At 38.1% G+C, this 121,896-nt stretch overlaps 4 protein-coding genes across 26 annotated transcripts; 3 read left to right on the top strand and 1 right to left on the bottom strand.

Moving 5' to 3' along the window:
* Positions 1-14,218: 14,218 nt before the first annotated feature.
* On the bottom strand, positions 14,219-81,173 carry RMI1 (RecQ mediated genome instability 1). Of its 6 annotated transcripts, none has more exons than XR_011497570.1 (6): positions 80,861-81,173; positions 75,975-76,035; positions 49,501-49,601; positions 39,386-39,471; positions 24,727-24,874; positions 14,219-15,138 (listed from the first exon to the last, which is right to left on the bottom strand). XR_011497570.1 is itself a non-coding variant. In XM_014828509.3 (4 exons), exon 4 carries the CDS (start codon positions 64,497-64,499, stop codon positions 62,616-62,618), a length of 1,884 nt encoding a protein of 627 aa, XP_014683995.2. In that variant the 5' UTR covers positions 64,500-64,535; positions 65,327-65,423; positions 75,975-76,035; positions 80,745-81,085; the 3' UTR covers positions 62,443-62,615. The 6 variants fall into 6 exon arrangements, 2 of the variants coding, with proteins under 2 accessions (XP_014683995.2, XP_014683996.2); XR_011497571.1 differs by lacking the exon at positions 24,727-24,874 and adding an exon at positions 38,053-38,134 and having other exon boundaries at positions 15,003-15,138; XR_011497574.1 differs by lacking the exon at positions 14,219-15,138 and adding an exon at positions 38,053-38,134 and having other exon boundaries at positions 24,750-24,874.
* On the top strand, positions 81,091-93,704 carry HNRNPK (heterogeneous nuclear ribonucleoprotein K). 18 transcript variants are annotated; one of them, XM_014828511.3, is made up of 17 exons: positions 81,102-81,241; positions 83,281-83,357; positions 83,465-83,549; positions 83,993-84,090; positions 84,949-85,005; positions 86,468-86,511; positions 87,389-87,461; positions 88,000-88,071; positions 88,572-88,685; positions 89,060-89,188; positions 89,796-90,103; positions 90,235-90,289; positions 90,616-90,699; positions 90,981-90,996; positions 91,073-91,155; positions 91,557-91,726; positions 92,445-93,704. In XM_014828511.3, the coding sequence occupies exons 3-17, from the start codon at positions 83,492-83,494 to the stop codon at positions 92,476-92,478; spliced, it is 1,395 nt and encodes a 464-aa protein (XP_014683997.1). In that variant the 5' UTR covers positions 81,102-81,241; positions 83,281-83,357; positions 83,465-83,491; the 3' UTR covers positions 92,479-93,704. The 18 variants fall into 18 exon arrangements, 8 of the variants coding, with proteins under 8 accessions (XP_014683997.1, XP_014684001.1, XP_014684002.1 ...); XM_014828515.3 differs by having other exon boundaries at positions 92,505-93,704; XM_014828512.3 differs by lacking the exon at positions 81,102-81,241 and adding an exon at positions 81,498-81,600.
* Positions 93,705-95,930: 2,226 nt separating this feature from the next.
* Positions 95,931-101,017, top strand: LOC106823054 (phosphoserine aminotransferase). The gene is given in 8 exon segments (XM_044756731.1): positions 95,931-95,985; positions 99,667-99,712; positions 99,714-99,766; positions 99,769-100,032; positions 100,035-100,161; positions 100,163-100,497; positions 100,763-100,878; positions 100,880-101,017. Coding segments are annotated over 8 exon segments (1,134 nt in total).
* A 7,223-nt stretch (positions 101,018-108,240) lies between these two features.
* QNG1 (Q-nucleotide N-glycosylase 1) lies at positions 108,241-119,651 on the top strand. Its single transcript, XM_014828536.3, has 4 exons — positions 108,241-108,860; positions 109,386-109,645; positions 114,539-114,734; positions 118,834-119,651. Exons 1-4 carry the CDS (start codon positions 108,524-108,526, stop codon positions 119,064-119,066), a joined length of 1,026 nt encoding a protein of 341 aa, XP_014684022.2. The 5' UTR covers positions 108,241-108,523; the 3' UTR covers positions 119,067-119,651.
* The last annotated feature ends 2,245 nt before the right edge of the window (positions 119,652-121,896 follow it).

The following is a 121,896-nucleotide window of genomic DNA, read 5'->3' on the forward strand; positions in this document are numbered from 1 at the left end:
AAATGTAAGGGTGTAGAAAATTAAACATCTCAAAAGATACACGCCAACCTGATAGTTAAGTGTTTTTTTCCCCAGGAAGGGAAGTGAAACAACAACACAGGAGTGAAGGTTAAAAGGGGATATTTTCCTTGTATAATCTATTCTTTGAATTTTTATAGGAATATATAATGTACTGCTTGTACAGATAAGAAGTGTGATGGAATTTTTTAGGAAGTGCAAAATAATAATGTGACTTATGGTTTCTGGTTCTGCATGTAAGGAGCTTGGAAGCCACCAATCCATCCTAACTACAAGTAAAAAGCAGAACAGACTGAAAAATATGTAACTCTCCTAGGACCTCTAAGAGAGGTGAGGACACACAGCAAACTGCTGTCGCTGAGACTGGAGACACAGACGGGTGGATACAGGGATTCACAGCTTCCCAGAGCAGGCTCACAAGTGCAAACCACCCAAGGAAACAGTGCCAGGGTGAGAAAACCTGAACTGTAATTGGTGACTTGCTAGACGCTCAGTGTGGACAGGTCTCAGAGTAAAACGCCAAGTGACTCAGTCACACGAAGGACCCCACGATTTTGTGAGATTTACCTCCATGAGTTTGGCCAGGTTTTCACAATAAATATCAGAGAAAGATCACCTCACGCTTCTGGCAGTGGGAAGGGAAAAGGAACCATGTTGAAATCTACCAGAGCACTCTGTTCTTCTTACCAAGGCCTGCCCTCCTGGGAGACAGTTACCCAGAATCCAACCTGGTAACATGTTATCACCTCCTTCCTGGGGGAAGGGAAACACCCTGCTCCAGCCAGTTCTTCTTTCCCACATGAGAGAAGAGAAATACTCAGCTCCAGCCCAACTCCAACTGCGTGAAATCAAAGTTAGGGGGAAAATCCTGAAAGAAGCCAAAGGAAAAAAAACACCTTATCTACAGAGGGGCAAACATAAGAATTAAACCCAACTTCTCAGAAACCATGCAAGAAAGGAGAGAGTGGAATGAAATATTTAACGTGTTGAGAGAGAAAAACCACCAACCTAGAATTCTGTACCCTGAGAAATTGTCCTTCAAATATAAAGAAGAAATAAAGACTTTCTCAGAAAAACAAAAATTGAGGGAATCTCTTGCCAGTAGACCTACCTTGCAGGAAATGTTAAAAGAAATTTTTTAGAGAAGAAGAAAACAATATAGGTCAGAAACTTGGATCCACATAAAGAAAGGAAGAACACTGAAGAAGGAAAAAGTGAAGGTAAAATGAAAACTTTCATTTCTATTATTTTTTTTGAGGTATAATTAACATAACATTTATTAGATTTGGGTGTAGAAAGTAATGATTCAATATTTGTATATATTGCAAGATGATCACCACAATAAGTCCAGGTAACATCCATCACTATACACAGTTACAAAATTTTTTTTCTCATGATGAGAACTTTCAAGATCCATTCTCCTAGATACTTTCAAATATGCAATACAGTATTATTAGCTATACTCACCATGCTATACATTATCTCCCCATAAAATTCATTTTATATCTAGAAATTTGTAGCTTTTGACCCCTTCATCCATTTTTATTATTCTTAATTGATCTAATAGGTAACAGTTTGTTCAAAATAGTAATGGCAAAAATGTATTCAGTTATGTTTGCTTATGTATATTTGTATTTACATGTGTATATATATATGAGCTTATGCATGCTTATATGTAATTGAAATGAAGGGCAGGAATGATACAAAGGATGGGAGGAAGGAAATAGGATTATTTTGTTATTATAAGGTACTCATACTACCCATGAAGTGAAATAGTGTTATTTGAAAGTGGACGTGGATTAGTTGTAAGTACATATTACAAATTCTAGGGGAACCATTAAAAAAAGTAAAAACAGGGGCTGGCCCCGTGGCCCAGTGGTTAAGTTCGTGCGCTCCGCTGCAGGCGGCCCACTGTTTCGTTGGTTCGAATCCTGGGCGCGGACATGGCACTGCTCATCAAACCACGCTGAGGCAGCGTCCCACATACCACAACTAGAAGAATCCACAACGAAGAATATACAACTATGTACCGGGGGGCTTTGGGGAGAAAAAGGAAATAATAAAATCTTAAAAAAAAAAAAAAAAGGAAAACCAAGTATAACTATGATATGCTAGGAGGGGAAAAGAAATGTAATCATATAAAATGCTCAATTAAAATCACAAAAGGCAGAAAATGAGTGGAAGACAACAATAGAAACAAAGAACAAGGGCTACATATAGAAAACAGTAATGAATATGGTAGCTATTGATCCAACTATATCAATAATCACTTTGAATGCCAATGGTCTAAATGCACCAATTAAAAAACAGAGATTGTCAGAGTGGATCAAACACACAACCCAACTATATGTTGTCTGCAAGAAACCCACTCTAAATATAAAGACACACACAGACAAAAGTACATGGGTGGAGAAAAATATAGCATGCTAACACTAATCAAAATAGAGCACGAGTAGCTATATTAATTTCAGACAGAGCAGACTTCAAAGTAAGGAAAAAGTTATCAGGAATAAAAAAGGTAATAATAAAGGGGTCAATACTCCAAGAACACATGATAGTTCTTAACATGTGTGCACCTTACAAGAGAGTGTCAAACTTCATGAGGCAAAACCTGCTAGAACTGGGAGGAGAAACAGATGAATCCATTATCATAGTTGGAGACTTCAACATTTCCTCTCTCAGAAATGGACAGATCAGCAGGCAGAAAATCAGTAAGGGCATAGCTGAACTCAACAACGCCCTCAATCAACTGGACATAATTATCATCTATAGACTACTTCATTTAACAACATCAGGATACATGCATTTTTCTCAAGCTTACATGAAACATTCACCAAGATAAACCACATTGTGGGCCATAAAACACAGCTTAACAAATTTAAAAATAGAAATCATACAATGTCTGCTCTCAGACCACAATGGAATTAAACTAGAAATTAATAACAGAAAGATACCTGGAAATTTCCAAAACACTTAGAGATTGAGTAACACACTTCTAAATAGCACATGAGTCAAGGAAGAAATCTCAAATTTTAAAATGTTTTTAACTAAATGGAAATGAAAATACAACTAATCAAAATTTGTGGAATGCAGCAAAAGCAGTGATTAGAGAGAAATTTATATCATTGAATGCACATATTAGGAAAAAAAGAAAGATCTAAAATCAATAATTTAAGTTTCCAACTTTGGGAACTACAAAAAGAAAAGCAAGTTAAACTCAAAGTAAGCACAAGAAAAGAAAAAATAAAAGAGCAGAAATCAATGAAATTAAAAATAGTACCTCAACAGAGAAAATCAACAAAATCAAAAGCTGGTTCTTTGAAAGGCTCACTGAAATTGATAAGCCTCTTGCCAGGTTAACTAAAAAAAAAAAAGAGATACAAATTACCCATATCAGAAATAAAAGAGGGGATATCACCCTAGATCCAATAAAAATTAAAAATAATAAAGAAATGCTATGAACTCTAAGCCCATAAATTTGATAACCTAGATGAAATGGACCAATTCCTTGAAAGACACAATCAGCTAAAACTCACACAAGAAAAAATAGACAATATGATAGGCCTATATCTATTAAAGAAATTGAACCCATAATTAATAACCTTGCAAAAAGAAAAACACTAGACCCACATGGATTCACTGGTGAATTCTACCAAATATTTAAAGAAGAAATTATACCAATTCTCTACAATCTCTTTCAGAGATTGAAGCAGAAGGAATACTTCCTCACTTATTCTGAGGCCAGCATTACTCTAATACCAAAACCAGGCAAAGACATTAAAAGAAAAGGAAAAATGAAACCTATAGACCAATATCTCTCATGAACATAGATGCTCAAACAAAATCCTCAACAAAATATTATCAAATCAAATCCAAAAAAGCACCAAAAAAATTCTATACCACAACACCAATTCCAATGTGTGGGGTTTTTCCCCACACCAAGCAATTCTCCAACACCAGCTGAGTGTCCTACAATTCAACTCAGTTCTGACACAATCTACCCAGAAATAGCATCAGATTCCACAGGCTAAGGGCTCAGTGTCACCAGACTACACCCGCTTCAGATGCAAATTCCAAGTCCAGGTTGTTACCTGTGATTCTTATAGATTGACTATAAATCAGAGGTTCCCACAACCCCCTCCTTTGGTTTGATTAATTTGCTAAAGTGGCTCACAGAACTCAGGAAACCAGTTTACTCACTAGATTACTAGTTTATTACCAGTAAGTAATATAACTCAAGTAATATACTGGTTTATTCTCAGTAAAAGGATATAACTCAGGAACAGCCAGATGGAAGAGATGCACAGTGCAAAGTACGGAGAAGGGGTGAAGAAGTTTCATGCTCTCTGAGTGCACCACTCTTCCAGAATCTCCACATGTTCAGGAAGCCAGAAGCTCTCCAAACTCCATCCTTTTGGGTTTTTATGGAGGCTTCATTATGCAGGCATGATTGATTAAATCATTGGCCATTGTAATTGAACTCAATCTCCAGCCCCTCTCTCCTCCCTGGAGGTCTGGAGAGTGGGATGGAAAGTTCCGACCCTCTAATCACATGGTTGGTTTCCTTGGCAACAAGGCCCCATCTTTAGGTGCTTTCCAAGTCACCTCATTAACATAACAAAAGACATCTTTATCACTCTCATCACTTAGGAAATTCCAAGGATTTTAGGCGCTCTGGGCCAGGAACAGGGAAGACCAAATATATATTTCTTATAAATCACAATATCACAACAATCAAGTGGGATTTACTACAGGTATGCAAGGCTGGTTCAGCATTTGAAAATCAATTCGTATAATCCATCACATCAGTAAACAAAAAGAGAAAAATCACATGACCATATCAATAGATGTAGAGAAAGCACTTGACAAAATCCAACACCCATTTGTGACAAAAACTCTCAGTAAACTAGGAATAGAGAGGGACTTCAAGTGGATAAAGACTATCTATTAAAAAAACACAACACTATACCTAATATCATACTTAGTGGTGAGAAACTGAAAGCTTTCTTACTAAGATCAGGTGCAAGGCAAAGATGTCCCCTGTCACCACTCCATTTCAACATTGTACTTCAAGTCCTTGCTAATGCAATAACTCAAGAAAGGGAAGGAAAGGAAGACACAAAACAGTCTTTGTTAATAGATGACATTATCACCTACGTAGAAAATCCAAAAGAATCAACAAAAAAACTTCTGGAACTGATAAGTGATTACAGAAAGATTGCAGGAGACAAAATTAATAAACAAAAGTCAATTACTGTCCTATATAACAACAAAGAACAAGTAGAATCTTAACTTAAAAATACAGCACCATTTACATAGCACACCAACAACGAAAGTCTTAAGTATAATTCTAAAAATATTATTATATAAGATCTATATGAGGAAAACTACAAAATTCTCATGGAAAAAAATCAAAGAAGAACTAAATAAAGGGAGAGATATTCAATGTTCATGGATATAAAGACAATGTTGTCAAGATATCAGTTCTTCCCAACTGGATATATAGATTCAATGCAATCCTAATCAAAATCTCAGCAAGTTATTTTATGGATATTGACAAAGTGATTCTAAAGTTTATATGGAAAGGCAAAAGACCCAGAACAACCAACACAATATTCAAAGAGAAGAGTAAAATTAGAGAACTGATGCTATCCACCTTCAAGACTTACTATAAAGCTACAGGAATCAAGACAGCATGGTATTGCCAAAAGAATAGACAAACAGATCAATGAAACAGAATAGAGAGCCCAGAAATAGAACCACATAAATATAGTCAATTAATCTTTGAGAATGGAGCAAAAGGAATACAATGAAACAAAGATGGTCTTTTCAACAAATGGTGCTGGAACAACTGGACATCCGCTTGCAAATAAAATGAATCTCGACACAGACTTTACACACTTCACAAAAATTAACTCAAAATGGATCATAGACCTAAATGTAAAATGCTAAACTATAAAACTCCTAGAAGGTAACCTAGGAGAAAACCTAGATGACCTTGGGCATGGTGATGCCTTTTTAGGTATACCACCATAGGCAAGATCCATGAAAGAAATAACCGATAAGCTGGACTTGATTAAAACTAGAAAATTCTGTAAAAGTTAATGTCAACAGAATGAGAAGACAAGCTGTTACTGAAACCAAAGTGGGTTCCCTCCTGGCGAGTTAAATCAAACTCTCCCCCAGAAGTAAGTTGTCTCACAAAGTGAGGTATATGTGCAACAAATAGGAGACCATGAGGAATCATTTCCGGAGTCTTGGCATCCCCAAACAAGGGGAAGCAGGGACATTTATTTTGGATGGGGAATGAATATTCAAAAGGGAGAGGTAGGTATTCGCTTGCGCTGGCTCAGTTGGAAAACATGCTTCCACATATACTGTAGGTTACAGTAACAAGACCTAAACTCCTCCTGGAGAGATCTTAGCATTAAATGTAAATATGAAGATAAGGCAAAGGTCATAGGTGTAACTCTCGTGGTGAGGCTTGGTCTGGTTCAGGGTGGTTGGTGATTGCATCTCCTTAACATAACAAAAGGAAACAAAAACAATTTGGAAAAACATTTAAATGCTTCTAAACCCACCCTTGAATTTCTCTGGGCAGCTAGTCGGTGACAAAGCCACAGACTGTGAGAATATATTTGCAAAAGACACATTGGATAAAGTACTGTTATCCAAAAAATACTTAAAACTCAACGATAAGAAAGCAAACAAGCTGATTTAAAAATGGACCAAAGACCTTAACAGACACTTACCAAAGAAAATATACAGATGAAAAATAAGCACATGAAAAGATGTTCCACCCCTCATACACTGCTGGTGGGAATGCAAACTGGTGCAGCCACTGTGGAAAACAGTATGGAGATTTCTCAAAAAATTTAAAATAGAAATACCATACAATACAGTTATCCCACTACCGAGTATTTATCCAAAGAACTTGAAATCAACAATTCAAAGAGACTTATGCATCCCTATGTTCATTGCAGCATTGTTCACAATAGCCAAGATGTGGAAGCAACCCAAGTGCCCATCAACTGATGAATGGATAAAGAAGATGTGGTGTATATATATACAATGGAATACTATCCAGCCATAAAAAAAGACAAAATCATCCCATTTGCCACAACGTGGATGGACCTTGAGGGTATTATGTTAATCGAAATAAGCTAGACAGAGAAAAACAAACACCACATTATTTCACTCATGTGTGGAAGATAAACACATGGATAAAGAGAACAGATTAGTGGTTACCAGAGGGGAAGAGAGTTGGAGGGTGGGCAAAAGGGGTAAAGGGGCACAAATATATGGTGACAAAAATTAGACTATTGGTGATGAGTGTGATGCAGTCTATACAGAACTGATAAATAATAATGTACACCTGAAATTACACAATGTTATAAACCATTATTGGTGCAGGGTCGGTGAGCCAAGGAGTCGAAAGAAAGATTTCTTAGACTCTTAAGATCCGGCAGTAGTGCTCTTTTATTTAGAGAGTGGAATAGCATGGGGACAGGACCCATGGGCAGTCAGAGTTTCTGCTGCTGCCGCTTCTGCTGCCCCTGCTGGCATGGGGACAGGGCCCATGGGCAGGCAGAGCTGGTGCATGGGGACAGGACCCACGGGCAGTCAGAGCTCCTGCTGCTGCCCCGAGTTGAGGGTTAGGGCTAAATTTAAGGCATAGGTATGTGAGTCATCTCTTTACGAAGACAAAGGAAAGAACATGAAAAAAAGTTAAAATGGTATCAGTGCAGGTGGGGTATGGTCATTGGGTGATCCCATGACTTTTAGACAAGAATCAAATCGGATTAAGTGAAGGTCAGAAGCCACCACCCTAAATCAGTTACATGAGATTGCCAGACAGCAACCAACTTAAGTTCTTGCCTTCCCCATTAAGAGTTTCTAGGGACAAGGTCATCTCCCTTCTTCTTCCTGGTACAGAGAGGGAGGCACCTTTTACAGATAGAGATTTACCTTACAAATGTAAATGTGTCCCAACAAGGGCAAGTTCCATTCCCCAGAGCCTCCTTCCCTGTCCCAGTTTATCGAAAGCAATCAGCCCCAAACAATCCCGATGCCAAAGAGACATATCTTGGGGTGGCCAATTTCAGGTCCCTACAAGGTCATCCCCCCTTCCTTCACAAATGCAAATATCTCTCAAAGAGCAAGCAAATTCCAGTCCTCGGAGCTTGCTTCTCATCTGCAGTTTTTTAAAATTAACCAGCCTAAAATCCTCATCAATTATGACCTCAACAAAATAATTGAAAAGAAAAAAAGATGTTCCACATGATATGTCCTTAGAGAAATGCAAATTAAAACAACAATAAGATACTACTACACACCTATTTGAATGACCAAAATCTGGAACACTGACAACACCAAATGCTGGCATGTTTGCCGAGCAATAGGAACTCTCGTTCATTGCTGGTGGAAACGCAAAATGGTACAGCCACTTTGGAAAACAGTTTGGCATTTCTTGTAAAACTAACCATACTTTTACCACGTGATCCAGCAATCAGACTCCTTGGTATTTACCCAATGGAGTTGAAAACTTATGTCTAAACAAAAAACTGTACATGGATGTTTATAGCAGCTTTATTAATAATTGTCAAAACTTAGAAGCAACCAAGATGTCTTTCAGCAGGCAAATGGATAAACTATGGTACAATCAGACAATGAAATACTGTTCAGCGCTAAAAATAAGCTATCAAGTCATGAAAAGAAGTGGAATAAAATTAAATGCATATTACGAAGTCAAAGAAGCCAATCTGAAAATGCTACATACTGTATGATTCCTCCTATACGACATTCTGGAAAGGCAAAGCTGTGGAGACAGTGCAAAGATCAGAGGTTGCCCAGGGCTGGGGGAAGGGAGAGATGAACAGGCAGAGCACAGAGGATTTGTAGGGCAATGAAACCACTCTGTATGATACTGTAATGGTGAATACATGTCATTATACATTTGCCCAAAGCCATAGACTGTACACACCAAGAGTGAACCCTAATGTAAACTACGGACTGTGGGTGAGAATGATGCGTCAGTGTATGTTCATCAGTTGTAACAAATGTGCCACTTTGTTAATGGGGTAAGGCTATTGCGTGGGGACAGGGAGTTTATGGGAAATCTCTGCCTTCCCCTCAATTTTGCTGTCAACCTGAAACTGCTCAAAAAAAAATTAAAGGTTTAAAGAAAAAGGAACAAATTCAAAAAAATTATATAGCATGCATATATATTTTTTAAAGGCAAAAGGCAGACTGGGAAAAGTATTTGTAACATACATATTTTAAAATGTGATTAATGTTGTTCATATGCAAAGAATACCTGTACATCAATACAAAAAGAAACTCAATAGAAAAATCAGTAATACACTAGAATAAAAACTCATAAAAGGATCAATATAAATGAAAAATAAGTATGGTGTATAAAAAAATATTCAGCCTCATGAGTAATAAGAAAAATGACTTTCCAAGTTAAGGCTTCCCACTTCAAATTGTTCAACTGCCTAAGAGAAGTTTAAGGGGATGAAAAGCCACCAAGGATCCCAGAGAAGCCAATGGAAACTTGGAGCCATCAGGAAATGTTTAAAGAAATGGTCTTCCAAGAAATTAGGATTTATGAAGAAGGAGGTGAGAGGAAGCAGCCAGGAGTAGCTTCAGAAGTAAGATGTCAGAGAGGGCAGGGGCTAACGAGAACAGCCCTATGTAAGTTAGTTCATATTCCTGGCTCCATTCTGTTGATTGTACCCTTATTTTCCTTTCTTTTTTCACTCCTGGTTTTCATAGGCCTTTCTTTTTCTTTTGATTCTATTCATCTTATAAACTGCTTTCCATGTCTGGAACATTTTTGAGAACAGAAAATCAAATGAATGCATGATGTATTCATCAAATGATGAAAGGAATGAGTGGTTGAATAAATTGTGACTGTTTTAAAGAACAGAAAGGTCCTCTAAGTGATTTGGTGGGATGGAAATGCCAGATATTCTTTAAAAGAACTACTTTAGCATTATTAGACAATAACCTACACCTTAGATTCTCAGAAAAGGGAATACATAAGGATTAAGAGTTACACCAGATGCTTAAATGAGTACTGGTCCTGTGTCAGCAGAACTGATAGCCCTGTTAAAACATACACTGTGACTGAAAGTGCAGAAAAAGAGTGAGTTATACTGAGGATAGGTTAACTGCTATAGCAAAGAAACCCCCGAATGTATGACGGCTCAAACTCAATAGAAGTTTATTTCTTGCTCACAAAACAGTACTGAGCAAATGAACAGGTTGGCGGAACAATCATTCAGCGAGCCCAAGGTGATTGGAGATGCTGCCGTCTTCAACACATGGCTTCCACAGTTGCCCTGGGAGACACCTCGTTCTAACCAGCCAGAGGAGAAAAGAGCAAAGAACTTGTGGGAGGTTTATATGGCCCAAGCCTGGAAGGAGGACATATCAATTTCAGATAAAACTCAAGCACATGACCACACCTAACTACAAGGGAGGCAGGTAAGTGTAATCTAGCTGTGTGCCCAGAATGAGGAAGAGAATGTGTATTTGGGTGAGCCTCTAGAATTTCCTGCCACAGACTTGTGAGCAGGCCTAGAGTCAGACTTCAATAAGGGACCTCAATAAATTCCAAGCTCCACGCTGTGATTCCCCTTCTCAGGAGACTGGGAACACGTGCCAAACACCCATTCAAGAGTTACTGTGGTAATAAATTCCATTACTGGATCCTTTTCCAGGGAACCCTCCCATCCCAGTGCAGAGGCAGGAAAGGCAAAGAAAGCCCATCCCTGCAGTGCATTTTAAGAGATGCACTGTGGTATCGAGGAGAAATTAGAGATAGAAGATTGACTGTACTTGAAAATAGGGGAAGGGCTGACCCAGTGGTGCAGTGGTTAAGTTCGCAGGTTCCGCTTCTCAGAGGCCTGGGGTTCACCAGTTCAGATCCAGGGTGCAGACATGGCACCGCGTGGCACACCATGCTGTGGTAGGCCTCCCACGTAAAAAGTAAAGGAAGATCGGCACGGATGTTAGCTCAGGGCCAGGCTTCCTCAGCAAAAAGAGGAGGATGGGCAGCAGTTAGCTCAGGGCTAATCTTCCTCAAAAAAAAAGAAAAGAAAATAGGGAGGATTTTTCTGTGCAGCCTTGTGCATTTATGGAGAGAATGTCATGCTGATGTCAATCTTTGTTAAACCACTGATCCATTCTTTGCAGAGGCACATTTTTTAAAAATATTATTTCTACTGTTCACTTCTGCCTTGTTCTGGTAAGCCTTTTCCACACTGAGTGGGAGAAATAAAAGAACAGCTGCACCCATCTCTTACCCCTGAAGCCAAGTAGACACCCATACTGCTAAAGAGAAGAAATCAATTTTTAGTTTTACAAAAGAGAACTAAAGCCCATTTAAAAGGAAATATTGAGAATGCCTACTGAAATGCAAATTGAACTATAACATTTACACGTGTCAATTAAAATCCCTCAAAGGATTTTCTTGAAATATTAGCACTTGCTTATGTGAATTTTTTGTTTTACAAAAAGAGACTCACAGTTAAAAGTTGTTCTGACTTTCATGGCATTTTTGTAAAAAGCAAATCATTGTTAGCTCTGGAAACACTTGAGTTCAAGGACTGATTTAGTTTCAGCATGAAAAACATGGTGACTCCTTGGCCATGCAAGAAAGGTCATGCTCTGATTTTGCCCTTGCCGGCACCGTGTTAGAAGAACCAAGGTGAGCAGTGACTGCTGACACCCACAACACAATCTGAGAATGATGAAAAGCTAACATTCGCTGAGTACCTGCTGCCTGTGCCAGACATTTCTTCTTCAGATTGTATCAGTCCACAGACAGAAGTAGGTAAACATTATTATCCTGCTTTAACAGATGAGGAAAGCAAGGCTCAGAGAGGCAGCAGCCCACCCTCAGTCTCATAATTAATAAGTTGTAAATCCAGGATTCAAAGCCAAGTGTGTGTTATTCCAAAGCCCATAGTTCTAATCACCCTGCTAAGCTGGCTCACCTATGGCCAAGTCAGGTAACCTTTTCCCAGTCGGATGCTTTTCTACCCACCTGCGTGGAGGCCAAAACTCCTTGGGCTGCACTTGCAAGCTATGGGTCTTTTTCAATGGAGTAACTTTTGGGGGAAGAAATGAATAGGAGCCACTGACCCAGATAAGAAATTCTACCTATAGGCTGGCACCATATCATTTGCTTGGCCTGCTCTTTGAGCCTGTCCATCCCCTCTTCCAATCAGGGAAGGCTCCCATGTTATCACACATAGATGGACATGACTGGCCTCACAGAATGGGAGGAATCATGACAGGATTCAGGGAAAGTCTGCCCACCAGCACCCACTACCTTCTTCTCCCCAAAAGTTTCCTACAACGGCTAACTGGATCCTGGAATTGTTATCTCATCCTCTCACTTCAATATCTCCCACCAAACCAACTCTAACACCAAATACACACACACATACACACACACGTATATCACGCCTATTATCTGAATGTCTTCGTTAAAACTAATTTTCATCCAAATTATCAAAATGGTTGCCTCAATTCACTTTGAGTGTACAGAAGCAGTCAGGCATAATGAAAGAAGGAGCAGGGAATCAAATTAACGGCGAGATTATGAGATCTGCATAAAGGAAAATTTTAAAGGGAAACAGGGATTTCAATGTGCTCATGTATGAAAACTGTAACCAACACATCCCTGCCGCATTTTAGAGAGTCAGGGTACATTTGATGGAGCTTCCTAACACCATTATGTTCTCTGGTCAGAATGTAATATCTGTATCCCAATTAAAGAAGAATAAAATATGAGTATTTAAAAAGCATAAAGCTTCTTAGAAATCTTGGTTTATGGCAGTTATTTGGAGGTTTATTTTCTCCCCACATAAAATATATCTGAGCAATTTAGAACTATGTCTATCAAGCCCCACTTCACGCCTACTCTTGCAAGAAAAGGGTTTCATGCAAAATGTGAAAATTGCAACTGGAAACATTATATGTAGGCTATTTAACCTGTGACGGGGGAGATCTACATGCTGTCTATTGCCCTAGATGGACGTGGAAAAAAGTAGGTAAAAGAAAACCAGGATTATGTTCTGAGGTTGTGTCTTTCCCCCTGAGGCTCTTTAAACAACACCTTTATCTGTTCCCCATTTTCCAATTGTCTTCTCCAGCAGTGTGGCAATAATTTAGCAGTATTATGTGCTGTCACTGCTGCATTAGTAAACACCAGGACTTGCTGAGTAATTACAGAATAACCTCATAATGAAATGCAGTGAAGAGTTCTAATTAAATTTTAATGTTGCTTAACAACTATTCTACTTTAAAATGAGAATTTTCCAACCATGTATCCTAACGAGTTATCAGAATGCAGTACCCCCAAAATGAGACAGTAAACAAAGAAAATTACCACCAGTGGGCATGTGTGTGGGAACATTTCTAATCAAAATTAATGTACCACAATAAAAATTATTAAAATATAAAAGCACATCAAAATGCTGTAACAACTACAGGGCAGGATTTTTTTTGAAAGCTCATATTTCGTTTTGAAGGGGGCAAGGTGCTAAACTATTCTCCAATAGAGGACTTAAAACTGTCTTCCTCTGAAAATGGGATTAATATGCTAAACTAAGAATATCCCTTCCTTCTTATAAAATCATAGAGCTAAAAGAAAACTCACTAGGAACACAGGGCCGGCCCCCACTTTCCTGTTTTTAAATCTTTACTGTTTTTTATTACGAAAGCAAATAAACCCCTCACTCACTGTTGCTGTGCACACCCGCAGCTTCTCATTGCAAGCTCCTCCAGCCCTCTGCCTGAAGGCTTTCTCTGGCTGCAGAAAGGAGCTCATCACTGTGCATGTCAGGCCAGAGCTATCGGGAGTCAGTCAACTCCTGCCCCAGACAAATCAGGGAGGAGGGGGTGGATGACCCTGCCTCCTCAGCCCTCAGGTGGGACAATCTGAGACGTGTTCTACACAGTCTTCAGAGGACCGTGGCAAGACTTGACCCCAGCTGTCCGCAGCAGCTCTGTACTGGTTTCCTATCTTCCCCTGTCACATCCTCTCTCCCATTTAAGGCTTTTTGGGAATCATCTCCCAAATAAACTACTGGTGCCTAAATCCTCATATGCATCTGGGGAGCCCAACCTGAGACAATGCCCATGTATTAGCTCAGGCTGCCAAAACAAAATACTACAGACTGGGTGGTATAAACAACAGAAATTTATTTTTCCACAATTCTGGAGACCAGAAATCCAAGATCAAAGCATCAACAGTTTGGTTTCTTCTGAGGCCTCTCTCCTTGGCTTGTTGATGGCCGTCTTCTCCCTCTTTCTTCATATGGTCTTTCCTCCATGTGTGTCTATGTCCTTACCCCCTCTTCTTAAAGTACACCAAGCATGCTGGATTAGGGCCCATCCATATGACCTCATTTAACTTGATTATCTCTTTAAAGGCCCTATATCCAAATACTGTCCAGTCACATTCTGAGATACTGGGGTTTAGGACTTCAACATATGAATTGGGCAGGGGAAGAGGGAATGGTGCAGGGCACGATTAAGTCCGTAACAGCCCATTACAACCAAAACAAAAAAGATGTAAGTATATAAAGTTAAAACATGTGGGCTCCTCCAATCCAACCTTCAACCTCCCCCAAAGGAAAAAGAGAAGAGGATAGAGAAAAGAGAAAACCTATTGTGTATATCCTTCAGGCTCTTTTTCTAAGTGTAATAGGAATGATGTTACAATGACAAACTCAGGTGTAAAGAAAACATCAGTTTCCTTATTTTCTTTGATTCAATTTAAATGAGAACTTCTGTCCTAGAAAAAATGCAATGTTAGTCAATCCTAGGCTTCTTTCCTTTCCTCAGTTCACCCAAGAATCACAGAGACTTGTGATATTCCAAAAAAATGTGAATAGTCTTCATCTTCAATCCACTGTGATCATTGCTTATATTTCCAGGTCCAAAGGCTCAAAGATAGACAGCTTTCATGCTAGGCTTGGGATGCTAGATTTTGGGGGCTTCAGTATCCAGTATCCAGTCCTGGAGATGTATCCACTCCCCTCCGAGATCCGACCATACCGGCCATACCCCCAGGCCACAGGTCCCCACTGCCTGGAGACACTAGAGAGAGAGAAGCAATTAAGAGCATGAACCAGGAGGTTGGACCACCAGGAGCTCAGTCCTGGCTCTGTGCTTTGCTAGTTATGTGACCTTAGGTAGGGTGCTTTACCTCTCCACGTTTCAGTTTCCTTCTTTGAAAAGTTTTGTATAAAAATAGTCTCTGTTTCATGACTAATACTCATATTTACCCATTTAATCATTACAATAAACCTTACCATATGTTTCAGATGAGAGAAATAAAGCCTTTATCCAAAGTCACACAGCTAGTAGGTAGCAAAGCTAGGATTCGTACCCAACTGTCTGACAGCTGGAACCAGCCTCATGGAGCAATAAAAATCAGGAAGTTGATCTAAAAGTTTTTAAATGTCTTCTTTCTATTTTTGTCTAATGCGATTTTATCAATAGACCATGAGAGCCTGCAATAATGGGAAATTCCAAGAAAGTTATGTCAAATATTTTCTTTAAACATACGTTCATGTTGACTTGGCCCAACCAGTGGACAAGATAAGCCCGGCAGGCTGTAGTAGGACACTCATGCTGAATCTGTGCGGGATGGCTGCTGCCTTGGCTTCCAGGGACACATTTATGTTCTGGCGGCATAAAGCAGCCATCAACATTAAGAGATTTTCCCACAGTCAGGAATTTAACACAGGTGCTTTAATTCCAAATCATTCTACTACATCCTAGGGTTACCAATTCATCCCAGTTTGCCTGGGACTGTCCTAGTTTTAGCACTGAAAGTTCTACATCCTAGGACACTCCTCATTCCTGGGGACAGCAAGATGTTTGATCACCCTTAGTCTCTCATATTCAAGAGATGAGGGTGAAAGATCAGAGGTAGGTGGAATGAGAGAGAGAGAGAGAACAGATGACCATTTTGTTTATAAAGGCTGGGTCAGATTTGATGATTTCCGAGATTGTTTCCAGTCTAATCAGTGCAAAGAAGCAAAGATGGTATCAACTCTTTGGATGTTGATTTTGCAATTTTGTAGCTCGTAAGAAAGTGAGACCAAACATGAGGAAAACAATAACTCTAGCAATACTCCAAGAGAAGCCAAGTGAAATACAGTGGGAGGTGAGAGACAAGATAACTCAAGAAGGCTGTCCTCACGCCTCCAGACAGAATAGACCCTAACCTCTTCCCCACACTGCACTCTATGGTCACATCTAAAATTATTTACTGATATTATTTGTATGCTTCTTTTTCTTACTGGACATCAAAGTTCCTTGAGAGACTGAGTCTTATTCATCCTTACAGACCCTAGCACGGAACAAGTATTTGTTAATTGTTCATTGATTAAATGAACAAATGAATGATTAATTTTTCCCTCCTATGTTTCACCAACAATACATTTTGCTACCCAAACCAGCATGATCTCCAGTGGGTATCATAAGTACCTCGAAAAAAATATTATGTAATGAGTAGTATCTTCCACAATAATCAAACTAATCCTATTACTGATAGAATTACTGGTTACTGATGCCCTTTCACTACTTGAAGTTTTGCATTTATGGTAAATCTACACTATACCTTTCCATCTGAAGCATACAAGATCTAGCTGCATTGTTATCACACACTACAGCCATTTCTCAACCAGAAGTGATTCTGTTACTTCACACTATATATCTAACCTCATAGATAGAATCTTGTGTCTCTAAGGTTTTCCAATGTTTTTGTTGGATCTGTCAAACATTTATTAAGGACTCATTGAATATTTTGTATGAATACCACTGATTCATTCAATAAATTTTTTGTTGAATGTTTTAAGACTAATGAGAGCAACAGAGTGGTATTATGTAATCTCTGCCTTCAAGGAATTGCTGATCTACTGAAAGAGACAAGAGTTCTATATCATGAAAAGATAACTAATAATGGATCTCATGTAAAGCAATATATTTAATGTGCCAAATGAGCAGCATAGAACATAAATGACGATACCCTTAATTACCATTATTTTACCTATCTTTTCCATTATAATGTGAATGCCTTGAGGATATATTATTTGTAACCTCAGCACCTGCTTTTCAAGAGACAAGTGATTTTTGACAAGTTTTCCAGGTGATTCTGATGTGCAATGAAGTTTAAGAATCACTACTGTAGACGATAGGGAGGGATTGGGGGCAAGAAAGTGTCCTGATAGAGGCGTTTGATGAAGATTCATCTAGTAGAGTGCAAGAGGAAACAGCATGGAGAAACTGGAGATTGAGGATACAGAACAAAACCTGCGTTTTTCCATGCATGAGATAATAAAAACCAGAAACTTTTGGAATAGTATGAAGGGAAAGGAAGGGGTGGGCATGGAAAACATTGAGCAGGAGGAATCACTAAACTTGGTGACTGAGTGTTTGCTAGAGAAGAAGAGGAGGATGAAAAATAACGTCAATATTTCTAACTTCGGGAACTCGAATAATAATAACAATAATAGCTAATAAGTAATAATCACTGTGGCAGTCACTGTGGTCTGGCTACCTAAACAACATGCCCAACCCTCTCCTTTTTTACTCACTTCCCATTACAGAGGCTGGAAACTAGATAGTCACTATCCTGGCCTCTTTCACAGACAAGGGTGGACACGTGACTTAGTCTTAGCAATCAGATGTTGGGAGAAGTCCTGTGGTAGGCTTCTGGGAAAGCTTTTGCTTTCCTGATGAAAGGGACAGTTGATGCTGGCCCTGCCCTTCTCCTTTCTTCCTGCCTTGAATGTGAATGTGATGCCTGGAGATGCAACAGCCTGGTGACCATAATGAGATAATCATGAAGATGAAAAGCCAACAGGCTAAAGATGGCAGAGGGGAAAGATAGAAAGAAATGGGGTCTTTGGTGGCACCACTGAACTGCTGCACCAAACCTGGAACTATCCACTTCCAGAATTCTAGTTATGTAAGTTAACTAAACATGTTTATTGCCGAATACAACCAAACTGATACAAACACTGACTATGTGCCAGGCACTGGTCTAAGCAATTTAACACAATGCTTACAACAACCTGATGAAGGATATGTTATTATTATCCCCATTATACAGATGAGATAATTAAGGCACCAAAAAGTCAAATAACTTGCCCAAGTCCACATACCTAGCAAGTAGGCCAGCAGGGATTTGAAACCAGGCAGTCAGCCTCCCAAGCCCTCAATCTTAACCATTACATATCCAATATCTTGACAATGATAACATCTCTTCATGTGCCTGTTAGCCATGTGTATATCTTCTTGGAAGATATGGAAAAATGTCTGTTCAGATCTTCTGCCCACTTTTTAATTGGATTGTTTGTTTTCTTGTTGTTGAGTTATATGAGTTCTTTATATATTTTGGATATTAACCCCTTATCAGATATATGATTTGTAGATATCTTCTCCCAGTTGGTAAGCTGTCTTTTCATTTTGTTAATGGTTTCCTTTGCCATGAGAAGCTTTCTGGTTTGATGTAATCCCATTGTTTATTTTTTCTTTTGTTTCCCTTGCCTGAGGAGACATATTCAAAAAGGTACGGCTAAGACTGATGTCAAAGAGTGTACTGACTATATTTTCTTCTAGGAGTTTTACAGTTTCAGGTCTTATCTTCAAGTCTTTAATCCATTTTGAGGTAATTTTTGTGTATGGTGTAAGATAATGGTCTGCTTTCATTCTTTTGCACATAGCTGTCCAGTTTTCCCAACACCATTTATGTGAAAAGATGTTCAACATCACTAATTAGGGAAATGCAAATCAAAACTACAATGAGATATCACCTCATGCCCATCAGAATGGCTATTACTAAAAAGACAAGAAATAACAAGTGCTGGAGAGGATGCGGAGAAAAAGAAACTCTCGTACACTACTGGTGATAATGTAAATTGGTGCAGACACTATGGAAAACAGTATGGATATTCCTCAAAAAATTAAAAATATAACTACCATCTGATCCAGCTACTCCACTCCTGAGTATTTATCCAAAAACACGAAAACACTAATTTGAAAAGATGTATGCACCTCTATGTTCATTGCAGCATTGTTCACAAGAGCCAAGACTTGGAAACAACCTAAGGGGCCATAGATGAATGAATGGATAAAGAAGATGTGGTATATATACAATGGAATACCATTGATCATAAAAAAAAGATGACGTCTTGCTATTTGCAACAAAATGGATGGACCTTGAGAATATGATGCTAGGCGAAATAAATCAGATGGAGAAAGACAAATACCATATGATTTCACTCATAAGTGGAAGATATACAAACAAACAATCAAACAGACAAACACATAGATACAGAGAACAGAGTGGTGGTTCCCAGGGAGAAAGGAGATGAGGAGAGGGTAACGGGGGACATTTGTACAGAGACAAATGGAAACTAGAGAAGTCGAAATCTAATGATGTACATCTGAGATTTATATAGTGTTATAAACCAATTTTACCTCTATAATAAATAAAGTAACAGTAATGGTGATAGCATAAATAGAAATAAGGAGGCTGGGAACAGATGTTAACAGCTGGAAATCCAAATGGAAATGTCCATCAGGCAGTTAAAAATGCCAAGTCTAAAGCACAAGAATATAAAAGATCTTATTTAGAACAAGGAGCCATCTGCATTGAAATAAGAGTTGATTTAGAAGCTATAAAAGTTCCAAATTCTTCTCTTCTACCCACAAGGTGAGTTGAACAGAACTGTATATGTAGCAGTCCTAGCTTGGCCTGAATAATGATTCTTTGTTGACAGAATACCTTGACTATTCAAAAGCTGGCTCCTTTGTTAGTGCAGCATTTAAATTCTGGCTTATGACGGCATCTTTTAAAGGAATGCTGTTAAGTGGGGTCCCGGGCTGCTCTCCACTTCTTACTGCCAGGGAAGATTGTTGGCTGTGCATAGTAATTCCCCAGCATAAGCCAATGCAGAGCATGACCTCAATCTTCCAGGCAGCTGCCAGTTTGGAAGGCTGTGCTGACCCAGCAAAATTACCCAGAATCTGAAGTAAGACTTCCAGGGTTGCTGACTGTGTCCTATGACCTTCAACATCAGGCAGCCTGTCCTCAAAAAAGAGAATGAATGTTGTTTACCTTCATACCATTGAGGTTCAGAGTAAGAGATGCTTGTGAGGACAAAAGCAGGAGAAATAGGTGGCATTCATTCCAAATAATAAAAATAATGGTAATAAGAGCTTGCATTTATTGAGCACTGGCCCTGTGCTGAGTGAGCACCTTTCATGCACTCTCACTCAAAGCAAGTTAATTTTGGGTCTGCTTCTATTTTAACAGAATCACAAAGTGCCTAAAGAAAAGTGTTTTTTCCTTTTTTGTCTTTTTTTTTTTTTTTTTTTTTTTTGCTGAGGAAGATTTGCCCTGAGCTAACATTTGTTGCCAGTCTTCTTCTTTTTTTGCATGTGAGCCGCCACCACAGCATGGCCACTCATAGACAAATGGTGTAGGTCCACGCCCAGGCCGCCAAAGCAGAGCATGCCAACCTTAACCGCTAGGCCACCAGGGCTGCTCCAAGAAAATTTTTGTTAACCACTGAAGGTACCTTGGCACTTGCCAATTGTTTTCTGTTGTTCTTGCTGTTTTCCATCTTTCTTCAAAGGCCTAACAAAAGTCAGCTGGAACATTCCACTGACGCCCATGACACTGTGCTAATTCTCATATAAGGCTGACAACCAGGACAACAGATCAGTCCTGTGGAAAACAGATTTGCCTGCCCGGAAGAACTGAAAGGTCACATATATGACAAAGACATATCTATGAACTTCCTATTGCCAACTTTGAAAAGTTGGTATTTACATGGTCCTAGATATGGAGCCGACCTAATCCTTACTTATCCACCATAAGACTTTAAAAGCTTTGCTGCACTGGAAAAGGACTAAAGGAGGGAAAGATATCTATTACACAATTCAGGAACTGGTCAGAATATTTTGTCCTTTCCTTGGTGATGAGCTTTAATTAACCCAATTCTGATCTGCATGTGCTGATCTTCAACACAAACCACAGATGACATGGGAACAAATTCACTATCATTAAATGCTTAAATGATGTTACAATCTCTTAAGCAACTAGAGTACACATATTAAAGCTTTAATTTATAATCCTTTTGCCAAAGCACTTCTGTTAGAATTTAATTTAATATTTCTCTAGACTCACACTCCAAGTCCAATCATTACAATTAATTCCAATCTCTCTAATCAAGGACGTATGTTTTTACTTGTTCTCCCTAAAAGTAATGGAGATTATAAATGGATGAATTTCATTACTGTTCATAATTGTGGTCAGTTGTTCTCAGATCTTCGGTCTGGGATCATTTCCCTCTGGGAGACTGTCTGAAAGCTAAATGATCCTACATTTAGCTGCTAACAACAACAACAACAAAAAGAAGACTGGAAAAAAAAATACACATCAAGCTTATTACAGAGATAAGAATGAGACAGGCCGAATCACCACTGAAGGGGTCAGTAGTCCAAGGCCATTCATGCCTCATGACTGGCAGCTGCAAAGGGTTCCCTCTGCCAAGCCCACTGGCCAGTGGGTAAGGGGCCAGAATAGTGGCACACTGCCTTGGAGAAGTGGCTCACCCAGTGTTAGTGGCTAACTCCAGATGGACTGGAATGGTACCTGCAGGCAGGATCTGATTAGTATTTAAAACCACACGGATAGGGAAGTAGTTAGCAAGTCCTCTCACAATTCTGCAAAAGTTGATATTTTGTCCCAAAAGGGAAGAAAGGAGAAGTGAATTCTGTCCTAGACATCAAACTCCTTGAGGACACAGACCTTGTGGATTATCCAGCACACAATAAGAGATTAATAAATGTTTGTTGGAACTGAAATTAACTAACATGTCCTCTCATTGAATCCGCATAACTACCTGACAAAGCAGGTACTGATGTCTCCATTTCACTAGGAAGAAATTGAGAAAGATCAATTTGGTAACTTGCTAAAAAGGAATAAAGCCAGAACTCAATTCGGGTCTTTCTAGCCCCAAAGTTAATGTTCTTTCCATTACATCATGCTGCTGCAAACCACCTGCTTTGCTAAATTAAGGAAAACTCTTCCACATCTTTTCTAATTATAAAATTTACAAGAGTATTCTATATCTGTAAAACCCCCTTTTATTTTGGTCTCCTTATTCTCCGCAGATGATCTGGTTCATTCCTGTATTCAAACCATGGACATGATTCCACACTAACACCACTTATTTGTCTCTTCCCCTTCCTCCCTTCCTTCACTACTGTCACAGAGAAAGAGGTGACCCTCCAGTTCTAGGCAATGGATTTTTCCATCCTAGAGTCATGGCCCGATTTGTCCATAACCTTCCAGAGAAGCTCCAGGCCTGGTAAACGCCGCTGTGACTGACTTAAAGCCTCGATTGGGCACATTTTAGCACTATGTCAGTATTGAACAGGTTCCTCCAACCCCTGCTGAGATTCCTACAGCTATTCTGAGCTGTAAATAATAGTCACTAGAGCTCAAACTAGTAGCTTCAAACAGCTCACAGTTAAGGAAGCTGTGTTGCATGGTTTGGTGGTTTTATTTCATCTAGATTATAGGCAAGCATGGCATCATTAGCCATAATTTTTGGAAACCAATCTTTAACATCTGATTATATTTGGTTTATTATTTGAGTGTTCTTGGACTATGTGCGACCAGACTGCTATTTGAATAAAATAAGATAGGGTGTCAAAATCAATGTTTTCTCTATCAAACACTACATGGAAGGTCACAACTTCTCTTGGTATCATGTTGGGTTATCTTTTGCTTTGACACATTAATACAGCTCTAAAAGTACGTCTTTGCCTAGCCTGAAATTGGAAAGAATACACGCAAATATATCAGCCAGGTACATGCATGTATGAGGATAATATTTTAATTTGAAAGTTTGAAATAAATGATATTTAAGCTTTATTTCCAGAAAAGTTGAGGCAAAGGCCTTGAGAAAACTAGAACTTGCTATAGTAGTAAAAATAGTAATACCATGTGCCACAGTAATGTAGTTAAATCATGTCAATAGTCATAAAGAATAAGATTTTGAGTATTTCTCTTTGGTAAAATCAGAGAAAGACCCTTTTGATAACAGCTGTATCTATAAGTATTAGGGTACTTCTTGTCAACTTGCATATAGCCTCCTCAGGAGAGAATAGCAGGGTGGTCTTCTGAATATGTATCTTTGTAATGTCTTTAACAGAAGGACAGAGTAAACAAGAACCATGACCTACATTTTAAATCTAAGTTGGATATGTGTTGTATTATTAATCTGTCTAGTTTTATGATTTTTAGAATCTATACTTGCAAAATAAAATATCCTAGAGATATTTAAACAGGGTTATAATTTGGTATCATCCATGGGTTTGAATAGTATATTGTGTTCTGAAATAAATACAAGCAATTGATACCAAGAAAAAAAAAAAAAGAGGTGATCCTCCTCTGTTCCAAGGTGAAAGCCCCCTCTTGTGGCCCTCATTGTCATCCATTCTCTGGGGCCTTACTTCATCAACAATCCCCCCAACCTGACCACATTGCATTACATCTTCACTCTTTCTTCTGTGACTTCCTCCTGCCAATGTATAAATGTGTTGAAGTGCTTCCCGTCTTAAAATATACACACACACACATCACCTCTACTCACCAGGCTACCCCTTGAACTACATTCCTGTTCCTCCCTCCTTCCCTTCACTACCAAGTTTCTTTCTCACAGCCTCCATTTTCTCACCATCTAACCATACGCATGCTCACCATGTGCAAAAAATTATCTCTTGACCACCACTGAAAGATCAAATCCAACAGCTTTTTCTCAGTTTTGATCCTCCTCAAACTCTCTGCAGCAAATCACTATCAACAACTCTTAATTCTCCATACTATCTTCTCCCATGATTTTTTATAATGTTATTCACTCTCAGATCTACCTCTCTTTCTCTGATTCCTCTGTCTTCTCCTGACCTCAAATGTAAGTACTCCCTTTGGTTATGTCCATGGCCCATTTCTCTTCTTTCTACGTTCTCTCCTTTGGGAATTTTACTCAATCTTGTACCATTCTTCAGTCCTAACTAGAGCTGCAGTCCACATTTCCAACTGCCTGTTGGACATCTGTCTGTCCTATTGACATCCCAAACTCAGTGTGCTCAATATATAGTCATCTTTCATTTTTGGACATATCTATTTATTATATTGTAAATACTGTTCTCCCAGTCATTGTGGAAAAAATATTGACAAGTTAAGATTGCAGATGTCCAATGTTACAGAAGCCAAATATTATCACAGTAGGTCTAATATTCAAATAGGACTTATTTTCTTTTGTTCAAAAAATGATTTTTCAAAATTAATGCATATTTTTCTAAAATAATGTACATAGTAAAAAGAATAATTCAAAAATACAAAATAGTATATTATATACAGTAAAAGGTAGGTTGTCCTCCCACCCCTGACCACCATACCTTCAATTCCCCTTCTCAGAAGCAGCCAGTGTTGTCAGTTTGCTATATATCTACCCAGATATGTTCTATGTATTTACAAGGATACATGCCCCTTAGAAACTTCAGCACACTTAAATGGTAGCATACTACCTACATTTTTCTCCAAATTACTTTTGTTCACTTAACAATGTATTTGGAGTTTATTTCTATGAAACATACCTTATTCATTTTTAAGGACTGCATAATACAATCCTGCATGGATGCACTCCCTGTTGATAGACATTTCAGTTGTTTCCAGTTTTTGCTTTCCAAGCAATGTGCCAATGACTAATCTTATATATATGTCTTCAAACTTGTGTAGATATATCTGTAGGACAAAATACTGTAAGTGAAATTGTTAGGTCAAAGGTCATACAACATTTTCATTTTTAATAGGTATTGCCCCCAACAACAATGTATGAGACAATTAAAATAATAACTGGAATGAATTCAAATAATCTTAAAACTTTTGAAAATGCTTCACCTTCCATTTTCTGTCAAGCATCTGACATTCTCCCATTATGGGGGTAAAGGGTGGCAGGGGAAATGTAGTGGGAGGACAAGCAGGTGTGGGGCAGTCTTGGATATTGCCAATAAGGGCCACCTGGAATAGTGTGACAATCTCAGCAGAAAGATGCTAATGATGTACAGACAGATGTCCAGGGGTTATTGAGGTACTCATAAATGATCAGCCAGAGGAGGTCTGTTCACCTCTCTCAGGGCACCTGCAAGTGGAGATCCCCAGCAAGGGGAGGTGGAGGGTGGTCTCTGAAGAAACCACTAACGCACCCCAAGAAGTTCAGACAGAATTAGCCTTAAACAAAGGCTTGGGAACAACAGTCAGTTAAGACCTTTCCTATGCCTTACCTCTTCAATTTTGAATGCATGAGAAGTCAGGGGCGCAGGGGGTAATAGAGCGGAGGTATATCCCAACCTAAAATTAACTGACACATAAGCACACACCCTGAAAATGATTACACGTGTGCACCAAGACCTGTAGAAGGATATTCATAGCAATAACATTTGTAAAAGCAAAACACTGGAAACAACCTGAATGCCCGTGGATGCAGGGATGTATAAAATGTGGTCTTTCCCCACAATGAAATATTATGCAGCAAAACTAATAAACTATTGTTACACACATCAACATGGATGAATCTCAGGATTATAATGTTGAGGGTGAAAAGGCAAGAAACAGAAGTACATATTGTATGATTCCACTTAAGTAATTAACTTTATATAAGTTAATGCTTTTAACTAAAACATGCAACACTAAACAAGATATTATTTAAGAATACTTGGGGCTGGCCTCGTGGCTGAGTGGTTAAGTTCGCGTGCTCTGCTGCAGGCGGCCCAGTGTTTCGTTGGTTCGAATCCTGGGCACGGACATGGCACTGCTCATCAAACCATGCTGAGGCAGCGTCCCACATGCCACAACTAGAAGGACCCACAACGAAGAATATACAACTATGTACCGGGGGGCTTTGGGGAGAAAAAGGAAAAAAATAAAATCTTTAAGATATTATTTAAGAATACAGACAGAATGGTAAAATTAAAGCCAAAAGCAAGAAAATGCTAAACACAAAACGCAGGGTAATGGTTCCTTCTGAAGGAGGGAAGTGGAACTGGGAAGGAGTGTTCCAAGGGATCTAGTTCTTCAGCTATAAGTGGGGACACCAATGTTTGCTTTATCATCATTCTTTAAACCTTGCATGTATCTTACAAATGCAGTTAAGCTGTTCATTATTTAAGAAAAACAAATTTTAGAAAAAATAGAAAATATTTTCATTAGTCTGAAAATCCCTAAGTTTTCTTTCATTTTCATAATCATGTGGAATGCATGTAAATCACTTAGCACAGTACTCAACAAATGGGATCCTTTTTTATGGGCCTCCAACTCACCACCGGCTTGTTCTGTGGGGATTTTAAAGAGCTAATGCAAGAGAGGCAAGAGCATTGATTCTCTGAGCATGGCAGGTACTCAGCAGCTTTACGTGGTCCCGGGCAGTGTCAGCCCAATACCCTTATGATGTCAAATATCCAGTTTGAATTATCTTCTCATGAAAGTGACTAAGTCTGTCCTCCCTCCACACCTGTGTCACCTTCACAACACATCACCGCCAGCCTGCAACCACCTGCTCCAGGACCCTCGGCAGTTACCTTCACCATCGCTGGGTCAATAATGGCCATAACTCAATGTACTGAGCACTACTCTGTGGCAGGCACTGCTATCTTATTTATTTCCCCAAAACCCTTCAGGAGTAATGGTGTTAACCCCATTTTACAGGAAAAAACAGGCTCTGGGAAGACAGACAACCTATCTAAAATCACAAGGTAGCAAGGTTGGTAGCAAGGACTGGAGGCAAGATTGAAGTTCAGGTTTCTCTGACTCCAAGTGCAAACTTCTCACCTGGCACCCAGAATCTTCACCACAGGACTTCCCTTGTCTATCCAATTTCCCAATGAACCCTCCTCTCCACTGAGGCAGGCAAGTCTCATCAACGTCTCTTGAAAAAGTCAGGCTCAATTTGTGTCCATGCCTTTTCTTATGACATTCGCCTGCTGCAAACATCCTCTCCTCTTTTCCTCCACTCATCCAAATACTATACTTCTTCAGGCTTCCATTTGGGACCACTCTCCTTCTGAAGCCTTCCTGAACCCACCCAACTCCAGAGTGGTCTCACTTTCTCAGAATCTTTCCTGTCTTCTACTTGTTTTATTACCTAGGCTATAGGTTCCATAAGCAACAGGTGCCATATTCCTTTATGGCATTTGGTTTTGCTTTATTAGGGGTTCTCCACATCTAGTAACTGCAAAATATAGGAAGAATCCAGCGATCCAGGTACCGTGCAGACATAATCATAATCCCTGTGGCAGTGGTTCCAAGGAGATTCCAAATCCCCTAAGGGCTTGTTAAATCTACAGATGCCAGGGGCCATTCCAGGGACCTGGTGAGTCAGATCTCCTGGGGTGGGGGTGGGACAACAAAGTATCTATATTTTTACACATGATTTTTAAGTGTACCCTCAGATGAGAATCTTACACTTTATTGCAGTTCAGGACCATGTCCATCCAGATAAACACACAAGGGACAGCCACAGAAAGAAAAGTGAGCTAAAATTCTAAGAAATATGTACTTATAAGGCACATAAATATGTATTTCAAGAAATCTATTTGCTTATGGGCATGATTGTTTTGAAGGAAGAAGGAGAAGGAGGAAAAGAAGGAAGCAAGCAAAGAAGGGAGAAAAGGAAAAGAAAGGTGAGGGGAGGGTGCTGGGAATTTATGAGACTCCTGAAGCTCAAGGCAGCTCGTGCAGCATTTGAGCAGTCCTGGTTGATAGGACTTCCTACCTTTGCCAAAATCCACCCCCATGACCTTTGTCTCAGTGGCACTGGTTCCTCCCTGACAGGCCTTACAGAACTAGCTTATCCAGGAGTTGCAAATTCAAATACCTACAAGGCCAAGGAAGATACATAAATGAGTGAAGACAGCAGCACGTTAAACAGCAGAGAAGGTGGGAGCTCAGGTAAATTGGAGAGTGGGAGCCCTAGCCAAAGGAGAGAGCAGTGAAGTAGCTCTAGACAATTGCCACCATGCAGCTCAAGCCCACTAGATCCTCCAATTTATCAAGAAAATTATGTCTCCCAATTTTGAATTAATTAAAAAAAAATTTTTTTAACATTGGTCAGGCCTAGCTTCCATAAGATAAATACTCTCAGCTCTTCAACCACTTCCTCCCTAACACAGTGTCAAGTCTCTTCTGCCTGTAATAAAAGACTACACTCCTGGTGCCATCTAATTAACAAGACAAAAGCGGAGTGAGCACCCCATTCCTTATAGATGCTGCCCTCTAGTAATAAAATCTAAGGCCACTATTACATTTCATAGTGGCTACATTACATTGTGGAAACCAGATATTTTTAATACATTAGGTATTTTAAGAAATGTGGCTGCTAATCCACATTTCCTCCCATTGTAAGCTTCTGCAACTATGTTTTTTGGCCCTAAGTATAAGAATTTTAAGTTATTACTATTAAATTTATCTCACTGGCTTCTGTCTGTCACCCTAAGGCTATCAAAATCATTTCTGGATTCTGATTCTGTTATCCAGTATTTGAAAATCCTTCTCATATTTGAAAAAAATGTCCTTTCTCTATTTATTCAAGTCATTGATAAAAAACATCGTGGAACAAGAGCAGATCATGGGGAGAGCCCTCTGACATGCTACTAAGAACCACAATCTCATTAATCCATTTTGATACAATCAGTCAACAAGAAATGGGTCCATTTAACTGTTCTTAATTCTAGCTAACATTGTTAACAAAGATTCTATGGGAGAACATGACAAATGCTGTGTTCAACTCTAAATACACTAAATGCATATTCCTATTATCTCTAGTAATCTAGTAACATTTCATTCATTCATTCATTCAAATATCTATCATTATTTTCACAGTACTGAGCTAGGCCCTGGGAATGCGGCAATGAACAAGACAGTCACATCCCTAAGCTCATGGAATTTACATTTTAGCAATAGAGATAGTCATTGTACAACAGAGGTCACAATGAATTATTAAATGATAATTATGATACTAAAATATTAGTGATTAAATCTTATGATGTCTGAGATTTCCTTCAAAATAATTAGAGGATCATGTATAGTTCAAAGAAGATTGACCTTCAGTTGACAATTGTTAAAACTGGGTGATAGTGGGGCTGGCCCCGTGGCCGAGTGGTTAAGTTCGCGCGCTCCGCTGCAGGCGGCCCAGTGTTTTGTTGGTTCGAATCCTGGGCGCGGACATGACACTGCTCATCAGGCCACGCTGAGGCAGCGTCCCACATGCCACAGCTAGAAGGACCCACAACGAAGAATATACAACTATGTACCGGGGGGCTTTGGGGAGAAAAAGGAAAAAAATAAAATCTTAAAAAAAAAAAAACAAAAAAACTGGGTGATAGAAATGCAGGGATTTATTATACTATTCTCTCAACTTTTTCTAAGTTGGAAATTTTCCATTAAAATTTTAAAATTAAAATTCTGATAAATACTGTGGAAAAGTATGGGATATTAAGAAAATACATAACATGAGGATCTAATCTAATCTAATGAGACAGAGAATATTTCTCTGAGGAAATGAACTTTAAATCTGAAGAGTAAGTAGAAATTATCTAAATTGAAAGGGGAACCAGAGAGGAGAGAGCCTTCCAAACAGAGGGAACAGTGTGTGAAAGCAGCACCCTAAAGCAGGAAGGAATAGAGTATATTCAGGGAACTGAAAGAAGTCCAATGTGGCTGCAGTACAGAGGGTAAAAGAGAGTGGCTTGGTTAAAAATGAAGTGGTCAAGTACACAGATGCCAGGTCATGGAGACTATTAGAAGTTGTTTTTTTTTTAATCCTAAAAATAATGGAAATTCATTGAACAGTTCTAGGCCAAGGAGTAAGTAACATGATTATATTGATTATATTAATAGATCAGTGTGTGTGTGTGTGTGTGTGTATACGTATATATATATATACATATACATATACACACATACATATGTATATGAGTATACATATTTTTGAAACTAAGTATAATAATAGATATTTATTTTTTCATGGAAAGATAAATAAAAATAAACAAAAATGGTTATCTATATGGGGAGGGAGAGCACAGGGTCATGGAGGGAAAAGTTTATAAACTAAGACTTTTTTTTTTTAAGATTTTATTTTTTTTCCTTTTTCTTCCCAAAGCCCCCCAGTACATAGTTGTATATTCTTTCTTGTGGGTCCTTCTAGTTGTGGCATGTGGGATGCTGCCTCAGCATGGTTTGATGAGCAGTGCCATGTCCGTGCCCAGGATTCGAACCAATGAAACACTGGGCCGCCTGAAGCGGAGCACGCAAACTTAACCACTCGGCCATGGGGCCAACTCCTAAACTAAGACTTTTTAAATACATCTTGATTTGTTAATCTGACCTTGAGATTATGTAAACATATTTAATAATTATAAAATAAAATTTAATTTAAAATATCGATCTCTAAAAATTGAAAGCAAAATAAAATAAACATCTATATATTGAGTTTGTGGCATGACCACTAACAGAATATTTTCAAGTGTTTTAAAACATAATACTTTGACTGCATATCATTAGTATAATGTACTCTAAAAAAAGAGAATTGAAAAAAATTAAAAACTTTAAACTGTTCTCGGCAATCATTTTGTTAGTAGTAGTGTTGATATTGTTACAGCGAGACTATTGCCTGCAGGTTTTGGAATAAAGCAAACGAATTATTATGTTGGTGTGGTGCCCCTGGGAACTGAGATTTTTTTGGCACGGGGGAAAATATATACAGAAATGAGACACATGAGATTAATTAAAAGTCTATGTCCTAAATTTAAATTGGAAACATCAGCATAATCTCATGATGTATTTTATCCTAAAAAAAAGTATTAAATGCTCCTTGCCTTGACCCTGAAAAATATACATCTGCAAAAATAACAAATGCTGTAGCAATGCGTGTCTTGGTGCCCAGATCTGGTCTCTAAATATCATTCTCCACTAAAAGGATCAAGGGCTCCTGAAAGCAATGGTTGATCCCAGGTCTTCGGCAGTAAATGTTCAAGATGAGCCTGGAATATCTTGTTATCAAAGCTATCAAAGACTATTAGGGTCAGATCAAAAGGAACCAATCTGAAGAGGATGGTGCTGGCCAAAGATGGAAGAATTTGAGTTTCAATAAGAATAACTACAGCAGATTGAAATGCATCACATATTTCAAATCTATAAGTTTATAAAGTGATAACAAAAAGTAGTTAAAAATAACTCACTGGTTACCTTTGAAGGATACTAGGAACCTAACTTATTATTTTGAAACTGATAGAAAAATAAAAGGAGGAAAAAAACAAGCATTTATCCTGCTTACCTATATAATTTGTATTTCAGGATAACCAAAGGGTTAATGAGTAAAAGAAGTTTCCCTTACGAAGTATTCTAGTTAACAAATAAAGAGAAGTTATAGAATTGGAATATCATTTTTGCAACCCCTAATGACTTAATGGATCTAGACAATTATCATTAATCACAAAGCCTATTCTGTGAGACACTCTATATGATAAATAATCTGGTTTCTTCAACAAATTGCAAAAAAACGGGGTGGGGTGGGGTGGGATCCAGTCATATAGGTTAGACGAGAACAGAGGGACATACTAACCAATTGCAATGTATGGATCTTATTTTGATCCTGATTTGAATACATTAAAAAAATTATGAGGCAACCAGGAAAATTTGGCCACTAGCTGGATATCTGATTTTATTGTTTTTAAATGTATTAATGGCATTGTAGTTACGTTTTTCAAAATAGAGAAATATTTACAGATGAAATTATCTGATATCTGGGATTTGCTTCACAATAATCAGAGGGGTAAGGAGGGAAGGTAAAAGTGAGACAAAATTGTTATGAGTTGATAATGTGAAACGGGATAATGGGCTCATGGGGGTTGATCATACTATTCTCTCTACTTTTATATGTGTTTGAAATTTTCCATAATAAAGAGGTTTTCAAAGGCACTTTAGCTGTTTTATGGAGAATGGATTTGAGAAGGACATAAAGAGATTGAGAGAGACTAGTTGGGAGACTATTAGGATACTTTAGGTAGGAGGAAGTTCATGATGGCCTGAATTTTTTCCTAGAGCTGAGGAAAGATATGAGTCTTCAAGTTGAAATTGCCAAGTGCCAAACAGGATAATTTTTTAAAGATCCATATCTAAACCCATCATGGTGAAATTTTACACCACCAAGGAAAAGAAGGAAAAAATGTTTTGCCTACAAAGGAGCAATAATCAGATTGAAGTCAGACTTCTCAGAAATCTGAATGCTAGAAGACAGTCTTCTCAGCGAGACTTTTAAATCTAGAATTATATATCCAACAAACTGGCATTCAACACTGGGGGGAATGAGAACTATTTTCACATATTCGAGAACTTAAAAAGCTAACAACATCAGATCATTTCAGAATGAATTACTTAATAATCTAATCTAACAACACAAGAAATATTAACGTAGATATATGACACAATGGTGAGAAAAAACAGTAAAGTATTAAAAAGTATAAAGGTGCTGATTTATATTGTCAATTGTTTTTTAAATTACAATCTGGAACTAAAAATCCTAAGCAAATTCGATATCAGGGGTAGCAAGAAGGAGGGAAAGGTAAGGTGAAACTTGCTAAGACTATTATCTTTAAGGTGGAAATGTAGATAATTATTAATCCTAGATTCCAAGAAAAAAATAAAAACTTAAGTATGTATGTTAAAGAATTAAGAGTAACCATTATAAGAATAGACTGTTCTATTTTCCCTTATATTTTTGCTGATTAGCTTTTTATTTTTTAAAGTTATATTATTATTAAGTACAAAAAGACATGACATTATTTCTTGGTAGATTATATTTTCAGATTATTATGCAAGTCCTTTTTGTTGTGCTTAATGATTTTGCTTTGAGTTTTATTTTATCTGACATTAATATTGTTATATCTGCTTTCTTTTTGAGGGTATTCTTTAATCCCTTAGAAATATTTATTTTGAAATAATTTCAGACAAAATAAAATTTGAACAAAGGAAACACATTAACCCAGTGAGAGACAGGAAAGAGAAAAGAGGGGAAAAAAACAACAAAATAGCATTAAATCAATAGAAAATATAAATGATATGACAGGGGAAAGTCCAAATCAATTAGTAATAGCAATAATATGAATATGTTAGATTATCTTACTAACATTCAAAGAATTTTAGGGTGAGTTAAAAAAAATTATCTATATTCTACTTATAGAAGACACACCTTAAACAAAACCACCTAAAAAGTTTGAAGAAAAGGAATGAGAATCACACTAAATACAGCGTGTGACTTTGGACTGGCTCACCAGGAAAAAAGTTCTTTTTGTTTTGCTAAAGAACATTAGTGGAAACAGTGGTGGAACTGTAATAAAATCGGTAGCTTAGATAATAATTTTGTATCAATACGAATTTCCTAATTGTGATAATTGTACTTTTTGTCCTGGTTTTTAGGAAATAAACATGGAATGATTTAGGAATAAAGGTGCATCATGTCCACAACTTACTTTTCAAAGTTTCAGGAAAAAAATGTATTTATCTTTATCACACACACAGAATGATAAGGCAATGGTAAAATGCTAACATTTGAGGAATCTGGGTAAAGAATATACGAGAATTTTCTGTAGCATTTTTACAACTTATCTGTAAATCTGAAATTATTTCAAAATAAGTGGTTTTAAAGTGATTAAAGAATAAAATACCATCAAAAAGAAAGCAGATATAGCAATATTAATGTCAGGCAAAATAATACTCAAAGCAAAAAGCACCAAGCATAACAAAAAGGACTATTGTATAATAATTTGAAAATAGAATCTACCAAGAAATGACGTCATAAATCTTTTTGTACTTAGTAATATAACTTTAAAAAATAACTAATCAACAAAAACATAAGGGAAAATAGACAAATCGCAATCATAGTTGAACTTTTAACAGATCTATGTCAGAAATTAACAGATAAAATATGCAATTTTTAAAGTATGAATATGAAGAACTTGAATCAAAAACAATTTTGAAATGAACAACAATGAGAAAACTACACAGAACATAGAACACTACATGTGGGATATAGCCAACATAATATTCATGGTACAGTTACAAGAAAATAAGGAGCCTAAAAATAAGTGAACTTTGCATATAATTCAAAAAGCTAGAAAACAAATAATAAGACAAATTTAAAGTATAAAAGATAAAGAAGAAATATAAATGTAGAATTTATGGAAGTAGAAAATAAAAATATAATAAAGCTGATCAATAAAATCAAATAAAAACTAAAGTTTGTCGTTTAAAGAAAAATAGACAATATTTAACAGGTTTGATTAAGAAAAAGAGAAAACACAAAAACGAGACAAACATTGGAGTTATTATTGTTATTACTATTATAAGAGAATACTAAATAGGAGAAATTTGAAGATATAGATGAAATGAATTTCTTCCCTAGGAAAATATAAATTTTCAAAATTAATTTAAAAAGAGGTTGAAAATCCAAATAAACCAAAACTTTGGAGAAATTGAATAGGTAATTGAAGAGCTGCTACTTTTAAGAGCCCTAGACATAGACAATTTTACCAGTTTCATCATTTGGGTTGTTTTCAGTTTTTGCCTGTCATAAATAAAGCTGCTATGAACATTCTTCAACTCTTTGTATTCACGTATGCTTTCATTTCTCCTGAGATTGGAACTTGGGCCATCTATTTCAGTTTGCTCCTCATTTGTCTTAATGGGTAATATTTATATAAACTCATAAATCTTAGCTTGCCAGGAGTAGAAACCACCACTGAAAACAATTTCAGAACCACTATTGAACCCATGTGGACTTTCAAAAGGCTTAGTTTTTAAAAGAGAAAATAGATAATCCAAAAAGATGAGTTGGCTAAAGAACAGACTAAAATGCATTATGAACTTTAGTACTATGAGATTTGACCCATACTGATTTTAAGTCACATAATAGATGAAACCATCTGAAATACCTAGAGTCACTTTACTGAATGACATTTAGTATTGTTTTATCATTATTACTCACATAAAATTCACAAGAGATGTTCATCCTTTATCTCAGTAAGTACAGCAAATTTTGTGGCATTTTAACTCGTCCTGTTCCCATTCCCCTTTCTCTGTCTCTGCAACAAGACTTGAAAACCAACATCCCACTATTTCAGTGAAAACCAGCAGCCTAGCAGCCTCTTGAAGGATCAGAGGGACCGGAGCTCCTTCAAAGCGCCACTCACAGAGAGTTGTCATTATTTGACCTGTCTGGTGGTTCCCTGGAAGACCCCATTCAGAAGGCTGTCTTTTATTTGACCTAACTCAGGGCTCATCCAATGCTAAGAACTTTTTCCCTATGGGCATTTGTCAAAAAATCAGAGGCAATTTTTAACACTGTGGCTGCCTGAAGTGGTGGGTAACAGTTGCATTAAGTGAAAGAAATCAGACACAAAAGGCCACATATTATATGATTCCATTTATATGAAATATCCATAACAGATAAATCCATAGAGATAAAAAGTCGATTACTGGTTGCCAGGGGCCGGGGAGAAGAGAGAATGAGGAGTGACTGCTTATTGGTTAGAAGATTTCTTTTTGGGGTGATAAAAATGTTCTGGAATTAGTGGTGATACTTACGAAACTTTGTGAATATATAAAAACCACTGAATTGTACACTTTAAGTAGGTAAATTTTATGGTACGTGATTTCTATCTCAATTTAAAGATAGTAATTTTAAAAATTATATGTATCTAGGATTCCAAAGTTTTAAAATTTCAATAAAAGGAAATTCACAAAAATACTAGTACTCATAATCACACGACCCAGATATAATCACTGTTAATATTTTGATCTAACTATTTCTAATCTTTCTCTATTATATCACTGCTATTACTCATTGGGTAAAAGCACTCACTCTGGATCCTCAGCCTGAGTCAGAATCCTGCCACTTTCTAAACGTGCAATTGTGGGCAAGCTGTTTAACCTCTCTGGGTGTGTTTCCTCATCTATAAAATGAGAATAATAATAACATCTACTTCAAATGGTTGTTGTGAGAATTAAATGAGTTAAAAAATGTAGAGCACTTAGAGGCCTGCCTGGTGGCGCAGTGGTTAAGTTCATGTGCTCCACTTCTGCGGCCTGGGGTTCACTGGTTTGGATCCTAGGTGCGGACCTACACTCCACTAATCAAGCCATGCTGTGGCAGGTGTCCCGCATATAAAACAGAGGAAGATGGGCACAGATGTTAGCTCAGGGCTAATATTCCTCAGGGGGTTGGGGGGTATGTAGGACACTTAAACGTGTGTCTGGCACATAATAAATGTTGAATATGCTGGCTATCATTATTACTAAAAATAAATCTGTGTGAATATCCTTGAATATACACACTTTCTCATTTGTCCAATTATATTTTTTGATTAATTCCTCAAAGTGAAATTGCTGTTTCAAAATATATGCACATGAAACAGACAAAATGGTATTTTGAGGTTGCCTGAAGAGTTAGTGTTCACAAGTTTGGAAACATGTGAGAAAAATTGAAATAAAGAAGAAAAACGGCCCTGGAAGAAACAAAGACAATCAAGGAAGAAAAAAAGTTCTTATTTTTTATTTATTTACTTTTTTTTGAGGAAGATTGGCCCCTGAGCTAATATCTGTGCCCATCTTCCTTTATTTTATATGTGGGACGCCTGCCACAGCATGGCTTGATAAGCAGTGCTAGGTCCATGCCTGGGATCTGAACGGGTGAACTCTGGGCCATGAAGCAGAGCACATGAACTTAACCACTACACCACAGGGCTGGCCCCAGGGGGAAAAAAAGGGGGTTAAAAGTTATTATCGTATTTTCAGAGAGATTTAGGAAAATATTGGGTCCATAAAATAAGAAAAGGATGCTGTGAGAAGAAAACAATTTGTGAATAAGAAATAGCTTTTGGAAATTAAAAAATATGATTGCCTAAGCTAAAATTTAGTCGAGAATTAGAAGATAAATTTGAAGAAATCTCCCAGGATGAAGAACAAAACACAGTAGAGAAAAAATATGAGAGAGAGGTAAGAGACAGAGAGAGTCAATCTGGGAAGCCTCACATTTGATTGATAAATCTCCAGAAAAAGAGAAGAGAAAAAATGGAGGAGAAAAAAGCGAAGAGAAAAAAATGGAAGACTATCAAAGACCCTATATGAGAGGTTATCCCAAAAGGAAGGACATAGATCTTCATTTTGAAAAGTCTCACCAAGTGTCCCACAGAATGAATGAAAAAAGACAGAGATTTAGACACATCTCTATGAAATTTCAGAACTCCAAGATGAAGAAAAGATCCTAAAATCTTCCAGAGGGGGGAAATGTATGCACCAAACTGCTTATCAGCAGCCCAAGGTTCTAGAAGTCAGTGGTGCAAGCCCTTCAAATTTCTGAGGGAAAATGACTTTCAACTTAAAATTCTATACTCAAACTTTTAATCAAGCATAAGGAGAGAATAAGAACATCATCAAGCATGCAAGGACACAGAAAATTAATTTATGCCATATTATACAATAATAAAGGCAATCTCTTTGCAAGTTACTTGAGGATATACTCCAGCAAGATGAGGGAGTAATAAAACAAAGAGGAATATTAAAAGGAAAATCCTAAAATGGTAATCCTGCAGCAATCCTAGAAATCAGCCAGTCCAGACTGGAGCAAGAATATGGAGGCCTCAGGGAGAGAGTCAACGGTTTGCTATGGCCAGCTCCTTCCAGCTCATGAGAGCTCATTGTTAATTTTCAGGAATGTTGCAAGTCACTTGTTTAACACATTGTTATTAAAAATTAATTTATATGAATTTGCAGTTAAATTATATTAAAAGCAAAGATAATAAACATGCAAAACTTCAATTCCTAATTATTTTTACTATTATCTATACTTTTGAAGTTATTTATATCTATTTTACCTGTTTGATGAAAATAACATGTAATGGTGGGCTACCATACATCTCTTCCCAACTCCATATTCAATGCCATCATGTTGGTAGCCTGAAATCAACCATGGTGGGAATATTTACACCATGGAAATTGGCAAATGTTACAAATCATATTTTTAGTCATTGTTTTTTTGTCTATCTAAACTTTATAAAGTACTAGATACAATGTTAATGATACCAACTAAACTTAAAAGTGTGTCATATCTGTAGCTGTTACATTATAAATAGCAGAAAAATTGTCAAAACATGGTTGAGTTGCAACCACAGGCTGGCGACGATCAAGAATTTGGCAAAAATCAGAATCCTGTGAGAATCAATTGGCTATAGGGAATGTACAATAAAGAGTATTTTATACTCTATTATAACTCAAAAATTGTCTACTACACATCTGTTATAATCAGCAAAATTCATAATAAACATATATACTGATGTATATAGAGAGAGAACTCAGTTGTTAAACTTTTACTAGCACACCACTGAAGGGAGTCTAGCGGCAAAATCTGAGGCTTTGATAAAGGAAACTAGAGATTCTATTCGAAGCCAGCTCCAGCAACATTCTCTTTTGAGTTGCTCAGGTGTTGGGACATAGAACTCAGAGAAAAGGAAATAAAATTCAGTACATTACCTGGACTCTGCATGAACACTATTTAGCTATATATAATAACATACAGGCTTTTATTGGTTTCAATTTTAAACTTCAATCTCTTAAAATTCATCTTCCACTCTCTCAGGTGAGCTAGCCAAACATACATACAGAAAAATTGTAAGAGGCATGCATGAGCTTGCAAACCTAATTTAGATTTATTACTTCTATGGGAGAACACACCAAAATTTGGTGATAGAATGGTAATAGTGATTATTAACTGTGTGAAGACATTTGCATACTTCATCTCATTTGAGCCTCACAAGACTATAGGCTATAAATCATCACCCCCACTTTGCCAATAAGAAAACTGGGGCTCAAAGAAATTAGACAATTGCCAAGGACACATGCCCTAACATGACCACTTCGATGCCCAAAGGTCCCTCTGTGACACTGGATCAGACTTATCCACTTCCAAATGACCATTTGTTCCATTATTAGTACTGGGTCACCAGTCAGTGAACAACCTTATTAAGGAGTTGAAAATTGAATGTCTAATTACTATAATTCACAATAAGAGTTAAAGGCATTTTAACAGATTAATTTCTTAAATCTCTAGAATGCGGAGGGGAAGTAAGGATTGCTTTTTGTTTTGTTTTGTTTTATTCGTTTTTGGCATATGCATGACGGTTTGGGAGGGAGAAGCTGGTCAGGAGGTACCTTCTTGGCGCTCTTCAGCTACATTTCTGCCCCATCACAGAAAGACAGGAGTCAGGAACTTATTCTCCCCTCTGAAAGTTTGTGAACTGCAAGGATAAAGCCAAAACAGAAACATTTAATACACTTCTTTTCCATTCGCCTTCCACCTTCTACTCCTACTTCCCCTCCCTCAACTCAGAGTTAAATGTTAAAAATTTTAAAGCTCTTGAGTAAACAGCTTGATAACGTTTAGTGATGCTCATAATGTAAAATTACCAGGGACAATCTGTCAATTTGTATTTCCCAGAAATGTAACCTAACAAAAATATCTTAGCCCTCTGGTTCTTTTCCACAAAAAGAAAAAAAAAAAAGGTTAAATAAATTTGGGCTTATGCAGTTCTGCTTCATTTCATCAGCATTGAGGTCCCATAAGACTGACATAAAGAACCAGGCCATCATGGAAAATTAATAATGTCAAATACATATTTAAAGCTGACTTATATTGAGTCCTTTAAAATGCACCGAGTCTGCTGCCCTGAATCTCAAAGCTACAATGAATACCAACAGCATGAATTCACAAATATATAAAGGAAGATACCAAATTTATTGAATTTACTTATGGGATTATCACCTGTCTTTTACTCCTAATTGTTAGAGACTGTTCTAAAAACTTGGTGTCCTATTTTTCATACCAATGTTTGAGAAATATTTCAGACCATAACCAAGGAAGACAATTCACAAAAGAAGAAATACAAATTATCAGACCAGCAAAGACTTTCTTTTAATGACAATAACTTGTATAAGTATTTGAGAGATTGAGAAGTCACAAACTCTTAAATATTCCAAGTAGGAATATAAAATGGAAGAAATTTTTTTAAAAAAGGAACAGTAGCTACCACTGAGTGCTTACCATGTGTTAAGCACTATGCTAACTGCTTTAAACAATATGTTTTCACACTATCTCCATTTTATGGATGCTCAAAAAGGTTAAGTAATATGCCCAAGGACGTGAAGCAAGTAAAAAAAGCAGAACTAGAGGGCAATTTGGCAACAAGTATCAAATGTCTTTAAAATTTGTATATTTTTAGAGCCAGCAATTCTCCTTGAAGCTTTTCATAAAGAAATAATTTGAGAAATGTGAAATTACATTTGTACAATGATGTCCACTGTAATATTATTTATGAAAAGGAGAAGTGGAAACAACCTAAAGGTCCAAGAACAGCCAAAAGGCTAGTTTCAATGTATTGTGCATTGATGCAATGTAATACTATATAGCTATTTAAAATGATGGTACAACTCTATACTTATTGAAGTAGAAAGTTAGTCCCATGTTAAGTGGGAAAAGCAAAATACAGAGTAGTGTATACAGTACAACTTTTATGGAAAATAGCATAGGTATAAAAAAGGCAAGAAGAATAATACTCAAAAATGTTAACTCATTATATCTTGTGGTGTGATTTTGAGTGATTTTCTCTTTACTCACATACATTTTTAAATATTTCTACAACAAAAACGAACTACCTATGTAAACATTTGTTTAAAAGATCATAAGAGAACTCTAATACACTGCTCATAGGAATGTAAAACAATACTATCACTTTGGAAAACTCTTCAAGCATTTCTTTTAAAAATAAGCATATAGCAACAAAATGATCCTACCATTCTTTTTTTTTCTTTTTTTCTTTTTTGAGGAAGAGTAGCCCTGAGCTAACTGCTGCCAACCCTCCTCTTTTCACTGAGGAAGACTGGCCCTGAGCTAACATCCATGCCCATCCTCCTCTACTTTATATGTGGGATGCCTACCACAGCATGGCGTGCCAAGCGGTGCCATGTCCGCACCCAGGATCCGAACCAGCGAACCCTGGGCCACCGAAGCGGAATATATGTACTTAACCGCTGTGCCACCGGGCTGCCCAATCCTGCTATTCTATTCCTAGGTGTGTACCCAAGAGAAATGGACGTGTATGTTTACACAGAGTTGTGACAAATGTTCAAAGTAGCTTTTATTAACAATAGCCAAAAACTGAAAACAATTCACATATCCATCAACAGGTGAATAAACAAAATGTAGTACATCCATACAATGGAACACTACTCAGTAACAAAAAGAAACGAAACGTTGATAAATGCCTGGATACACAACATAGATAAACCTCAAAATCATCATGCTGAGTAAAGGAAGCCAGACACAAAAGAGTACACATTATATGATACTACTTATATAGATGTAAGAGAATGCAAACTAATTTATAGTGACAAAAAATAGATCTGTGATTGCCTGAGGCCCGGAGCAGGAGGGATAGACTACAGAGAGGCATGAGGAAATTTGGAGCAGAGTGTGATGATGAAAATGTTCTATATCTTGATTATGGTGGTGGTTTCACAGGTACATATAATTATCAAAATTCATCAAATTGTACCCTTTAAATGAATGCAGCTTATTGTACATACATTATACTTCAATGAAGTTAAATTTTTAAAAAGCTTACAGAAGCTTAAGTCTTAAATATATATATGCATATATATATGTTTATTACAGTAATTTTTCCCTAAACTCTTTATACAGGAATTCCAGGTCATCAAATTGGTTTTAAACTTAATAATAATAACAACAATTTCAGATAACATTTGTAATATTCCAGGAACTATCTCATCAAAATCCCAATGATATTTTTGCAGAAAGAGAAAAATTCATCCTAAAATTCATGTGGAACCTCAACAAACCCCAAATAACCAAACAATCTTGAAAAAGAATAACAAAGTAGGAGGTTTCATACTTCCTGATTTTGCAAATTATTACCAAAGCTACAGTAATCAAAATACTGTGATACTGGCAGAAAGATACACATGTAGAACAATGGAATAGAATAGAGAGCCCAGGGGCTGGCCCACTGGCACAGCGGTTAAGTTCACACGTTCCACTCTGGCAGCCCAGGGTTCGCCGGTTCATATCCCGGGTGCGGACATGGCACATGCTGTGGCAGGCATCCCACACATAAAGTAGAGGAGGATGGGCATGGATGTTAGCTCAGGACCAGTCTTCCTCGGCAAGAAGAGGGGGATTGGCAGCAGCTGTTAGCTCAGGGCTAATCTTCCTAAAAAAAAAGAATAGAGAGCCCAGAAACAAATACTGGCATATATGGTCAAATGATTTTTGACTAGAGTGCCAAGACCAGTCAACACCATTCCTACAAATGGTGTTGGGAAAACTGGATATCCATACGCGAACAAATGTAAGTTGGACCCTTATACACCATATATATCATATGTAAAAATTAACTCAAAATAGATCAAAAACCTAAATGTAAAACTCTTAGAAGAAAACATAGGTGAAAAGCTTCATGACATTGGATTTGGAGTTCAAAACTGATTTCTAAAATATGACACCAAAAGCTCAGGCAACAAAAGAAAAAATACATTGGACTACAACAAACTTAAAAACTTTTGAGCATCGGGCCTGGCCCTGTGGCCGAGTGGTTAAGTTTGTGCGCTCCGCTGCAGGTGGCCCAGTGTTTCGCTGGTTTGAATCCTGGGTGCGGACATGGCCCTGCTCATCAAACCATGCTGAGACAGCATCCCACATACCACAACTAGAAGGACCCACAACGAAGAATATATAACTATGTACTGGGGGGCTTTGGGGTGAAAAAGGAAAAAATAAAATCTTTAAAAAAAAAAAAACTTTTGAGCATCAAAAGATACAGTCAACAAAGTGAAAAAGCAACACACTGAATGGGAGAAAATATTTGCACATCATATATCTGATAAGAGATTAATATCCAGAATATATTAAGAACTCCAACAACTCAACAACAACAATTAAAAAATTAAAAAATTAGGCAAAGAACTTGAACAGACATTTCTCCAACAAAGAGAATATACAAATGGCCAGCACACACATGAAAAGATGCTCAACATCGCTCATCATCCCAGGTCAAAAGAAATACCCAACTGTTCCCATTTATTATTAGTTAGGTTCAGAACTTAACAGCAATAATTTGTGTGGTGTCCAACAGGTGACACTGTGTCTCTCTCAAAAACGTAAAATATCCTGACCCTGTAAGTTCACTGGAATGCTTACAGCACCTCAGCAAACAGTTTGGAAACCACAGATATAGTTAATCATTAAGAATAGGGAAAGGGGGCTGCCCCCATGGCATAGTGGTTAAGTTTGGCGTGCTCTGCTTCAGTGGCCCAGGTTCACAGGTTCAGATCCCAGGCACGGACCTACACCACTCATCAGCCATGCTGTGGCAGGAACCCACATAAAAACTGGAGGAAGATTGCCACATATGTGAGCTCAGGGTTAATCTTCCTCAAGCTAAAAAAAAAGAGGAAGATTGGCAACAGATGTTAGCTCAGGGCTAATCTTCAAAAAAAAAACATGAATTAAGAATAGGGAAGAAATGTAAAGTAAGGTTGAATGTAACAACTCAAACTAAATTATATTCAAGGTTTCAGATTTGTCTAAAAACTGTGAGGATTTTAGAGGCTGTAGTCACAGTTTTAATAGTGCTGCTATAAATATGGGGTATCTTCTCTAAATATATGGGAAATCTTCTCACTATAACATTAAATTGTATTGCTCAGTCTTTGGCTATGCCTTCCAAGTCTTAAACTGAAATATTCTATTTTCTTCGTCAAAATGCATCAAAACTGTGTTTGATTCAGATTTCAATTCTACAAGACATAGGTTGACCTAGTATTAAATGCACTCATGATTTTAGTTTATAATTTAAATATAAATTTAGTTTATAATTTAAATTCAAAAGTCCATAGGCTATAGTTGCAGTTGTGAGCAGAAATAATATGCGTCACTTCTGGGCAGAGTTAATTAAGAAATAGGCCTACCTTCACCACCCTTTCTTACTCTGCTGGCTGAATGCAGAGAACTCTGAAGTCCTAAAGGATGGCAGAGCCACAATATGGAAGAAGCCCAGGTCTCTGAATGAGTTCTAGAACAGCCACCTGCTGATGAGGAACATTCACATTGTACTGTTATATCAGCAAGAAATATACTTCTATTTTGTTAAGCCACTGAAATTTTTGGGTTTGTTTCTTACAGCAATTAATGCAACCCAACTAAGGCTCATTCCTGACATAATTGAGAATACTTTTCAAGTTTTACAATTAAGTATGACACTTGCTAAAGGTCCCCTGATAGATACATCCTTTTCATCATCTTGAGTAAATTCCATCTATTCCTAGATTGCTAAGAGATTTTATAAATAGTGTATATGTTTACTGAATGACATTTTTTTCAAGAACTGTGAAGGGTCTGAGATTTTACCCTACTTGCAATGGAATACTGCTCAGCAATCAAAAGGAATGAACTACTGATACACACCACAACATGGATAAATTTCAAAATTATTATGTTCAGTAAAAGCAGCCACACAAAAGAGTGTATCAGTACTTCTTTCCTTTTTATTGACAAACAGTATTCCATTTTATAGATATACCGTATGTTGTCTATCCATTCATCAGTTAATGGACATTTGAGTTGCTTCCATTTTTTGGCTATTATGAATAATGCTTCTATAAACATTCACGTACTTTGATGTATAAATCATACACACTGTCTGATTCCATTTATATGAAGTTCAAGAACAGGCAAAACTAATATACAGAGATAGAAGTCAGAAGAGTGGTACCTAGCAGCAGGCAACTGGTGTTTACTGAAAAAAGGCATAAAAAAGCCTTCAGGGGTGATGAAAATGTCACGTCTTTATCTGGGTGGAGGTCACAAAGGTGTAGATGTGTAAAAAGTCATCTAACAATGAGATACCGCTTCACACGTAGTAGAATCACTAAGAAATGGAAACCTCCAATGTATATTGCTGGTGGAAATGTGAAATGTTGGAACCAGTTTGGAAAATAGTTTGGCAATGCCTCAAAATGTTAAACATAGAGCTACCGTGCAATTCTCCTAGGTATCTACCCAAGAGAAATACAAATATATGTCCACACAAATGTTCATGGCAGCATGATTCATAACAACCAAAAAGTGGAAGCAGCCTAAATATCCATCAACTAATGAATGGATAAACAAAACGTGGTATATACACAAAATGGAACACGATTTGGCAACAAAAAGGAATAAAGTGATGATACTTGCTACAACATGGATGAACCTCAAAAACATTATGCTAAATGACAGAAGCCAGTCACAAAGGACTGCATCTTGTAAGATTCCATTTATATGAAAGGTCCAAGATAGATAAATATATAAAGATAGAAATTAGATTAGTGGTTGCCAAGGCCTGGCAGGGACAGGGGACAAGGAGAATGGGGAATGACTGCTAACAGGTACAAGGTTTCTTTTTGGGGTGATGAAAATCTTCTAAAATTAGAATAGGGTAATAGTTGCAAAATCTGTAAATAGAACAAAAACCATTGAATTGTACACGTTAAACAGGTAAATTTCATGGTGTATTAATTATATCTCAATAAAGCTGGGCTTTTTGTCATCAAGCAGTATATTTTAAATTTGTGTATTCAACCATATGTAAACTATAAATCAATAAAGCACTAAACAAAAGGCATATTAAGAACCGCTAAAAATAAAATAAGAAGGGCTGGATAATAGAATCCGAATTTAACGGAAGGGTAAGATCTTTGAGATCACGTGCTCCAGCCTCTTCACTGCATAAATGAGGAAACTGAGGTTCTGAGAATCATGACTTGCTCCTTCTCAATTGCAAAAACTGAATAGAAAATCAAGCAGTTACCTTAATGGTCAGCTGCCAGGATATACACTGACTATTCAAAACCAGGTTTCGGGCCAGCCTGGTGGCACAGCAGTTAAGTGCGAGTGTCCCGCTTCAGGGGCCTGGGGTTTGCTGGTTCAGATCCCGGGTGCGGACATGGCACCGCTTGGCACGCCATGCTGTGGTAGGCGTCCCACATATAAAGTAGAGGAAGATGGGCACGGATGTTAGCTCAGGGCCAGTCTTCCTCAACAAAAAGAGGAGGACTGGCGGCAGCAGTTAGCTCAGGGCTAATATTCCTCAAAAAAAAAAACAAAACCAGGTTTCTAGTATTTAATATATAGACTACTATATTCAAACACACAGGTTCTAGCTAGAGTTTATACAACAGTATTTGCTGGAAAGTGTTAACCAGGTCCCAGCATGGCCATCTTATACATTCTGTTTTATAGAAGTCCTTTATGAATAAACCTTCAGATATAGTTTACACACAGTGACTTCCCTCCAAAGCGTACTGTATGGAAAGGGGAGGGGAGGGTGGAAGGAAACCTTTACAGTGGAGAAAGTCAACAGTCTCTCAGCCAGATGATCGAAGTGAACATGAACAGTGATGAGTCACACTGATAGGATGTATCCTTAATATGATGCGATGAAAACGGCACTTTACCTCTGTGGTCTTCCTCCCAAACACCCATAAGCCTAATATAATCATGAGAAAAACATCACGAAAATTCCAATAGAGGGGCATCCTACAAAATACTTCACTGGTACTCAAAACTATCAAAGCCATCAAAAACAAGGAAAGTCTGAGAAAGTGTCAACACCAAGAAAAGAGGAGACATGATAACTAGATATAATGTGGTATCCTGGAAGAGAAAAGACACTAGATAAAGCTGAAGAAATCTGAATAAAATATGAACTTTAGTTAATAAAAATATGATGATATTGGCTCATTAGTGGTAACAAATGCAGCATACTAAAAATGTAAGATGTTAATAATAAGGTAAACTGAGTGTAGGATATGTAAGAACTCTCTGCACTATCTTCTCAATTTTTCTGTAAATCTAAAATGTCTATTAAAAAAAAAAAAGAGGTATCTAGGAAAAGGGAAGATTCAAAAGTTTTAATACTGTGCCTAAGAAGTTGGAGGAACTTAAGGATAAAATAAAGGTGGGAAATTCCTCCCAAAATGGAAAGGCAATTAATCTCCTCCCAAAAATTGTCTGCAGAAAGATTGGTAATCCCAATACACTACACATAACTACGAATGCAATGACAATACTTAAATAGTTGTAATAATGGGATCACTGCTTAATGATTTTTTTTTAAAGATTTTATTTTTTCCTTTTTCTCCCCAAAGCCCCCCAGTACATAGTTGTATATTCTTCTTTGTGGGTCCTTCTAGTTGTGGCATGCGGGACGCTGCCTCAGTGTGGCCTGATGAGCAGGGCCATGTCCGCGCCCAGGATTTGAACCAACGAAACACTGGGCCACCTGCAGCGGAGCGCGCAAACTTAACTATTTGGCCACGGGGCCAGCCCCTGATTTTTAAATTTTATAATAAGCTTATAGAGAAAACAGATGTCATAAATCTGATTAACAGAATGCAAATGTTGTCAGTCTGATAATGTTAAAGTAAAAGGTTAGCTACCCAAAGCTGAGAGGTGGAACGAGGAGATAAGAGGAAGGGAAAGTCATGAGTGCTAATAAGCCTGCTTTGTAATGAGTAGTTAGGAGAAATGGCCTATAGTTGAAATAAGAAATCAAGGTGTAAGTTCATCATTTCATGCTTTAATGATAATGAAGGGGTTCAGAACATGCCACCCCAAAATATGCTGCTTTGGCATATTGATTATTTTGAGCTAAAGGCAGAAACGGCAGATTGAGAAATGGCAGATGCAGGAAGGGCTCCCTAAACTCCCCCTTTCTATCTAAAAGCAGGTCATAAAATTTCCCATGAGAAAGCTGCCTTCCTGGTACCAGGAGCAGAACATCCTTGTCACCAGAGACTGGGAGTCAACACTGAAATGGACCCTTACAAACAAACCTACTAAAATAACCCTTATCTTCCATTAGTTTCCCTCTTATATTTCTTAGTTTCTGTCCCACAATTTACTGCCACTGACCCAAGTATCTGTCTTGTCACATATCTACAATTTACCATTCTTTGTTTAAAAAGGTAGATAAGCTTTGGGCCTAACAGCTTCTTTGGGTCTTCATTTTCCTTTTGAAGACTTTTGTGTACACATAAAAACATTAAACAAAATTTGTATGCTTTTCTCCTGTTAATCTGTCTTATGTCAGTTTAATTCTTAGGCCTAGCAATAGAACCTAGGAGGGTAGAAGTTTTTCCTCCCTTACAATAACCAATAGAGAAACTAAAAAGAGTGATATAATTACACAGAGAAGAGGGTGAGAAGAGAGATGAGAGGCAACCTAACACTTTATCAGAACTGGAATTTAATAGATGTCTAAATAATGGCAATTCTCATATTACTTAGAGAGTAGGGAAAATTAGATACACTAAAAGCAGAGTTTAGGAGTTAGGGAGTAGAATGGTGGTGTGGGTGGGAAAGAGTAAAAAAAACATTTGGTGCTTTTCATTATAGGTCTTTCTATACTATGTAATTTTATAATTATGTTTATGTATTACTTGATGAAAGGTTTGTTAATGTTCTAAAAAGCTTTTAACATAATATTCTTGGGAAAGCACTTAGCACAGTGCCTCACATTCATCAAGGAGCTTACAGCCTGGGCAAAGATTCTTGGATCCATGTGTGGCACAAAATCTTCAAAGCCCACCTACTTCCAGGTTGGGACAATAGAGTGTGCTTTTAACCAGAAGACAGAGAGGGATCTCCAAATATTCTGCTCAAAGTAAGATCTCAGGACCTTTGCATGATCCTGGTAGCTGTAATGAGAGAACTCCAGTAATGACTGAGATTTCGTTTCCACCAGCCTGTGCTCCAGCACCAGCAACACAATTTGTGGGGCTCAGTGAAAAATGAAAATGTAGGAGGCAAAAATGCTGTTCACAATGCAGGGAAAAAATACTGTTAAAGGTACTAGAATATAAAGCTGTTTCCTTTCTTCTGCAGATTCTCTCAACTTGTCATGGTATTTTATATTTGCTTTTTAATGTTATTCTAAGTAAATAAAAAGTAAAATTCTAATTATCAGCATGCATGTTACTGATAATGAACCTCTTAATCTCAAATTCCTGTGCCTGATGCACGGTAAGCCAATCACTGAAACATCAGTGAGCTTGAAGATGGAGAAAGGTTTATTCAAGTTGGCCAAAATGAGAAGGTAGGATAGTTCTGTCAAATCTTCCTTCACAAGAGAAGAAAGCAGGGGATTTTATAGAGCTAAGGGGCTTGGCAGGAAGAGTTTTGGAGAAACCAAGGAGTAATTGGCATTTCTTACACTGCAGACAAGCCCTTGGGCAATCTGACTTGTGGGCGTCAGTGGCAGCTGAGAGCTGGTTATCTGGTGATTGTAACTTCCTTGAAGGCATTCTTTTTCTTCTGCAAAACAAATTCATAAATCCTTGTGACCCTTGAGTCACCCCTCAGGTTAAACAAGAAAACCCGAAAGTTGACAGGATTAACTTCTTTTCATCTATGTCTGTGCTGGGAACAAGGTGGGAGGATAATCATGTTCTTATTGAATATTTACAGTAACCCTCAGGTACCAAGCTTCATTACCTTTCATCTTTATATTATGCAATGCCAGTTTTAAATGCAAATATAAGAACATTTAACTCATATTCTCAAAATGATGATTTTGGAATCATCAAAATTACATAATTCTGATTTTATAGCTCATACATGTATATGTATTTTGTTCTTACCAGAACAGTGGAAACACTGTGCAAAACTAAGTCAACTGTTATTTCATTTCTTAATATACACACATTCTACCAATACTTACCTTTAGCTTACTGATGAGCAAGAAGGAACTGAAGGAAAAAAGAACTATGGGTTGCACTATCTTTCCCTCTCCTTCTATGTCATCATTTTCAGGGTAGGTAGTTGGCTAGAACAGGGAAGTAACACAGGTAAGAAAGGATATGATAGGGTTCCTTGGTAGTTTGTGTTTCTTAACATGCCATTGCCTTCTGTCTGCAAAGGAAGTTTTAGTTAAAAAAAAAAAAAGCATGATCTCTACAACTGTCAGCCACCCCAGCCCAGCCTTTATCCAGTGGTAGACCTAACACTCTCACTTTGTACTCCTTTGACATGTGCTGAATTCTAATGCATTGTGTGTCCACTAGAATTCTGTAATCAAGGGGCATCTCAAAATCTACATGCCAACCGAGCAGCAAGGAAAAGTGTCAGATACACATATTGTGTTTATCTCCTCTGCTCAGGTGCATGCTCTACAGTCCCATTGGACTTCACTTACAAAACACATGCCCAAAGATAAAATTATCAAGAATTTCAAGACAGCAACAGCAGAGCACTGAAGCCCTACTAGGAAAGTGGCCCTGTTAGATGACAGAGGTCGCACACCCATGAAGCTGGCTTTGCTGCGCTTGGAGTCTAATTTAATTTGATTTCAAGAAAACAAAGAAACATGACATTTCTCACACATTCAAGTTTGTGGAGTAAGATTCATACCTACAACAGGGAAGGGTTTTGTCCAAAATTATATTAATACAAGACTAGAATTTGGTTCTCTTAAAATGACAAATTGTCTTGAGTACTGGGTTTGCTTTACCTATAATCTGCCCAGAGAGCAGAGATTCTGTACCATAAACTGACTTTGGCATGCCCTTAATTATATTTTTTAAAAGTCTTAAAGAGCTACATTTCCTTATAATTATATTATCTTATTCTTTGTTTAAAATATTGTACTGTCACTTTGATTACTGCTTTGACTATCTCCCTGACTATACTGGAATGTCCCTGAGATGAAGAATTTGTTATACCCAGCTGCTAGTACAGGAAATGCTCAACAAATATTAAATATTTAAGTGAGTGAATGAGTGAGGAAATAAGGTTGCAGGATAATTTAATGAGACATTAATAGGTTTTTTATGTTGTAGAACAACAGAAAATAAGCATTTTGCTTTGTTCTCTGGATTTTTCCTTTTTTAGATCCCATGAGTAGTGTTGACACAAAATAGCTGATAACCACTCTATAGATAAGAGAGATAAGGTGAGTTTTACTTGAGCCAGGGTGAGGACTATAACTTGGGAAGGCAGTTTCCACGAAGGAAGAAAGCGTTCCAGAGAACCATGGTTTTCAGTACAGTCTTATCCCTTTCTAGAAAAAGAACCCAGGATACATATTCATCAAAGTTTCAAAGAGGTATTCAGTTACAAATTAGTGGGTCAACATGACCCTGATGCTGGGAAAGGGACTAATGCATTGTGTGTCTACTAGAATTCTATAATCAAGGGGCATCTCAAAAGCTACAAGCCAACAGGACAGCAAGGAAAAGTTACTCGGGCATTTCTTTTAATAGGGGCGTTACTGACACTGGTGTAGGAGGGGAAGTATGCATTCTTGTCTTAAGAGAGTGTGTTCTTTAACAGTTAGGGCAGGTGTACCATGTATGTTTGACAGGCCATAAGTCAGGCTTCTTTAGTTCAAGCCAAATCAGTTTTGAACCAGAATAGTTACCCTATATACCTCAAGATGTGAAAATCTCTTTTCAGTAGCCAGGAAAGTCTTCCTCCACCTCAACTTCCCTTCCTAGTTTTTGTTAAGAGTGTACCTGGAGTCACAGGAATTAGAGTAGAGGGAGGTAGAGAGGAGAAAAATGATAAATTTGGAAAGGGAAGGAGAATTTCCCAAGACTGGAAAGCAGATAGTGGGGTATGGGACCTGAATAATGAGACCCATGTCCCTCTCCCTGACAGTGCCCTAGTAGGTGACAGGACTCAAAGAGGAATGGCTGATTGGTGTACCTAGGAAAGTTGGACTTGACAGTGGGGCTCAAGAACCAAAAGAAACCAGAGTAGAGGGAGCCAAACAGCCTTATGGCCAACCTATGAGGAAACTGAAAAGAAGCAAGTGTTTGCAAATTCTGTGAGAACAAAAAACCATTACACTATCCTTCATCTTTCTGCACCATTTATATTCACTAAGCTATTGCTGGAACTTCTATCCTTGGCAAACTTGGATGTATCCTGCATGGCAGACAAGGAATCATTTGGGCTTACACCATAAAGATATCAGCAGTAAACTGGACCAGAGACTAGTGGGGTCTCACCAAATGTTCAGCTCTTTCCAAAGCCCTCTGGAAACTTCACGTGAATTTGAGAAATGGGAACCCAACTATTATCTGTAGTTGAGTTTTCTATCAGCCTAAGAAGGATGGAGGCTTAAAGTCAAATTAATGATGTAGGGGGAAATGAGTGCTGCAACAGAAAACTATGTCTTGTGTAGAGAACTCTCCTCCTGGTTATCTGATTCTGATCCTAAGGGATTATAGTTTTGTAAATTGTAGACAACTGATAGCAATGCAAAACAATTGCCTATAGACATGCAAGTTCTGTCTTAGCTGACAGAGGTTCAGTTGAGTTCCTATCCCCACTGTGGAAAGACCAGTTTTGGCTTCATTTGTACATTAATGTCGACATTCTTTTAATCCATATAAATTTGTGCTTTTTATCCTTTTCCTTTGAACTAGTTATATTTGCCTGGTTCCTTCATTGCTTAAGTTAAATAAAATCTACGTGTTCAATTTTAGATCTGTATCAGAGCCTGATTTTACCCTTTTTTAAAATTGTCTTTTCAAAGAAAATAATAAACATAAGACTTGTTGTATATGTTGTATATCTGAGTTTACAAAATAAGATTCATATCCACAACAAATACGTAACAAAATAAGCCCTAGAAAGAGCTAATTGAAAATAACTTAAGGTAGTCAATACCAGGGAATAGAATCACAGGTTATCCTAATTCTTTTACCTCATTTGGATACAGTTTAGTCTGTATTCTACTTCAATTTCTTCTCTGAGCTGCAATTCATCTTGGCAATAAACTGATATTATACTTCATATTTATTAGCTAATTGAAATGTATTGCTCAGGACCAAAGTCAATAATCTATTATTGAAGATAATCTATTATCAAAGGAGAGGTCTATACCAACAACTCTGAATGAAGCATATGTAACATAGAATATTTAAAATTCTGTGTCTATCTCTCCTACTACCTCCATGCTACTTGGTACCATCACATTCACTGATGAAGAACAGACTGGCAAGGGACAAGAAGAGGAACATAAAATTTGTTAGAAAACTTATTACCTGAGCATCCTTGATCAAGAGATAATGGTGGCTTTGGGTTAAAATGGTTCCAATGTTGATGGAGAGAAGTAAATTTATTGGAGATATGTTCTGGAGGTAATACTGAGAGAATATCATCTATTATCAAACCACTAGCATAGGTATATAGATAATAGCTATTCTTCACTCCCCTCCTCCCTTCAAAAATTTTAATAGCTATTCTTAACCACATGTATTAGTCAGAGCTAGTCAAGAAAACAGCTCACAGCAGTTAGTTCAACAGAAGGAATTTAATACGGAGAACTAGTTACAAAGGAGTTGAAAATGCTGAAAAGCCTAAGAAGGAATTGTAAGGCAATCCACAGATGAGTAATAGCAGGAAGCTGCTAACACCCTGGGGCCAGAGGGATCAAAACAGGCGGTTATAACCTAACTGAAATCAATTGGCAAGGGGAGAGTGTTAATTTTCTATTGTTGTGTAACAAATTAACACAAATTTAGTGGCTTAAAACAATACACATCTATTATTCCACAATTTCTGTGGGTGAGGAATCAGGCACAGATTAGCTGAGTCCTATACTTAGGGTCACAAGGCTGCAATCAAGTACTGGCCAGGGCTTATGTCTCATCTAAGGCTGGACTAGGGAAGGACTCTTTTGCTATAAAAGACATGATTGAAACATCTGGCAAAACTGGAATGAAGTCTGAGTTAGATGGTAGGAACATAATAATTATATTTCCTGATTTTGATGGTGCTATTCTAATTGTGCACATAAGAACTCTTTATAGGAAATACTTGCTAAACTATTTGGGGGTGATATGGCATAAGTTTGTATAGATACTTATAAATTTTAGAATCCATATGAATTTTAGAATCAGCTTGATTTACACCAAAATGTCATGTTGAGAATTTGATTGATATTGCATTGAATTCATAGATCAGTTTGGGGAGAAGTGACATCTTTAAAATACTGAGTATTCCAATCTATGAACCAAATTTACTTAGATCTCCTTTTGTGTGTTTCAGCATTTTGTAGTTTTTAGTGTACAAATTTTGTACATCTTTCATTATACTTATAATTCCAAAATATCTTATTTTTTCATGCTATTCTAAGTAGTAGTTTTTTATTTGTTGCTGCTATATAGAAACACAACTGTTTTTTATATTGTCCTATATACAGCAACCTTGCCAAGTACACTTACTACTTCTAATAGTTAATAGATTTTGAATTTTCTACATACACAACTATGTCATTGGCAAATAAGGAGGTTTATTTCTTCCTCTCTGACACATTTTTTTTCTTTGCCTTATTACTATGGCTAGAACCTTCATAACATTGTTGAATAGAAGTCATAATAGCAGACATTTTCATCTTATTCCCCATCTCATGTATGATATTTGCTGTACGTTTTATGTAGATTCTCTTTATTAGAATAAGAAAGTTCCATCTTATTACTAGTTTCGTGAGTTTTATTATGAATATATAAATTTTATCAAGTGCTTATTCTGTATCTATTGGAATGGCCTTATAGTTTTCATCTCTTAATGTGGTGAATTACATTGATTGGTTGAACTATCCTTGCATTCTGGAAATAAACCCCATTTTGTTATGATGTATTCTCCCTTTTATATCTTTTAGATTTAATTTGTTAATATAGTATTTAGGATTAATTTATATTTTGAAATTATATTCATGAGAGGATTGGTGTGTATATTCTTTCTTTTAATCTTCTATGCATGTTCAAAGTTATGTCAGCCTAGTAAAAAATGTTGGGAAATGTCCTCTCATTGTCTAGTCTCTGGAAGAACTTATGTAGAGTGGTGTTATCCTCAAAATTTGGAAGAATTCAGTGGGGATGCCATCTAGGCCTAGAATTTGTGAGAAGGTTTTAAATAACAGATTCACTTTTTATTTCACATACCATAAAATTCACCCTTTTAAAGTGTAAAATTGAGTGGTTCTTAGTATACCCTTATAGTGCAACCATCATACTATCAAATTCCAGAACATTTAAATCATCCCCAAAAGAAACCCCATATCCATCACCAGTCACTCACTGAACAGCCTCCCTCCTGCCCCTGGAAACTACTAATTACTTTCTGTCTCTATAGATTTAACTATTATGGATATCTCATATAAGTGGGATGATAAATCATGTGGTCATTTGTGTTGCTTCTTTCACTTAGAACAATGTTTTTCAAGGTTCATCCACGTTGTTGCATGTATCAGCACTTCATTCCTTTTTAGGGGTAATATTCCATTGTATATATTACCATATTTTGTTTATCCACTCATTAGTTGATGGACATTTGGGTTGTTTCTATTTTTTGGCTGTTATGAATAATGCTGCTATGAGCATTCATGTACAAGTTTTTGTGTGAGCATATGCTTTCAATTCTCTTGGCTAAGAATGGAATAGTTAAGTCATATGGTAACTCTGTTTAACTTTTTGAAGAACTGCCAGACTGTTTTCCAAAGTGGCTGTACCATTTTATAGTCCCATTAACAACATATTTCTCCATATTCTTGCCAGTAACTATCATTGTCTTTTCAATTATAGCTATCCTAGTGGGTATGAAGTAGTATCTCATTGTGGTTTTAATTTGCATTTTCCTAATGACTAATGATGTTGAGCACTATTTCATGTATTTATTGGCCATTAGTATATCTTTTTTGGAGAAATATCTATTCAAATACTTTGCCCATTTTTAAACTAGGTTGTCTTTTTATTATTGAGTTGCAGAATTCTTTATATATTCTAGATATTAGTCTCTTTACAGATATATGATTTGCAAAGACAGTCTCCCATTCTGAGGGTTGTCCTTGCACTTTCTTGATCTTGACAGCATCTTTTGAAGCACAAGTTTTTAAAATTTTGAAGCGCAATTTATCTATTTTTTCTTTGGTTGCTTGGACTTTATGTGTCCTATCTAAGAAACCACTGCCTTAATCAAGGTCACAAATATTTACAATTATGTTTTCTTCTAGAGGTTTACTTATAGCTCTTACATTTGGGTATTTGATCTATTTTGAGTGAATCTTTGTATAGTGTGAGGTACGGGTTCAACTTCATTCTTTTGTATGTGGCTATGCAGTTGTCCCAATACTATTTATTGAAAAGACTATTATTTCCCCTTGTCAAAAACAAATTCAACTACTTTAATATGGAACTACTCAGATTTTCTTTTCTCTTATATCTGTAGTTTCTCAGGTATTTGATCATTTCAACTAAATTTTTAAATGCATCAGCAGGAAATTATTCATAATGTCCTCTTAAAAGGTTGTTAATGCATGTAGAAACAGTGAGTGATTTCTCCATTTCATTTCTGGCATTTATTTGTGCCTTCTCACTTCTTTATTTGTCTTGCTAGGAGTTTTAGTCTTCTCAAAGAAGCAACTTTTAGCTTTGTAAATCCTATTATGTTAGCTTTCTATTCCAATAAATTAAGCCCTTTATTTTTTCTTCCTCCTTCTTTGTGCTTAATTTGCCATTTTTATAACTGTGAGATAAATGCTCCACTCATGGACTTTTAGCCTTTCTTTTCTATTAAATGAAAGATGTAAAGTCTCCTCTAAGTACAGTTTTATTTACATCTCATGAATTTTGATGCTTTATTTTTATTATAAAATACTTTCCAATTTTCATTGTGGTTTCTTCCTTAACCCAAGGTTACTTTGGAGTCTGTTTTGTAGTTTCTAAACACATGAAATTTTCTAACCTTTTTTTTTTCTAGCTTATTTTAATTATGGTTAGAGAATACACTCTGTATGCTTACAATTCTTTGAATCTTGTTTAGACATGCTTTCTAGTACAGCATGATCAATTTTTGTAAATGTGCCACATGCACATGAAAAAACGTGTATTACGCATTTGTTGAGTACAGTAGCCTATATACATGGCGATTAGATCAACTGTATTTTCTACATCCCTACCAACTTTTTTTTTATTACTAAGTATGTAATCTTCCTCTATGATTGTGGATTTCTCTATTTCTCCTTGTAGTTCTGATAAATTTAGAAGGACATATTGAATTCAATAAATTTAGAATTGCTAAACCTTCCTAGTGAATTAGTCCTTTGATTTTTATCATTGTCTCTCTTTACTACTAGTCTTTTGTTTGAAATTCAGTTTGATATTAACATAGCCACAGCAGCTTTCTTTTGGTTAGTGTCCGTATATCTTTTTACATCTTTCACTTTTCACCCTTCTGTATCCTTGCATTTTATGTCTCTCTCATTTATAATTGGATTGTCATCTGACAATGTTTGTCTTTTATTGGAGGATTTCGCCTATTTACATTTAATGCAATTTCCTATCCATTTGGCTTTAAACTTACTGACGCACTGTTTTTCCTGTATGCCACTTTTTTTGTTTTCTCTTTCTTGCTTTATTTTGGGTCAAGTACTGTTTTTTTTTTATTCTATTTTATTCCATAAGCATATAGTAATATACTTTTACAAGTCTTTTAGTAGTAGTTACTCTAAATATTACAACATGCAACTCTGAATATTCAAGTCTAAAATAAAAACTACAGCTTAACATTTCCTCAGACATAAAGGATCTTAAAATACTTTTCCATTTATCTCCCTCCCAACTTAAATGCTATTGTTTTCACGTACTTTAGTCCTGTTTTCTTAAATCGTCAAGACATTATTTTTGTTTTAAAATCACCATTCATTTAACCCACATATTTATCCTTTTCGTTGTTCATTTGTTCTTGCACCTCCAAGCTCCCATCTGGTATAATTCTCCTTCTGCTCAGACAACATAATTTTTGTGGTTTGTTAGGGAAAAAAAATTCTCATTTTGTGTGTGAAGATTTTCTTTTTTTAAAAAAAAAAGATTTGCACCTGGGGGCTGGCCCCGTGGCTGAGTGGTTAAGTCCCACGCGCTCTGCTGCAGGCAGCCCAGTGTTTCGTTGGTTTGAATCCTGGGCGCCGACATGGCACTGCTCATCAAACCACGCTGAGGCAGCATCCCACATGCCACAACTAGAAGGACCCACAACGAAGAAAATACAACTATGTACTGGGGGGCTTTGGGGAGAAAAAGGAAAAAAAATAAAATCTCTAAAGAAATAAAAAAGATTTGCACCTGAGCTAACAACTGTTGCAAATCTTCTTTCTTCTTTTTCTGCTTTACCTTCCCAAACCTCCCCCCCCCCACCCCGTACACAGTTGTATATCTTAGTTTCAGGTCCTTCTAGTTGTGGGATGTGGGATGCCGCCTCAGTGTGGTCTGACCAGCGGTGGCATGTTCGCGCCCAGGATCCGAACCCTGGGCTGCCACAGCGGAGCACGTGAACTTAACCACTCGGCCACGGAGCCAGCCCCTGAAGGTTTTCTTAATTTTACCTATTGCACCTTATTTAGGACATTTTGCTTTGTATAGGATTCTAGGTTGGCAGTTATTTTCTTCCATCACTTTGAAAATGCCATTCTGTTTTCTCATTCCCACTGTTTTTATTAAGTAGTTGATTGCCACATTTTTGGTCCTTTGAAATATGCCTTCTTTCTTTCACTGCTCTAGATTTTTTAAGTTTTCAGTGGTATTGGTAATATTTGCATAAGTATGATTTTCTCTTAATATATTTTGCTTGAGGTTTGTGGGACCTCTGAAACCTGTAGCTTGATGATTTTCATAAATTTTAGAAATTTCTTAAGCATTAACGCCAAATATTCTCTATTTCTTCTCTAAAACTACAGTCACATTAATGTTAGCCCTTCTCTGTTACATGGTTTTCAGGTTCTTTTCCATCCTTTTGTCTCTATACATCTTTCTGCACTTTTTCTTCTGGCCAAACTTAATTATTTCTTCAGCTGTTTTTCATCTGGTGTTAAACTCATTCACTGAATTCTTAATTTTAGTTATTCTTTATTTTTAGTTTTTTAAATTCCTAATTCCCTACTGAAATTTTCAACCCTTTTGTTTTTTCTCTTGAGCATCTTACATAGGTAATTTTACATCTATGCATGTCTTGAGCGTTTCATGTAGTGCCTGCTAACTCCAGAAGTGTGGACACTTACCCACCCAGTCATAAGCATGCTGGACCAGAGCAGAAGGCAATACAGGAAAGATTTACAGAATGGAGGAGCAAAGAACATGTACTCTCTGAAAGTAGATTCATTCCTAAGAGGAAGAGAAAGCTCATCTCATTATACCCATTTTTCCTTCCCATTTGCTTCTGCCAGGTACCCTTAGGATCATTTTTTTTTTTTTCCTGAGGAAGATTAGCCTGAGCTAACTCTGCCAATCCTCCTTTTTTTGCTGAGGAAGACTGGCCCTGAGCTAAGCATCCGTGCCCATCTTCCCCTACTTTACATGTGGGACGCCTACCACAGCACGGCTTGCCATGTGGTGCCATGTCTGCACCCAGGATCTGAACCGATGAACCCCAGGCTGCCGAAGTGGAACATGTGCACTTAACTGCTGTGCCACCGGGCTAGCTCCACTTTTAGGATCATTTTTATGTTAAAATATCAATTGGAGATTATCATGCAGGTAACTTAAGTGACCACTTAGCCCCACATAAGAGCAGACCTATGGCTACAAATTCTCAGGGAAAACGTCCCCCCCGCCGCCAACTAGAATCTAGGCCAAGTCAGCCAAGTTTTCATGTAGACTCCCTTTGCTATCAGGCAGATTTTTCTAATCTACCCCTTCACTGTAGAGGATAGCTCTCTGAGGTGCTATGTATGCAGAGGTTTCAGGGCTTTAAGTATCATGCTATTGTAACAGATTATAAGAAATCACTAAAGGATATGAAGTAAGGAAATAAAGATGATCAGATTTGATGATTCATTTATAATATCAATAAACACTTACTGGAATTAAAGGTAAATCACTCAGCCATAACCTCAAGCAGCTTCTATTCCATTAGAGCAATGGTTCTCATCCAAGGGGAGTTTTGTCCCACAGGGACTATTTTGCTATGTCTGGAAAGATTTTTGGTTGTCACAACTGGAAGGATGCTACTGGCATCTAATGGGTAGGGGCCAAGGATGCTGCTCAACGTCCTACAATGCACAGGACAGCTCCCTACAACAAAGAATTATTCTGCCCAAAATGTAGCAGTAGAGTAAGAATTAGAGAAGCAAATAAATACAACAAAACATACATATTAGTTTGTATAATGTACAAGAGGGCATGAAAGTGGGCGATGGAATTCATGGAACACTTCAATGGGCACCTTAAACTTAAGCTAAGTTGGAAATATGAATGAATTTAGGAGGCAGGTGGATCACTACGAACTTAAATATGAAAGCATGAGGTGTATTCTCTTACATGTTTGGGGAACCACAAATAATTTGGTATGACTAAAACTTAGAGGCAGATTAGCTAGGTGGAGAATAATGGGAAAAGATGAGGCTGAAAAGGAAGGCAAGAGCCAGATCACAAAAGGACTGACAGACTAGATGAAGAGCTTGGACTTCACTCCGTATGTAGGGGGTAGGAGAAAGATGATATGAAAACTTAACCAAGAGAAAACAAGAAATTTATTCTAGAAAGATCATTCAGGTAGAATTCTGGGAAAAGACTTGAGGGCAAAATAAGGAACAGACTAATTAGTAAACCTACTGGAATAATCCAGGCCAGAGAAGACCAGAGCCAGAATCAAAGCACTAATTTAGAAGGATGGACTGATAAGGCAAAGTACTATACCCAGTCGTTAGTGACCGAATATGAAGAGAAAATAAGGTCTCATCTCACCTTTCAAGCACTACTTACAGAGATAGAGTATAGGAAGAGAATATTTAGAAGAAAGATAATGCTGTCTCATTTAGATCTCTTGTAATAAAACAGCTATGCAAGTATATAGATTTTACTATTAGAGCATTTGTCAGCAATATCTGCGTCGTGCCTTGAACTCTATCATCCTTCAACCAACGATGGCAAAAGATTTTTAAAATATTTTTCTACTACATGTCTTTTTTTTTTTTGCTTTTTCTCCCCAAATCCCCTCAGTACATAGTTGTATATTTTAGTTATGCATCCTTCTAGTTGTGGCAAGTGGGCTGCTGCCACAACATGGCCTGATGAGCGGTGCCATGTCCGTGCCCAGGATCCGAACCAGCAAAACCCTGGGCCACCGAAGCAGAGCACATGAACTTAACCACTAGGCAATGAGGCCGGCCCCTGTATCATATTTTTATATAGGTATTTATCTTACTTCCAGGTATTTTTCTATTACATTAACTAAAACAAAACACAATGTCTTCATTTTATTATTTAAGCATTTGTTGAATGTTTTAAAATTCAAGACAGTATAATGTTTTATTTTTTATGTTTTTTATTTTTGGCTGAGGAAGATTCACTCTGAGCTAACATCCACTGCCAATCTTCCTCTTTTTGTATGTGAGCCACCACCCCAGCATGGCCACTGACAGACAAGTGGTGTAGGTCACACCTGGGAACCAAAATTGGGCCGCCAAAGCAGAGTGTGCCAAATTTAACCACTAGGCCACCAGGGCAGGCTCCTAAGTTAAATTTTTTTAGAGACAAAAGATTATTAAAAATAACTTTACCTTTCAAATGTGACTTTTTGACAGCAAAGTAGAACTGTGGTAACAGTCTCCCTTAAAAAATAAAATAAGCACTTACAATAAAACTAAAGGAAGGCTTACCTATAGAGCTAATTCAGAAAAGGGGAAAACATCTAAAGAAATGGGTAAATACCTTATTTAATCCAAAAAAATTAAATACTTATTGGATCTTATTAATGAAGTTTTCAATATGCTATTTAAAATAAATTATCCTTGAAAATAAAGTTTCAATTACATTGAATGTAATCTCTGAAATGGTATCTAGTTAACGTAATATTTGCCTTAAATATACCAGACAAATATTTACAACCAATAAAATAAAAACTAACAAAATAATCTGCATCTGAAAGCCTGATATTCTGATCCACTGGATTTACATTTTCCTAAGTATAATAATATAAACAAATCTTTTTGGGTACTCAACATATTAAAAGTACAACTACCTATTTATAGTCGTTAACTTTCAACAATATGACTCATCAGTAAACAAGACAGTACTTTAGCAATCACCTTATGTGAAATGACAAGTGGAAAACAAATTTCCCAGTAACAATGAGGCACCAAATTCTTTCATCTAAGTTACCATAAAAAATTAATTTATTAAAAAACCTAAACAAATATGATTAAACACTTTTAAATCAAACTGAAATAAGCTATGAAAAGAAGTTTACAAAAGAAAGTTTCGCAAATAAAAGGATAAATTTAAGTCTAAATATTTCCTCTTTTATTGTTTTCTAATACTATTTTGTAAATTATTTATTCAATCGCTTCTTTAGGTTCTCAAGGTGTTCCATATTAACATCTTGTAATGCCAGTACCATTGCTTTAGACAAGGAGGGATTAAATGAAATAGTCATTAGACAGCACAAATCTATTAGATCTCTCTGGCATTTCTGCAAACCTTCCAGGAACTTTTGGTACTGAAGAGGATCTTTTTTTAACTTTTTCATTTCTGGTACTGAATACCCTATCAGACTAGTAAGTATTTCATCTACAAAATCTACATCTAGATATGCTGTACCATCAGAAATCTTTGCTGTTATACTCCAAATACCACCAGAAGCTGAGAGATTTCCAGTTAAGGTTACAATAAATGCTTTGACTTTCACTGTTGTAACTTCCTTTGGTTTCCTGGCCATTAGAACAGACAAATAGATAAAAGGTGGAGAATACAAATCCATGGTGATGGAAAGATTAGTGCTATTCTCTGATGATCTTAAAGAATGAGTCTTTAAATGGTGATTATTTTCATCAGAAATTTGTGAACTCCTTTTTGGTACATAAGTGACCAGCTCTCCATTTAATATTTTATTATTTAAGGAATGTCCATCTGAATTGCTGATGGTTTGCTTTACTTTATCATCTATCTCTGAGTTCTTATCTTTATTTGTAAAATCTTGGGGTAGGGCTACATTACGTTGAACTGAAAAAACACTACTGTTTTGGTCTCTAGCAGATGGACAAATAAAAGACTTGTCTTCATTGGTCATTTGTTCAGATGAATTTTTTTCATTCCAATTATTGTTTCCATTTTTGCAAATCAAAGAAAAATTATCCAGAGTTTTAGATTTATGTGAAAGTCTCTCTATAGTTTCATCCACGGTTCTGTCCAAAGTCAATGGCTGCAATTCTTTAGTCTCCATTTGTTCTTTCTGGACAGTTTCTTCCAAAAGCAAGGCCTCCTCCAAAGAAAAGTCATCTAATTCCCCGTCAGAGAAATGCATATATTGATTTGGTGATTTCTCCTTTGGTCTTGGAGAAATAACAAGTCCTGGTTCAAAACCTGATTGTCTTATGGGAACAGTATTTGAGGAACTACCTGTGCTGAAACATATTCTTTCTAAGGAGGTGTCATTATTTGCTGCAAGCTCATCACTTTCATCAAGACTTGCCAGGAGTTCTTCATCAGAAGGTCCTACAGCAGGATCTAGAACATCTGTAATTCTGGGGATGCTTTGGTTAGAATTATTTGGTATAGCTGAAGCTACAGGATCAGGTTCCCCAATTAATCTTGCAAGTAGTTTTTCTTGGGCATATTCCTCTAAAAGAGAATCTACTTCTCCCCCTAACACCTTCACATTTTCTGGTTTCAATAAGAGAACACCAAGACGGAAAGAAATGTTCCCATGAATCAAAATTTTTGTACCTGGAGGAAGATCACTATAAAGAGCTGGAATAGACTGATATTCCATTCCCTGCATTTGTACAACCCCATCAGTTAGCTGTAGCATCAACATTCGTGAAGGCTTTGCTTCCCAAGGTTTTTGGGTTACTTGTGTTTCAGCTGTAATTAGATCATTTGTTGTATTCTTGCCTCTTAACTTTTGTATCTGGGAATATGCAGGTTGACCTACATCAACCAATGAATTAATCTGCAGAGCAAAAAATCCATTCAGTTCTCCTTTTGGAACTTCTAAAATGCCATCAGGCAAAAGAGGATGCTCCAAATCTCTCAGATCCGTAAGAAGCCATTGCTCAAACACTTGTTTATTCACTTGTGCCTGACTCAAATTAACATTATCATTTTCTTCTTGGATCCAGTTAATACAAGCTTCCAGCCACCTTAGAGGTACTTTAACATGCCATGTAGCTAAAAGCCAGGTTTCAACTCTTAAAGCAATACTAGTTATATTCATTTCTTTTAAATAAAAAAAAAATCATGCATGTATTACCTGAAAAGAAAAAAAAAATGATAATTCAGCACATTTAAGTATAGTTTCTCTGTCTATAATACATAAACAGGCATAACCACATCCTTTCAATTTTTCTCTCTTCAGCATCTTAAAATTCTTTGACTTTCCACATGGCCAAAATCCAAATATCACAAGTAATTAGATGGTATAATGAGAAAAAAACAAAAGGTTTAAGAGAGAGATACCTAAGTCTGAAAGCTAGCTCTGCCAAATTACAAGCTCTGTAATATAAATTTCTTAACTTCTCTAATCCAGTTTTTTTCACGTATAAAATATCAATACCATCATCTATCCTACAAGGTTGTTGTGAGGATTATATAATTAACATTTGTAAAGTATAACGTCAGAACTATGAAAGACACACAGTAAACAATAATTATTATTATATTAATAATCAGATTCTAATTATTTAAAATTTAGTTAAGAAAATATTCACCAAGTTGCTTTTCATATCTATAACATACTCTATTAAAATTTATACCATTGTGTTTTTTGGCCATTTGGCACTTAAACACGTGGTCTAAGAATAAAATTATAATAACAATAGATTCTGAGCTGATGTAAAGCATCTTATTGTTTGGCTAAATAATTCTCGACAGTCGTATCAGGTAAATATACTACTACTGATTTTCTCAGTACGATAAAACAGCAGCAAAACACTAAAGACTAATTAATGTTGTGTTCACAACAGGGTATTTTTTCCATCTACAGATGAAGATATGTAAGAATTAGAATTTACAAAAGTTTTAATATGTCCATAACAAACTTACCATTTGGAACAGGCACATAGGGTACGATGACAGGATTTGGAACTGTTTGTTCAGTGGAATGTTTGTAACCTCTACTGCTCAGAAATGGCCCTGGAAGCTAAGACAAGAAGCAGTAAGGGTTTTAAGACGAAGCTGCAGAAAGAATCACTGGCCTACTTTCCTGAGTGAAAGAGTTTGATACTATGGTTTTTGGGGTTCCTGTTATCAATCAGAGTAGAGTGGAGATAAAACAGAATAAAAACACAAGGTTTGAAGTAAGATAAATAGAAGCAAGTGACCATGAGAAACTAACACACTCTCTCTAAGCTTGTTTCCTTGTCTACATACTTACTTCATGGGGCTACTGTCAAAATCAAAGGCGACAGGAGAGGACAGTGGGCAGGGCACAGGCTCAGATCTTGGGCAGTTGGGTCAGCTGACCCCAAGGGGCAGTCCAGCCCATTCAGGCTGCTAACCCTTGCCTCAGTCACCACCGCTATGGCTAGTCAGTCACAGGGCACCAAGAAGCTGCTGTAGGGGCCGGCCCCGTGGCTGAGTGGTTAAGTTCGCGCGCTCCGCTGCAGGCGGCCCAGTGTTTCGTCGGTTCGAATCCTGGGCGTGGACATGGCACTGCTCATCAGGACACACTGAGGCAGCGTCGCACATGCCACAACTAGAAGGACCCACAACTAAGAATATACAACTATGTACTGGGGGGCTTTGGGGAGAAAAAGGAAAAAATAAAATCTATAAAAAAAAAAACAAGAAGCTGCTGTAGGCCGCGAAGTGGGTTTCCCAAAAGGTGTCCAAGGCCTGCAAGCAAAAGAACCGGAGGCTGAAGCAGGCCAAAGAAACTCAGGCTGAAATTGAACAGTCCTGCCTACAGAGGGAGAAAGCGTTCAAGGCCAAGGAAGCTGCAGCTCTGGGATCCATGGTAGTGGGAGCACCAAAGTGGAGAAGGAGACCCAAGAGAAGATGACCATCCTCTAGACCTACTTCTAGCAGAACAGGGATGAAGTCCTGGATGACCTCTTAGCCTTTGTCGGCGATATCTGGCCAGAAATTCATGAAAACTGGCATATAAATGGATAGGGGAAGAAAAAAGAGTGCCCATTTCATGGACTGGCATTTTAGTGGCCTTCACGGAATATGAAGTTTAGCAGAGCTTGAGTTATATTCTTGTAAAAAGGAATTAAACTATTTTTATATATTACATATTAGGTGGCCCTTCACTTTCTGGAGAATAACAAATCTAGCTTCTTTGTAAAAACTCAGCTTATCAAAAATTTCATTTTTTACCTCATATTTCTTTAAAATCTAATGGATGTACATTGTCTGCTTTCCTATGTGTTCTACTTTAAGTAACATATTTGTCAATACTTTCTTTCTTAACTGTAGTTTTAAAAAAATAATAATAACAATATTTTGAAGAAAGAAAAGGATTAAATTAGTTTTCCCCTAAAGCTTTCTCAAAAGTCAGGGGTTTTGCCTATGAAAAAGTAATAAATAGTTATTTGTAATGTGTTAAGTGCAGCCAACCTTAAAATAGGGTTAGAACAATACATACTAGTATAATTGTTTAAGCTGTTTTTAGTTTCTCTTAATCAAAATTACTAAATGATAGAATTCAAGAACTTGTTACATGTTATTACTTGATATATCGATAATCATTTAAAAGTAAAGACTCAGGCCGGCCTGGTGGCACAGCGGTTAAGTTCACATATTCCACTTCAGCGGCCCAGGGTTCACTCATTCGGATCCCAGGTGCAGACATCGCACGGCTTGGCAAGCCATGCTGTGGTAGGCGTCCCACATATAAAAAGTGGCGGAAGAGGAGCACAGATGTTAGCTCAGGGCCAGTCTTCCTCAGCAAAAAGGAGGACTGGCAGCAGATGTTAGCTCAGGGCTAATCTTCCTCAAAAAAAAAAAAAGTAGAAGCTTTATCACATAAAAAAATAAATAAATTTTTTTATTAGGAGATAGAGCCAGTATATAATCTAGTGGTTCAGAGTACAACTCTGGTGCCAAACTTTCATTTACAAACTCTGTGACCCTAAACAAGTGGTCACATTATTAATTTAATGAATGGTTAAAATTTAAAGAAGTTATAGTTGCTGTAAGGATTACATGAATAAAATGTTAAAGGAGGAGTTAAAGTCATTATAATTACAGAACTAGTGAATTTTTATATTGAAGAAAATTATTGAGAATAAATATACATATTTTTTAAATTACATACGAAAAACAATGTAAAAATTCAAAAGCAGAAAAGATTCCTACCCATTGTGATGAAAATAAACCATGCAGAGTCACATCAGCATGTCTCTTTAACAAAGAAACCAACAATCTCTATACTAGCTCTGATCTATCAAATGGAAATACTTCCTAACTTATTGCAAAGAGAAAACAAAAGCAAAATACAATGTTCTAAGTTGTGTGTACAAAAGAAAGAAAAATAAGCATATTCTCATTTACTTGTATATACATAAAAGACCTCTAGAAGGATATACAAGAAATTAGATAAAATTTTAAATACATAGCTACATTCAATAACAAGAGTATAATTTTTGTGGGTCAGGAACAGAGGCAGAATCTAGAGTAGTAAGTGGGCACTAAGGCCCCCAGGAAAAAAAAGACTAGAGTAATGTAGGCTAAAACTCCAAAGTTCCAAGGGTCCAGCATTCCAATTATGGGGCAGAAGACCAGAAACAGCTTCCTTGCTGGAATTGCATCCACTCAACACCTACCTATGTCCTATGGAGGGAACAGAGGTACCCTGAGAATGGAAACTGGGCCTACATAACCCATATAATACACATAGTATGGTCCAGACTGAGCTATTCACATAAAGTAAAAACTCAAAACTCTAATGAAACAGCTGGCCTAGACCTATGCCAGCCAGAGGGTTAGGCTACAGCAACTCCAAAACCACACAAAAGGGACCAACTCCTATCCAACATGAGCTCTCAACCCAAAATTATGATACACTTGTGGAAAATTACCACCATGAGCCACAACAGCAAACACAAGAAACAGGAGAAGTACACCTGAAGAAATTTTTTTTAATGAAGAATCTTAAATTTTTTATCTCTTTGAGCATACCTAATATACTTTAAAAGTGGGACTAAAAGAAGAATAGAAGATAATTAATTAAAAATTCAATAGACAGGATAAACAACAGAGTAAAAACAAATGAAGAGAGAGCTCAGGCATTGAAAATTACCTAGAACAGAATACAAATTAAGAAATTAAGCAAAGAGGGAAAAAAGCTAAGTAGAGAAGATAGGTTCCAACATTGAAATAATCAGTTTCAGAAGGAGAAAACAGAAGTGAAGGAAATATTTTTTAAAAGATAATGATTGAAATTTTTCTAAAATTCAAGGAAGATGATTCCCTAGGTTGAAAAGTTTAATACTGCCAAGCAACATTTTAAAAAATCCATACCTAAATATAGTATGGCAAATTGCAAAACATCACGGAAGAAGAAAAAAACAATCTTAAGACTTAAGCTGAATGTAAAATTTGACATAACAAAATGTAGAAAATAGAAAAAGAATTTAGAGGGAAGTTAAAGTATTTGTTTTGCCAATGAGGATAATAGAAATACTAATTAAGTTTAAAATTTTATAGAAAAAAATATTAAATTATGTGTTTAAAGGTAAAATTGGAGGGTTAAAAACATGCATTCTTATAATCTCCCCCAAAAAATTACTGTTTAAAAAGCTATAAAACTCTATGAACAAAATAAATGAGAGAAGAAATAACATCTGGAAAACAGACAGATAAGTAGTACATGACTTAGCAGACACCAGAAAATTGAATTCTAAGCTGGTATTAAGGATGGCTGATTTAAAATCTAGAACCCACAAAAGACAATACTAAGTACATTTGGAAGTAATGGGTATTCTAAAAATAAGATTGATTAGAAGACTTGGAGAACATCTAAGACTGTGGCTTCCCTAATCCCACGTCAGAGAGATTCCTCCTTCTGTCTTCTGGAGAGGGTAAAACAGAGGCTCTCTAGCCTGGGGGCCACCAGAGTACAGTTGAAAGTGGAGGTACCATATTGAAAATAGGAGAATAAATGAATTCTTAAATCCTAAATGCTGAACACACGCTACTCTCTTCCCCTGCCATGCTCCCAGAAACACCAGCAACTTGGCCTATGGTCTCCCAGAAAAAGACTAGAACATCTTTCTCTGGGCAATCTATCACCCTTACAGAAAAGACCTAAAGACACCAACATGAAAGGTTTCCCAATTAAAACAGCCCATTTGGAGAATGCATTTACAGGCTCAAGAGTTTCAAACAGCTTTCCACAGTTCCCCACTCTTAATTGTGACAAGATATCTGAGAAGAGCTTCTAACACTAAACCACATCAAACAGAAAATATGCAATGAAAACTAAAGAGAGATAAAAACTTCAAAAAAGCTGTCATTAATATCCTCAGGGAGCTAAGACATCATATCCATGAAATAAGAATAGGATGCTATAACAAGGAATATTCATAGCGCAAAAAATAACTCAGAAATGTAAGATATGATGGCAGAAATGAAAAACAATAGAAAGAACAGAAGATAAAGTTAAGAAAAATCTCTTCCAAAAGTGAAACATCAATACAAAGAAATCAATAGAACATAGGAGGGAAACATAAAAAAGGATAGCCCAGGAAGTCTAACAGATTAGGAATTCCAGAAAGAGAAAAAACACAAAACAAAGGGGGGTAAACAATTAAAGAAATAAATTAGGGAAAATTTTCAGAACTTAAAGACAAGAGCTTCCAGATGAAAAGGACCCAACACAGTGGATAAAAACAGACATACAACATGGCATATCTTTATGAAATTTTAGAATACAAGGATGAAGATAATACAAGCCTCCAGAGAGGGAAAACAAACAACAAATAGGTCACATTCAGAAGATCAGGAATGAAAATGGCTTTAGACTTCTCAATGGAAGCTAGAAGGTAAATGAGCAATTCCTTCAGATTTCTGAATGAAAACTTTTTCAAACCTATGAATCTCTACCCAGGCAAAATATCAATCAAGCATGACAGTGAAATTAAAACATTTTCAGATGAGCATTGTCTAAAACAATTTTGTAATGGAGGATGTGCTCTAACATAACCGAGGAATAAACCAAGAAAGAGGAAGACAGGGCAGCCTGATGGCACAGCAGCTAAGTCCGCATGTTCTGCTTCAGCGGGCTGGGGTTCGCTGGTTCGGATATGGCACCACTTGGCAAGCCATGCTGTGGTAGGCATCCCACATATAAAGTAGAGGAAGATGGGCACAGATGTTAGCTCAGGGCCAGTCTTCCTCAGCAAAAAGAGGAGGATTGGCAGATGTTATCTCAGGGCTAATCTTCCTCAAAAAAAAAAAGAAAGAAAAGAAAGAGGAAGACATGATATTTTTAATCTTACACAAAAGAGAGGCAAGCATTACAGCAAAGGGTATTTGCAGGATGTAAAGCAAACAGCCCAGAAGGCCTCAGGAGAGATTATTTTTCAAGAAGATGAAATTATGTGAAGACCACTCTTTCCAGGATCTTTCTCTTTCTTGGTTTACACCTCTGTTAGCTGGAGGACTGATGTATCTCAACATAGAGCGAAGATTTGAATAACTGGAGGAGTTAGGGGTTGAACTGATGAAAAACATACAGAAAACCAAGGGGAGAAAAACAACTCAAGAGAAAACAAAATGTTGCACAGAAAAGAAAAAGTAGTATTTGTATACTACATGGCTTAGTTCCAAATAACATGTATATAGTCATAATAACATATACTCTAAATAGTAATCTGACAAAATCTTTAACGTAGCTTTACAGAGATAATAGCGAAATGGAAGAATATGTGTGTTAGGGTGGGGATAGGGGCGTGGTGAGAAAGGTAGACGGAAAAAGAGCTAAATTCTCATCTGCATAGTGAAAGTCAATAGATAACACCTAAAACTGAAATCAAGACTAGCAGTATTTGCATGGTTTCCAGAGCTACAGAAGTAAATACAAAAATGTATCAGGTAGAAAATTATAAAATGGTTGCCTCTGGGGAAGGAGAACAAAGGAGGAGGAGGGCAGGGGATTGCTATTTTTCAAAACAATTCTTTAAAGTTTAATATTTTAAATGACATATATAAAACTTTTGTTTTCCCTATGTTCCACTGATTTCTTTGTATTGACGTTTAACTTTTGGGGGAGATTTTTTTAACTCTAACTTCTATGTGTTCTACTGAATGAGATTGTCGTTTCTGCTACTAGCAATGAACAAAATAGTACAATAGAATGTATGTTTAAAAATTAAAGGTATGAAAGACAAAAAGCTTTCCCCCTAAGATCAAGAATAAGGCAAAGATGTCCACTCAACACACAACATTGTACTGGAGGCCCTTGTCAATGCAATATGGCAAGAAAAAGAAACAAAAGGTATACTGATTAAAACAGCAAAAAACAGCATAAAGACAGACATATAGACAGATAGAAGAGAATAAATAGCCCAGAAATAAACCCTCATATAAACGGTCAAATGATCTTCAACAAAGATGCCAAGACTACACAATAGGGAAAGGACAGTCTCTTCAACAAATGGTGTTGGTAAAACTGGATATCCTCATGCAAAAGAACGAACATGGACCCTTACCTTACAACATACTCAAAAATGAATCCAAAATGGAGATCTAAATGTAAGACCTCAAACTATAAAACTCCTAGAATGGGGCCAGCCCGGTGGCATAGCGGTTAAGTTTGCGCACTCCACTTCGGTGGACCAGGGTTCACCAATTCAGATCCCAGGCACAGACCTACCCACTGCTTAGCAAGCCATGCTGTGGCAGGCATCCCACATATAGAGGAAGATGGGCACAGATGTTAGCTCAGGGCGAAATTTCCTCAGCAAAAAGAGGAGGATTGGTGGCAGATGTTAGCTCAGGGCTAATCTTCCTCAAAAAAAAATAAGAGAGAAGGAAATCCTGTCATATACTACAACATGGATGAACCTTAAGGATATAATGCTAAGCGAAATAAACTAATCACAAAAGACAAATACTGCATGATTCCACTTAGATGAGCTATCTAAAGAAATCAAACTGGGGCCAGACCCGTGGTTGAGTGGTTACGTTTGAGCGCTCCCCTTCAGCAGCACAGGGTTTTGCTGGTTCAGATCCTGGACGCAGACATGGCACTGCTCATCTAGCCATGCTGAGGTGGCATCCCACTGGCCACAACTAGAAGGACCCACAACTAAAAATATATAACTATGTACTGGGGGGCTTTGGTGAGAAAAAGGAAAAATAAAATCTTAAAAAAAAAAAGAAAAAAGAAATCAAACTCATAAAAATAGAAAGTAGAATTGTGGTTGCCAGGGCCTAAGGGGAGGGAAAAATGGAGAGTTGTTAAATGGATAAAGAATTTCATTCATGCAAGATAAAAAGTTCCAGAGATCTGCTGTACAACAATGTGCATACAGTTAATATCACTATAATGTACATTTAAAAACTGTTAAGAGGGTAAGTTTGCGTTACGTGTTTTTTACTAAAACATAAAAAGAGAAAAATCAAGAGAGAAGAGGAAGAAAAAAACTATATTACTCCTATCTGCAGAAGACATGAATGTTTATGAACAAAATACGAAAAAAACTACAAAAAGGCTACATCATTTGATAAACGAGTTAGCAAGATGCAAGCGTCTTTTTTGTGCTTTATTTAGTGTCATGTTTTTCACACTTTTGTGCTTTTTGTTGATGATTTCGCTATTTAAAATAACATAGTGCTGAAGTGCTATCTAGTGTTTCTAAGCTCAAGAAAGCTGTGATGTGTCATATGGAAAAAATATATGTGTTAAATTAAGCTTCATTCAGGAATGAGTTATAGTGCCAATGGTCATAAATTCAATATTGATGAATCAACAACGTATATTGAATAAAGTGTCTTTAAACAGAAACATACATAAAACAAGATGACCTATTGATCAGTTGATGAAAATGTTGTCACCAGAGGCTCACAGGAACCTAACTCTGCATTTCCCCTAGGAGCAATAGTTCAGTATTTGCTAATTCATAGTGTTCACGGTAACTTTATAGAACATAACTGCCATGAATGATGAGACTCGACTGCACTAGCAACAAACAAAACAGGACACTTTACAATAGCAGCAAAAATTTAAATCTAACAAAATATGTGCAGGATGTATATACTGAAAACTACAGATTACAGATGAAAGAAACAAAAGACAACCTAAACAAATGAAGAGATATGCTATGCTGAAGACTCCCTCTCGTAAGATTTCAGTTCTTGCCAAACTGATCTATAGATTTAATTCAATTCTATTCAAAATCCCAGCAATCTTTTTTTGTAAAAAATGACAAGCTGATTCTAAAATTTATATGGAAAGACAAAGGAATTAGAATAGCCAAGATAATTTTGAAAAAGAAAAACCAAGTTGGAGGACTCATACTATCTGCCTTCAAGGGTTAATGTAAAACTACAGTAATCAAGACAGTGCAGTATTGGCAAAAAGATTAACATATAGATCAATGGGAAGAGAAAACAGTCTAGAAATAGGCCCACATATGTATGGTCAATTGATTTCCTACAAAGTTGCAAAAGCAATTCAATGGAAACAGGACAGCCTTTTGAACAAACAGTGCCGAAACAATTGGACAGCCACATGCAAAAATATGAACCTCAACCAACACCTCACACCATATATAAAAATTAACTCTAAATGGATCATAGACCTAAATGTGAAAACTAAAACTGTAAAACAGCTATAAGAAAAGTTAGGAGAAAAATGTTTGGTTTCTTTTTTTTTCTTTGAGGAAGACTAGCCCTGAGCTAACACCTACTGCCAATCCTCTTCTTTTTGCTGAGGAAGACTGTCCCTGAGCTAACATCCATGCCCATCTTCCTCTACTTTATATGTGGGACGCCTGCCACAGCACGGCTTGACAAGCAGTGTGTACGTCAGCACCCAGGATGCAAATCGGTGAACCCCAGGCCACCGAATCGGAACATGCAAACTTAACCGCTGCACCACCAGGCTGGCCCTGACCTCAGTTTCTTAAAAGTTTTCCTAGAGGCAACACCAAAAACATAATCCACAAAAGAAGGAAATTAATAAATTGCACTTCATCAAAATATTAAAATTCTGCACTATGAAAGACACTCTTAAAAGTATAAAGACAAGCCATACACACGCACACACAACAAGAAAACCACAGACTGGGAGAAACACACAACTGACAAAACACATGTATCCAGTCTATGTAACGAATTCTAAAATTCAATAAAAAAACAAACTCATTTTAAAGTGAGTAAAAGATGTGAATAGACACTTCACCAAAGAAGATATGCAGATGGCAAATAAACACATTAAAAGATGCTCAATATTATTAGATATTAGGGAAACGCAAAGTTAAAATCACAATATGCTACGACACATCTATTATCATAGATAAAAAAATAACTGACAATACCAAATACTGGAATTCTCAGACATTGCTGGTGGGAATGCAAAATGGCACAGCCACTTTGGAAAACAGATTAGTAGTTTGTTAAAAAGAAAAAGAGTTAAGTATTTTCTTAGGAATTTAAACATATACTTACCATACAACCCAGCAATTGCATTACTATGCATTTGCTCAAGAGAAATGAAAACTTACACTAATTAAAAACCTGTATGTGAATGTTTATAGTAGCTTTATTCACAATCACCAAAAACCCACATGCCCTTCAACTGGTGAATGGATAAATAGGGGTACATCATTACAATGATTACTATTCAGTAATAAAAAGGACTATATTGCTAATAGATACAATAATATGGATGAATGTTGGGGTAGGCTATGTCCACCTCAAAATTCATGTTGAAATCCTAACTCACAATGTGATAGTATTAGAAGGTAAGGTCTTTGGGATGTGCTTAAGTCATGAGGGTGGGGCCCTCATGAAAGGGATTAGGGCTCTTATACAAGAACCTTCCCCCACCCCACCCAGAGCTACCTTGCCCTTTCTGCCATGGGAGTTGATAGTAAAAACACAGCCGTCCATGAACCAGAAGTGGGCTCTCACCAGACACCGAATCTGCCAGTGCCTCGATTTTGGACTTCCCAGCCTCCAGAGAAATAAATTTCTATTGTTTATAAGCCACCTTGTTTACATTATTTTGTTATAGTAACCCTAACAGACTAAGACAAATGTCAAATGTGGTTTGCTAAGTGAAAGAAGCCGGACAAAGACTGTATAATTCCACTTATATGACATTCTGGGAAAGGCAACACTACACAAATGGAAAATAGTTCAGTGGTTGCCAAAGGCTATTGGTATGGAGAAGGGTTGACTACCAGGGGCACAAACTTTGGGGGTGATGAAACTGTTCTATATCGTGAATGTGGTGGTGGTGATAATGATGTAAGCGTATGTTTGTCAAAACTCATAGAGCTATACACCAAAAAGAACATCAATTTTGCTGAATGTAAATTATACCCCAACAAAAAAACTGAAGGTAAACACCAAAAGAATAGAAATATAATAACTAGTTTTCAAACTAGCTGAAGAAAACATAGAATAAAGAAAGGCACAAAAGGAGTGGTCAAGCACTATAAATAGAAACAATAAATAAGATGGTAGAAATGCACATAAATACATCAGCAATCATAATGAACATAGATTAACTCACCTGTTAAAAGATACTCTCAAATTGAATAAAGCAAATCCAATTGTACGCTTAAATGACAGACCTGAAATAAAATAACATCAAAATATAAAACTAATAAAATGAAGGCATGTTAAAACCTCCAAGCACAATTCCATAAGGTCAAAGCTTAGTGACATCTTATCTTCAAGACACAGATCTTTACTTATATAATCTAAGATTCCAAAGTGCTGTTTTATTGCATCTGTTGTCATTTTTTTTAACTTCAAAAATTAAGCCAGATCCATGGCCCTTAGACGCGCTCATTCAATAAGTTACCTATATCCTCCACTAAAATTTAAAGAATACAGTGCTGGCAAATGGACCTAGTATAATTTGCAAAGGTGTCAGTCATTAAGCAACTGAAATCAGGACAAAGTGTACTTTCAGCAGACTTATAAATTATTTAAGTGAATTATCAAGGATAAATGCCATAATTACAATTAAGTTGTTTGCAGAATGTTTTATACTATAAATCACTCTGGGTACATACATAACCTTAACTATTATATGCAGCCATATTACACAAATGTTATTTCCTACCTGAACCTGTAAATACTAGGAAATAATACTGTTGCTACTTCTAGGAGGAGGAAGGAACCAGTACAAAGGAAGAAAGGTTGTGAATTGAAAAAGTCAAAGCTGGATAAAAAATGAAACAAATAATGATGAACAGAAAAGGAAACAAACAAGGATGAATTTCAGAAACAATCATCTTACATCCCAGTAGGTACAGTGGTATAGAGAATTGAAGATAAGGGTTTGCTGAAAATAAAAATTAAAACCTCTTATTTGTAAGATTTTAAGCGTTTGTCAAAATATTTTTACATTTACAATATTATCTAAACCTCAAAATAATAATTTATGAAAGAAAGAGTAGGTTTGTCATCTATCTGAGAGAGAATGAAACTGAGGCATGAAGAGTAAGACATAAAGATCATACCTAGTAGCAGACCCAGAACTAGAACATAAATTCTACCACTCTCCATTCCTATACTTTTTTTAAACCCTGCTAACTTAAGTAAAAAGAGAAATGAAAGCCAGCCTTTCATTTACATATAAAAACCACTTACATATAAAACTCATTCATAAATGGCCATTTTGTACGGGCACTACACTGCTCTTCTAATGAACAGACTTTTCTCAGATTTCATTTAAATAACAAGCTCATCTAGTGCATTCTAAATTATGTTATTTACAAAGTTAAATGAAAGAAAAACTTAACATCACCTACTGCATCTATCTTTCTAACAGTGTCAAAACTACAGCCTTATGATTAAGTACTACTTTTCCTTTTGCTATAACACTACTAAAATATCATGTAAAATAAGTTTTTAAATATTACAAACATATTTTAAGGATTAGTATCTGTTTATTTTTAAATTTTTTGTTTATTTCAAACGTGTACTTCCTTGTGTTGTTGAACACGGCAAGTGACAAAACTCCTTTGAAATGACAGTTGAGACAAATTCTGAGAAACTGCTCAGTGAATCACAACTAAATTATTCTATTAATGTGTGGCAGTTCTAATTAATAATTCACTTCAAGGACTACCCTCTAAGATTTGAATTTCCACTTTTGGAGCTAACTGATGTACTATAATTTTATAATAATGTTATTGTATCTAGGCAAAGAAAAAAATTCCAGTGACTAAAACCTGAAAAGAAACCTTAAGACACTTTAAAAACACAAGGAAATGTGGTAATAATTAACACTGTTCAAGTACTCAAATACAGCTAATCTCAAATATTTTACCAAAAAGTCAAGAAGTCTGGGGAAAAAACTGCTAAATGCACATTTGTTACACAAAATTCTTCATTTAACAGCAACGTAAGTAGAGTGGAGGGTATATTGATTGAGACATGGATATAGTCTCCACAACTGCATGTTTATAACAATCGTAATAAAAAGATGATTGTATGTATAATAGGATTTTTTCCCTATAGGTTAGAAAGAAAAGTTTATTACAAACTTTAATTAAATGGAAACACTATTATCATGTGGGATCTATTTTATAAAGTTTAGACTGTGGTTCAATAACCAAGCCCCTTAACAATTTAGTAAACCGTATTACTTGCACCTAGTCCTTCAGAGAACCCCTAAGGTTTTCATTCATCATGGTCACTGCAGGTAGAAGCAACTCAAGGGAGGTGTTAGCTAGGGCAGCACAACTTCCCATCTGCTTATACACAAAGAACAGCCCCTGATCCTCAAGAACATCATTGTCCAAGAAAAGAAAAATATGGAAAAGTATACGTTTTTTAAGTTGTACATTAAGAAATGTTCATACCATATGATCTACTTCTTTTACTTTCCAAAATTAACCTTAAGAAAACAATCAGGAATGAAGACAAAGATTTATGTGCCAGAGTGTTTATCATTGTGTTTTTACAGTGTGGAAAAAACAGAAACAATCTAAATGTTCAACAACAGAAAAAATTAAATACATTACACTCGATCCATGAAATGGAAGGTTATAGTGTTTTAAAAAACTTTTTAAGGACTATTTAATGACATGAAAATATGTTCATATTTTATTTTGTTAGGAAAAAGACCAGCTATAAAGCTACATTTTAAATCTCCATTAATTTTATAATCATGGGAAAAAAATTTTAATTCATTGATGTTTTGTGCATGCTAAACTTGGCTGACTACAACAATCTATTTTCTAGATCTCATTTACATTTAACGACTGAAATCAAAAAGAAGTAATCAGTGGGGCTGTTTGTGGATCCTCCATATCCTAAGGTAAGGAAAAGACAGAGAACAGCTTTCAGGAGTTTGAATCCCACCTCTGCTCTGTGACCTTAGACATGTTCCTTAACTTCTCCTAGTGTTAATTTCCTCATCTATAAAACAAAGATAACCGCAATTTACTTGAAGGACTGTAATAGGCATTAATCTGCCAGCACAAGGTCTAGCACGTGGTTGGGAACTCAAGGAAATAGTAATTATAATATTTTAAATAATCATCTGGCTGGCTAGTGATAATCTCAGTTATATTAGCTTATTTAAAGTAAATCCAATAGCTAAGTAATTTTAGCTCTAAATTCACTGGGAGTCCAAAATAATCATACAATTAAAGATACAAAACAAGAGCTGCTGAATCTATCAATCAAATTGGCAACTCCTTGAAGGAGCATAGGTATAGTTTGGTTGAAAACAATAGAGGATGAAATGACAGTGAAAAGATAGACTTTCCTGTTATTTAAAGAGTAAATCCAAAAAGTAAATTAAAAGAGGTAAGGAAGAAAACAAACGGAAAAAGAAGAAAAACCATCTAACAATGGCATCTAGAAAAGGGAAGTAATAGCTTTCACCAGTTGGGTCCAGTCAGAAATCAGTGAAACTGGGAGGAATAAGTTTTAGGATAGGGCTGCTTAGAGAAAATGATGGCTGCAACAGAAACACTAGTTTGAAAGAAGCATCATTAGTACAAATACCCCTCTATGTGCCTATTAGTGTTTAGTGAAATATCCCAGGTTTTAAATGACAGATTCAATCAAATGTTGCTAATCCTGACTGACAGGATTAAATCTCTATAATCCAAGTATCCCAGGCCCTTCATAAACTCATCAATTCTTGGTTGAAGATTTAATAAAAATCTGGTATCAGAGAACCAAAAATCGCAGAACCAAAACGTGAGTTAAGTTTTACCTCCCAACAAGACTATGATACACTCTTCATGATGGGGGCCATTAAAAAAAATATTACTACTTAAAGAGATCTTGTATAAACTCCACAATCGCAGACACTATGCTCTAACGGTGTTTGTCAACTATCCTCCCAGCCATTAATGGTTGGTGCTTCACAAAGTCCTCAGTTCCCCCTAACGAGAGCTTTCCTCCCAATTAGGCAAGTAAAAGATAATGGATGGCTGCAATCCACAGCCATTAAAAAAAAAATGCTGGTTACATCTATTTTACAAACTATGCAAGAGAGAAATCAAGTTACAATGGAATGAATCAGCACAAATTCATCATTACGAAAACATAAATGTATTCTGCTAATGGTGGATTTAGCCTTATATATAAATTACAACATTTCCATGCTTCGACGTGAGTTCAGGGTCGTGGGTGAAGGCTGGGGGTTGAAGAGCCAGGATGTGGAAATTAGGTACCATCAGGCCTGCCGAGATCCCAGGTTTGTCACCGATTCGGGGTGACCTGATGTGCGTTAACAAAAGAAATCATCAGAGCTTGACACAGGGGCTTTAAAAGTAAGCACCGGAACACAAACCAAGTATAAACTGAATACGCTAGAACGGTAAGACCCTTGAGGGTGAAGTTTTTGGTCTGTTTTAATCACTGCGTAATCCCCTGACACGTGGTAAGCGCCTTAGAGCGCTGAATGAAAGGAACGCGGATGTTTACAATGTATTTTGCGATTTGCATTCATTTGGGGAGCTGAAGGCAATAGTACTTTCAGAAATTCTTCACAAACTGCAGCGACGACACTACAAAATACTCCTATCACAGGCCCCATTAGCAAAAAGAAAGAAGAGAGAAACGAACGAAAGGTCTCTTCAGAACCGAAAGCCCTGAGGAGACACCTGGGCTCTCCCGGGCGAACTGGCTCAGGTCGGACGCGTGGGGACAAGTGCTCCAGGACTCCGAGGCTCTCGCCGCCACAGCCGGCCCGCGTTCCCCGGGATCCCGCTCGAGCGGACGGCGGCCCGCAGCCTGGGCCACGCCTGACAGGTGCTGCGGCCCGTTACAAACAGCGGGTGTCGGCGGGCGGGCAGGCTGCACTTACCGACGCGCAGCTCCCCCGCAGCCGGCAGCCCAGGCGAGAGCGGGGGTTCCAGGGACGGAGGGAGACGCGAGTACGGACTGTGGAAACGGGGACATTCGTCTGGGCCTAAGACCGACCTGGGCGGGACCGTCTTCGCCCCACGCAACCGCGGTTCCTGGGCCGCGCGGCTGTGAGAACAGGAACGGTGGCCGCGCGCGCCCTAAGCCTTTTTTTACCTCTTCCCGCCCGATTTGCCGCGCGCTCACGCCCCTCCTCCAAACCCAAAAAACTCCTTCGGGCCTCGAAAACGCCCCTTTCCCGCCCCCTCCCTGTGAGCGTGAACGAGACGGCCTTTAGTTCTCGCGATAGTCTTTTCCCCTCCCCCCAACTAGTGAGTGCGCGAACGGGAAAGGAGGAGGGCGCTCCAGGCGAAAGCACTGCAGACGCCATTATCCTCTGTTTCTCTGCGGCACCAACGTCGACGTTTTGCCTGCGTCCCGCTTATTTGCGGCCTATAGGTAATTAGGGTTGTTGGGGTTTGGGTATTATGGATTCAGGCACGGGTTTGGCCTTCCTAAAGGCTGCGTGAACTTTTTCCAATCCCGGTTTTTTCTCGGGGCCCTTAGCGGCCATAGAGCCTAAAGGGAGGCGCCGGCGGGAGGCGGGTCGTCGCCTCCTCCGGCGCCTTGATTGACGCGGCCTTGGGCCAATCGCTTCGTCCTCGCGCCACCGCTGAAGCCCGGGCAGCCAATCGGCACGGCGGCGGGGTAGGAGAGTGCGAGGAGGCGGGGGAGGGCGGCGGGGGCCTGCGCTCGTTCTCTGTCTAGCTGTGACCGGCTGAGGCGGTGCGGCGGCTTGGGGACGGCGGCCTCGCGCGGTGAGGAGCGGGGCTGGGCTAGCGGCGCGTGGGGTCGAGGGTTGGAGACCTATTTTTCCGCTTGAGGGAGGCGTTTGGGGGCTGCTGGGTGGTTGGCCGGTGCTCCGAGAGGGAACGTTGCCCGGTTTCCCTTCCCCCACCTCCGCCATTTCCCGGAGCGTATATCCGCAGTCCTCCTGGTGATATTGGAGGCTTCGGGCAGTCGCGAGGCATATACTGTCAGAGGAGCTGTAGTTTCGTAGTTTCGGGACCCAGGCGCCTGTGGAGGAAGAAGGGGCCGGCGGGCGGCACCGAAGGCCGTGGAGGACGCCGCTGTCTCTTTGTGTGGGTCCCGCCGCACTCGGGCGCTCCCGGCCTGGGTCTGGCGCTGGAGCGGGGGAGGTGGAACGGTTGGGGCTGCCTCGGTTGCTTTGTCTCTCCCGCAGTGGGGGGAGGGCGCGGGGGATGAGGGCTCGCGACCGCGTGGTGGGTGGGGGAGGGGGTCCGCGCTCGGCTCCGCCTAGTCGCACGTAGTCGCCATTACGCGGGCCGCCATTTCCTGTCGGATCCGGGTGAGGAGCGGTGCGGCGCTGCACGGCTCGCGTCTGGCTCTTTCAGCTCCGGTTGCCCGGCCGTTGCCGATCCCGGTACCGGGCGTGGGGAGGGACGGGCATGTTTGCGCCCTGTTGGTCGCGCGCCTCCTTAGCGATTTTCGCGGACTGGGGAATGGTGACTGAAGGACCTGCAGGACGAGTCGCGGCAACGCTATCTTACGAATAGGCCCTGCTGTTTGTCCTTAAACTCCTTTATCCAAATCTTCCCACACTGAGCGCTTAATTGGGCGATGGGCCAGAAGAGTAGTGTTTCAGTTCGTCTTTAGAGTGGTTTATCGACAAACGTTTTGGGAAAAGGATCCATAAATGTTGCCTTGATTTTTTTAGTTCTAGGCTGTTTAGCTGTCCAACTTTTAGCAGGGGCCTCATGTCGCCTCCTTTTGCCGGTCTTGAGAGGGAAGCTAAAAGGCTGTTTGCAGTCCCAGCAACAGTCGGGTATTCGAGGTATATAGTTGTTAGGTTGTATCCTTTTTGGTCTAATTAATTCACCCGCTAGTGAAGGTGTCAGTGTTTTCAAGGGCTCCCTTCGCTCTGTTTAATCGAGTACTGGCACTTTGGGTCTGCACCTATATCGGGTTTTCAGATTTATCCCTTGAGTAGATTGACCGATTCTTGGATATGGCTTGAATTTGCCTGTATGTTTGTAAACTTGGGAAGTTTCAGGGAATGGCATTTCTCAAGTCACGAATGAAAAAGCCAAAAGCGATTAAAAATTCCAATATAAAATTAATTTTGTGTGTCCTTTCATAAATTTATGAAAAATTTCATAATTTGAAAAAATTTGACAAAGTTGAGACTCGTAGGCTTATATGCCTTACATGCCTCTGGACATGGATTTATTGTATGTAATGAAAATGTACCCTGGTGGAATTCGATCCAGTGGCTAAAGACGTGTTTTTCTTTTTTCGAAGAATAGGAAATGGTCCTTTGGATTTTGTTAAGGCAATCACTTGAAACTTTAAGACCCTAAAACAAAGAAGTAGGTTTTAGAAATAGCTGTTTAATTTGTTGTGTTCAGATCAGTGTTCATTAGTATTCGGTAATAAGCAACCAAAAAAGCAAAACTGATTTGTGTTGGTTTTTATAGGCTACTGCAGCGCTAGGGTGTCAGTTGGTCCCGCCCAGAACGCTTCAGTTCTGCTCTGCAAGGATATATAATAACTGGTACGTTCTAGAAGCAGAGTCATTTCTTTGCTCTTTTTAATATTTGGCAAGATGTATAGCTTACTTCTCAATAAGCCAAATGTACTAGCCTCTTTGTTTTTCAACAGATTGGTGTGTCCGTTTAATACAAGAAAATGGAAACTGAACAGCCAGAGGAAACCTTCCCCAATACGGAAACTAATGGTGAATTTGGTGAGAGGACATTTTAATTGTAACTATTTTGTATTTTCCATTCTGTTAATTTCATCATTACTTTATAATTGTGTGTTTAGTCTGAGATCCCTGTCAGTAACATTGGCTTTTTTTATGAACTGAAAGTAGCCGTTTGTATAGGTAGCTGTAAACTGATGATTAAAAGAGAAAGCCAATAAATATTAAAATATTTCCTTGCATTTTGGAATTTCTAACCCCTTGAAGTATTTTGTCACAGTATCTTGTGATTAGAAAATGTTATTGGAAGGGAACCTGCTTTTATTCACACTTAAAAGTTCTTCAGATTTGAAACAAATCTTTTCAAAGCCGAATGGAGTTGTTTTCTCTAATTTAACTTGTGTGTTAGAACTAAAGTAATTAAAAAGAGGTGCTTTTTCTTAGAGATGCTGGTGCTCTGTTTGAAATGTAAACTTAATTTCTAGGTAAACGTCCAGCAGAAGATATGGAAGAGGAACAAGCTTTTAAAAGATCTAGAAACACTGATGAGATGGTTGAATTACGTATCCTGCTTCAGAGCAAGGTATAAATTTTATTGAAAATTTGAAAGTGGTTCGTTCTTACGTAGAAATCAAGTTCTGGTTCTCTGGGAAGCCTTCAAAGCCTTAAAGGTTGAAGAATATGATAGATTTGTGTGGCTTTTTCTAAACAGACTTGTAGGCCACGGTGGCTTTGTTAACTGCTAACGTTAAAATGAAAGTTTTTAGTATACAGTCAAGCACCGTAGAATGACATTTCAGTCATCAATGGGCCAGGTGTACGGAAGTGGTCTTGTATAATTATTAGTGCCAGATATACTTTTGTGGTAGGTTATACCATTTAGATTTGTTTAAGTACACTGATGTTGACACAAAGACGAAATCACCTAATGACACATTTCTAAGAATGAATCTCTGTCACTGTGCTTAAGTGACAAATGACTGTAGTGAGCCACTACAGGTCAAACTAGGAGAAGGGTATGGGTGGTCCTTAAAGCATTAATGGATTAACCATTATATCTTGATTACATTGTGGATTCATTAGAAAACATCCTGGTTGGCAGCTTGCTTGATTAATATCATATGTCATAATGTGAAGGTACCTGCTAATATTTAAATTGATTGTTCACAGAAGGGTACTGTAAAATTAACCAGTGCTGAAGTTGTATACTAAATGTATTTTTGGCATTCTGAATATATTTCAAAGCTCTGTCTTTGGTGTTCTCAAAGCAATAGACGTTTTGTTTTGTTTTTTTAAACCTGATGGTTTTGATATCCACAAATAGATTTTCAGTCCTGTAACAGAGGTTAGAGATTTTTTTTGTTGTTAAAGCTTGAGAGCATATGAAGACACAATTTGAGAAAAAGACAAAATAAGTTTCTTGTCTTTTTGTCTTTTCCAGAATGCTGGGGCAGTGATTGGAAAAGGAGGCAAGAATATTAAGGCTCTCCGTACCGACGTAAGTATTAGAGTTTAAACTACTACACAAGCAGCTTCAGTTGATGTGTTTGTAGAAATTTAAAGATTTGCATCATAGAAATCATTTAATAGTCTAGATACAAGCCATTTGTAATAATCGGTTGCGTAGATGATTTCGAGGTTTGTCATTCCTGATTTGTTACAAAGCTCGGATTGAGTTGGGGGGAGGGTTCTATATTAAACCTCTTCACTTTCTAATAACTTGCCACCAAATTATTCACTTCAAGATAACACCTTAATTGGAAATAACCATAAAAACCCTAATTGCACCATTTCCCATGTGTTTGATTTAGTTATAGTATTACTGAAAACCATTGCAGGTGGCTGATAAAACCCAGAAATTTTTATTTGCTTTTTTTCTTAAAAAAAAATCACCCATCTGTTCTTTAACACTTGCACATGGAGCACGAAGAAATTAATGTTGAGGTTGCATGATTTAAATATGGGTAAAGAATAGAGTAGGGACTTAATCTTAAAACTGGGAAATTCTCAATGCAGATTTGTTTGAATCTTCATATTTTATAGTGGGTTGACTCTTGTGATTAGACACATTAAATGTTAATATCACCGGAGGTGAGCATATTTCTAGGACTTGGCTACACCAAAATTCCTAAATTTTTTTCTCATAGTGTTCACACTCTTTAACATTTTCGTGCTAAAGTTGAGGCAAACAATAACTTTGTGTTGAGTACTTATTTGATAGTATTTCATTTCTCTCTTGGTCGCAGATCTTTGTATGTTCCTCTTGATTACTGTAAACTGAACTTGAAAATTTGTTTAAAATTTTACTTGCCTGTTAGGATCTAGGAATGCATTTTAAACCTCCAGGAAACCAAACTAGTCTTTTAAGAGTTAGGGTTTTTGGTGGTGTGAGAATTTTTGTTTTGTCTTTTATAAACCTCTCTTCTCTAATCCAGATGTTCTGTATAATTATCTGGGTTATTAATTTCCCCATTTCCTCAAGAATTTCAGAAAACTGAGTCATGACAGGTTTTGTGTCTACCCTCATGAGCCAGCCTGCTACTGAAACATCGTTTGTTTAAAAAGAAATAGCTGGAACCATCATTTAAGGTCCTTAAATGTTAAGCCACAGTCAGATGTAGAGAAGTCCATTATTGTGTTAGTCTTCAGAACAACTTAAGCTTGTTTCATTAATTGAGAGTATGAGTATAGTTTGTATTAAATTAAAATTTATTGCTTTTCCCCCTTTTCCCTCTCCTTGTTTTTTTGGCCATATATCTCCGTTGCCCATGTACTGGATCGACTTACCCCTGCGTTGCCCACCATGACGTTGGCCCATCCGCCCCTGAACGCCCATGTGAAAACCCTGGTTGGCTATGCCCAAAAATGTGCTCGTTGCCAAACGGGTACCATACTTGACAACTTCTGATTGAATGCCCATGCCCAATGCCAACATCCACGAACGCCAATGACCAATGCAGTACAATGCCAGTGTTTCAGTCCCAGACAGCAGTGGCCCCGAGCGGTATGTCCCAACAGTTTATGCCTCACTGCCTGATTAGAAAGAGAGAAATGTATTTTATTACCTGCCTTTTATATAATTAAATAGTATCCCCTTTAGACGGTGTATTGTTTTTCAAGTTTCTGTCTTATTTTCCCCATTAAGTCTTTTTGTCACTGAACTTTTACCGTGAGTTGCCCACCCAAACGATCCACTAATTTTATTTCGATGGAAGGAGCACAGCTTCAAGTGTTGCATATTTGCTGCATTGTAAATCAGATTGTTACCAAAATAGTCTCTCGCTCTGTCTTTGTGGCCCACCTTGCTTCCCAACATTGCCTGTTCATAATTTTTTCTGATGAAATGCTAACTCTGGTTCACTTTCCTTCACTTCTCATTTGTGTTGTCTTTGTTTTGTCTCGCATTTGTATTTGTTTTCTTGCAGAGCCCATTAGTGATCTAATTTCTAACTGGTATCCATAACCTTACTCCAAGTACAATGTTCACCACTTGCATATTCCCCCACTTTGCCTAAGAGAAGGTGTGCCAGTTTACCAATGTAACAGCGAGGGTATCCTTAATTAACTTAGTGGTGGCGGGGAACATAAATATTCAACTCTGCTTCAGTTCTGGTCAATTTATTGCCCACTTAATCTGAGCCCTTCCAAGAGCCCATTCTCTCTGTCTCTCTGCAAGTCTCCTAATATTGTTATCATGTCTGTATTGGGCATAAAACAAAATGCATGTGAAAAATCTGTAAATAGGCTACTTTAAATGGGGAGTATTAAATAGTTGTATGTTACTTCTCTGTAAAAGTTTGTATGACTATTGGTTATGAACACAAAACTCATTTTTCTTTTCCACCTTTTTTGTACTATCTGGTATTTGTGATGTTTGACAGCATATTGAGTATCAGTGCTGATATTGAAACAATTGGAGAAATTCTGAAGAAAATCATCCCTACCTTGGAAGAGGTAGGCTCATTTTTTTATGTATTTGCTAATTGAGGGGGGAATGTTTAAAGGATGTTTTATTGGGGCATAATGGGGGCAGTAGGGAGATTGAATATAACAGTTTGTGGCAGTAGTATCTTAAAACCTGCTGCATAATGTGCAGGTTTACTGTACCCACATTATTTGTTTAAAAATGTAGTCTGGCCACTCCAGAGTAAATACGAACTACCTGTGGTCGGGTACTTTCATGAGTTTAGCATGTCTTTTATGGGCTTTAGTTTTAGAGAGGTGTTTCTTAACTTAGGATATTGATTATGGGACTGTGTTAGAAAGGACTATTTGATGTAGTTTGAGGATTTTAAAGTTCTATGTAATCATTTATTTACTAGGTGTGTATAGGGAGAAAAGCATTGTAAATTGATTCTTAGTACAGATAAGCAGTTTCTCAATATTTAATAACGTAGATGTGAAATATGTTGTAGTAGCTTTACCAATATATGCGACAATAGCCTGATCACACTAGACACTTAACCTATTACTCTTATTTTTCTACTTTCAGGGCCTGCAGTTGCCATCACCCACTGCAACCAGCCAGCTCCCGCTCGAATCTGATGCTGTGGAATGCTTAAATGTATGTCATAGTGCCATTGAACCCCACTGAAGTATGGAGCCTGGCCCATAGGATCAATTTTGTTTTTAACATAGTGTGCTTTTCCCGTCTCTATAGAAAAAGGCTTAAAAAAATGATAAATGAATGGTCTTATAACTCACTGTTGACCCTGCTCCATGCTGCAGTGGGAATTAACTACATTTGCAAAGTGCTTTGCAGTCATTTTTATTATGGTGTTATTTGAATGTTAATAATAATTTTGTGGTAACAGCGACATGCTAAATGGCTGCAGTGTGGGTATGGTGTTGCAGGACCTGAAAATAAAATAGTTTTTTAAGGTGGTGCAGAATGTCCTTTTTGGGCCTGGCTATTGAGGATAATAAGCACATAACTGGTAAAGTTATTAAAATATAAATTCAGGTTGCTCACTGCAACAGTATATTGTTATGCTTATAGCAGATAAGTGTGTATGATTGGGGAATCCTTGATTTGGGACTAAAATTTTACAACTCTCTCTGCAGTACCAACACTATAAAGGAAGCGACTTTGACTGCGAGTTGAGACTGTTGATTCATCAGAGTCTGGCAGGAGGAATTATTGGGGTCAAAGGTGCTAAAATCAAAGAACTTCGAGAGGTGAGGCACTGTTTTGTTTTCTTCTGCCGTATTACTGGAAAATGGTTTTTCGTATAGACTTACTTCCGTGGGCTTCTCACTCCCCCTTTTGAGTTCCTTTAGTTCACCATCACTTCTGTATTTATTTAGTTTCTAGTATCTAGTTAGCTATTAAAATACACCAAAAAGGCCTAGCTGTGCTAGACAAGTTACTTTGTCAAAATTCCTATGCCAATGCAAAGTCCTAGAGTTGCTAACCAGATTTTCATATTGAGGGAGAAAAATTACTCAGTACAAATGTAAATTTCGTTTGAACCTAGGAAACCTACTTTTAGTGCATTTCTTTTTTTTTTTCTTCTGATTAACTATTTTTTTCTTTTGTAAACTTACTACAGAACACTCAGACAACAATCAAGCTTTTCCAGGAATGCTGTCCTCATTCCACTGACAGAGTCGTTCTTATTGGAGGAAAACCTGATAGGGTTGTAGAGTGCATAAAGATCATCCTTGATCTTATATCGGAGGTACCTTTGTAATGCCTTATTTACTTTTAATCTCATGAAACAGAAATATGTATGTTACTCAAAAGTAGTTTCAGAATGTTTAGACAAATGGCTTTCACTTGTCCTTTCCTTAGCAATTGCCTATCACTCTGTTTTAGCAGTAGTCTTGGAGAGTGGTCATACGATTACTGGTGAGATTTTTATAGCCTTTCATCCTTTGAATGAAGTTCCTAGCCTTCCTCTATAGTACTACATTGCACAACTTTCAACTGATGTGCCTCATGGGTTACAGGCTTACCCAAGATACTGATCCTCTCAGCCCTCACGATAGTCAATTTCTTCGTAGACCTTATCATGAAATGTGAAAGGCATTCATAGTCTCTTCCCTAAGATCTAAGAGTAAAACCAAGCTGCTACCCACCCCAGCAGTAAAACTCACTGTTTAGGACTCATCAAAAATGCTGTTGTTTTTTTTTTTAATCACTTGCTTCCTGCTATTATCTGTGCATATATTCCAATCCCTGTCTCAAGTATCTCCCAGGAGAAACAAAGGAGTTGAAATGTTTTTGTTTATTAAAAGAAGGTTCTGTTTCTTCAGTCTGTAACGTTGGGTATGTTGTTGTTTTAGTCTCCCATCAAAGGACGTGCACAGCCTTACGATCCCAATTTTTATGATGAAACCTATGATTATGGTGGTTTTACAATGATGTTTGATGACCGCCGTGGACGTCCAGTTGGATTTCCCATGCGGGGAAGAGGTGGTTTTGACAGAATGCCTCCCGGTCGGGGTGGGCGTCCCATGCCTCCATCTAGAAGAGATTATGATGATATGAGCCCTCGTCGAGGACCTCCTCCTCCTCCTCCTGGACGAGGTGGCCGGGGTGGTAGCAGAGCTCGGAATCTTCCTCTTCCTCCACCACCACCGCCTAGAGGAGGGTGAGTTTCTTTCATCCAAGCATTGTTAACATATAAGATGCAAGACTTTGTGGGTAGATAGGGTAGATTTTTATTTGATGTGTGTGACATGTAAACAAGCTGAGGTTACAAGTAGTACTGTATACTTGCAGAGATCTAATGGCCTATGACAGAAGAGGAAGACCTGGAGACCGTTATGATGGCATGGTAAGAACTTTTGTTTATCGTTTGTGTATGTATGAGGGCTGTAAGGGGTCTTAAAGTGTCCGGTAGGTAACATTTTGTTGAAGTTTATCGTTCATTGAGAACAGCTCGTCTTACAAATGGACTTTTTTCTAGCTGCTTTAAATCATCATTTCAGTTTGCTGGAATATTAACACTTTGTTGAACCCTTTTTGTTCCCCCAAAATAATGTGATTGCTGCCGATTTACATATTTTAGTGACATGAAGTAGAAATTGGGCATATAAAAAAACAGTAGCTCTGTGACAAATATAGTACAGATTCATGTTAATAGTTCTGTGTCTAACACAGGTTGGTTTCAGTGCTGATGAAACTTGGGACTCTGCAATAGATACATGGAGCCCATCAGAATGGCAGATGGCTTATGAACCACAGGTTGAGTATCATGGATGTTTGTGTGTTTGTATCAGTAATAATTTTAAGGTGCTTGCTTACTCACCATTAAGTGTTTTATTTGCCCGCGTGTAATATTTTTGAATCTTTGAATGCTGTGTACCTGAGTGATTTCCTCCCCCAACAATTGTCTTCTGAAGATTATTAGGGAGGATTTGGGTGGACTTTAGTTTTCTAAACTTGAGGAATTTTAGGAATATAAAAATACCTAAAGCGTAGTTTTGAAGGCAAAGTAATTTTCTATTTTTCCTTTTCATTTTTAGGGTGGCTCCGGATATGGTAAGTTTTCTCCTTTGTGAAATCAAACATTATTTCATGCTTCTTAAATGAACTTAATGCTCATTATTTAAATCAGATTATTCCTATGCAGGGGGTCGTGGCTCATATGGTGATCTTGGTGGACCTATTATTACTACACAAGTAACTATTCCCAAAGATGTAAGTATCTTTAATATTACAAAGAACATTTAATGAACCATTTTCTTTAAGTTTCCTGACTTATGATTAAAAGGTTTCAATAAAAATAGTAATTTGGTTTTAGGGTTAAAGTTGTTTTAACAATTTCAGTGAGGTGTCATTCTCCAGTTTGAGTCTTGTCAAGTGATGTTTCATACTATTAAAAGAAGAGGGTTTTGAGCCCTTGATTGATTTGTAAAAGGAAACATTGATGTATAGTGTAACTAAATTATAGTCCAAACCTTAACTAGTTAGGGGCATTAAATAAATAAAATAACTAACTATACAAAGTTCATATAGTTGTTTGATGGTTATTGAAAATACAGGTAATACAATCTCTTTTAAAGTATGTTGTAAGCACTTGTTTTTAAAAATCTTTTCAGTTGGCTGGATCTATTATCGGCAAAGGTGGTCAGCGGATTAAACAAATTCGTCATGAGTCAGGAGCTTCGATCAAAATTGATGAGCCTTTAGAAGGGTCGGAAGATCGGATCATTACCATTACAGGAACACAGGACCAGATACAGAATGCACAGTATTTGCTGCAGAACAGGTAAGTTTAGGTTTAGCTTTATGTTAGCCTACACATACTAAAACTTTAAAAAGCTTTTCTTCTCAGTTGATTTTTCTTTTAGAAGCCATGGTGTCTCAACCTTTTGGGGACCTAACTTCTAAACATTCTAATAGCTTTGCTTTAATTTTCTCCTGCTTTCTTACTAAAAACGAAGACATTCAATACTAATCTTGCTGGAAGAAGCCTTAACCAAGCAAACTTCTTATTTCTCTGGTGAAAACTGCTGCCCAAACTACTTGTTATAAATTATACAGAGCCTGTAGAAAATATAGAAGATTCAGTGGATGTTGGTCTAGTTCTGTGTGGAAGACTAGTGATTTTGTTGTTTTTAGATAACTAAATCGACAACAAATCACAGTCTGCCATATGGCACAGGCCATGCCTCTACAGGACAAATGATTGGTGCTGTAAAATGCAGCATTTCACACCTTTACTGGCATTTCTTTGTCTTTTTCTACCAAATATTAACAACTTTTGATTTCGTTTTCTTAATTCTACTCTACTAATGTCTGGTTCACTATTAATCATTTTTCTTGAATTTTACATTGCTCTGATTTGTAATTGCTAATGTACTCTTATTTTCTAATTGTAATGGACATGTTTATCATTTTAATTTAGCATTGAAATTGTCTTAATGTTGATTAAGATGTTACGAACAAAAATTCTAATTCGTACTTTTTTTTCTTTTCTTTTATAGTGTGAAGCAGTATGCAGATGTTGAAGGATTCTAATGCAAGATATTTTTTCTTTTTTATAGTGTGAAGCAGTATTCTGGAAAGTTTTTCTAAGACTAGTGAAGAACTGAAGGAGTCCTGCATCTTTTTTTTTTTATCTGCTTCTGTTTAAAAAGCCAACATTCCTCTGCTTCATAGGTGTTCTGCATTTGAGGTGTAGTGAAATCTTTGCTGTTCACCAGATGTAATGTTTTAGTTCCTTACAAACTGGGTGGGGGGGGGAAGGGCGTGCAAAAACTAACATTGAAATTTTGAAACAGCAGCAGAGTGAGTGAATTTTAATTTTTGTTCATTGTTGGTGGTTTAAAACAAAATTCCCCCCATGTAATTATTGTGAACACTTTGCATTGTGGTCACTGTAACATTTGGAGGGGGTGGGACAGGGAGGAAAAGTTAACAGTAGTCCATATGTCCCTGGCATCTATTCAGAGCAGTGTGCAGAATGTAATGCTCTTTTGTAAGAAACGTTTTATGATTTTTAAAATAAATTTAGTGAACCTATTTTTGGTGGTCATTTTTTTTTTTAAGGTGGTCATTTTTCAAATGACTAAATTCCCCAAACTAAACAATAAGTTTGATTTTCAGCTCCTCTGTTGGATATAAATAAATGCATCTCTTGAACGTAGGCAAAATAGCTTGGCAAATTCACTTCTGGTGGTTTCTTAATGGTTTGAAAGTCCATTGCTTGGGAAAAAATTCCGTCATACACATTCATGCTTATAATAAGCTGGGGGTTTTTTGTTTGTTTGTTTTTGCAAATGCTGGCCCCTACTTTGCAACAGATTTCTGTTAGTAATTGTGAAGAAGAACCAAGGTGGGGAGCAATACTACAAGTTGCGTAGTGGTATAAGTATGTACCAGAAGCCTAATGGCAAAAAGTTTTATGAATCAGAATAATACTTGGTTATGGAAGTGACTGATGCTAAAAAGAAACTCATTATTTTTTATTAGATAATTTCTCACCTATAGACTTAAACTGTCAGCCTGCTAGTGTTTATTAGTTAAACTTTGTAAAATATATATATATTCTTGTTTTTTCATTGTATGCAAATTGAAAGAAAGATGTACCATTTCTCTGTTGTATGTTGGATTATGTAGGAAATGTTTGTGAACAATTCAGAAAAAGATGAAAAAGTTCCTGTGGATGTTTTGTGTAGTATCTTGGCATTTGTATTGATAGTTAAAAGTTCACTTCCAAATAAATAAGCACCCATAATGCTAGATTCAATGTGTGCCCAATTTGAACAAGGGTTGGTTGAACACCTGTAAAATTTGTTAAAACGTTCCTCTTGTAAGGAAATACAGTAATCTTAAATTATGTATTTTTCGTGTGAAGTGTTTTTCTAGCATTTATAAATGAAGTCTGGTAGGGGTGGTAAATATAAAAATGCAGTAGGTTCTTAATTTGTTAAAGGGGAGTCTAGTATAACAAGAGCTGAGTCATTTAATTCTACGAAGTCTTCCTGTTCTCATATTACATATGATAAATTTGAGTGAGTCTAAGTTTCTACCTTTAAAATAGCTCGTTTGATGTTTGAAAATACGTATGATGTAAAATAACTGGGGTGTGGCTCCTGGCTTATGAATCCCTAAAATACTACCTCTTAGCCCCCACATGTTCAGAAAGCATTAGAACAACTCAACAGTTATATGGAAAAAGATTCGTGGATGCAGTTCTGCTTTTAAATTTAGGAGAGACATGTATAATAGAAGAATCTAAAGTGGGCAGTTTGCCTGGAGATATATATATAAGTAGTACATCCAGATATTCTATTTGAGGCTATTAGAATTTCAGTGGCACTACCCTTTTAGTTTGAGGAGGGCAATTGAGTGTTCTCTTAGAGATTAAGGGTGTCACAATATGGCTTAAAACTAGTGAATGTTAGATGTGGTATGGTTTCCCTAGAGGTGAAATTAGGCGCAATTGCCACACAGGTGTTACCTAGTTTCCCTTTTGGGTATTTTAAGTATGGGAGAGTTGGGGCTGCTTAGGGTAGTATAGACTACTTGTGTTGGAAGTGAGCCCTTTCCCTAGAGAAAAATTAGCAGTAATGACATTTCAGTCAAATTGTTAGTCCTACTGGAGGGAAGCATCCCTGGAGAGAACACTGGCTTTCAAAGTTGTCATTGGCTGTTTAAAAGTTAGTTAATGTAAATACATGGACTATTGCCTGAAAGTGCTCATTTTTGCTTTTATAAGTAATTGAGATCTTGAACATATGAACCTACTGAAGATTAAATGGAGATTGGAGAATATCTGGTACTGATAAATTGGGTAAACAACTTTGAAAGAGGGAGGCCTTTTGCATGGTATTTGAACATGGGCTGGAAATAAGATTCTCAAAGTGATGGGGTAAACAAGCTTAAAACTCACTAAACATAAGTGGCACATTGAGCCAATTTTTTAGCAACTAATAACATGCTGATTTAGTGAAGCTTTAAAATTTAAACGTAGGGTTTCAAAAATGTTTTCAGCTAAACTTTGAAAGTTATTGCCAATATGCCAACAGATGTGTTGGAAACCAGTTGTACTACAGTTTTAGGAATGAAGAATTTAAAACTTTTCCCTACTATTCAAATTTTTAATACAGTAGTTCTCCTTTTTAAAGAGACTATAGGGGCCAAGCTGGGGGGCGCAGCAGTAAAGTTCCCATGTTCCACTTCGGCAGCCCAGGGTTTGCCGGTTCAAATCCTGGGTGGGGACGTGGCACCGCTTGGCATGCCATGCTGTGGTAGGCGTCCCACATATAAAGGAGAGGAAGATGGGCACGGATGTTAGCCCAGGGCCAGTCTTCCTCAGCAAAAAGGAGGATTGGCAGCACATGTTAGCTCAGGGCTAATCTTCCTCAAAAAAAAGACTACAATCTAAAATGCTTTAATTTTATTGAATGGTCCAATAGTTAATCCTAAATCTTTGATCACTGATACCAGTGGGGTTCCATAGAGACTGAACCTTTTAGAAAAATGGACATAGGAATTTTTCCCTTAAAAATGATTTCAGTGGTTTGTCTTAACAATGCCTTGTGTTGTTAGTACACAAAATAGAATTACTGTTCCAGAAATACATGACAAGTTGTGATTTGCTTAAGATTGCTGCTAGATAAAGAGGTCTGTATTTTAAGTTTTTAGACCAGTGGAAACTTCCGTCCATGAGCTTGGATGTGTTAAATGTTCAGTGCCATCACAACTTTCATTGGAAAGAGATTCAATCTTGAGAGTGGTTAAATGTAAATAAAGTCAACCTTAAATACTATTTTACATACCCTATTTATTATTAAAGTTTGCCCACTGCTGGCAAGTTTGAAGTGAAACCCAATTTCTTGATGGTGGCACTGAACTTTTTGGAAAGCACACTTGGTGGTGTTTCTCAAACTGTTCTAGGACCACCTTCAAAATCAACAGTGCTGGTTAAACATGTACATTTCTGAACTATACCTCTGCTCTACGGAATGACAATCTCTATAGAGAGGTACCAGGAATCTTCATATTACCAAATTCTTCGAGGTAATAGTTGTAATATAGCAGCAGATAATAAAAAGCACAAATATGTTTCCGTATCTTTTCATTAACTCATCAAACACATATTTAGTTGTCGATGTGTACAGGGACAATGGTAGGCCCTGAGGCTGCAGTGGTTAGCAAAAACAGTCTATTTGGAGAAACAGTCCAATAATTACAACAAACTAATGAAACCTCATAGTACTGTGAGATATGTTTAAGACAGACCAACATACATGTGTGTACATGTGTCTATGTATACACCTTCATAGGCATGTTTGAAACAACACTGTAGAGTTAAACTTGTGCCTCTGCTCCTCTTAGAGGAAAAAATAAAGACATCAGAACTTGTGTACACAGATGGATGGACATCATTTGCCCAACTCAGGCCTCAGCCCTTGTGGTCAGGAAAGAAAGCTGACCCGAGGAAAAGGACAGAACAGGTACCAGGAAAGTTAAAGCTCAGACAGTTGTACATTTGTCTTTATTTAAAATGAGGAGCTAATCTGCTGAGTGGAGGTGGTGGAATTTGCAAATACACATTGAAAAATGTAAAGTGCAAATGTGTTGTCGGGTTAGGGTTCCCCTGTGTGCCAACTAAGCAAGAGGCACTAGCAACAGAGTTGGGGTAAACTGATAATCAAACCAGCTATCCTATGACTTCGAACCTTTCTAGCTTTCACCTCATTTTTTGTCAGAACCCATAAGGATTTCCTGTCTTACTCAACAGCTCTCCCCCCATTTCTCCCTGCACCCCAAACTCAGACCTGTAATCCCTAGACGTGTAATTGTGAGGGAAATGAAAGGTATGGTCACCAATACCTTAGACCTGTTGAAATCCTTTGAGAAATATTTTTCCCTTTTGGTCATCCTATCCCCTATACCCCTTTATTCCCTGGAGGCTTTCTACCTTTAAGGACAGACTCACAGAAGGGAAGGGCCAGTACATCTAGAACAAAAGTCTGTAGGGTAGGGGGAGAAAGGAGATGACAGCTGTTTATCAGTCCAAAATGGGGAGAAGTCATTTTGATAGTAAAGAGAGAGATTTGGCAGGAACAGAGTAGAGTAGAAGGTGCCAGCCAGGTCCCTCAGAGACCTACCTCGGGTTCAGCCTGGGGCAGGGCAAGCGGGGGATGATTAGTGAGAGCAGGAACTCTAGATAGGTTGAATAGGAAACCAGAAGAAGAGAAACAAGGCTCAAGCCTCACTTCTAGTTGGAACCTTGCAAAGTGTCCCTATGACCACATGGGCTAGTAAAGCACAGCAGAAATTGAGGCATATTGTGTTTCGGCAAAGAGAGACCCTGAGATTTTTATACACACTCCACAGAATTCCTTTGATTCCCATATGGTATAAGATGGACACCAGTTGAGTGCTAATGGGCTTGCCATGGGGTCACCACCATTAAGGGGGTGGTTACTGCACAGCAGGAGCTATAAGCCGGGGGCTGGATGGAGCCAGCAGGATCCCAAAGGACTGTGAACACCAATGAAAAGCAAAGCGAGATGAAGTTAGTCAAGGAAGACCACTGGGCTGAGTGCTGAGAAGCCAGACCACCCATTATACTAGCTTTGGTCATTCACTGGTAACTATGGGGAGAGCCGGACCCGAAATTCAGACACCAGACAGACAAACGACGGCTCAGGTAGAGATTAGAGACAGCTTGCTGGCATAGGCCCCTTCCTCTCATAACCAGAAGACCTAAACTCTGCATCCAAAAGACCTTGGAAGGTCTTGGAAAGGTGGAAGAAAGACCTTTTAGAGAAAACAGCCCTAATAAGAGGTCTGACCTTTAAGTTAACTGAATAAATATTTCCCTTAAATTAGGCCATTTAAAAGTGGAAGAAACCAACTTAGTTTTACTTGGCAAGTTTATGTGTTTTCTACCATCAGTGGGAACTTATGAGAAACAGGGCATATGGGAATTTGGGGGCTCTGGAAGTCCCCACAAAAGCAGAGGAGGTAAGGCTAATACTACCAAACCATAAGTTCTAGGTGGAGGTGGCCCCAGGTGGGTAGAGGCCTTCATTTTGGCAGATCAGGTAGCCTTTTTATCTAGCTCGTTTATTCATACTGTGTCTTAAACTGACACCAATTCTGTGTACAGTTCAGATCCAGAAATCTGTAGGGTCAGGCTACACTAATCTCCAGCTAAGGCCAAATCATGGCTTGACTAATTCCCTGCCCTGTCCTGCTTCCCTCACTCCCTTTCACCTGAGAGCGTTTCCCCCACAGAATCACTTGCACAAGAATCCCTGGCTCAGGCTCTGCTTCCAGGGACTTGATCTAAAAAATTTGAGCTGGAGCTACAGCAAAAATTTACATCACCCAGACATCCTTGACTTAGATTTTGATGCACTAAGTAATGAGACATTGAGTTATCTCCTTCTGAGGAAGGGGTGAGAATTTTTTATTTTATAAGGAATAACTGCGTTCTGTTAGGGAGTAGTATTTTTGAAAATATATGTATGGGAAGAACATAGTTTGGATGCTGAACAGCCATCAAGGTGAATTATAATGGACCTTTTGTTAAACAACACAGCATTAGTTTCCCCTTTTAAACAGTAACCCAGTTTTCCTTTTGGAGTATTTCGCTCCCGGTTGTATGTAGACTTGATGAGACAGTAATCCCGGCCCTTAGAGATTCCTTATCACCCAAGACGCTGGGCATTTGACTCAAGATTGCCCAACCAGACTCTTTGTCCTGGGAATTTGGATCTTAAGCAGAATGATGCAAGCAAATTGCAATGATCATAGTTTTTCAGCAGCACTAGTGGAAGAGACTTTGGGGCAGGTTCTGCTCTTACTACTCTAGAACTGCCTGATTTCTATTTATAAATCTGGTTCCCCAGCCTTCCCTTCCATCCTAAGAGCTTTTTCATAACTTCAAAAATTATTTTTGCTTAAACTAATTAGCCAGTCAGTTGCTATTATGTGCAGCTCTTCAATGGAAGAGGCTTATCTTGTACAGGCAGCACTGCTCATTTCAGGCAGGACAATGGCAAAGTATGAGTGATGGCTGCGTCCTCCACCTCAGCTGCTACTGCTGCTAACCAACGTCACTCGGGCCTTCACAGTTCTCCTATTTGGAGATAAATCAGTCATTTTCTAGGGGAGTGCCAGGCCCTATCTCCAGTCTGCCACTGAACATCTGGGGCAGCCAGCAACATGCCCCTAGTTTCTGGCTTTTTCCTCCACTTTCACACTTCAATAAAATTCCACACTTCACAGGCAAGGGATTTGATTTCCTAAGCAGCCACCAAAGGTACTGGATGATGCAATCTGGAATGATGGAGGAGTCAACTCCGTGTGGGGAAACCTCTGACCAGTGGGAAATAAGAGAAAAGAGAGGGGCTGGCCCTGTGGCACAGCGGTTAAGTGCACACATTCCGCTTTGGCAGCCCGAGGTTCGCAGGTTCGGATCCTAGGTGTGGACGTGGCACCACGTGGCAAGCCATGCTGTGGTAGGTGTCCCACATATAAAGGAGAGGAAGATGGGCATGGATGTTAGCTCAGGGCCAGTCTTCCTCAGCAAAAAGAGGAGGATTGGCAGCAGTTGGCTCAGGGCTAATCTTCCTCAAAAAAAATTAAAAACTACAATAAAGTATTTTGGGGAAAAAAAAAGAGGAGAGAGACACACGCTACCCTGGGATCTGTCCTTTCTGGCCACTTGGCCCACACTGCTAGGGACGCATAGTGGACAGCCAGAGGCAGGCAGCAATTTTGGCCCTGGCTGTCAGGCTGCCACACTCAGTTTTGTTAGAGATACAAAAAGAATTATTAGACTACAAGGAGTTGGCATTAGTGTTCTTTAAATGAGCCACAGGCCATCAGCTTTCGCTAAGATTATTAATACAGAGAATCTTGTGTGGGAATTCTTAGCCGTTCCAGACAACAACAAGGTGATTCTTGTGCAAAGAGGTGGGTTGGGCCACTTTAGTGCTGTCCCCTTAAACATGATTGGCCTGAAAGCAGGAAGGTGTGCCAATTATGTGGTGACAGTAGCTTGGTCAGCTAAAGCCACAGAAGAAGCCTAGAAGTTTGGGACTATGACTGAACTAAACTTTGGAGTTACATAAAAATTCCAGATCCAAGACCCTGGAACCTCAATCCAGATGCCTCCTATGTGTGTTACTGCACAAATGAGACTGCGCACAGAGTGGATTTGGACTTTATACCTGAATCAAGGAAGCAGGGTGGTTTGCAATATGTCCTCAAATTTCTTATTTAAGCCAGTGGACGTTTCCAAGTTTGGTGTGATTTTTGCTGGTGCCCAGAAGAACGTTGGCTCTGCCAGAGTCACAGAGGTGATCATCTGAGATGACCTGCTGGGGTTCGCCCTCAGAGAGTACCCCTTGGTCCTGGAATACAAAGCACTGGCTGGAAACAACTCCTTGTACAACATACCTCTGTGTTTCAGCATCTATGTCATGGGCTTGGTCCTGAAGTGGATTAAGAATAATGTTGGTGCAGCAGCCGTGGAGATCCTTAGCTCCATTAAATCTCAAATGATTTATGATATATATATATTTTTTTTTTTTTTTGAGGAAGATTAGCCCTGAGCTAACATCTGCTGCCAATCCTCCTCTTTTGCTGAGGAAGACTGGCCCTGAGCTAACATCCATGCCCATCTTCCTCTCCTTTATATGTGGGACACCTACCACAGCATGGCTTGCCAAGTGGTGCCACATCCTCACCCAGGATCTGAACCGGCGAACCCTGGGCCGCCGAAGTGGAACGTGGGAACTTAACCGCTGCGCCACCAGGCCGCCCTCGATTTATAATATTTTTGATAATTCTCAAGGATTCTATGTATATCCAGTGGACCCCAGAACAGAAACAAGATGAATAGAAACAACATTCTGCATTGGCAATGCCAAAGGAGACGATGCTTTAGATAAAAAGATTTCTAGATAAAGCTCTTGAACTTTGGGTCTGTGGGAGGCATTGGGCCTCTCTGTACAATGCTTACGGGATCAAAGATCTTCAGAATCTGGCAGCCTTCATGAAAAATTCTTTGGAGATGCATCAGCTATGAACACATCCTAACCAACACATACTCTGCCTTTGAACAATGTACAAAATTTAAAGTAATTTGGGAATGGCTACAAAAACGTAACAAATACAGTATTTCTCTAGAATGAAATGTTTATTCTAGATTCTTCTTTTTTCAAAGAATGACAACAAAACATTTGCAAAGCTGGTGGGACTTAATGGACACCTTAATTCTGACTTGAACTGGAAGCATTTAAAAAATCTTGCTCTGGGCCGGCCGGGTGGTACAGTGGTTAAGTTTGCACATTCTGCTTCTTGGCAGCCCGGGGTTCGTGGGTTTGGATCCCAGGTACGGACATGGCACCACTTGGCAAAAGCCATGCTGTGGTAGGCGTACCATGTATGAAGTAGACGAAGATGGGCACAGATGTTGGCTCAGGGACAGGCTTCCTCAGCAAAAAGAGGAGGATTGGCAGTAATTAGCTCAGGGCTAATCTTCCTAAAAAAAAAAAATAATAATAAAGTAAAAAAAATACAAAATCTTCCTCTGGCTTTTCTAACAAATTTCAGCTTATGTTGTCTTTGCTGCTACTTTTTCTAGCTAGATCTCAGTATTCAAACTTGTCTGTGGACTTCAATTATGCAAATTTCAGTTAATTTTCTCTGGAGACACACAAACACAACATGGAGGGTAAGTGGGGTCCTCTAGGTGCTGAATCTTGATCCTTTCCAAAATGACAGCAATGGGATCTCCCATTCAGCTGTTAATTCAGGTCAACGTTGACCATGTGGTGAGTTTAGGAGTTCCAGGCTAAAGGACAAACTGAAATCTTTCTTTATACTGTTAGTCTCATAAAGAGATAAAAGTGACATACTATATGTTTATATAGCAGGGTCTGTTTTTAATACTGAATAGTTTATATATCTCTATACATTTATATTTCTAATAATACAGTTCTCAGTAATACACTTAGAAACTTTTAGAATTTGTTAGAATTCTTGACTTTGTGTGTTACAGCACTACATTAGCAACAATTGTGGCTCCCATCCTTCCCATCTTTTTCTTTTTTCTTTCTTTCTTTCTTTCTTTCTTTCTTTTTTTTTTTTTTTGCTGAGGAAGATTCACCCTGAGCTAACATCTGCTGCCAATGTGCCAGACACTACCACAGCATGGCCACTGACAGACAAGTGGTGTAGGTCTGCACCTGGGAACCAAACCCAGGCTGTGGAAGCACAGTGCACCAACTTAACCACTAGGCCACCAGGGCTGGCCCTACTCCCCATCTGTTTAAGCTGCTTCACAAAAGAAGTTCTCTGCTTTACTTTTGCTGTCCTTTCACTGGGTAGAAGAGAAGGTTGGTTGGTTGGTTCTTTATTTTATAGTTATGCCATTTGGAACTAAAAGTCCCTGTTAAACTCCCTTATCCTTTGTTCACTTGACTGTTCTTTTTATAGTGTTTGACCAATGATGCTGTGAGTTCCAGAAGATATTTGCTGAAGAGTCTTTTCCCCTATTGTTTATCCATTGTCAATATTTTATGTTGATTATGTGAAGGACATAAAAATCCTAAAACATCTAAAAAAAGAGAGAGAGAGAGAGATAGGAGAGAGAATTTCCTCCTTCTCCCTCCCACAAACTGCTCCAAGGCACAGTTTCTCCATATGGTTTGTCCAGAGACTTCCCCAATGACTGAACACTCCTACCTGCTGACTAGCTGTGTCTCTTCAAGGCTCACCATGCAGCAGTGACGACCAGAATACATTACCTCTCCTTGTATTACTTGCCATCTGAAACTTCTTTTTTCCTTTCCCTCACTGAGTTGATGCCCTCAGACTGCACCTCACAGATAAAACATCAGCACTTAATCCCTGCCTCGGGTTCTATTCAAGATAAATATTCCTTTGTATCTGTTTAATTTAGTTTTAAATAAACAGGTTTTTTAAAGCGGGTTTTTACATTTATTATTGTTATATATCCCCTACTTACCCCCCATTTTTGCACTACAATCTGAGTGATCTATTGCCAACTGGCACCAATTCTCCAAATCAAAGTGTGCAAGAGAAGCACACTGGTGTGATCCTCTTTAACAGAAGATACACCAGGCAATCTGTGTACAGAAGGGCTGCTGCTCTTCTTCCATGTATCTGAATTTCAGTTCTGGAAACTTCTTCGGCCTGTCTTTGGGCAGTGCAACAACCCCTTGCTTGATGATTTCCAGGACCCATTCACTGACAGCTTAGCTCCAGCTTGTAGCAACCTTGAGCTAAAGAAGGTGCTTACCAGATCAATATTTTGCATTACCTCCTGGAATGAAGGGTGAGTTTGAAATTGTTCAAAGACATCTCATTTGTAAAGCAGTGCATATACCAAGTTTGGATTGTGGTGAAGAGAATTTGTCAGGCAGGAACTGATGATCCGTAACATCATTCAAATCACTTCTTCAATGACATTTAAGTCTTGTGCGTAATCTGGTAAAGGAACATCGTTGGAACTCAGCAAACCTCTCAAGGTTTGTGTGGCTTGTTCTAGAACTTTGTTGGGTTTTTTAGACAGCAAGGAAAACAAATATATTATCAGTTTATTATAGAAGGATATAACTCAGCCAGAGGGAAGAGATGTATAGGGCAAGGTATGTGGGAAGTGGCACAGAGCATCCACGCTCTCTGAGCATGCCACCCTCCCCAAAACTCTATTTGTTCACTAATGTGGAAGCTCTGTACTATTTTTCATAATACTTAGTTCCTTCTCCTAAGCAGGAAATACTAATTTCACTAGTTAAAAGCAAACTATGGTTCAAAAAATTGTAACTGGTTTTTAACTGTAATTATAATGTTAATGATGTATAATGGAAACAATATATTTATTCCATTATAACTAAATACTTTTCACCAGAAAGAGTCCATTCTGCCCCTAAGCCACAGCCTGTGGATGGGACATTTTACACTCAATAAGAAGAGAGTAGAAAGAGAAGGGGTCTCTAATGGTACTGAGAAAACTAGGATAATATAATGCCCTACGAGCCAAGAGTGAATTTCAAGGAAGTGGTCAATCTTAAACACTAAATATGGATAAATCAAGGGGAAAGGAACAGAGAAAAATTATACAGTAGTAAGCCATATCTCTTTTCTGCTAAGCCTTCTTGTGGCTTTGGGAAAATCAGGGGAAATGAAAACAATTGAGATGTCCTACCTTCACAAGATCCATTCTACTTCTCTGCTTATCTCCTGCATATATGAGAAACTACGGTCTCCTCTCTAGCAATGTCTATTGTCCATTCATTGCTCTAGACAACTTGTGCAACTTTTCCTCGAGAATACCTCTTAACCCACTATTCCTTTAAGTATCTGCCATAGCCTATCATGACAGAAAATAGCAGATGTAGCGATGACTGCTGCCAATGCTTGACATTTAATTTAGCTATTTAGAATGATAGTTCTCTTAATGATCGGAATAATCTAACTTAGATGCTGTTCAGGAGGGGGAAAGTGATAAGGACACATCACTGATCATGTCTCCCTCCTTTGTTAACTTTTACTTTATTTTATTTTTTAAAGATTTTATTTTTTTCCTTTTTCTCCCCAAAGCCCCCCGGTACATAGGTGTATAGTCTTAGTTGTGGGTCCTTCCAGCTGTGGCCTGTGGGACGCTGCCTCAGTGTGGTCTGATGAGCAGTGCCATGTCCGTGCCCAGGATTCGAACCGACGAAACACTGGGCCACCTGCAGCGGAGCGCCCAAACTTAACCACTCAGCCACGGGGCCAGCCCCCAACTTTTATTTTTATTTATTTATTTTCAAAGATTTTATTTTTCCTTTTTTTCACCAAAGCCCCCCAGTACATAGTTGTATATCCTTAGTTGTGAGTGCCTATGTGGGATGCCTGAGGAGTGGTGCCTTGTCTGCGCCCAGGATCCGAACTGGCAAAACCCTGGGCCATTGAAGCGGAGCGTGCACGAACTCAACCACTCCGCCACAGGCTGGCTGGCCCCTGTTAACTTTTTTATTTTTTTATTTTTTGAGGAAGATTAGCCCTGAGCTAACTGCTGCCAATCCTCTTTTTGCTGAAGACTGGCCCTGAGCTAACATCTGTGCCCATCTTCCTCTACTTTATATGTGGGATGCCTACCACAGCATGGCTTGCCAAGTGGTGCCATGTCCGCACCTGGGATCTGAACCAGCGAACCCCGGGCCGCCGGAGTGGAACGGGTGCACTTAACCGCTGTGCCACTGGGCCAGCCCCCACTGTTAACTTTTAAAATGCAAACTTAGGGACTATTTAGAGGTCATCTTGATCTTCAAAAGCCTATACCTATAGAGTAGAGCTGGCAAAGGTTTTCAAGAGAAACATACCCAGCTGGCATGTTCCTTTAGCCCTCTGTTCCTTTACTTTCCTTCTCCTTTCTGTGGACAAAATGCCTATAAGGGTAGAGCCATCTTACAACCGTAAAGACAAAAGCCACATGCTAGGGATAGCGAGTCAGAAAGCGAGGAGCCTAGTTCCTTGCTGACATTCTCAAATAGCTGTACCAACCCTGGTGTGCCTACTTCTGGACTTATTATATGAGAAAAACAATCCTCCTTTTGTTTAGTCACTACAGTCTCATTTTCTGTTGCTGGAAGCACAATCCAGACATTTGATAGCCTTCCCCACTAGACCATAAGATGTCAGACACCATGTCTGTATTTGCTACCTGCATAAGATAGGAAGCTCTCATAGCAAGTAATAGAGAACCCAACTCAAAACTGCTTTCAACTACAAGGAAGTTTATTTTGTTTTCCTTAAGGATTGGCACCTGAGCTAACAACTGTTGCCAATCTTCTTTTTTTTTCTTCTCCCCAAAGCCCCCCAGTACATAGTTGTATATTCCAGTTGTGAGTGCCTCTGGTTGCAGCATGTGGGACGCTGCCTCAGCATGGCCTGATGAGCAGTGCCATGTCTGCGCCTGGGATCCAAACTGGCAAAACTCCATGCCCCCGAAGCAGAGCCCACGAACTTAACCACTTGGCCAGGGGCCAGCGGCCCCCATAAAGTAGTTTACCAGCTCACATAACTAGAGATGAAAAAGTAGGACAGACTTAAGAGTTGATGTAAGCCTGTTACTCCAGCTCCATTTCTCTGCTATTCTTTTGATCCCCCCCATGTGCTGACTTCATGCTCAGGTTGTCATCAACTTCAAGCCTCATATCCAAGCTCAACCATGTCCAGAGGGAGTGTGAATCACTTCTGCAATTTCTCCTGGAAAACCTTATCTGGAAGCATCCTGCAAACTTACTCTTGCAACACACTGAGGTGAACTAGGAAGTATGCGTGATCCTAACAAAGTCCCTGGTAAGAGGGTGATATTACACTTAGGCCAGTCGAGACCACCCTTAAAGCTGAGGATGCTGCGCTATGCCAACTGTGGTTAAGAGGGAGGCATTCCTGAACAAGATCAGGGTTCTGTTTGGAAGGAAGAAGGAAGGGAAGGAAGTTGAATAAGTAAAGAACTCACTTTTTGTATTCCCAGCATCTTGTAGACACACTTAAAAAAAACCAAAAAACCTCCCCCACCCACAGTTTATGCTTTATCTCAAGGTAAGAACCTTGAGAGAAAGAAGCATGTTTTATTCATATGTACTACTTTTTTTTTTTTTTAAAGATTGGTACGTGAGCTAACAATTGTTGCCAATCTTTTTTTTTTTTTTTTTTTTGCTTTTTCTCCCCAAATCTCCCCAGTACATAGTTGTATGTTGTAGTTGTGGGTCCTTCTAGTTGTGGCATGTGGGATGCCTCCTCAGCACGGCCTGATGAGCAGTGCCATGTCCATGCCCAAGATCCAAACCTGCGAAACCTTGGGCCACCAAAGCAGAGCGCCTGAACTTAACCACTCAGCCACAGGGCCAGCCCTTATATGTACTACTCCTAACGTCTAATTCAGTATCTTGAACATAGTAAGAATTCAGATTGTTGAGTTTTTTTCTGTCAACAAGCCTCAGTGAGAGAGACAATGGCCTAAATTATTTAACCTCCTGGATTCTTTTGAAGATTGTTAGATTTTCTCGCTAATCCATTTCTTTGACTCTCAGGACTTAGAGCTGCTGGGGTAGACAGGGACAATCCCAAAGCAACAGACTTACATTTATTTAATAACTGTATTAATGTACTAATGACTTTTTCTGGAAAAGCAAATCATAGTGGAATCCTTAAAGTTCCTTTTTCTTAACAAAACGAAGAAACTGGAGGGATGAAGATGTTTTGCTTCTCTAGGGTCATAGCTGTCAAAAGTTCCACATTCTCCCAAATTCCAAGATTCTTTATCTCAATAACCAAAGATGACTGATTATTTTCAAGTTGATTTTCAAAGATACGAACGTTTTATATCTATGCAGATTGAAGTCTCGGAACGAGAAAAAAATACACACTTCTATACTAAAATTTCATCACCAGGAAAATCTGGATCAACACTAAATTGACTCCTTTATGTTTCTCTTCATCCTATTAAAAAGTTTTTTTTTTTTAAGTTTGAGGTTGTGATACTTATTTCCTCCATTGATGGCTCCTCAGCAGGCCCACTGATAGAATCACTACTTGACGACCAGAATAGTTGGTATTGGTGAGTTGGCTCGTAGAAAGTGCACTAAACTTGTGGATTGATAAAGTTTCGAGTCTCAGTTCAACTATTGCTGTGACCACGGCGAAACACTGACCCAATCAGCTTCACTTGCAAAACGGGGACTGCAACCGCCGCTTTTCTCATGACCGGGACTAAATAAGATTCGGTACTTAAGCACAATTCCAGGCACACAATGTTAATTTAACAATTTATTACTTTTCTCAACCATTTCTCCAAACGTTCCAACTAATCGTTAATATCCATTCGGCCTCCAAACGGGCCAGGAATTGAGCAAAAGGAAGAGGCCTGCCTGGGGGATGGGGGTGGGGGACCGCTGCCCCGCGTCGCAGTCTGGGGGTGGCTCGGACCCTTGCACCAACACCGGCGGCCATAATGCTCGTCACGGCCCGGGGACACCGGGGCAAGGCGTTGCCGAGGGCGTCTAGCCCAGTCTTCGCCCCGGGGGAGACGAAAGGGGCGGGAGCCGTGAGGGCAACGCCGTACACCAGCCGGAGTCACGCACGCCAGGCCCCGCGCAGGCCCACTTGCCCGAAAGGAGGGTGGGAACACCAACAAAATGGCGCAGCCGCACGGTTCAGGGTGGACAACTCCCGGCCGCGCGCGCCGCAGCCTTCCAGGCAGTTTCCTGACCTTCGGAACCGGAAACGGGTCCCGGGCGCGCGTGGGCGGGGCCGCCTTCCCGGAAGCGCCTGCGCCTGGGTCCGGCGCGCGGCTCGCGGTCCGCGCAGCTCGCTGTCTGGCGGCGCTGTGGCCGGGGGCCCGGCGTCGGGCCGCGCTCTGGGCTCGCGGTGCCGCCCTGGGAGGCGGGCCCCGTGAGGGCAGCAGTCCCACGGCGGGCAGGGCGGGAGCCGGCCCTTGCCCCGCCTGGAGAGGGAAGAGAGTTTGGCCAGCTCGCGGGCCAAAGCGTCGTTCCCGGTCCCAAAGGGGAGGGGCGGGATGGACGGGCTCCTGACTCCCAGGGAGTCCGCAAAATTCGTTGCGGAAAACAGCCGAGATGTGTTCATTGATGGCGGAGGCGTGCGGAGGGTGGCCGAGCTGCTGCTCGCCAAGGCCTCGGGGCCCGAGCTGCGCGTGGGAGCCTGGAAGGCCCTCCACGAGCTGAACCCCAGGGCGGCCGATGAGGCCGCGGTCAACTGGGTGTTTGTGATAGACACGCTCAACTTCTCCTTCTGGTCGGAGCATGACGAGCACAAATGTCTGGTGGGTTACAGGGGGAGCACGTACAGTGGGTACTGGTCCCTGTGCGCCGCGGTCAACAGAGCCCTCGACGAAGGTTGGTGCTCCTTCTCCGGGTCGGACCCAACAGCCTTTGAGGTTTCAGTTTACTGGCAGGGTGCCGAGGAGCGGGCTGGGAGATGGAATAGTGTGTTAATAAGGTGAACTTGAACTTCTTCGTTGTCAGTCCCTCTGCTTGAGATAAAGATATGAGAAAAGGCTGGTATTAAATCTTTATTCAGTGGGAAATATCCTGATATTTATCATCATCGCAGCTAAGTAGAAAACTCAGTTTTCTAAAGAACGCCACTTTGATGACATCTGAAGAACAAAGGGACAGGTATTATAACACATTTTACACAGGCAAAATACATCGGATGTAGTATGGCAGTTGTTAGAAATGAGTGAATAGGTACAAACAGCAAATAAAAAGTGAGGGGTCTGCTTCTGATTTTTTATTATCCATCCACCTGTAGTGTATTCCTCTAAATTTAGTTGGTTTCATGTTAATTGTATTTACAACAGACAAGGGTCTAATGGATATAAAAGTACGACACTGTTTGCATTTTCTTTTCTCCCTAAGGGATACCAATAACGAGTGCTTCGTACTATGCCACCGTGACCCTCGATCAGGTCCGGCATGTCCTCCGTTCTGACACGGACATTCCCATGCCTTTGATAGAAGAGAGGCATCGGATTCTCAACGAAACCGGGAAAATTCTGCTTGAAAAGTTTGAAGGTTCTTTTCTTAATTGTGTCCGAAAAAGTGACAAAAGTGCACAGAAGTTACTGAACCTGATAGTTGAAAGCTTTCCTTCTTACAGAGATGTGACTCAGTTTGAGGTGAGTTGCTTCTGTCGGAGATTTTAGGATTCTAAAATCCTATGTCTTCTCATAGTTAACTCTTTTCCTTCCAGAACCTCTTTTGAGAATAAAAACTTAAATTTTGAAGTTCGTTCCTTATGGACAATAACAAAATTAAGCAGTGTTTCAAAGACATTGCTTCTCTTATGTTTTGTCGTTTTTCCTTTGTCCTTTAAAAATGTCTCAAACCTAAAGAAACAATGGACCTTCAACGTGATGTTGTCTCTTAGGGATAATGAGGTCCTTTCAGTGCTTCAAAAAATTTACTTCACTGGATGAAAATCAGAATACTGATTATACTAAGTTCTCTCTAACAAAAAGTATTTTTTGCAAAGTTCTAATGTATATATACTATGTTGTCTTTTTCATGCACAGGGTACTTTAACAGTATTATTTGTTTTATGGTACAGGAAAAATTTAAATAGATGTAGTTTTAAAATGGTGAACATTGTGTATACCCTCCCTGTGTACACTTGGATTTTGTTTTTGTAAAATTCTTTTGGAATCCATTATCACTATGTATTTTAACTGTGAAGTAGAATTGAAAGCAACTTCGCGGGAATCACATGGTATAAATCTATTGAATAAGTTAATACTTATGTCAAATTGAAATTTTAAAGCTACACTTTTATAATCAATTCAACAACTAAAATTACTAATAATATTGTTTAAATTGCTCTTTAAGATTTACAGGATATTTGCACATACACTTTCGTTTGATCCACAGATCAGCTCTATGGGGCCCAAGGACAAGGAGCATTATTGTCCTGTCTACAGACTGGGAACCAAAATCTAAAAGAAAGGTTAACTAGTTTATCTTAGGTCATTTAGTCAGGAAATAGCTTGCTTTTCCATCCTACCATAAAGTAAGAAATGCCTGATTATGTATGTTAAGAGTCTTTTCATTGCAAGTGACAGACACAAAACTAGAAAAAACTTAAGCAGAAAGAAGAATTTTTGGATGCATATTGGGGGTAGGAACATCCAGGGTCAGGGACTTGGTGCCATCAGGATTCAGTCTCTCCTCTGCTTCTGTTGGCTCCATTTTTGTCCTACTGCCAGACCAACTTTCTCCATGAAGGAGAAAAGTTCTGTGAATTTTGCATCTGGTGTACTGCTTCAGACACCAGAGAGAGAGAGAGGGAGACATTCTTTCTCAGTTCCTATTGTAAAACTGGGCAAGGACTGACTGAACTGGCATGGATTATGACCAGTAAGTGTGGCTGCAGCAGGTGTGGATGGGGCTGAGGCAGCTCCTAAAAAAGAGGCCCTAGGCCACTGCTGAACTTCATTCTGTTCTGACTAACCATTTTGCTAATGCAGAGGTTCCTTTGAGATTTATCTTTATCTTCAAAGTATGTCATTTCAGCCTTGTTTCTCAAGAAATTATGGATCAAGTTCCTTGGTCCGTCATTCAGGCCATCTAAATATATTAAATAGTCTGTAAAAGAAATCAAACTGCCATTAATGTGACGAAGAATCCATGTATTCCAGAATCAACACGGTTGAAATTAAATTTAATGTGACTTCAGGATGAAATGAATTCGGGACACCGGGCTCTTTATTTACTTTCAAGTTGTCCTGACTTTTTGTTTTTCTGGAAGAAAGGAGTGCAGTTTTTTTAGATAATAATATTGATTAAGCATTTTATGAACTTCTATTTTATTTACAGCACAGTGCTTTTGATTTGCTTTGCTAAAAAGTTCAATTTTTAAAAACTGATACCGGGATATAGATTAATCTTAAGGCTCATGCATTTTAAAATGAAAATTAGTACCAGAACCATTTCCCATCAGTACTGTACTCATTTCTAAAATACATTCTTATGGAAAAAATCTCCAAAATGTAACAAAAATCATACTTAAGAATTTTGACACTTTCTTAAAGGAGTATTACATTTTTTTCATTTATTTCTCCATAAGATTATCATTAGTGTTACCCAAAAGCAGTGTATTTTTGTAACTCCTGTGATTCCTGACATAACACTGAGCATATAGTGGGTGCTCACTTAACACTTTGATTAGTCAATTTACTGTTATGTTTGCATAATTTACTGTTATCTTTGTGTATTCATTTAAAAGATACACAATTAAAGCACTTCATGCAATTCCAAATCTGGAGGATTTCTAAAGAACTTTTGGGACTGCTTTTGAAATTCAGGAAGTGTTAAAATCAAATATATCTTTTTATCCATATTTTAAAATTGTCTTAATTCCAAAAGTAAAACATATTAGTTATATAATTTGGAAAGTACAGAGAAGCAGTCTCTATTGTACCAAAAGGTAACCACTGTTCAGAATTTGGTCTTTTTCTGTATGTGTGAGTGTGTATACCCATGGCCAGGGGAGAATTAGGATCAGGCTATGTAATATGTTTTAAAATTTAACATATTATGAACATCTTTCTAAGTCAATAAAAATTCTTTCATAGCACAGTTTCTTTTCACAGTACCATTTTTACTGGCTTTACACTATTCCACTGCATAGATGTACAATCCCATGACTATTTGCCCAAACTATTTTACCACAATAATTGTGTTTGATATGCAGTTTTATTTATTTATTTATTTATTTTTGAGGAAGATTAGCCCTGAGCTAACTGCTGCCAATCCTCCTCTTCTTGCTGAGGAAGACTGGCCCTGAGCTAACATCCATGCCCATCTTCCTCTACTTTATATGTGGGACTCCTACCACAGCATAGTGTGCCAAGCAGTGCCCTGTCTGCACTCAGGATCTGAACCAGCGAACCCCAGGCCACCGAGAAGCAGAACGTGCGCACTTAACCGCTGTGCCACTGGCCCAGCCCCTGTGACTCTGATTTAGAATATATAGTAACTATGTAAAAATCCTGATTAATAAATTAGCTTCCTTAGACTATCATCTTTACTCTGACAGAGTGATAAATATACATGGAAAACAGGAGCTTCTTTGATATTTTAATCACTAACATTTTATGTACTCTTAAGCATTTGTAATTCTTGCCCTTTCTAGTTTGTTCATGATAAATTTGTTGAAGAAAATCAACTCGTGGTCATAGAGTTTTTTCACTGATGATTATTTTTTTAATGGTACTATTTTGAAAATGTTTTACTCATAAAGCAATATTATGGAACATATAGGAAATTGTTATTTTAGGATTTCCTGGTATTTTTGGTGATATCAGTTAATATTTTAGAGACATAGAATTTGATTACTAAAATCATTTGATTACTAACATCATATCAGTTTAAGACAATGTTTTATAGATGATTTGAATTTATTTTTAGATTCCACACTTGAATCTTACTATTTTTTTTAGTTTTAAGGGTATTATAATCTAATCTTTATGATATACTAGTTGGCTATCATGGAAACAGTGGTCAGGATGTGACAATTTATGTTTTGTTAGATGCTAGCATTTTTGTATATCTCTGGTTCCTAGATTTTTCTGTTTATGCCTCTTGTTAAACATAGGAGATAATAGTTTCTATCATAGTAAACATTGTGATGTAATAATTGTGTTTGATATACCGTTTTATTTTATAAATTAAGATTTATGTCTTGCTGTTGAATAAACTAGACGAATTAGAAACTAGTTATCATATATAAGTTCAGTTTATGTAGAGGAACAGTTGTCAAGTTGTCATATTTTGATAGGTTTGGGAGTATAGGTTATTCCCAAATGATGTAAGGATACTTCTGAATGATTTGTTCCCCCAGCACTTCATTTAATTTACAGACTTAACATCATGTCAAAAAATGAGCATATGTCTTTGCCCTGGAAAACAAGATACTGAATTTCTTAATGGTAGCCTTAGAAAATTTAATTTACTTAGTAAAAGGAGGTCTGAGTTGATTGCAATAGGTATTCCTTAAAGTTAAGCAATATTAGTTTATTTCTTCTTAGGACAGAGTATCTTTGGAGGTTTTTTAAGTAAGTAAAGGAATCTATATTATCATCTTAAGGAACTTTTGTATGGAACCTTTCCTTGAAGAATTTAATTTCATTTTTAATTTAATTATTTGTCATTTATCAAAACATTCTCTGAGGTGGTCAAGATAAATTTTGGGAGCCTGTAATGCTGATTATTCTCACTTAGCAAACAATTACAAGAGATGATTTGAGGTTATTACTGTTGGTTTAGGACTTGGAGTATATTGTAATTGTCTGGTTTTTCTATAGTCTGTGCTGATCTGCGTTTGTAATTTTATAGAGAATTTTTGAGTTAAATTATAACCCACTATCTTATAATGCTTTTTTCCATGCATAAATATAATCCATAGTTTATTTTGTTATATGACTTTGTTATATTGACTTTGACCATTTCTAAAAATGGTAGACTGGATAAATTCTGGCTGTTGATCAATTGTGTGTTCATCTCTGAAGTAAGTTAATCATTACTAAAAGGAAACAGTTAAATGAATATTGTGATTCTCCCTCAGAGATGAGTTTAGGGATGATTATTTTCCTCTTTATACTCTTCTGTATTTTATACAATTAACGTGAGTTATGTTGCAATCAGAAAATATATATTTTTTAAATTAAGAAACTTTCTAAAGAAATACTATCTAGCTATTAAAAATAAGCAGGTAGATTACAGTGACACAGAAATATGTATATGAAGTAATGCCATTGAAAAAGAACACTAAATAGTACCATGATTACGTACATTGTAATTTAGTGCCTTGAAGAATATAGGAAGTAAATTTAGAATGATAGAGGTAATTTAATATTTATCAGACTTCCTCCTTTTTTTACTGTAAAAGTTCTATAAATTCTTACCCACAGAGTAAGATTATTCTTGAAAAATGTTTTCAACGTGTGTCTTTTTTAAATAGCATACTTAAAGCTTTCAGATACCTAAGTAACATTTATATTCTCTTCATTCATCAGGGGAAAAGAATTTCCTTTTACAAACGGGCCCAAATCCTTGTAGCAGATACATGGAGCGTATTAGAGGGAAAAGGAGACGGCTGCTTTAAGGACATCTCCAGTATTACTATGTTTGCTGACTATAGATTACCTCAGATTCTTGTTCACCTGGGAGCCCTGAAATATTCTGATGAGCTACTAGAGAAACTTCTCAAAGGTTTGCCAGCTTTATTAAGACATTCTTTATCATACTGTGACTTGTTGAGTCTCTGTCTAATTTCTTTCACAAAAGCTCCTTTCTTTAAAAGAAAGCCCTGTTTATTGTTAAAAGGACATGTCAAGAAAAATCCAAGGGCAATTAAAATACAGGCAAAATTGCTTTTTGTTGTTTACACTGTAGAATGTGGATATTGTGGGAAATTGCACTATTTGGACATGATAATTTCAGAGCCTCGTAATAAAATGAAACCTAAATTTATGTTACATGAAAGTGTGCAACACTAAGACAGTTCATCAGGTGTAGTATTGAAGAGCGTTGGTTAAGCTGAAGAGCACACTGCATGGTGAAATAGAAAGTGGGCTGAGAGATGGGTAAGATGTACTGGATTTTGAGACAGGAGATTCCAAGATCTGCTGCTGGGTTATCTTGCTCAAATTGCTCACTGTTCTAGGTTTATTTATTTACCGTTAATGGATTTGATTATTGACTCTTAAGAGTGGGAGCCTTATTATAATATATGAGTATAGATAATTATGTTTGTGTGAAAATTAGCTTTTTGTTTTTTAAACTTTTCTGTGTATAAGAAAAATAATTGTATAATTTTCATGTTAATATCTCTCTTTGGGTGCAGTATTTTCAGCTACTTTTTTCTTTATAATTTCAAAGAAAGTAGTTTTTATGACTGAATAATTTTCTCTTGTGAAATAGATTTCAATCACCCAAAATAAGAATAACACAATATAAAGGTACCATTATTCCTCTGGTTGCTTCTACTAGGTTTTTATGCTGCCTTGGGCAATCCGTTTTGTCCTTCTGTTTCCTTATTTGAAAAGTAACAAGCTATTTTATGTCGTAATGCTCATGTTCTGGGTCATTAATTGTTGGCTACCTTTAAATGGAACAACATCTAGCAGTCGGGGCATTGACGCACAGCCGTGCTCAGCTGATTTTTTTTTTGCCGTTGTATACACTGTTCATTCCTGTCTCTAAACATTCCCTTGCTTGGTTTCCCTACCCAAGTTTTCTTTTTTTCAATTCAAATCTTACATATCCACAAAAGCTTAGTTAGCTCTGCCACATAGCTTTTCCCAACTCTTCGTGAGTTATCCATCTCCTTCTCTTGAATTTTTATAGCACCCAACTGTCTCTGCTACTGTGAGAAAAACCCTGGTGAGAAGAGATCATTCAGCATAGTTGAGTCGAGTTGTCTGGATTTTTTTCTGCTATCTGTTTCAACTCCAGAGGCTCTTTCCCAAATGTCCCGCTGCAGCTGTTACTGCCTCCATTATGTTCAGCTTCTGAAAGGATACTCTGCGATCCTTAGCTAGTTTGACATAGGGTGAACAAATTTCTTTGCCCCTTAGTTTATTTAAGCAAAGTTGGATTTTTTTCCCCCCAAAAGTACTTTACTAGCAAACTAGAGGAGAAACAGAAACTATAAATATAAAGGAGCACACACAAGTATAGTACACTGATTTTTAAAAACTACCTTAAGTGAAATCTAGAACCAGGTGGCTTGACTACATGAGGTGGAAGCTTCCTTAACTGGCCTCCAATGACACTTCTTCCAAACCTGAGGATGTGCTGCGCTTACATTCCCTTTCCTCTTCCCGTCTTCTGGAATCTCCAGGACAGCTCTTGGAAGGCCTACCCAGACTTCTGTCCATTTTATCTTTAACCCATCTCTTTACCAAAGGCATATTTTTTAGCCAGTTATAAAGACTGACAATGCAATTTGGCTACATTTAGATTCTTCCCTGTGATTCTGGGGCAGGCTTTCAGGCCTCATACATTGACCATGTTACCCTCCCGGACTCTAACCTATGTTTGTCAGTCCTCTCAGATAGTTTCATTCTTTTTCTGTTTCAAAGTCCATGTCCTATCCCATACTGTGAGTTGCTGTATTAGTTACTTTATTAGGTTCCTAAGGCCAAGATAACAAGTTACCACAAACTGGATGGCTTAAAACAGAAATTTATTCACTTAACAGCTTTCAGAAGTCTGAAATCAAGGTGTTGCAGGGCCATGCTCCCTCTGAAGACTTGGGAAGAAGCCTTCCTTGCCTCTTCTAGTTTCTGGTGGCTCCCAGCAGTCCTTGGCGTTCCTTGGCTTGTAGGTGCATCACTCCAACCATGGGGGCCTTCCCTGTGTGTCTCCTCTGTCTCTTTTTCTTATGAGGACTCCAGTCATGGCATTTAAGGGCCACCCTAATCCAGTATGACCTCATCTTAACTTAATTATATCTGCAAAGACCCTATTTACAAATAAGGCCACATTCACAGGTACCAGAAGTTAGGACTCGAATGTATCTTTTTGGGGGACACAAGTCAATACAGTTATTTATTGCTCTGTAAAAAATTATGCTAAAATTTAGTAACTTAAAACAACAGACATTTATTATCTCACAGTTTCTGTGAGTTAGGAATCTGGGTGCTGCATAACTGGGTACCTCTGGCTCGAGGTTGCAGTCAAGCTGTCAGCTGGGGCAGTGGTCTCATCTAATGGCTCTACTTGTGTATCTGCCTCCAAGTCACTGTCATGGTTGATTTGGCAGTTCTGGCAAGTTTACAGTCAAGTTTGGAGGAATTGATTAACAAGAGAACTGAAGAGGAAGGGGTGGATTTGTATGCCAGCTCCTGGACAAAGTAAGGAAATGGAGGGTACAGCTTGTGTCTGTTCTTCTCCCTGCCCCAGCGACCAGTGCCTCAGCCCTGGGGAGACATGGATGGAGGGGACATAAGTAACACTACTCAAGATCTCAGATAACAGAGTGGAACCCAGTGGCGCTGGGCATTTTCCCTATATCTCAATGGATGACAGGGCCTGTTGGGTACTGTGAAGCTCTGTGCAAGGGTACAGATTGGTGGTCAGAGGTCAGATATAGCCTGCACATGTGTTTTGTTTGGCTTGAAGAGTGCTTTAAGCAATTTTTATTTATTGATTGATTGATTTTGAGGAAGATTAGCCCTGAGCTAACATCTGCCGCCAATTCTCCTCTTTTTGCTGAGGAACACTGCCCCTGAGCTAACATCCATGCCCATCTTCCTCTTTGTTATTTGTGGGATGCTTACCACAGCATGGCTGCCAAGCAGTGCCATTTCTGCCCCCGGGATCCAAACCGGCAAACCCCGGGCCACCGAAGTGGAACGTGCACACTTAACTGCTGCACCACCAGCCCAGCCCCAGCAATTTTTAATTAGTTGTCAACAATTGACAATTAAGAGGTTTCACATGAAAATCAAACTTTCTGACTTCTCATGTAAAAATAGAGAAATATTGAAACATTAGGTCTACCTTTAGACAGGGCAGCACATGCTCTCCAGTTCACCACAGTTTGCATCTGGCTGCTGCATTCACTTACTCTGTCTGCCTGATCCTTATAGGCAGTTGAGTTGATGAGCCCAACTCTAGTGTCTGTGGCAAAGCACAGCCAGGGCCCACCCTGCAGGATCAGATATACCCTGGAGATGGACGCTGAATAGACCGCAGGTCCTATGGGAGCTCTCAGCTCCATATTCAGGTAGAACTGACTAAAGGATCTTGAATCTAAAGAATGATCATGGTTTTCCTTGCTCAAGTAAGTAGCTTTGATTTCTCAGGTTCTCTTTGATGCACCTAGGGTTTACCCAAGACAGTGTTCAGTTCTCAGATGAGGAAGGGAGGTGGTATTTATTTGGCTCCCTAGGAGTCCTCCAAATTTTGCAATAATTTTTTTTTCCTGGCATCAAACCCAATTTTAAATCTTTTCTGTTCAATAATTTAATAATTTTGCTGTCATGTTTTAAAATTTATGGTTACCCCACATTCATTTAGCATATATTTATTGCAGAGCTAGTATGTGCAAGGTACTATGCTAGGTCCTAGGAATACTGAGACAAAGAAGCCAGACATGGTTCTCATCCTTGTGGAACTTAACTTACAGTTTTGAATTAATGTCTGAGTTTAGAGATGGTTACATTACTGAAAATAAAGTCTGAGGTTTACAGTTTTAAAATGAGTACTATTTAAATACTGTGTTTTGTTCCACAGTAAAGTTCTGAGTAGATTTTATGTCATTGACTCTTAGTGCTTCTTGCTCTGTTTTTCCCCCTTGCAGGAGAAATGCTCTCATATGGGAATAGGCAAGAAGTGGAGATCAGAGGTTGTTCACTTTGGTGTGTTGAGCTGGTCCGGGATTGTCTTCTGGAGCTTATGAAGAAAAAGGGTGAAAAAACTAGTGGAGAGATCAATTCCATTCTTCTGGATTATTACTTATGGGACTATGCCCGTGATCACAGGGAAGATATGAAAGGAATTCCATTTCATCGCACACGTTGCATATATTATTGACTCAAAGTGTAAACTGATCCAAAGAAAACTCCTTTCATTTTTATATCCCATAATCATTTGTATAATTTTGCTTTGCTATTCAAAGAAGGTGGTAGAGGTTACAGCAATAAGAAAATTGAATACCCAATCTCACTTAAAAAATTTTCCTAACGTATCACTCTGTATACACAACTTTTTCTTTGGTCTGCTTGTTTAATTTTGCCTATATTTTTCTTTTCTGTGGTCACATGACAGAAATAGTGAAGGAACTTTAATGCTTTCTTCAAATCTCAGATTCTTAAAATTAATCATGCCTTATAATGTGATTAATCTTAAGTGGTAATATTTCATCCATTCAATTGATCTCTTTTCTCAAGGTGTAGTAGTTTTCTATATATCTTAATCATTTGATATGGGGGGGGGTCTTTGCTGTATGAATGCTGCTGCTGTTGTAAAAATGAATCTTGACAGCTTATTTTAAACTTTTTATTGGTAATGACAGTGGATTTTTTTACATATGATTTTCAGTTTAGGATATCTGTCTAGTATTTTTTTTCAGAGTAACTATATTGGAATTGAATAAAGATTTTTAAAACTTTTCTTAAACCTGGAATGGATATTTCATTAAAATGGAGTTTACCACATATAACTTTTAAAGGTTTACAATGCATTTGATTATTTACTTTATATTGCAGAACTCTCATTTCCCACCTTCACCCCCACCTTCCTTCTAAGGTAATCTTTTTTTCAGACATAGGGACTTTAGTTTTTGTTTTGTGTTTTAGGTATCTACTTTGTCAGCTCACTGTGAATCAGAAAAAGACGTCCTTTCCCCAAGCACTTTACTGCCATCTGCTGGAAATTTGTCATAATAACCTTACAAATGACAATGACTCTGAATGGGGTCCCCCTGGAATTGTGCCCTGCACAGCTTGTGCCACCATGAGTAGTGGTTCTGTATCTATCCCTCCCCTAGTGATCAGGGGAAGGTGGTCCCGTCCCCAGTTCCAGAGGAGGACTTGAGTTAACATGAATGGTTTCTTATTCGTGATAATCCTATCCTCTGCCTCTGATTGCTTTAGCAGTGGGCATAGAGTCTAGTGACACTGGAGGGGACGTCTGCAGGGAGGCTTCTGGGAAGAGATTTCTTCACTTTTAGGAAAGATAGGAGAAGGTCCCTTGTCTTGCTCTGAGCAGTGTTCTAAAAGTGACGCTGGAAGCTGTAGTAGCCGTTGTGTGGAGCCAGAGCCCGCCACACCTGCCCTGCCTGCGCCAGTCCTAGCTGTGGACTTCACTCCTGAGATGATGAACATGTTACCTTATTGCCATCATTTTGAGTGTTTTCTGTAACTTGTAGTAGAAAGTTTCATAACTAAGAATTTCCAATTTAACTCACTCTCTCAAGGATCCAGGAAGCAGAAGCTAAAACGGTCACCTGGACCTCAGGCTTTGCTGCCTCCTCCTCCTGCCACCCTCCCACTCCTCTCCCTCTCCTCCCTACTCCTGTTCATTTTCTCCCTCTTCCTCTCTTTTCCCTCTTTCCGCCTTTCCCCCCTCCTCTCCTTTCTCCCCTTCCTCCTCTAGGCTCAGCCAGCTCTGGGCTTCCTGCTTCCCCCCAGTTTACTTCTCCATCATGTAAAAGACAGGGAAGGCAGTCCAGAGCTGTATGGTTCTTGTGTCCAAGACCCAGCTGTCTTTTCTCGTGCCACTGAGCAGAGCTTGGACTCGTGATTCAAGATGTCCACATTCTTATCTGGGCAGCAGGATTGAAGAAGCGATGCAGTTGAGGAGTGCAAGGTTGACAGGCTCCAGCAGCTACCATATGCATTTTTGCTATCATTTCACTGATTAGGACTTAAGTCATATGACCACAAATAACCACCATAGAGGCCAGGAAAGTAGTCTCTATTCTGGGCATCGGGTACCAGCTAAACTATGGAAGGAGTATGGATGGATATTGGGAAACAGTAAGTTTTCACCACCATGCATGGATTTTATAATTTCATACCTGATACAGACTAAGAATTTAAATAACATTTCACCAGTGGTTTCACCATTGATGATCATTTTCCAGATGTGTTATTTTATTAGGGATTGCAAAATGGTAATATTCTAATTCTAATGTTCTTAGTTTTGTGGCCCTTGTGCAGGAATAATTCTCTCTGTGGATTTCAGGGTAGTCTGGGGAATATAATGAACAGGGAGTCAGCTCCTGAAGTTCCAGATGAGAATGTAGAAATAGGATCTGGAAAGTTTTTTTGGTTATGTTGATTCATTCTGCATACTCTCTTAAAGCCAATTAACGAAAACGTGCACAGCTCCTGGAGTCCCTTGATCACAGGCCTCCATCCAGAGAAATCCTTCGTTTACTGTCGATAAGCCAGTTTCCTAGCAGAGATTAAACATTAATTCTAATTCCTTGGTGACTCAGTTTCCTTTAATAGATTTTGCTTTGTAACAAACTCAAAAACATTTTGGCTTTTTTTTTTTTTTTTACATATTTCATTAATTCTTCTTCAGTGGCCACCTGATGATTTGCCTCCCTCTACAAACTCTAGTAATTTAGCCACAGTACCATGTCAGTATCCTCCAAGCGAAGTAAACAGGTTGGGCTAATTCTTGTTGCAGCATAGGGCATCTCTGCAAGAGGATGATTTAGGGGAGGGTCTGGGGAAGCAGGGTTCTCTCTAGATTGGATGCTGTCAAAAACAGGAGCAATTCTACCGCTGGCTATCTCATAAATCTTATCTGTAAGGAGGGCAGGCTAGAGCAAGTAAAAAGCTGAAATTGGTAAAGAAGCAGCAGTCACTCACTTTGGCCAAGATAGAAGGATATTTGGTACTATGTGTGT

This window comes from Equus asinus, chromosome 23 (assembly GCF_041296235.1).
Source record: "Equus asinus isolate D_3611 breed Donkey chromosome 23, EquAss-T2T_v2, whole genome shotgun sequence".
Lineage (NCBI taxonomy): Eukaryota > Metazoa > Chordata > Mammalia > Perissodactyla > Equidae > Equus > Equus asinus.

Bases quoted from the DNA above. Each gene is read 5' to 3' on its own strand.
- RMI1 (XM_014828509.3), bottom strand. From the start codon at position 64,499: ATGAATATAACTAGTATTGCTTTAAGAGTTGAAACCTGGCTTTTAGCT.
- HNRNPK (XM_014828511.3), top strand. From the start codon at position 83,492: ATGGAAACTGAACAGCCAGAGGAAACCTTCCCCAATACGGAAACTAAT. The intron at 90,104-90,234 runs GTGAGTTTCTTT...GTATACTTGCAG, and splicing joins CCACCACCGCCTAGAGGAGG to AGATCTAATGGCCTATGACA. The intron at 90,290-90,615 runs GTAAGAACTTTT...TGTCTAACACAG, and splicing joins GAGACCGTTATGATGGCATG to GTTGGTTTCAGTGCTGATGA.
- QNG1 (XM_014828536.3), top strand. From the start codon at position 108,524: ATGGACGGGCTCCTGACTCCCAGGGAGTCCGCAAAATTCGTTGCGGAA. The intron at 108,861-109,385 runs GTTGGTGCTCCT...TTTCTCCCTAAG, and splicing joins CAACAGAGCCCTCGACGAAG to GGATACCAATAACGAGTGCT. The intron at 109,646-114,538 runs GTGAGTTGCTTC...TTCATTCATCAG, and splicing joins GAGATGTGACTCAGTTTGAG to GGGAAAAGAATTTCCTTTTA.